The 143506-nt window shown below is 41.0% G+C and overlaps 10 protein-coding genes and 1 long non-coding RNA gene across 17 annotated transcripts; 6 read left to right on the top strand and 5 right to left on the bottom strand.

The window, feature by feature from the left end:
* The first annotated feature begins 5919 nt into the window (after nt 1-5919).
* LOC131682163 (uncharacterized) lies at nt 5920-6439 on the top strand. Its single transcript, XM_058963421.1, has one exon. The coding sequence runs from the start codon at nt 5980-5982 to the stop codon at nt 6334-6336; it is 357 nt and encodes a 118-aa protein (XP_058819404.1). The 5' UTR covers nt 5920-5979; the 3' UTR covers nt 6337-6439.
* Nucleotides 6440-12286: 5847 nt separating this feature from the next.
* LOC131685809 (procollagen-lysine,2-oxoglutarate 5-dioxygenase) lies at nt 12287-23786 on the top strand. Its single transcript, XM_058969765.1, has 5 exons — nt 12287-12703; nt 21215-21303; nt 21368-23086; nt 23146-23297; nt 23354-23786. The coding sequence occupies exons 1-5, from the start codon at nt 12628-12630 to the stop codon at nt 23484-23486; spliced, it is 2169 nt and encodes a 722-aa protein (XP_058825748.1). The 5' UTR covers nt 12287-12627; the 3' UTR covers nt 23487-23786.
* A 10977-nt stretch (nt 23787-34763) lies between these two features.
* Nucleotides 34764-55139, top strand: LOC131685807 (guanine nucleotide-binding protein subunit beta-2). Its single transcript, XM_058969758.1, has 6 exons — nt 34764-35036; nt 47184-47629; nt 47687-47888; nt 47957-48086; nt 54707-54793; nt 54850-55139. The coding sequence occupies exons 1-6, from the start codon at nt 34965-34967 to the stop codon at nt 54954-54956; spliced, it is 1044 nt and encodes a 347-aa protein (XP_058825741.1). The 5' UTR covers nt 34764-34964; the 3' UTR covers nt 54957-55139.
* LOC131685808 (immunoglobulin domain-containing protein oig-4-like) lies at nt 55007-69129 on the bottom strand. 5 transcript variants are annotated; one of them, XM_058969760.1, is made up of 5 exons: nt 68992-69129; nt 57301-57447; nt 55616-55687; nt 55411-55560; nt 55007-55353 (listed from the first exon to the last, which is right to left on the bottom strand). In XM_058969760.1, exons 2-5 carry the CDS (start codon nt 57409-57411, stop codon nt 55195-55197), a joined length of 492 nt encoding a protein of 163 aa, XP_058825743.1. In that variant the 5' UTR covers nt 57412-57447; nt 68992-69129; the 3' UTR covers nt 55007-55194. The 5 variants fall into 5 exon arrangements, with proteins under 5 accessions (XP_058825743.1, XP_058825747.1, XP_058825742.1 ...); XM_058969764.1 differs by having other exon boundaries at nt 57301-57427; nt 68992-69121; XM_058969759.1 differs by having other exon boundaries at nt 57301-57546; nt 68992-69120.
* Nucleotides 69130-69478: 349 nt separating this feature from the next.
* Nucleotides 69479-71731, bottom strand: LOC131685806 (uncharacterized). The gene is made up of 5 exons (XM_058969757.1): nt 71391-71731; nt 70422-71333; nt 70172-70307; nt 69784-70109; nt 69479-69718 (listed from the first exon to the last, which is right to left on the bottom strand). The coding sequence occupies exons 1-5, from the start codon at nt 71563-71565 to the stop codon at nt 69543-69545; spliced, it is 1725 nt and encodes a 574-aa protein (XP_058825740.1). The 5' UTR covers nt 71566-71731; the 3' UTR covers nt 69479-69542.
* Nucleotides 71732-74801: 3070 nt separating this feature from the next.
* On the top strand, nt 74802-76904 carry LOC131685804 (uncharacterized). The gene is made up of 3 exons (XM_058969756.1): nt 74802-75398; nt 75455-75722; nt 75783-76904. Exons 1-3 carry the CDS (start codon nt 74967-74969, stop codon nt 76691-76693), a joined length of 1611 nt encoding a protein of 536 aa, XP_058825739.1. The 5' UTR covers nt 74802-74966; the 3' UTR covers nt 76694-76904.
* Nucleotides 76905-82197: 5293 nt separating this feature from the next.
* On the bottom strand, nt 82198-99552 carry LOC131685803 (uncharacterized). Its single transcript, XR_009304872.1, has 5 exons — nt 99440-99552; nt 99108-99183; nt 83762-83855; nt 83350-83625; nt 82198-83285 (listed from the first exon to the last, which is right to left on the bottom strand). It is a non-coding gene; the product is annotated as an uncharacterized LOC131685803 (long non-coding RNA).
* Nucleotides 99553-100470: 918 nt separating this feature from the next.
* Nucleotides 100471-140326, bottom strand: LOC131685800 (protein purity of essence). Its single transcript, XM_058969752.1, has 9 exons — nt 140198-140326; nt 139891-139988; nt 139386-139822; nt 136767-139313; nt 132434-136703; nt 114364-118762; nt 113812-114300; nt 101015-104595; nt 100471-100951 (listed from the first exon to the last, which is right to left on the bottom strand). The coding sequence occupies exons 1-9, from the start codon at nt 140314-140316 to the stop codon at nt 100791-100793; spliced, it is 16101 nt and encodes a 5366-aa protein (XP_058825735.1). The 5' UTR covers nt 140317-140326; the 3' UTR covers nt 100471-100790.
* Nucleotides 119942-123925, top strand: LOC131685801 (uncharacterized). Its single transcript, XM_058969753.1, has 2 exons — nt 119942-123283; nt 123822-123925. Exons 1-2 carry the CDS (start codon nt 120017-120019, stop codon nt 123822-123824), a joined length of 3270 nt encoding a protein of 1089 aa, XP_058825736.1. The 5' UTR covers nt 119942-120016; the 3' UTR covers nt 123825-123925.
* On the top strand, nt 124990-126567 carry LOC131685802 (uncharacterized). Of its 2 annotated transcripts, XM_058969755.1 has the most exons (3): nt 124990-126182; nt 126238-126307; nt 126373-126567. In XM_058969755.1, exon 1 carries the CDS (start codon nt 125102-125104, stop codon nt 125930-125932), a length of 831 nt encoding a protein of 276 aa, XP_058825738.1. In that variant the 5' UTR covers nt 124990-125101; the 3' UTR covers nt 125933-126182; nt 126238-126307; nt 126373-126567. The 2 variants fall into 2 exon arrangements, with proteins under 2 accessions (XP_058825738.1, XP_058825737.1); XM_058969754.1 differs by having other exon boundaries at nt 124990-126307.
* A 963-nt stretch (nt 140327-141289) lies between the features above and the next one.
* On the bottom strand, nt 141290-143074 carry LOC131685798 (DNA-dependent metalloprotease SPRTN-like). Of its 2 annotated transcripts, XM_058969751.1 has the most exons (3): nt 142955-143059; nt 142252-142847; nt 141290-142198 (listed from the first exon to the last, which is right to left on the bottom strand). In XM_058969751.1, exons 2-3 carry the CDS (start codon nt 142840-142842, stop codon nt 141365-141367), a joined length of 1425 nt encoding a protein of 474 aa, XP_058825734.1. In that variant the 5' UTR covers nt 142843-142847; nt 142955-143059; the 3' UTR covers nt 141290-141364. The 2 variants fall into 2 exon arrangements, with proteins under 2 accessions (XP_058825734.1, XP_058825733.1); XM_058969750.1 differs by having other exon boundaries at nt 142252-143074.
* Between the last annotated feature and the right edge of the window lie 432 nt (nt 143075-143506).

The raw sequence follows: 143506 nt of genomic DNA, 5'->3' as shown, positions 1-143506 counted from the left end.
ATGGTGTCGGATATCCAATTTAGTGCCTGGTTTGAAGATTGGTACTGAAAAGGATAATTTCCATATTTCTGGGTGACATTGAAAAACGCAGTAATGCTAGAATGTATTCTTCTATTAGATTTTCAAAAATACTGGTGCAATTTCGTCAGGTCCTGATCGTTTTCAAGATCAGATTTGTTTTCAATGTCTACAATGAAGTTGGTGTTGCGTATATTCAAATCGCCATATGCAGTTATATGCTCCAGCTTTCATGTTGGACATGATACATTCTACAGTTTGAAAAAATAGTTCAAATGTTTTTTTCGTGAGCGTTTCAGGTGGAAAATACATAGAGAGGAATATGTGCACTTCTCCTTATATTACTAGTTTTGCCCAAAATGCTCAAATTCATTATGTTTTATGGTTTCTATTTGGTCTGAAGGAATGTCTGCATTTATAGCTATGAGTACCCCACCCCCAGACTTTTTCTGACAAAGAGGCAAATTACGATCGTGCTGGAATGTATCAAATTGACTTCCAAAAATTTCTTCACACTTTCATCGAGCTTCTTTCTGTTCAAAGAATAATATTGATTGAAGATAAAATTATTTTTGTTGGATTTCTCTCATTTTGGCTGGCATTTTATTCGATTAAAATTTTGGAAATTTACTAAAATTTCAAGTGATTTGTGTTGGGAATGCGTAGAAGTTTTGGGTATATTAAAGTACTTACATTTCTATTTTCTTCTTCCCTTTTCGTTACTCCCGAAAATTCGACGTTCCATAGTTGTGCGTATCTTCGCAAAGCGCCGAATTTTGGATTACGCTTGAAAATTTTTTTGCATAGGGTCGAGCTGATATACTTCGATAAAAATGTGCAGGAGATGCTCAGGTGCGATCGGCAGTCATTCGGATGCGAGCGTCAATTCGATGCTGGTTGGCGTCATTCCTTTCGCGCAAATAGCTGAATGTTGGTCCTTCATATATGCCAGGTATATTCGCCAAGTGTAACCTTCAAGAAGCGACCGTCGCTATTTATTGATTGTGGAGGGTACAAGAGGTTATATTCTTCTTGCGATATGCCTTTTCAGACTCTTTTTCTTAAGGTTGGACAGAGAAAGGGTAAAATTCGCAAACGAAAAAAGCAGTTTTTTTCCACATCGTATGTCAGATCTTCATAAAAATCAATCAGCAGTACTGTAACAACATTCTACATACGCTGATTGATTTTTATGAAGATCTGACATACGGTGTGGAAAAAAACTGTTTGCGAATTTTGCGCATTCTCTGTCCAACCTTAAACTCGTCTAGTATGTTGCCGAGAGTCATATTGGCTCCAATCCCGTTTCCATATTTTTTTGCTCCAAAAAAAAAACGCCGCACAGTGGGACGGAATCGAAAAAAGCCGGACATTGATATTTGCGACGAACCTATTGGTTATGGCACTTTGATGTCTTCGGAAAGGTTTCTTTATTTTTTAAGTTGTTTAATATAATGTTGCAAAATTTTTATTTAAGGGGGTATATACGCAGATAAAAAAAATAACTTTGCAAGTTGTTGCCAAAATTGATAGTCATGTATGGAAAGTTTGTAGACGAAATGATTTTATGAAACTTTGTTGAAGTAGCGAAATGGCTATCTGTTAAGCGAAAAAAGCTATTGGGTGAAATTGAAGTACATGTCGGAATACCCCCTTAAAAAGTGTTTTTTTCATTGTAACTTTTTTATTTGATTTTTTACAGTTTCTCGATGCTCTAGAAAGTTGTAGGGTGATGAGCCTATTTTCACCATACTAAGCAAGGTGCCTCACTAATCCGGTAATTTCTTGCTTTACAATCAAGGGAATGCGTAAAAATTGACATCAACCGCTTTGCTTCGTTGTAAAGAACCAATATAATAACACAAATGCGTTGAAAACAGTAAAATTCTCGTGTTTGAGCACAATGAAAAGTCGAATCGAGTGCCCCTATTGTTGCGCTACCATTTGACTCAATGCGTTGAACAAAGATGGCAGACACTGCTCTAACCAACGGCTTCAAATGGGTAGGGTGATAATAGAAACATGGCGCAAATAGGCTCATCACCCTAGATGCTTTCAAAACACACCTTTTTGCGGAATAAGCCAACTCGGTATCTCTTCGTTTTTAGGGTCCGTCTGTTTTTTTTTGGTTTTTTGGGCTAACTTTAAGGGGTTATGGTTTGTAGAGTAGCGGGTAGTAGCAACTAAATTTAGTTTTTTGATGTTCAACAAGAAATACCCAATTAATACATATATAAATCATAGCGGGATCTAATAGGATCCTTGGAATAATGTGGCGTAAAATAGACTAGCGTTTCAATAAATTATTTGTATAATGAAGCATGAAAAATAAATTATTATGCGAAATTAATAAACATTTGAAATATTATAGTTCATTCCATATATTCCGGCATTCAAAGTTAATTTTTTTTGTTATTAACATGCTCATAAGTCATCAGTGTCCTGCTAATTATCTTTTTCGTCATTGGATGAACAAGGTAACAATATAATCGAGTATTCTAAGCAACGAAATACCTTGTTCATTCAATGACCAAGAAGATAATTGGCAGGACACTGATGACTTATGAGCACCAATAGGTTCGTCGCAAATATCAATGTCTGGCTTTTTTTTGATTCCGTCCCACTGTGCGCCGGTCAGATACAGGTTCAGGGTCCATTACATTTTTCACCGCTGGTGACAATGGTTGCGGTAGTCCTTCAACGAGACTCGGGTGGAATTCTGAAATTTGTATTTTGTCAATGAAGATCTCGGTGGATACCGTCTTCATGTCGGCTAAGGAATTTTGCGCTGCGATGCTACACGACGATTTATTACTTCGCATTTCGTCTATGTGTGATTCCACGACGTCAATTTTGAATTACTAAAAATGCAAAATTACCCTAAGCTGGTTGAAATGTACACTCTGCAATTTCATCGTGTCAGGAATAATATTTCAAAGGTTTTCTTCCACTTAATTCCACTATGTTTCCACTATTCACTATGGAATTAAATGGAAGAAAACCTTTAAAATATTACGTACATTCCACTAAGACCTCCGTTAGCGTACATATTGTGTCAGGAATGTTATGCTGATTTTGTTTAAGAACACTGCCCCAGAGGAGGCTTTCGTTTCGCAGTACAAGATGCAGCACACTAACGAATGCGGCAACGTATACCAGTATACCTGTATATATATATATATATATATATATATATATATATATATATATATATATATATATATATATATATATATATATATATATATATATATATATATATATATATATATATATATATATATATATATATATATATATATATATATATATATATATATATATATATATATATATATATATATATATATATATATATATATATATATATATATATATATATATATATATATATAGACAACGACATAATAGAGGTACGTTTACACTAACAAGCACCGAGTACCCCTAATGGTGTAACTATAAATACATGTCAAAGCACGGCGAAGTGGACTGCATTTCAGCTAACGTTTAGAAAAATATGTCAAACCAAACCAATCCTTCAATAGCTGATCTTTTCATTAGAAATCACTCGATGATGTTACCTTTATTCAAAGAACACTGGCTACACGACGGAAGAACTCCAGTAGAAGCTGCTAAGGAAAATCTATCTACTATAGGCTTGCTAAAACTTTGTTGTGTTCAAACATTCAAATAAATATAAACAATTGCGTAGAAATGATGCAAAAATCAGAATCCATTCACTTTGTTTACTTTTTAGGTTGACTATGGGCCTAGTACGGCCTAAAACGAATCGCAAAAGGCCCAATATGATCGACAACGGGTGTACCCCGTTTGGCTTAAATACATTGGACATACTGATGTTAGGCAGGCACGTTATGTGTAATAGACATTAGGTACAATTGACGTTAGGTATAATGGACGATTGGCATAATAGACGTAAATTATCATGTTGATGTATCACTTGAAGAAATTCACTTTTCGTCAGTGATAGCTTCGGGTGGTAAGAGAGTAAATGTTTACATTTTTTTCATCATACACGCTGGAAGCTGACAAAACTTGATCAGAATTTTCTTCTGCTGCATAAACTTAAAGAAATCTTTGCTGAAATAATGGAAGCAAGCCGCAAACTCATTTGTATTTAGGTATGGAAAATATACATATGCAGTGATCAGTGCTTACATGCATATTACATTCGTCCAAGAAATATTTATCTTTAAGATCAGCTCATGGTATGAAGAATGAATAATATTATTATTATTCATCCAATAAACACATAAATTTTGCTGGTTCTGCAATAATTACCTATCATATTATTCAATTCAATGATTTTATTTTTTTTGCCATCAATAATAAAACTTCGTAAAATGTCTGATGCGAGGGAAAGATTTTTCCACGTACTGTGACGAGTTGCCGAAACAAACAAAGTGCCGTCGTGAACGTAACATTCGTAGTGAAATGCTTAGCCGGTCCAAAACCAAAATTTTCATTGATTTTAAAAATTACATTAGGTGAACAAACTTAAAGCTAAAAGACTAAGATAAAAACATAAACAATATCTCGTTGTTGTTCGTTATGGATTATTGATAAACATTTGGTTACAATTGTATCGGTAATACATGTATTTAAACCAAAACTGCTCATTTAAAGCAAGTGAGCATCGAACCAGTAAACGCATTTAAGACGTATTAGGTAGTACCCAATAAGTAAAACAGATCGAAATTGTGAGTTAAACGAAAGCAATTATGTGAAATAATTTCCCCAAAGGCAGGATTCGAACCTGAAACCCTTGGGACTCCGGTCCAATGCACAAACCCTTATGCTATCCCTAGGCTATGATGACGTCCCATGAAGAACACATGATTATCGCATTGGCGACAGTGATCGTACCACGGACTCTAAAGCTAGATCACACACAACCGCCTTGTCTAGACCTTGTCTAAGACAAAAATAGAACGTTTCCGGTCTACCCGTTATCTCTATTTGGCTCTCACTTTGATTATACCCTTTGTTTAGTCTCCTTTAGATTAAAAATTAATTTTTATTCCTTCACCATGCCAAATATGTTGAAGTCTTCTAAAGTAATTCGGTCTAAGGAAGTTCAACAATGTGTTCTGATCTTATTCAGCACTAACCGTGCACTGCACTAACAAATGCAGTAGCGTTCAATATTATACATTATAATTATTAACTCTCATAATATCATCAAGTTGAAGTTCAACTTTCCATTGCTCTAAGTTAATATGAATATATCCTTTTCTGCGCTACGCCATAAATCTGCAATGTTTACAACCGAAGAAACCCTGATTCGAATAAAACAACATGGAAATCGTTTTTTTTAGAAAATTTAATCTAAAATTAAACAACATGAATATTATAATTTTTAAAAACCTATGGCCCACCACAAAAATATCAATAAATGTGGCAACCGTGCTTCCGGCTTAATCAATGAAGTTATGCCATCAAAATTGCAGGCAAACAAGTTATTTACGGGATAACCAAACCACACATTGCGAACCGCCTCAGACTTGTTTATGTTTGGTCATTAACTGAACATGTTGCGGGAATCCCCTGGACCAATGCACTCTCGCATGATTCCAGTTACAGACCGGAATGTTGAGAGGAAACTCGTACTATCTACGGTTACAATGAAAAAACAATGTTACAAAATACAGGACGACGGCGATTATCTCTTCGGTTGAGAGCGCAGAGGCTAGACGAAAAATATCGCCGCCAAAGAATTCGTTAAATCGCGCAAGAAATAAACAATGATGACGCGCGAATACCGGTGTAATCGATAAGAAAAAACGCACACATAATAAAAACATTACATTTGATTAACCAGTAGCATCATCGGCTTAAACGAGTAAACCGGTATAAAAGATTGACCATTTCCCAATTGAAGCATCAGAATCAGTTCAGCTCTACTCAACAATTAAAGTAATCAAATTTTCGAAAGTAAAAATGAAATCCTTCACTTGCTTGGCACTGTTGGCTAGTATCATCGCGGCCGTTAGCTGTGCGCCACAATTCGGTTTCGGTGCTTCCGGTTCGGCTGCCAATGCTGGTGCCCAATCGTTCAACCAGGGCGGCGGTTTTGGACCAGGCTTCGGTGGTGGTTTTGGTGGAATGTCCGGATCGGCTGCTAGCGCTGGATCACAATCGTTCACACAGGGTGGCTTCACTCCATACGGTGGCTTCAGTGGTTCTGCTGCAAACGCTGGAGCGCAGAGCTTCACCCAGGGAGGAGGTTTCGGACCCGGATTCGGAGGAATGAGCGGATCGGCGGCCAACGCTGGATCTCAATCGTTTAGCGGTTAAGCTGCTGTAACCGAAAGTCATTATCAAATTAGGAGCGATTTTTAGAGTGCCGGAACAATACGTCGAATTAGTTTCAGTCAATATATTTTTTACGAATCAAAAATACCAAGTTACTTTTTCTCAGTTGATGACATTTCACCTTGATAACGCAAAAAATAAAATAAAAAAAAACTTCTTTAAACAAGGGTTAAATCTGTTATGTGGATGATTGATCTCTGTCTGACCTATGATTACTGATTGTTAAAAAAATTGTGCAGGTTTTGGTTATGTGGCGTCATTTTGCAAAACTGAACCATTATGTAATTTAAAGCGAGAGATAACATTTTGAGACGATTAATTGAGATTTAAATAGGGATACATCAATTGAAAAGAAATTTGTTTTGAAAAAGTGTTATTTTCACTGATAGAACAACTAATGCGATATTAACAGAAAACATTTGAAGACTTTATACTTAAGAACCTGTATAAAAACTTGATCGATCGTAGATTTCGGAACCAGCGCAAAATTTTCCGAAATTATCGCTCAGGTCGATTGAATTTGTTCATGGCTACCACTTACTAACATGCGTGCTATTTAGCTTACATAAAACTTGTTCTGAAATTCCTCGAATGAAAATGAAAAAAATGGCTATCTTCATTATCACTCTACCAATTTGTAGCCGTTGGTTAGAGAAGCGTCTGCCAAACTATCATCTAGAAATCTAATGTACTTCTTCCGATGTGGAAATTTATGAGGTACGGTACGAAATTATCGACGAGTTCTTATATCAATAAACACTTGTAATATGTGATAACGATATTAGCCACGTGGTAAAATGGCTATGGGACTTCAGCTGACTACGCAAACCGCAGAATCGGTGTATCTTACGGAGTACGGACACACCCAAACTGGCTCTATACAACCGGCTAATAATCCATGTTACTCTGTATGACCATGATACGTGGACGTTGAAAGAGGCAAACTATCGAGTGCTCAGAGTTTTCGTGGGAATAATTCAGCGCTTAATACTCCGTGGCACAGTGGAGAATGGATAATGACACAGACTCATAAACTGAACAATGAACATGTAGCACGAATGCCAGAAGAGAAATGAGCAACAGTTATGTTCATCAACGTGCTTGGAAGAGATCGTTGACTTCCAGACAGACTCCGCATTTGCTGGATATGTGCACTTGATACAGATCTGCGTGCGGGTGTCTAACTACACAGACTAGTGGTCGTTTGTTTGAGCAGGTGCGGAGTATGAAAAATCTGCGCCATAATAATGGCCCGTAAGCTCTCTCGGTCTCCTCAATGCATTACTATCGAGGCGTAATGCAATAACCATCTTAAAACAATTGTCTGTCAGAGGTTCTTTAGCACTGATGCACGTAATATGCTTGATGATGTTTGCAATACCGTCAAACCTCTCAACCTTGGGGGAATACAAGGTAGGCCTTTTTTAAAACAAAAAATGAGAATAACTCAAAAGCTGTTCGATATCTCAAATTATTCGGTTCAATAAAATGGCGTATTTCTATGATGGTAACAATTTTGTGGAACTGAAATGTTTGAAAATCTTTTTTTTAGAGTTGTCCTACTGGAGTTGTAGAGCTAGAGCTAGGTTCCCGGAAGGGCTCCCCGTCAGAATCACACGCTACAATTGCAGACGAGACAGGCAACGTTGCCTACTGAAACACTGCTTAAGGTTGATTGCAGCGGGCCGTGATTCTGAATTTGATATTCATTGTACGGTTCTGATATGTGCGGGCGTAGAGATTTTGCGATCGCGTGTATCATAGCGAAAAGTCCGAGCATTTCTACGCTGAAGTGTTTCATCGCGTGTATGTTGCGTGTGCTAGCGTGTATGTAACTTAGCATGTATAAATTCGATTTAATAACCGTGTGCCTTTCGCATACTCGCGTGTGTTCGCACGCGAACCGTGAATCTGATATTTAATTTTCGGTGTACGGTTTAGATGCTTTAGATTACAGTAGTTTAGATGACAGTAGGATTTTCCATATCACTGAAGTTCCCGGTCATGTCGCCATGGAACGTGTTGTGTAGTGGATATGAGAGCTTTCTTTTTTTAATTGGTTCAATTGAAGGCATGGACCTAGCCTGCTGTTACCAAAGATAGAACCTTCCGGAAGTGACCGATTCATGATCGTGCGAGCGCGGAAGTTGTTAGGTTTGCGCTTGAGATCGCGTTTGAAAATTTATAAGCGCGAGACGTTTACTTGATCACCGGGATGTTATCATGTTTGAGAGATCGCGCGTGGTGCCGTGGATAGTCGCGAATGGCTCAAGTATTTGTACATTAAAGGGTTTGTCACGTGATCCTTCCTCAGAAGTAAATAAGAAAATAAAGAAGTAATAATGGAATATTTGTTTAATGACATAAACTCTTTTCATTGGGATTCTTGATTAATGAAAATATACTTAGTTGGTAAATTAGACAATATCTTCTCACAAACTGAGTTTTATTGGATTCTTATTACACTTTGCACATATTTACAAGGGCACGAGTGCCACGAACCTGATGAGCAACATGTTGACGATGACGTCCTTGGAACAAAAAATATAATATTTAAGTGGATAAATCAGCATGAATTAAATGTTGTCTCCGGTTTCACATATTTTGGAATGCAGTGGGAGGTGAAAGGATAAAAACTGTAAAAGAGGATGTGAGAGAGGCCTAGTTGGTGAAAATGAATTCAGTCATCACCGAATACGATGTGACTGTAATTCTGGAATATGCCCGGTACCTTAGTTCGGTTTAAATTCCTATGTAACCGTAGTAACTCCGGAATCAAAAGTCAGATCTGAATGAAGTTCAATAGCAGTCAATGGGTGTATTGTAATTATCATTTGAAATCAAGTTTGTAAAAATCAGTTAAGAATTTGCTGAAAAATAGGTGTGATATTATCATACGAACTTTGATAGTTACCCGAGAGTATCAAGAACCATCATAGGTGGCCAATATTTTTTTTTGTTTTGATTATAAAGGTTTTAACCTTAGGGTCATTCGCCTCTTTGTCGGGTTGGAGAAATCTCATTAGAGAAATCTTTGTGGGGTTGGGAATTGAACCCAGGTGAGCTGGGTACAAGGCAATCGATTAACCAACTACACTATCTCCACCCCCCTAAGTGTTGGCTAATATGGCCAAAACTACTTTGATTGGTCTTAAGGGATCTAGGCCCACTAATCCAAGTAATGTTAAATCCATTTCAACATGTATTGCATCATTTGGACATCTTCATGTTTCAAGTTTATATAGGAATTTGCTATATAGCTGCAGTCTTCAGCCCATAATTTCTGAACTGGAAGTGGGATCAACAAAAAATACTATAGCAGCTTGTGGGAGCATTAGAACCGTTCATTTGAAACTAAGTTTGTGCAAATCGGTTCAGCTATCTCTAAGAGAATTGAGCGGCTTTATTTGATACACATATGCACCCACAGACATTTTGCGGTCTCGACGATTTGAATCGAATAGTATGTGACACTTGGCCTTCTGGGACTCAAATGGCAGGTCGATTTTTGAAGTGATTTCCCAATATGTATATAAGTGAGTTGGTGTGAAGGGAAGTTGAGAGGGGGCTGATGGAGTATGCAACACCCAACAGCATATTATACCCTCCATTTAAGATTTGGTTTATGAAAATCGGTTCAGTCATCACCGAGCAATCGATGTGACTAATTCTGGAATATGTCCAGGAACCCGAAAATTCCGGAACTGACAATAGTGGACATTATATTCAAAGAATCTTTGATTGGCCATCAGTGATCTAGACTTGTAAATAGAAATGATGTGATCTAGACTTGCAAATAGAAATGGATTTTTATCCTTTGAAGTATTACGCTTTTACCGGTTTATATGGGAAATTCCTATGTGGTCGCAATAAACAACCTGTAACTCCGGAACCAAATATCAGATACGAATGAAATTCAATAACAGTCCATGGGAGTATTGTATCTTTCATTTGAAACCAAGTTTATGAAAATCGGTCAAGAATTCCCTGAGAAAAAGGTGTGAGATTAACTTACGAACTTGGAAAGTACCCGGGGCATCAAGGACCGCCATAGGTGACCAATGTGGTCAAAGCTGCTTGGAATGATCATTAGTGATCTAGACCTGCAAATTCGAGTTATGTTGCACCCTTTTTAATATGTATTACACCATTTGGCCAGCATGGTGTTACCATTTTCTATGGGAATTTGCTGGGTGATCGCACTCTCCAACCCGTAACTCCGGAACCGGAAGTCCGATTGACAAAAAATTCAATAGCAGCTTATGGGAGCGTTATACCTTTCATTTGAAATCAAGTTTGAGCGATTGGGTTCAGCCATCTCTAAGAAAAGTGAGTGAGTTTTGAAAACACACGCACACATACACACACATACAGACATTTGTCAATTTCGACGATCTGAGTCGAATGGTATATGAGACTCGGCCCTCCGGGCCTCGGTTAAAAAGTCGGTTTTCAGAGTGATTGCATATCCTTTCTTTATGAGAAAGGCAAAAAAATTTTCGAGATAGCATAAAATCTCGACGTTTCATGCATTTTAAAGATGTTTGGCATCAAAAATACGAATTCGATTTCTGAAATTTCATGGGGTCCCCCCTTTGAAAAAAAATTATGAGTTCCGGTTTATATGGGAATTTCATATGTGACCGGACGATTTAGTCTATATTCCCGGACTCATATAAGCGATCCATTCGAAATTTTATAGACATCTGTGGGGATATTATAGCTATCATTTGGGACTAAGTTTGTGAAAATGGGCCCAACCATTTCCGAAAAACTGATGTGAGTTCGTCAATTTTGAAAGATGGCCGCTTTTCCCTTCCGGAACCGTCTATGGTGGTCAATGTAGTCAACGAAAGTTTGGTTTGCCGTCGGTGACCTAGAACAGCAAATTTAAGTTGTTTGAGAGACATTTTAGCGAAATTTTTACCTTTTTTGCTTTCATCGGAGTATCGGTTTGAATCGCAATTTGCTATGTGATCGCACGCCACAACCTGTAACTCCAGAACCGGAAGTCGGATCGGGATGATATTAAAGAGCCATTTACGGGGACGTAATACCTTTCATTTGAGACCAAGTTTAGTTAAATCGGTGTAGCCATCCCCGAGAAACCGATGTGACTGTTATTCTGTATTTAGATACTTCCGCCGGGGCTTCCGGAACCGATGATAGTGGCCGATGTGGCCAAATACACTTTGAATGGATGTTAGTGACCTAATACTACAAATCGAAGCAGTTGTGGTCATATTTTGGAAAAATTTTCACATTTTTGGTCACATACACACACAGACGCACATACACACCCATACATACATACACACACAGACATTTGCCGAACTCGACGAACTGAATCGAATAGTATATGTCACTCGGCCCTCCGGGCCTCCGTTAAAAAATCGGTTTTCAGAGCAATTGCAATACCTTTCTATTGAGGAAGGCAAAAATTGGTAAAAAAAGTTTGACCCTTTTCAAAAGACAGTCTAGATCATTTTTGGAAAAACAAAGTATGCAAAGTGGTTTTTTTGTGACAAAGTCTTCATGTACAGAAAGTTTCATTAAAATCTGAGAGGATGCTGCCAACTCCATTCATTGTGACTATTTGTAGTGGTGTTTGCTCTCTTGCGTCGCCTGCAGATAGTTTACAAATCACAGTGAAAATTGTCAGTGCATCAAAACCAATAAAAATGGCATATTAAGAGCATTAACAAGCCCAAAAAACGCTCATCTAATAACGCATAAGCTCTCATCAACAGTTCGCCAGTTGCACGCCTCTTACCATGTGCAACTTTTTTGCGCTTCTTGTTGCATACAAGATTGCTTACAATCTCATACCATACGGAACGAAATAGAAAATGAATACGCATGACACAAAACATCATTTCCAAAGCGTTCCAACATAAATGCATATGCATTTATTCATTACGTTTTAAGATCGCTCTCTGCTCTGACTCTGGGTGCGATACATTAGTTGTTTTGCTCTTACTTTCTTCATTGCATATGGTTAATATGTCAGAGCAAAATTATCATTCGGTTGCGTACGCTATATTACTGCTGTACTTGCAGTCCTTCTAATTGCTATTCCAGACGTCGGCATCTGCGGTCACAATCTAGGTTTGCTTTAGCAATTCAGTGTCTGTGTAGTGTTCGGTGGTGAGCTCAGTAGAACGGAAGTGACATAAAACACCTAGGATTATTCTAGTGCTACGCTTTTATGCTGGAACGAATTTGCGCTTCTTTGGGATCTAATGTTGCAGCACTTAGCGCAATTATTTTAAAATGTTTTGCAGAATAGTTTTTGTGCAATTCATATTCGTATTACTAATTGCTTTGTGCCATCGTTGCGACAGTGAAGGTATGTAGGCGGTCACTAATAACATATGATATATTTATAAGGCTGTAATAATTAATTTGTAAATTAAAATTGATTCAAAAAAAAACGTGGAATATGCCACCATTTCCGAAAAATTTCAGATGAGAACACTTGATAAGCGGCTTCGTAGCCAGCTGCCAAGCGCTCCCGTTCATTCTTCGCCACATTCGAGTTAAAATAAGCACAAATTTTCATCAGTTTGGCTCATTTCTCGACGCAGTCAAACTACTGCCCCACAGTCATACTGGAATCGAAACAAATCACGTAGCTACATACGCGCGTTTGACGATTCGTATGTATTTTCGTTGCCATATGTTGAATACTATAAACAATGTTTCAGGAAGCTGCTGTTCGTTTTGCAGTTAGATCTTCTAGAAGAAAGTGAGATCATACTTCAGTGCTGATGCGGTTGGATATATTTACTATGAATGTGATCGGGAGCGTTTGTGTTGAACCACGAACTATGCAGTTCAGCCTGCAGTTATGTTGCTTCGAGAATTTTGCTTTCTGTGGTGTTCTAATTTCGCTTTGGATGAAAAATTAGTATAAATGCATACTTTACATCATTCAATTTCTAATTGGAAACATTTCTACGAGAACGTTTCAAAAGGGCACACAAACCAAATGTAAATAAATTCCAAAAATAGATGATTCAAACAAACACTAGCAAAGCTATCTATACACCGAAAATGAGAATGTTTGTTTTAAGCATGTTCCCAAAAAACTAATTTTCAAAAAGGCACAAAAGCAAAATAACTCACTTAATTTTTTTCGGATGATCACACATTATCATTTAACTATCATACAAAAAATAAGGGAATATATGCCTGGAAGAACATAAATAAACGATTACTATTATATGCCCTGTCTTTTGTTTATTTTCTATTTATTGATTGTATTGTTTGTATCTCATAACAATTTACACGCCTTGTTTTAGTTCCCGTATAAAATTAAAACCAGTAAAAGAAATGATTTTTTATAGATACTCCAGGCTGTACTGTTAGTATTTGTAGGAGTCAAAGCGTTCTCTTTTAATAAAATAAAGAGTTAAAAGAGCTAGGCCTGGAATACACTGTTTCTACTAACAAGAAAGTACCAGCCCGACGATGTAAAAGTTTGAGCAAATATACAAGAATGACTTGCCATTCGATGTATTCCGTCGAAATACGAGAGAAATTGTTTCAGTGAAAAATATCTGGCATCAATTTCTCAGTTCGCACATCGAAAAATAATATGCGTAAAAAGACTGAGTAAACTCTTTGTAAAACGATATTCGTGTAGAACTATATCACAATGTGTTGTTTTTTTTAGGTTCGAATCGGAAGTACACCTACCACTATTTTCTACCCGATGTAGGGGAAAGGATCCGCGTATGCAAGGAAATGTTTCTCTCAATTTTCGACATCGGACACAAAGAGGCAGGAGTTTTGACCGAGACCCTTCTAAATGATTCAGGCATTTGTTCTGACGACAATAGGCTACAATTTTCAAGCCATATATCGACAAGTAGCAAAGCAAAAAGTTATACCGATGAGCACATAAAATCTTTCCCGTCATATCGATCACACTATTGTCGGGATTCAAGTTCTAGAATGTAACATGTATTTATCGTTCGATTTAAACATTCGTAAAATGTATGATTCATGCATCAACAAATGCAAAGCAGGCAGTAAAGAAATCGTTCACTATAATACATATCGAATAATATCTCGCACATTCAATTTAGTCTTTGCAATCCCCAAAAGGATTGATGCAATGATTGCGATTAGTTTAAAATCGCTATGAAGGCAGCACTAGATGACAACACCAGAGATGAGACCCAGCAAGCTCAAAAAAGACCAAGAGGCTTTCGATTTCGTCTATAATATAAAGAAAGAAGACGTTGACAATGCTAAAAAGGACAGATCTATTTGTACGGCCAGTTCTATACTGTGCATGATAAAAATCATGTCAGATGTTTCATGTGGTATAAGACAATCGCTCGTCGTGATGCCCAAGAGATGGGCTCCTGATGTTTATTGCATTTTATACAAGCACTACTTCGAGAGTATCCAGGTGTTCGACTTGTTAACCTCTATTTGGACCGGTACAGCGGACAACACCGTATTTTTCATGCGAGCATTGTTCAGTTACTTCGCTGAATCTGTACATCAGGAAGGACTGGGAGATGGCTGTGCGCCATAAGTTTATGATATCAGGTCACAGCCATATGGAGGTTGATTCCGTTCACTCTGCAATCGAGAAGGCGAATATAAAAACTTCGAAAGACATTGTAATTCCGCGGATCGGTGGTATTCATCGCCCAGATGAGGAAGATAAATCCTTTCCAGGTACATTAGTTTCTTTATTGGTTTTTAACTATTAGGATTATTCGCCTCCATTTCATGTCATCGAACTTTAGCAGTCGCAATTTTACACATTAAAGATACTTACAGTACGTTACAAACGCACTAAGCTTGACAATAATAGGGAAGCTTTGAAATTCAATCCCATCGTATCGTTTGAACTTTTTCATTCCGATGTTCAATATAAAACCTTCACATTGGCAGATGCTTGTGATCAAGCAAAAACATACTACAGTTCCAGAACTAGAAAAAATTAATGAGCACCCATTGAAGTTACAACAAGCTAAGCTTTAAAATCTGAGAGATTTAATGAAATATGTCTCTAACAAAGAGTAATATGAGACTTTGCTCAGAAACAATGTCACTTCCAAACGAGGTAAAAAGCAAAAAGATGTGGAACAAGAATTCATATTCGATGTCGTCATGGATCTAAATTTCGAGGAAGACTGTTGAATTCCAAATAACCAATTCCAAATAACCAGCCTTATTATTCATATGATTATTAGCCTGGCAAATCCGACTTCCGTTTCATTTTTCTGTCGTAAATGAGACTGCAACTCGCATTCGTCCGTCAAACGATCCGTCGTGATGTGGAATAAGGCTATGCAATTAAACTATAATAAAATACTTTTCAATCGAACGACCACTTTATTTTCCTTTATCGTTTATTTTCACTATTCAGATTATCTAAAGTTACTCGCCACTGAAGCAGGAATAAGAATCTACATGAGAAATCATACAATTCAAAGTTCAAATATTCACTTTTTATTAATAGTTTAAAAACATGTTCAAATTTACGGCATCAATATACAGTTTGCGTTATGAAAAAATATAATAACATTCGTAATATATAAAACTGCCCTTACTAGGACTGTTTTATGATTCAATACGTTTATTACGCGTATCTTGATTACATTTATCAAAATATACTTACCGTAAAACGGGGTATCTTTGATCGCCGGGGTAAGTTTGATCACATGAGACTTTTTTCAGAAACGTGCGATAAGATGACAACAAAATCATCGAAACAAAAAACAAACCATATTCTGAACATGTTCAGCATCTATTGGCAACGATTATTTCGTCATTTAATGTACCTTTTATGATAACAAATTCAATTTGAAAATGATACAACTCTCATGCATCGTTTCAATCTGCTCAAACAATTCCTTGTATATTAATGAAATCAATCAATTTCAACTGAACTGATCACTGCCACCACTCTTTTGATGAAAGCACCTTGGGAAATCACGAAGAATCCGTCCGAATTTCTCCGCACACGAATGCCTAAGAAGCTTCGAATGTCACCTAGGCTTGTAATCTTCAGTCGCTCCTGCAACGCTTGTTGGACCTTGTCGATTTCCTCCTCCTGTCTACCGACCAACAGCAAATCATGCACATATATGAGCAGATATATCCACCCATTCTTCCCATTCTATAAACTATACTTTCCGAATCCAAGTAGCTTCAGTATATCCGTTAGCGTCTTGTGCCAAATTCTTGCCGCTTGTTTCATGCCATAAATGCTTCGCTTTAGTCTGCGTACATTCTTCTCACTTCCGGTTGCCACGTACCCCGGAAGCTGGCGCATATATGCCACCTCGTCCAGCTTTCCGCAGATTTGATGTCCAAGTGTTTTACGCAAGGTTTTACGTAATTTTCCCGATGACCCGCAACAGATAACAACACACGGAATGTTGCGCATCGCCACTGGGGCAAATATTTCCTCGAGATCAGATCCAAAACGCAGGCTGCATCCTTGAGCCACGAGTCCGACCTTCGTTCTCTCGACCGTGTCGTCCGCATTCAACTTCCTCTTGTACACCCATTTGGTACCGACAATGTTGCAAGCAGATAGCGGGTCCAAAAGCTACCATGTATTGTTCGACAACAACGACTCGTACTCAGCATCCATTGCAGCAATCCATTCCTCCTTGTCAGGGCAGCTGATTGCTTGCTCGTACGTAGTCGGCTAATCCTGGTTCCACCGTTGCCATATCAACAAAATAATCTCCAAATCGCGCCGGCAACACTCCCTGGGTGGAATGACGAGGATTTCCCCGCTGGTTTTCATTCTCCGGAATAGGAGCATCTTTACCGTGATAACTTCTTCAGCCGATTCATATCCAAGCAAGTCTGTAGGTACGGATGTCAGCTCACGAGTGATTACCGGAACCGGTAGTGGCTCCATCTCAACCGTCGATTCAGTAGCTTCTAGCTTCCGCTCGGCATCACGTTCACTGTCCATACGCCAATCCTCAAGGAACTTTACATCCCGGCTAATGATGATTCGTCCCGAAATCGTATCCAGCAGCCAATTGACCTTATGCTCGTTGGAGTAGCCTACGAATAACACCTTACGCACTTCAGGCTCCATTTTCCTGCGTGTCTCGGCTGGAACGTGCACCCAGCCTTCGCAGTCGAAAATCCGGAAGTGCTCATTTGACGGAAGACTTCCATATCACTTGTCGTAAAGACTCCGATGGATCTGGCAGGCACCCGATTCCGAATGTATGTCAGAGTCGCCTCTCCCCAATACTTTTGATCCAGTTTCGCCTCCAACAGCATACAAAGCGCCATCTCTTTCAGGTTTCGGTTTCGCCTTTCTACCACACCGTTATGCTGCGGTGAGCAGGGCGCGCAGGACTGGCTCACATTACCTTCCGCTCGGAGAAAGTTCTGCAAATCCTTGCTGGTAAAGGAGAGCCTCCACCGTTTGATTGCAGCACCCTGGGAACCTTGCCCATCTGCGTCCTGCAGAAGCTAATGGAGTCCATGATTTTCTCTGCAGCGTCCGACTTCTTTCTCAGCAGGTACACGAACGCCATTCGTGTATGGTCATCGACCAAACAAAAGAAGTATTGGTTTCCACTCGGCGTTCTCATAATCGGACCACTGCGATCAGCGTGTGCAATGCCCAGCTTTTCCTTGGAACCTCTATCCATACTTTTCGAAAACGGTTCCCGTGCCATCTTTCCCTCTAGGAGATATTGGAACACAGCACGCACTCCGTAGCCCACGAGCTTCATCCCATCAGCTTGCTTGTTTACGTGAATCGACCGGACCGCTTTAGGATCCCGGTGGCTGTGTCATGTATGCAAGCAATGCGCCGTGTGTGACGTCTGGACACTAATTATCGCCTGTTCCGGAACACACATGGTAAAAGCTTCGGTGTCGCTCGCACACTCCACACACTTGTCCGCACCGACTTGGAATGTCGCATCGATTCTCAGTGAACACCACATCAAAGCTCTTCTTCGCAAGGATACTCACCGAAACAAGTCCACTGGTATGTTTCGGCACATACAATATCTCGCTCAACTCGATGTCTATCGGTTCTCCGGTGGTGGTCACGCCAACGATGATTCCACGGCCCGTGTCAGCTACTTTGGCTCGCTCGTCATCGGCCAACATCACGCTCGTACCACCGGTTTGCTCCAACACAGTGAAGAACTTCCGATTCCCCGTCATGTGCCGTGAAGCATCACTGTCGCCAAACCAGCTCCACAGTTCAGCTTGTTCCACCATCCACACCAGTGGTCCCGCGGAAACTGCTTGCGCCGGCTTGGCTTTCGGTTCATCTGACTTCTTCTTCATCGGCTTCGTTGCTGATTCGCCAGCTGCACCATTCGGACAATCTTTCTTCAGGTGTCACGGTTGTTTACACTGGAAACAGTATCGCGTCTCCGCTTGTTTACTTCCAGCACCAGAAAACTTGCTACCACCACTTCCACGTCGGCGGCGATGATCCACTGCTCGAAGTAGCACCTCCTCTGCGATCCCGCCGTTTTTCTGCTTCCACCAACAACTTAGACTTCACCAGGTGTATCATCAATTCGTCCCGTGGCCGTCGCTCCAACGCCGTCGCAAGATAGTCAAAGGAGTCTGACAGGGCACATAACATTGCAACTTGCACCTTTTCGGATTCTTGTCACCAACATCGACGATCCGTTGCAGCAGATCGGAAAGTTTGCGAATGTTGTTCCATATCATCGCCCTCCTTGAGCTCCAGATGCGACTTCCGACCCCTTGTCGTGGTAGGTCTTGAACGCATCCCATGCATCCTTTGCATTCGCAAAATTGCGCACCAAACTTACCTGGTCGTCTTCAATGCAGGGCTCGATTGTCGCCCGAGCTTTTGAATCCGCCTTTGTACACGCATCTGTTACTGGGTTTACTTGGGGTTCGGAGATGACGTACCATATATCCTCCCGTATCAGCAACAACTTCCAACTCTGCGAATCCTCCATTTTACCGGCCGGAGTTCGATGCCGTAAACAAACGACCGATAAAACGAACCGTTCTGTAACTTTTCTCGTGCGACCCCGATTCCCACAATCACGAACGAGTCTGGGTCCATAACCTGTGGGCGGACAATCGATCGACGGAACCAGAACTACGAAAACACGGATAATCCGGACGAAATAAAGAATTACATGACCGCGCACTTTAAACAACGTGTTTTTATTTCGATGAGCTCAGTGCAACTAACAAACGTCAAAAAGAAACAACATATTTATGTTTTCTCTACTGGGATGTATTCTCGCATAAACGCCTAGCGCAACATCTGGAAAGGGCGCAACACTTATAACCTAAAGAACGAAATAAGAATCATTTTTGAACAAAATTGTAAACTTTTCCAATTTGTATGCCTAAATCCCACTTTTTTGCTTTCACTTTAAAACAAAATTCGAGTTAACTATGAAGTCTATATAATATCATATAATATCATCCACACGCTTTCAAATCTTACAATAGTGGGATTTGACAACGACCCATCTCTCCGTGGACACGCATAGATTTTTTCGTTCTTCTTGTCATCCTCTAAATGGTCCTCGTGGCACGTGGATGACCCCTTAAGGATTTTTGACATTGAAAATGTCTTACTCCACTATCTGGGACTAGGTGTCATTCTAAAATCTAAACTATGTCCCATGCAACGAAACTATGTAAGGTTTGCACGCTTATAACTCCGCTATTACTAGATGGATTTTTATCATTCATACAACAACCAATTCAGAAACATCTAACTTAAATATCGGTAATAATTTTTTTTTATTTCGATTATAGAGGTTTTAACCTTAAGGTCATTCACCTCTTCGAGTTAGAAAAATCTCTCATGAAAAATTCCTAACCCTATGTGCAGGGTCGGGACTCGAACCCAGGTGCACTGCGTACAAGGCAATCGATTTACAAACTACGCTACGCCCACCCCCGGTAATAATTTAATATATCTGCAATAAAAGTAGTCTTTTGAAAAATCGGTTAAATTAAAAAGTTCACGAAAAAAGGGAAAATTGCCATTTGTGAGGCAAATTTCTCAGGCAGAGCCGTCAATTGGAAGCACCTTAGTGGCACAATCAAACACGAAAAGTCAGAAGCGACGCGTGCCCTTTTAAATCAGTTGTTGCTCCTGTCTCATACGAGCAACATCGTCTCCGGGCGATGCAATAAGCGCTATCGATTTTCGGCAACGTTAGCATTTGCACACACTCGCACTTGTTTTAACTGGTAGTGCGAAGGTTGTATAACAATGTAATTTATCAAATAATTTCATTTATTCGGCCATTAATTGATCAAGAAATACTTAAGATTGTTTACCTAAGTTCATTAGTACATTATTGAAAATTTATATGGAAAATTAAATTTTATATTTCATGGAGGTTCTGTTTGTTTCCGTTCGCGGGCGTGGGCTTCCTCATCACAGTTCTCAATATGGAGTTTTTCTTTTGAATAAATTTTCTGGACAGACCAGCCTATTTTTACTAGATGGATCAACCAAATAATACCAATCAGCTAATGAGGTACTTGATTAATTATAATAATAGATTACCGTTAAATGACCTTCAATAAAATATGTTTTAATGGCGAGGGTGTATAGCAAATTGTTACATATGAGAACAGGAGAGTGAGCAAGAACGTGAGTCGATATGTTTGATAGATAAAATTCATTTGCAGGCTCTTGAAAAAAGCTACATTTTTAATGTCACCGTGGTCGTGTCCTGTACACAACCCTTTAATTTTTGTTTTGGATTGCGCTAGTAATGGGTACTGTTTCAACTCCTCTGTTTCAATTCACCTCGGTTTCCCCTTTTTTCTCTATAGTTCATATGTAAATTGTTATTTCTATCTATGTTTTTTTTAATAGATAATGTACCTTTGGTATTCACGGTAGCAAGTAATGAGACTGAAGGATATACACGCTACATCCGATCAGCGCAACACTATGGAATTAAGGTATGTTGAACGTTATTCGATAAAATACCTGCTTTAAATTACCGGTCTACATTGCCGTTATCAGGTAACGACGCTCGGTCTTGGGAAGAAATGGCGTGGAGGGGACATGAAGCGGTTAGGCGGGGGTTATAAAATTAACCTACTTCGGGATGCTCTGAAACCGTATAAGATGGATGACAATCGGATAGTACTCTTCACCGATAGCTATGATGTGCTATTCCTAGCATCGATGGAAAATATCGTGGAAAAATTCAAGACATTCGAAGCGTCAGTATTGTTCAGCTCGGAAGGATACTGCTGGCCGGATGAAGAGCTGAAAAGTAAATATCCAAAGCTTGAAGGCAGAGGAACCAGATTTCTCAATTCTGGGATGTTCATTGGATACGCCTCCAAAGTGTACCAAATGTTGAAATCACCAGTGAAAGACACTGATGATGATCAGTTGTATTACACCAAAGTTTATCTAAACAAAGAAATGAGGGAAGATCTGAACATAAAATTAGATCATACTGCTACGTTGTTCCAAAATTTGAATGGTGTAGAAGAGCAAGTTATTCTAGCACTGGATGCAGAAACCAAAAAAGCGTACATAAAAAATACGGAATACTCAACAGCGCCTCTAATAATTCATGGTAATGGACCAAGTAAACTCACGCTGAACGGATACTCCAATTATGTTGCGGGAGCTTTCGTCGACGGTGAATGCAAGACCGTTTCCGAAAACCTACTACAGCTAGATGAAGAAAACCTCCCAACGGTGATGTTGGCACTGTTTATAGAAAAAGCAACACCATTTATGGATGAATGGTTCGAAAAAATTTCCAATCTTAACTATCCAATGGCAAAGATACACCTTTTTATACACAACAACGTATTGTATCACAAAAAAATCATCGATCAATTTATAGCCAAGTACAAAGACAAGTACCAATCGTTCCGAATGGTAGATTATAACGAAGACTTCGAAGAACTGGCGGGAAGATCTCTAGCTGTAAATCAATGCCTCAAAAAGAAGTGTGACTACTTGTTCGTAGTCGATGCTGATGGTCACATTGACTTACCGGACACACTTCGAAAGCTCATCACCCTGAACAGAAATATTGTCAGTCCGATGCTCAATCGTCCGGAGAAGGTGTGGAGCAACTTCTGGGGAGCTCTAAGTGCTCAAGGTTTCTATGCTCGCTCTACCGATTACATTGACATCGTGGGACAGAAGATCATTGGAATGTGGAACGTTCCCTACATATCTACCGTGTACCTTTTGAAAGCAGCAATTCTGCCAGAGGTCAGTTACGAGCTTAATAACACGGATCCGGACATGGCGTTCTGTTGGCACATGCGTAACAAAGGAATATTCATGCATATAGTCAACACTGCAAACTTCGGTCATTTGATCGATACAGACTATTACGATTCAACCCGTATCCATCCGGATTTCTATCAACTGTTCAATAACAAATACGACTGGGAACAGAAGTACATCTCAAAAGGATACTACAAACAGTTGCAAAAGGACTATATACCGCGACAACCATGCCCGGATGTGTACTGGTTCGAACTGGGATCTGAAGCTTTCTGCGATCATCTGAAAGAAATCGTTGAAGGTTTTGGTCAGTGGTCTGATGGTACAAATAACGATAAACGGCTACAAGGTGGCTACGAAGCTGTTCCAACTAGAGATATTCACATGAATCAGGTTGGCTTGGAGCAAGTTTGGTTGAAGATCCTACAGTTATACGTTAGGCCTTTACAGGAGAAAGTCTTCATTGGTTATTACCACGACGTAAGTATTTGATGGGACAAATATTCGCACTCATGTATTAATTAAATGTAACATTACAGCCCCCACGTTCGCTGATGAATTTTGTCGTTCGCTACAAACCGGACGAACAGCCATCGCTGAGGCCACACCACGATTCGTCCACCTACACTATAAACATTGCGTTAAACCGAGCAGGAATCGACTACGAAGGTGGTGGTTGTCGATTTTTAAGGTAAACTCTCCTATTAACGAAAAAGTACCACAATTCGGAATTGTTTGTCTCTTCAGGTATAACTGTACAGTAAAGGATACTCGCAAAGGATCGATGTTAATGCATCCTGGTCGGCTTACACACTACCACGAAGGGCTTACGACTACTAACGGAACGCGATATATTATGGTTTCCTTCATAGATCCGTAGTTTGATGGAACAGGATAAGTTTAACGTTCTTTTAATGACAGTAACCTAACAGGGTCCATGTTATAAAAGCAATATCAACTAGGATTTATGCTTCGTTCCCTTCAGAATACATTTTCTAAATCGAGTCATTTGATTTGTAAAACGAATCTCGTATACTTAAGAGATATTTTCATTGGAAAATGCTTAGTTTTACGTTCGTTCTTAACGTGCCATTTACAGTTGGAATTATAATCTGCTTGACTGATTTGAGTGAAAAACGTAACTTTAGAAATATATTTCAATAAACAATTGCATTTCATGACAAACTTACAACTACTGTCTTACTCCACGTTTCTAACGCCCGAAATTCTAAGTCACCAATTAGAAACTAGAGTCGAAGTAAAAGACACACAGTATTTCGTTGCCGAAAAATTTGGGACTGTTTTCAATGAATTTAATGCTGAATATTCCAGCTTGGAACGATACAGTTATGTAGGGTTGACATCAGTACTGGTTGCCATCTGCTGGTGCCATCATGCTGGCAACCAGCACGCTACCAGCATAATGTAAACGCATGCCATCTGCTGGTACCAGCTGTTGACTAGCGTTGACATTATGCTGGTTGCCAGCATAATGGCACCAGCAGATGGCAACCAGCACTAATGTAAACTGGGCATAAACACTAGAGCACTCAAGTTAGAGTGCGGCCAAGACGCGTTCGACGTATCCAAACGAGCAGAAATCTACGTATTTCTATTGTAAATACGTCAAATTTTATGTTCGTTTGGATACGACATGGGCCACACTCTAACTAGAGTGCTCTAATAATCACTGGCGATGAATAGCGATGAAATAAAAGGTCTGTTCCAGTACCAGGAGAAACTGGAAGTACTCCTGAGAAAATCGTTCCTGTACTCTCTTCACTTTTTTCTTCTTCTGGTACCAAACCGGAGTAAAAAGGAGCAAAGATTTTTTGCTCCTGTTTACAAACCTAAAATCAACGGGTCTATATTAGTTATCCTCCAGGAAGAGATGTGCGGAGAGAAATACAAACAAAATTGCAACCTTCAAATCCATTGATAAATTCTAGCTGTACTTCCAAACAAAGGTAGATTGGCTCGCATGCTATATTTCTCATTAGCGGAGAAAAAAATTGGTAAGAACTATTTTTCGCCATTAAAAAAAATCGTTTTTAAACCATCTTTGTGCGTGAAGAGCACAAAACCTATAACTAAATTAGTTATGGAATTTGCGTTTAGACTTCGTCTCATCAGAATCCGACACTAACTTCAACCATTTTCACACGTTCTTGCTACAATGGCAACTGGCTAGATCTGGCCAAAACGTAACTAGACCATCGGGGAACTTCTTCATCGAAGACGAACTACTGCAACCAGTGTTTAGATCTATTGTGGTATCATGGGCCCTAATTAAGGTTGAAATCTGTTTGATATGGCATCCCATTTTAACACTACCAAATTCTTATCCGGCACAAAAACGCTCATTTTTTTGCCACAGGAACAGATCTCTTGCCAAATCATAATCCTTAGTGGAAAAAATTGAATCTGTCAGGAAACTTGCCGGGAGCAGGAGCCATTGATCTTCATCCGAGCCGTCTTAAGACCCCTGCCGCGTTTCCTGCTATTGTCTGAGTCTCTGTGAATTTTTCGATTACATATGATATAAATTAATTTTCGATTCCTGCTCTGCTACCACTGAGAACTGATATACAAATAAAGTTTTCAACTTGCGTAAGAAATAAAACCGAAGCTTTGTTACCGTCGAGGCAATTCAATTAAAATGAAAGAAAGAAAGATTAAATTAAAGAATAAAAAAATGTTAAATGTTGTATGTTTAGGATTAAAACTTATAATTATACACGTAAAAATCATAAAACTTACCTTAGTTTAAAATCAAAAATCACACTCTAGAAACAAAATTTTATAGTTCGTTAGGAGAAATAAAACACAATTTGTTAATACACATTACAAAACACACCCCTGTTGTTGCTACCAACGTAATAAACAGTCTACAACTGTCGGAGTCGCAAAGGGAATAAGAAAAGGGAATAATAAAAGGGAAAAAGGAAGAGCTACTGGGTCTGAGCGTTGGGAAAGGTCTATTCCGGTGCAACCATTGGACGAATTACATCATCAGTTTTTTCTTCAGTTCAGAGTTTTTTCTTCACGAAAGTTTTAAATAATTCAACGAAAGTTTAAATATTGAATATTAACCACCGATACACCAACCAGTGAATCGGTAAAGCTAGCGACGAATCAGGTACGTTGTGTCAATTAAGACCAACCGAAATTCCCAACCACCGAAACCCAGTAGCAAACTAATCTTCCTTTCCGCGTGGCGGACTAACTACCCATAGGACCCGAAAATCTAGCCTTCAAGCAAGTGCTGCGGTTAGCAGAAGCGAGAATCCGCCCAGAGACAAACCCGTGGGAACCGATCGGTCCGGAAAGACGATCACGGGACACCCGAAAAGGAAATTCGTCCGACACGCAGGCACGTAGCCAGAGGGGGGGGAGGGGCTAGAAGGCTAAAGCCCCCCCCGAAAATTTTCAAAAATAAATTTAAGAAACAACATGTTTTTCGGTGACTCTTAAAAAAATTGTATCTTGTTTGGTTTCAACAAATTAATGCGAGAATTGTGAGGAAGATTGCTATTTCGAACCACCGAAGACAGCGGTCAGGATATCTACTCAGTATGCTGAGTGTGATAAAACAGTTCCCTTCATATTGTGTGACTCGTCGGAAGACAAACGAAACTGTTACTTTAATTCTTGCTGTGGGGATCTGTCGAATGATTGAGTCGCAGAAGCAAGAAGTAGTGCTCCAGCCAAATACGAAGGCTATTGACTTCAGGTCTTTTCGCATAAGATCGATCTTATGCGAAAAGACCTGAAGTCAATAGCCTCCGTATTAGGCTGGAGCAACATTAATTATGTGAAATATTTGCTGAAGGTGATTATGGAGGTTATGCTTACGAACATCGCCTTTAACGAGTTTAACCATGTCAGGCGTTCAGTGCTGATGCCATTTAACAAATTAGCCCAGGCGAAACCAGTCATTTTGCATAACAACTTGTAACATGTGGTTGATCCTCATATATATGGACGATGAGAAAATCAATGCTCGGCTACAAGATCTGATACCACTTACTTGCACCGTGGCTATTAAAAGATTCCTGTCACATTTGGAAAAAATGGTATTCATTATAAAGGACACATCTAGGAAGTATATTAAATGGTGTTTTTGTGGTGAAAATCTAGGTGAACAGACATATTTCCTCCAACCTGACCCTGCACGTAAAAACTGAATGCGATAGTATTATTTTACACATTATATCTTTGCATATACATAGTCTCCAAAACCATTTCCTGAAAAACAAACATTTACCAAATTTTGGCTGCTGTTCGGATAATATTGACGGCAAAAACTGCGTCTAGTATCTCAAAATCAACGGTCGGCACCATCATTGAGGAAGTCGACACTCGTGACCCGTCAGAAATTCGCGAACATGGACATGGCAGTAACCACTAGATGATAAGGAAGTGTACGAGATAGAAATGAACACCACCGCGACACTGTTGGTTAGGAAAAAGATTTCTCAGCCTAGTAAATAGTTCTCCACATGCAATCGCTAGTTGTTCGCACGAGATCTGTAGGACAACCATTTACGTTTTATCACTTTCATTGTTCACATCATGGAAATATATTGAAGACACAAGGCTTCATTTAGCTAATGCATTGAACCGAATAAAATAAACGAAATATATAATAAAATTGCAGAAGTTTTAGAGAAAAGTGAGCTCAAAAACTGTCCCAAAATGAGAACTTTATCGCTAGTGGTTGTGTCTAACAAAACTCAGATATTATGTTATATATTAGCCAGAATAAAGTTAGTTAAAGCATAAGCAGATTGAATTTCTGTAATAGGTTAGTGCACTGTACGCTTAGTAGAAACATCAGGCATCTCACTCAAGCGTGCTAGACAAAAACATTTCCGTTAGTTGATGACAATATAGTCGAGAAGACAGTTTTTGTTTTCGCGTCATTTTAATGCAATAGTATTTCTGTTGACACTCAATTTCATTTTATGCGGAGAATGCGGTCCGTATTTAAACATTATTAGTCCGCAAAGTAGTGATATTTTAAACAATCGAACAATAAGCAAGAAAAATGCCAAAAAATAAACAAGCCAAAAAGTGGTAAAACAGCGGTTTTTCTGAGGTGTTCATCAACCCAAGAATTGTATACCGTCGTATATTACTAATGTTGTTCACATACAGAAACGTACATAGTAGCGGTAGGGCTATCTGTTGTGATTTTATCCTTACTTTTCAACGGATGTCAATAGATGCTAAACCACATATTAGTCAATCAATCATAATAAACTTAATGTTGTAAGCAGCAGCATTTCTGTCTCTTTCGATGGTTTCCAATTAATGTCCATGTAAGTCTAAAAACGACGTGACGATACAGTGAACAAACATCAGTAGCCTATCACGGAGAGCGACTAAAATGTTGTAACTAGTTGAGTCTACAGTCAATAAATTGGGATTAATGTTTCGATTTCATGTTTTCGTTTTATTTGTGTTCGTTATGGAATAAAATGAGAGAGATGAGCAGAGATCACGAAGAAAAAGAGAGAAAAAATAATAAATAAATTGAAATCGACCCAAGAGCAGCTGTTCTATATTTTCTGGGCACTCAACTACAGAACAACAGAAATCATCAAAGAAAGTTGGCCTTACACCTACGTTACTCTTCGACAGAGGTGAAGTAAGTGCGATGTATACCCGTCCATATGTCGGAATAAAGAGATGCTGAAATTATTGAGCTTGTTCATATTTATAATATTTCTTTTTTTTCAATCTAAAATTTTATTTGAAACGGCTCAATGCGTTAGCACAACTGATCCGTGGGTCTTTTAATTTTTTTTACAATAAGTAAAAATAAAAAAATTCTAAGAATGTCGGTCTGCCAGATCTTGTTGACGCAGTTTGCTGCTGCGTGTTGAGATCTTTTTCCTTGGCGGTGAGGCCGCTTGGTGGTCATTCAGTCTGCCTTCTCTCGCGTTATCGTTCCCGTCCATGTCGTCATCGGTACTGCTTTCTTCCTGTTCACGATCAGAGGTTCTTATTTGTTTCTTGTTCTTATGGGTCGCTGTTGTATATCCGTCTTCATCGGTATTTGCTTCTTTATTGGCGATGCTAGTTGTTGGTTTGGGAGCGGTTGTCGTGGTCGTTGTACCTGCATTATTGGGTAATTGGATCGTTGTTTTAGGTTTATCTGAAGGTATCGGTGGCTGCTTGTTAGTGTTGGCTGTAGTAGATGAGTTTTGACTAGTTGCTTCGGCGCATGTTTTTCCGTAGTAGGCTGTATAGTTACAGAATTGGCATGTTGGGGTCTGCCCGGGATATGTAATTAGCGTTGTTTGCTTATAGGTCACGCCATCCTTCGGTGATTTGCATTCGATAGTCATGTAAGAAGGTATTGGTTTAGTCACTCGCATTCTCACAATACGAACGCCATTGGGAATGCCGGAGAAAAAATTTCTCCAGGTGTCATTCGTAATAGATTCTACTTCTCCATATTGCGACATGATTTGTTTGATGAAATCCTCCTTCGTGCGCGGGGCCAAATCATGGATACGCACGTCCACCATGTCGTTTTCCATATGCACGGGGATCTTGATTCTGGTGTTATTAAATTCGACCTCGTGTTGCATGTTGTTCTTTGCAATAAAGTTTTCGGCCTGTGCTAAGCTTCTAAACGTGATCAAAACACAGTTTTTACGTGATGTAGCTGAATGTAGGTAACTTCAGCGAGATTAAGCTCCATTTTCACTTTAACTAATTGTTCCACTTCCTTAACTGTTCGTGTTATCCCGTAGCACAGGCACTTTTGCTTCATTTGGCAAACTCATTTTACTCCGCAGCCGGGGGCAACGATACAATTTGTATGTGCACTGATATAGAACAATAGCTAGCTTGATTCACTGGTGCCTGTAGCCTGCTATAGCGTAGCAATTTTTTTTGCTTCTGCTTTTTGCGACATCAGAAGGTAGACCTTCTAGTTCTTTTGGTAATACATTTAAAAAATTTCACGTACCGTCAAGTCCCCAGTTACCGTGCGTTTAGGTGGATTTGACGTGACTTCAAATCCTGTTTTTTTTTTATCAAAATGAAAACCGCCCTCATAGTCACCGTAAAAATACCTATCTAAATACGTCACAATTTAGAAATAATATAAAACTATTACCAACAAAACGAGAATAAGTAGTTGAGGACATTTGTTTGGCACCAGTGCACGTTATATGATCAACTTACGGTGTATTTAAAATTTTGATTCAACTTTAGTTGGAATGTTTCAATAAAACGATGAAACGAAAGGATTTGGGATCTGGATCTCTCCGATGGATTTAGGGAGCTAGTTCTTTAAATTTCGTGATTTTGAAACTGCACGGTGAACGACACATGCACGGCGACTGACGATTTGAAGGAAAATTAGAAGATATTAGTAATCAGTGTTTTCATTCGATTTGTAGACAATTTTCTTTAATCAATTAAATTGTGGGCAGTTTCCTTCAGTTGATTTAATCATTTAAACTTATATTTTGATCCTATTGATTACCAAAAATCCTTCCTAACTGGGGTTCTAATCTACCCGACCAAGGCTAGTCTTGAAAATAGTTTCATTTAAATAGAATATATCAAAAAATTGTGTTAGCATGATGCCTTGGAACTGGTAATACTCGCAGAACACCAGACAAAGAAAATAGAAGTTTAACCGTCTCTGCGCAGCTACAAATCGCTTGCTAAATCAGAAGATTTTGTACGAATTTCGACATTCTCTTCGTTCGAACATTTTATGGATATTTTTCTACTCATTTCGGTTTAGCATCTTCTACGCCTTTTAAAGGTGTAGCTTGGAACACCTAGTGTTTTCCAGCACCGTCAAGCATTGTCATATTCGGTTAGCGCATAAATACTGTGAACTCTAGAATATACTTTGTTGTAACGAGAGTAAGTACTATAACCTTTCTTGTGACAATGAACATATTTTTAGGATTGTCTTTGATTTGGAATTGATTTCATTATGAACTTTTCAAAATTTAATTTAGTTTCTAGTGACTATATCAAATTGTCAGAATTAAAAGCTTTATGCAAATTTTTTTAAGCCCCTCCCGAAACAAAATCCTGGCTACGGGCCTGCCGACACGGGTGAAGCAAACCACGAGCTCCCAGCAGGCACACGACGACTAGCAGCCAGCGATCGTCAAGAACCACGCGGGCGGCGACGATCGCTACAGCGTATTCCAGCTTCTCCCGCCCAGCGATCTACATAACGCCACAGCGTAGATCACTTCCCGCCTTCAACATCACCATCACGAGCAGCATCAGCAGCAGCCGGCCGGCCAACATACACGCCACACACACCCACTGTAAGTGTTAGGAAATAAAAGTGTACAATTGAAAAAGAGTTGTTTTACATTTCTTTCCGGTCCCTTAATCAGCATCTATATTAAAGAGCCGACCCTGAGAGCAAGCGTGCTACTCACGATTGAGCTAGCGGCCCGAAAAAGAAGGCTGTTGCAAAGCCCAGCCTCGCTAGATCCCCGTGGCCTGACCTGGGATCGAGGTCCTTGCACGGTTAACCCTTGTGGACCGTAGAGTAACAGCTTTGAAATGACAACAGCAAGTAGCAACTTACCACTGGCCGGCGCTTCGATCGGCCAGCAATCGCTATACGGGACTTGTGTGCAAACTTGAATACAATGGTGAATCAGACATGCGAACCTGATTTTCAATGTATTTTCATTTAAATGTTTACATAGGTTGTTCGGGAAATTTTGTTCTAGCTTATATGTCTGTTCTCTGTGCGGCTACTCTCAATTCAAATTTCTACCACATTCAACCTTGCTACAGAGTTACAAATAATCGAATGAACCTTTCTTCCAATACATGCTTTAATATAGATTTATATCCAATATCCATCCTCAGTGCGGGACCGGAAAAATCCCGGGACCCCTGTCCCAGGCCTAGTGTAGCCATGCGTAAAGACGCTCAGAGCCGTCTCAAGACGGGGTCCCTGGGAACTATTGAACGAAGGAGCCCCTATAGTCCAACAGCAGTCAACAAACTAAAAGTAACATTCTATGAATTAAAATAAGCTTCACATCACAGAGATGAAATTCAAGAGATCTGTCTATAAATTCACATAACCAGAAAATATATATAGCTAAGCAAACGTAAGGAAATTCGAAATTGTCCCATTGCAAACGAAACGATTTGGGGCAGAGAACGCTACGGTTTCGAGAGGACCTGATATTTACCGTCAGAGATAAATTAAATATCGCTGCAAAATACAAACAATAAATCGAAATTGTCCAAGATTTTTTGGTCTGGCAAGCAATATGCTGCTGCGGCTAAGTTAGATTTATGTCACAATCAGGATTAAGAACCAGGGAAGGGAACTTATCACCAAGTAACAATATACCAATAACATTCAATTTTTAAAAATGAACCTCAACACAAATGTCTTTATACGATTGATTTTTTAAAAAATCCTTATTTTTAAATTAAGGAGCAGTACCACGTTCCTAATGTGATGAAGCTGGACATAATGTGGCTTCGGAAAAAAACCTGATTTTATTTTTCAATAAACATACCGCTTCGCTAACAGAAGGCTTTGAAATCAATTAATATTGCCTTGGTGAGTCCGCTTCAGATGATTTAGAATCAGGACGATTCATTTTAAAAGCTTGGCGTTTCTTGCTGCAAAATAGGGAATAACAATTCTTTCGTTGTTGAAGTGCCAGTCGTCGTAATTTGTCTTTGCCTTTTATATTAATCTGATTTAACCGAAATTGAAATCACCAGCTCAGAAATATTCAACTTGTGATCGATATATTAATTCAAGAATGCTCATCAAAATATTTTTTCGAAGCAAATAAAGATTGGGCTGCTCTTTTCTTTTCAAATTTTCATCGCGCCAGCGCTGCCGACAGTTACTATGATTTTAGGCGCCTATCATCGCGGGTCCCCTGAAATCCCGGGGCCCCTGGCCTAGGCCCAGTGTGTCCATGCGTAAAGACGGTACTGAAGACGCTACTGATCTTCATCAGTATCATATCGTAAAGCATACGTGCTTGGATTTTCTCCGCCATTCGATTGGGTTGTTTATTTTCTCGATAATATTTGTAGCACATTTCGGAATCGCCAACAGTGCTGAAGTTGGTAATCAGTTTATTCATCAAATCATTGTCAGAGATGTTGGGATCAACCTTCATCTCGAACCGTTCGTTCGCCAAGTTCCTTCGCCAAGGAAGTATTCTGCTTGCATACAAAATGAAGCAAAGCAACCTGGCGAACGAAGCTGCAGCAACAAATAAAGAAGCGAATCAATTGCTTCTTGTTCAATCCATTCCCGGTACGGCTCGTGGTTTGCATTGAGCTTTCATCAAACAAATCTATTTTGATATCATTTTCCTACAATTCTATAAATACTTGACTCGTCCATATTTATCATTTGTTGGATATTCGATAATCAAGAAGGGGGTTGGTGTCCACTAGGAGGTCATACTGACATCTTGCTCCGGACAAACCCAGCCTAAACGCCGTGTGGCACCCGCAGGCAGAAGACAAGGATTGATCCGATATGTTACTAATCGCATGTCGTAAGCTACAAAAAAAGTTTTCTCTTCTTAATTTCCTGCACCTTTTAACCCTTAAAGGCGCAAATCATTTTTTTGAATTTTGTGAAAATTTTCTCTCTCGATTTTCAGGACGATGTTTTAAAACAAAATTGCGCATTTAAGGGTCCAACTTTCTAATTTTGTGTGTTAGAACAGTAAATAATTTCTTATCATTCTTCTTATCTATTCGTATCAAACCAGCTTGCTTTCTGGTAGTTAATAATAATAAACAATGCGCTCGTGAAATTGCTAGTATATAAAGCTTTCACTTACAGTTACGCTTATTTTGGGCAGCTCAAAATTATTTCATAGTTTGGACTACTTTGTGATCAACAGGTAGTAACTGTTAGCATAACGAAAATTTGGCAAAATATATATCATCTGCAGGAATTCATTTGGCATACTTTTTATTTCATTTTATTAGAACCTGCACCTCCAAATGCAGTTTGCTACCAGCACGAAAACAATACAACCAGGGCACAGTTCACAACACTATATTCCCAGTATACGCAGTACAGCTCCTGAGTAAAAGCCTTGTCGCACTGAAACAGCTACAAAGAATGATGAAGACATATATCGAAACATGGATCCGTACAAAATAACTGCATAGCATGGAAAATCACCAAAAAACGCATAAGAAACATTGAGTGTGTACATCGAAGCATCGTATCTGGCAGATGTTTTGAAAATCGGTATGCTATTTCAAAACTCTTGGGCCACTCCTGAAACTTTTTTAAGGAATATGGCGACAGGTTCTTGTAAAGTTGTTAATAAAAAAATACAAATACAAATACCAGTAAGAGTTCTATTCTTACACACACTAAGCCAAAGTTTCTTGTACCTTAGGAAACATTTTGACAGAACTGATTGAGTAAATTTTAAATTCATGTTGCATTACATGGATTGAAACAAATTTTTAGCTTTTTTTCGAGCGAATTGAAATATCGATAAAATTTCACGTAAACAGTACTAGTGAACTGTCATAAGAGTAATGTTAACTGTGTCCGCAACGAGCTTTATAAAGATACCAGCCAATATTTTTTTTTAAATTTATGTAGGCCTGTGTAATCAGCATAGACGATAGTTTCACGCCAACTTGTTAATGTGCAGAAAGACACCTACGATCAGAACGTATTGGAGTCACCTGCGTATTATTGATATGTCGCTTCCATGGACTCTTTATGTCCGACTGTTTCCACGATTCCACAGTTGGATTGACGAAGCCCGCCAAATGCATGCCCACCAATAGCTTGTAAAGATAATGTAGTACACGGCACGGAGCATAATCCATTGATTTACTGGAGAGTTCAAGTGGCGCAACATGTGCTTATAACAAATACTGTACTCATCTTCAAAATTTATTACAATATCCATAAATGCTTTAATTGTTATCTATGTGTAAGGCACGCAAGAACCAAATTTAACTGTATGTTGATATGCACAGATTGGCGCTTAGGTCTCTTTTGCCACTTCGAAGTTCAGAACCTTTTCCACGTGGAATTCCTCCCCACATTCCCTTAAGGCGAAAATTCAATTAGTCAATCTAAAGAAGTGCACCTACTCCTTAGGTGACCGGTCGCCCACACTACTGCCAATCGATCAGTCTGTTTCCATCGTACGTCGTGTTCGGTCGTTAAATATCAATTGAAATACGTGTCGTGCAGAACCGAGTAGATAATCCTTGGAATATTTAAAGTAATATTTTCTGAATTATTCTGAGCAAAGTTTTCGAAATACATACACTAGTGAATAAAAAGCAACCGGAACTACGGATAAAGTAGATTACGATGGCTCCGAAAGATGATGCCGAGGTTACCGCACTGAAGAAAGAGCTCAACGACCTGGTGACAAAAATTAAGGTAAATTTGGATATGAAAGTAGTGCTGCTTTTCCTAAACTCATCTTACCCCTGTTCTACCCTTCTGAACAATTTATTTGAAGTGTCATTGGTAATCTTTATTGATCATCCGCAGAAAATTCTCATGGGAGAGGTTTTGATTTTTTTTATGTTTCTTATAAAAGAAAGGTATTGAAACTTTCAAATTTTGAAGTTTTTTTCCGAGCCCTGGAGGGCCGTGGGTAAATGTCCGTTATCGAGAAGAAATCTTCAATAGACAGCGCTGTCTGCTGGGTCGTGGTAGTCTCGAATTGGTTTGTAGTGATTAAGCCTACCGACTAAACCTAAAACTCTAGTATCTCGCAATCCTCATCCATACGTACCACTTCAGTAGGGATTGTGCTCTTGCTCTCGTGTTACTTGCTGATTGTGTTAATCGTTTACCATTGCTGCTTTTTCTTGCTTACTGTCCATCCTTCGTGGTATATCTGACCTGCTCAGGTCTGCTGCAAATATCGTCATCTATTGGAACGCGTTTCTTATCTTTCTTGGCACTACTCGTTCCTATTAATCTGCCAGCTGGCGCTGAGAGTTCCTCGGTAGCGGTATTCCTCCCGATACCCATTTTCGCGAGTCATTTAGTCATCAGCCACTTCGACGGAGTGGTAATCGGCAGCGAAATTTTCCCAGACAACGATATCCCGATTTTCTCCGACAGTTCCTACGGCGCCTCTATTATATGAAGGTAGGAAGCTTGATGTAAATGTTGACATGTGCGCGTGTATCTCTATAGAAAGTAGTCAGCATGCGAGTATAGAGATATTCACAGGGTCAATGAAATTGAAAATGAATGGAAAATGATTGAGTGGCTGGGCTATTTGAATGAATGATGCAATGAACAACTGCCGTTTGAACATAATAGGATATGATTTGAGGTTTGTTCAAGTTCAAACTAACCAGTTGAAAATTAGCAGCTCTGGTTTCAATAAATATAAATTACTAAAATATATTACCTTTGGAAAAACAATAAATGGAAATGCAATGAATTTGCAAATCAACACTTGTACTGTATGACACAGGTATATTTTCACTTTACCATAACAGATATGTATTTTGACTACGATCAGGCACTGCATATTACTCATATGAGTAAAGGAATCCGGATTAATCAACTCGACGTTCAAACATAAAGTTACTCCTGATGCATTTACCTTGTTATCCCTCTTAAGCTCACTGCCTTACTGGCACTTATCATATACATGACAAAACAAGTCTATCCTACTTTCTTTTTGGATTTCGTGCTAATGGAGTGAATATTTTGACGCTTTGGTTTATTTTCACGAAAATAATAAAATATGACGATCTCCGGTGAGAAGAATTCAGTTATATTGGACCCGAGTAATAATTCTCACTCTCTGAATCCGCCAAAGGAAATTGAAGTGCCCTTGATACGGGATAACACAGTTTCGGTTGACTTTTAAAAAATCGTGTTAGACCCACAGTTCAAGAGGTGGTACAACTAGTAAAAGTTAAAATGGAACTTAATCTGGCGAAAGTGACCTACATTCAGCTACATTACGTTGAAAACTATGTTTTGATTAGGTCATGCAGAAAATTTTATTGTGAAGAACACCATGCAACAAGACGTCGAATATAAAAACATCAGAACCAAGATCTCCGTGTATATGGGAGTCTCCCATGGAAACGATATGGTGAGTGTGCGCATACATGACCTGACACCGCGTACAAACCAGATTACATCAAATAAATTATGTTGAAATATGGAGAAGTGGAATCTATTACGAATGACACTGAAATTTTTTCACCGATATTCCCAACGGTGTTCGTATTGCGAGAATGCGAGTGACTAAACCTATTCCTTCTTATATGACTATCGAATGCAAATCATCGAAGGATGGCGCAATCTAAAAGCAAGCAACGCTGATCACACCCCAGTAACCAAACGACCCACTACGGAAAAACATGAGGCGAAGCAACTAGTCAGAACTCATTCACTGTATTCAAATCGTTTATTTGATAAGGCACGTTGCGTTAGCTTAAAGGTGCCAATTTTATTTTGTTTTACATTTTAAATTGCTTAAAACTAGGGGATTACATATTGATTTTTTTTAAAATGAAACTAATGCGATTTTATAGCTATCTTATATATCTACACAAGGGGATAATATTGTTTTCGTAAGATTAGGGGGGTCATTTAGTTTTTGTGGCAATATGGTTTGACATTTTTATCAGTGAGATTATTGGAGCAAATAATGTTTAATTAAGGGGGACAATTTTTTACGACTAACTTAAAACTAGGCATAACTAGAGGGCATGATTGAATTTTGTAAAGATTCGTAATTATAGTTATTTTTGTGGGTAGTAGAGTTGGGCAATTTCAACGAGATTATATAATATAATAGTTAAAACTAGAAGAGACAAGAAGAGCTAAATGCTTCGTGATGATATTGGGGGGGGGGGGGGGGTAGGGGTGTTACTTCTGGGTATAAGAGTCAGGGGAGGGAGGGTAGACAAAGATGGCAGGGAGAGAAAATTATTTCAGTTTCAGGCATCGTGAGATCAACGGATGGATTACAAACTCGGGTGGCCTTCATCAGGGGAATCATGTACTGGGACGCCGGGTGGTCCTCCTCAAGATGGCAGGGGTTTTTTCAGACGATTTCGTAGTACGGCTCAGATGTGGATCGGCTACATTTCGAGTTAAGCGTGTTATGTTCGTGCCGTAGGTCCCGTGTTTGTTGGCTCATTCGATACAGATGGTTTGATACAGGTGGAAGAGCGTTCTGAGAATGATAAGGAGATAACAAGGGGCAGTTAGACTTGTATATTGATGGTTTTCACAAAGGTGTATATAAGGGACATATAGAGAACGTCGCGGCTTGCCAGCACATCTCGAACCGGGACGTTGGTTGGTCTTCCTCGGGCCCGCAGGGTATCCATTAGCCGAGACCTAGCGGAACTGTACTCGGTGCACGCCCAGACAATGTGCTCGATGTCGTGATAGCCGTCGCCACAAGCGCAGATACCACTATCCACGAGCCCAATACGCCGGAGATGTGCATCCAGCGTGTAATGGTTTGCCATGAGTCGGGACATCACACGAATGAAGTCACGACCCACATCCATCCCCTTGAACCAAGGTTTCGTCGATACCTTAGGGATTATCGAATGTAGCCACCTTCCCAGCTCTCCACTGCTCCACGAAGTTTGCCAACTTTCGAGGGTTCTCTGATGAGTAATACTGAAAAATTCGCTGAAGCAAATTGGTCTTTCGTAAACGTCTCCTTCTAAGGCACCCACCTTAGCTAAGGAGTCTGCCTTCTCATTGCCCGGAATGGAGCAATGAGAAGGGACCCATACCAAGGTAATCTGGAAAGAGTTGTCAGATAAAGCACTCAGTAGCTCCCGTATTTTCCCCAAAAAATACGAGGAGTGCTTGCCTTGTTTCATCGAGCGAATAGCGTCAATGGAACTGAGGCTATCCGAAACGATGAAGTAATGGTCTGCGGGTAATGTTTCAATGACTCCAAGGGTATACTGAATGGCAGCTAGTTCTGCGGCGTAAACTGAAGCAGGGTCACTGAGTTTGTAGGAGGCGGTGAACTTTTGATTGAAAATACCGAAGCCAGTGGATCCTTCGAGGTTTGATCCGTCAGTATAAAACATCTTAGAACAGTCGACTTCTCGGAATTTATTATAAAAAATGTTTGGAACCACTTGTGGGCGTATGTGGTCCGGAATTCCACTAATCTCGTCTTTCATGGATGTGTCGAAGAAAACAGTAGATTCAGAAGTATTTATGAAATGCACACGGTTGGGATTGTAAGAAGAAGGGTTAATATTCTGCGCCATGTAGTCAAAGTACAGGGACATGAAACGGGTCTGAGAATTGAGCTCAACAAGCCTTTCGAAATTTTCAATCACGACCGGGTTCAAGATATCGCATCGAATGAGCAATCGATATGAGAGTTCCCAAAATCGATTTTTCAACGGGAGAACGCCCGACAGCACTTCGAGACTCATCGTATGGGTCGACTGCATGCACCCTAAGGCGATACGCAAACAACGATACTGAATTCTTTCGAGTTTGATGAAATGTATGTTCGCGGCGGAGCGAAAGCAGAAGCATCCGTATTCCATTACCGTCAGTATCGTTGTTTGATACAACCTAATTAGGTCTCCTGGGTGGGCACCCCACCATGTTCCGGTTATTGTACGAAGAAAGTTGATCCTTTGTTGGCATTTCTGTTTCAGATACCGAATATGGCATCCCCAAGTACCTTTCGAGTCGAACCAGACCCCTAGATATTTTACTGTGAAGACCTGAGCGATAGTTTGACCCATTAATAGAAGCTGTAGTTGTGCTGGTTCACGCTTCCTTGAAAATACAACTAGCTCAGTTTTCTCCGTGGAGAATTCGATACCCAGCTTAATAGCCCAAGCAGACAAATTGTCCAGGGTATTCTGTAATGGTCCTTGTAGATCGACAGCTTTGGGTCCCGTAACAGACACCACGCCATCGTCTGCAAGTTGCCTTAACGTGCAGGAATTGTCAAGACATTCATCAATGTCGTTGACATAGAAATTGTATAAAAGGGGGCTTAGACATGAGCCCTGGGGAAGGCCCATGTAGCTAGATCGTGATGTCGATAAGTCACCATGCGAAAAATGCATGTGCTTTTCCGACAACAAGTTTAGTAAAAAGTTGTTTAAAGTCGCTGAAAGACCATGCTGGTGCAGCTTCTCTGAAAGAATGTTGATCGAAACTGAATCAAAAGCCCCCTTAATATCTAGGAACACTGATGCCATCTGCTCTTTGCTAGCATAGGCCATTTGAATTTCAGTTGAGAGCAACGCAAGACAATCGTTCGTCCCTTTGCCTTTGCGAAAGCCAAATTGTGTATCTGACAGTAAGCCATTTGCTTCGACCCAATTGTCGAGGCGGGATAGGATCATTTTCTCGAACAACTTCCGGATACAGGATAGCATTGCGATCGGACGGTACGAATTGTGGTCGGAGGCTGGTTTTCCCGGTTTTTGGATGGCGATGACCTTCACTTGTCTCCAATCGAGTGGGACAATGTTAGCCTCGAGAAACTTATTAAATAGGTTCAACAAGCGTCTCTTGGCAGAGTCAGGCAGATTCTTCAACAAGTTGAATTTGATTCTGTCTGGCCCCGGAGTTTTATTGTTACACGACAAGAGAGCAAGTGAGAACTCCACCATCGAAAAAGGTGTTTCGTTCGCGCTATCGTGAGGAGACGCGGCGCGGTAAATCTTCTGTGCCGGGGCGGAATCCGGACAAACCTTCTTGGCGAAATCGAATATCCAACGGTTTGAATATTCCACGCTCTCATTAGTACTGTTTCGATTTCGCATACGTCGGGCTGTTCCCCAAAGAGTGCTCATCGATGTTTCTCTCGTTAATCCGTCGACGAACCGGCGCCAATAATCGCGTTTTTTGGCTTTCATCAAACTCTTCATTCGCTTGTCTAACGTCGCATACTGTCGAAAACTGGCGGGTAACCCGTCGTTCCGAAAGGTCTTAAACGCGGCGGCCTTCTCTGCGTACACGTCTGAGCACTCTTTATCCCACCAGGGATTGGGAGAACGTTTTTGTATGTTCGCGCCGGGTACTGGCCTAGTCTGAGCTTGATTCGCGCTGTCGAGAATCAAGCCAGCCAAAAAGCTGTACTCTTCCTCCGGAGGAAGTTCTTGGGTAGATTCGATGTTGTCGGATATCGCGGCAGCATAGCTCTTCCAATCGATATTTCGTGTGAGGTCATACGAAATATTGATTGATTTCAATGGCCTTGAACCGTTATTGATTGCGACTACAATCGGCAGATGGTCGCTGCCGTGGGGATCAGGAATTACCTTCCACGTGCAATTTAACCGCAGCGATGTTGAGCAAAGGGACAAGTCTAAGGCGCTCGGGCGCGCTGGAGGAGCAGGAATCCGTGTCATTTCACCCGTGTTTAAAATTGTCAAATTGAAGTTATCGCAAAGATCCTGAATTAAGGAAGACCGGTTATCATCATAGAGGCAACCCCATGCTGTACCGTGAGAGTTAAAGTCTCCTAAAACTAGTCGCGGTGCTGGCAGGGATTCTAAGATGTCTTGTAGCCGTTGGTGCCCAACCGCGGTGTTGGGGGGAATATATATGGAAGCTATGCAAAGGCTTTTGCCTTTGGTTGTTACTTGACAAGCGACAACTTCAATACCTGTTATCGAGGGAAGGTTAATTCTGTAGAATGAATAGCACTTTTTGATCCCCAAAAGCACTCCTCCATAGGGGGTGTCTCGATCCAGGCGAATAATATTAAAGTCGTGGAAGTTGAGTTCTATGTCGGAAGTTAACCAAGTTTCACATAATGCAAATGCATCGCAACTCAAATTATTTATTAAAATTTTGAAGGAATCGATTTTCGGGATGATACTTCTGCAATTCCACTGTAGAACAGTGATCAAATCCGTGACCTCGTTCGATGAGTTAGCCATCGAAGGATACAATCGCTGAGAGGAGGGGCCATTTAGCAGTCAACTGCTTCAAAAATGTTCTCACTGTAGGGAGAAAAGCTAACATAAGACTTTTAATAGGATCAGTAATATTGAAAGTTTTTATTATCCAGTCCACTATGTCTGAGAGTTTTATAATTCCAGTGCTGTAATTACTCTCGAACTGAAACAAAGGAACACTTGGGATTTTTGATGTTCCTGGAAGTGCTGGGAACTCCTTCTCTGAGCTTAATCCTCCGAGACCAGGAGCTAATTGCTTCGGTTTGGTTGCAACACTTCCAATAGATGTGACTTTCGGAGCCCCCTCAAGGGACACCTTCTGGCCTTTACAAGGAACTTTCCGAGAGGAAGTGTTCCTCCTCTTCCTATAAATTCTAGGCACCCTAGTAGATGTTCCCTCTTGTGGGTTACCAGCCTCGCCCTCGTCAGGAGGCAAGTGAGTATAGATGTTTGCTGAGGATGGTGGCGTAGCATTCTTTAACATTTCTGCGAAAGAATGTTTGGATCGTCCCGCAAGGGAACATTTCAGTTTATCCCCGCGTAGTTTGTACGCGGGACATGCCGAGATATCATGCAGACTCTCCGCACAGTAAGGACACTTTTCGGCTTGCCTACTGCACGAATCATCTAGATGATTCTCCCCGCATTTTCCACAGCGGGCCTTATTGCTACAATGGGTGGCTGTGTGACCCAGTTGTTTACACTTTGTGCAATTCATGACCCGCGGCACAAACAGACGCACAGGCAGACGAACCTTGTGCAAGAGGACGAAATTTGGCAAAGCGGTACCAGCGAAGGTCACCCGATAAGAGTTTGATTGGGGGTACGTTTTTGAACCATCCCCCGCAACTACTACTGAGTGCAAACGTTTGCACTCAAGTATTTTAACTGGCTGAAGTAAGCGGTCTCTGAATCGGCCAACCCCGTACTTCAGCAGATCCTCGCACGTCAAACTCTCATCGGTTACGACGCCTTCGGATTGTACTCTTACAGCCGGAATATACACGTTATAATCCCGCGTAAAGTGCTCACAGCAAGCAATATCGTTTGCCTGCTTTGAGTTGGCTAGCAACACCCTTATCTTGTCCGAGCGGACCTTTGAAATTTCGGTCACAGCCGAGAACCGTTCCGTCAGGTCTCTAGAAATCTGAAGAAGATTCAGTGATTTAGTCTTGGGCCGAAAGAAGACCACAAATGGACCAGTTGAGAGTTCTGGATAGCATTTGGGCCGGGGGGGAGCCTTAGAAGTTGAACCCGATTCAACTTCCATTTGACCATCCGGAGAGGGAACCATAGAAAACGTCAACGCACGGGGTCAGCGCCCGCGCAGACGGAAGAAAGCAATAAATGTGTTACAAAAGACAAAAACCACTTAGCTTTAAACTGGTGTCCAACGACGAACCGATCCAGCTTATACAGCTGGCTATTGTTTAATCCTCACACGCGAACAAAAGACTGAGGACCGAACCGAACTGGCAAAATAACCTTGAATGCGGATTAACACTATTCTTTATCGCCTCAAACACAGCACTACGGACTAGAAAAAACAACCTCTGTCTCGATGGAGAGCTCGAAAACGAATGGCGTCAGAACTCATCTACTACAGAGAACTTTACCAAGCAGCCACCGGCACTTACTGATAAGCTACAAACAGCCACCGAATCAACCAATAAGGAAGGGACAACGACTATGGGTAGCGCTTCCAAATCAATAATCAGTATCATCAATAGAGAGGAAAAGGACAAGAAATATCTGACCGTGAACAGCAAGAAAGTAGTACACCGATGACGACATAAACTTGAATAATAACGCGAGAGAAGGCAGACCGAATGAGCTTCAAGCTGCGTCGGATAATAAAACTAATGCGTCACTGCCAAAGAAGAGGATCGCAACGCGCAGCAGCAAACTGCGTCAGCAAGATCTGACAGACATTTTTATTATCTTTTATTTTCACTAATTGTAAAAACATTTTCACTGATTGTAAAAACACCAAATTGGCACTAGATGGGTGTTAGGCTTAAATATGTTAGGCATACGGACGTTTGACATACGTACGTTAGGCATAATGGACGATTGGCATAAAGGGCGTTAGGCATAAATTATCATATTGAAGTATCCTTTATGGAAATAACGTTTTGGTAACGTGGTGACAGCCTCGTTGAAATTTTTTGAACTACTCTGGAAGCTAATAAAACTCGATCAGCATTTTATTTCATTGTACATACCTCAAGAAATCTTCACTCAAATAAAAGATTCAGAACGAATGAACATCGAATGAACGAATTGCACATCTCTAAAATAGGCTTAAATACTCTTGTTTAAAATGAGTCTATTTTGTATTAAGGTATGAATAAAGCACATCAACTCCTTCATGCCCATGTCGTTTAGACTTTTGATTTAGGCAGAATTTACTCACAAAAGCAAGTAAGACCAGTAACTGGGACTAGAACTAAAGTTATTGCTATTAGTCTGATATAACTCTGCTGGAGCAGTACTACCAGAGATATTTACAGTTGGCGTTGATAAATAAAATTTTGATATATCTTCATTATTTTCCATTATTATTGAAAACTGATGAATCTTTTTCTAGCATATAGAATATTGAAAATTTTCTAGAATTGTGTTAAGCAACGGAAGGTAAATATTGACCAGTTTCCAGCACTACGAAAAAAGCATCTTTCAAAGCGGCTTTCTCGTGTTTATTGAATCCCGTGAACGCTAGAAAAAAGTTGGGTATGTAAAGATTAACTTAGATTTATTCTTCATGCATGCGAAGTGTAATTGTCCAAGAAGAAAATATGTAACTTTGAAGAACAGCTCATGAAAGAAAGAATGATGCATTTTATTGTTCATTCAACAAATGTACGAATATTGCTAGTTCTATATTGATTATATCCCCTATTCTTAAGCACAATGCTTGTATTCTCGAGGCCATCACAAATAGAACTACATAAACTCTTTGATATGAGAGAGAGTTTATTCCTGTACTGTGATGAGTTACCGAAACGTAGAATCCGTAGCCTAACGTTGATCTTGTACATAACACTGCCAGTTTCCATTGGATCCAAAACTTAATGTCTGTTCATTATTTTGCATTTTTTTTAAATATTTGGATGCAACTGTATTGGTAATGCATCTAAAAGGCTAGAAATTTGCTTGTATCAAAAGTGTTCCCTTAAATGAAGGGATATTTTCTTCATCTCGTCTACAGAAAAAATAGAAAAAAAACTCTATACTTGCAAGGGCTAAATATCTCGCATTGTATTTTTCATTTTGGAGTCTCTCGTTAAAGTTATGCGAAGGTATGGTATAGTGAAGCGTCATTTTTTACCTTTCTGAAAAAACAAGCGAAATCTCTATAATAACGAAAGGCTTGGGAATATTTGCATATTTTTGTGAATTATGCCAATCGTCCATTATGCCTAACGTATATTATGCCAATCGTCCATTATGCCTAAAGTACTTATGCCTAACGTATGTATGCCTAACGTACTTATGCCTAACGTATTTATGCCAAACGTCGCGCACCCGCACTAGATAGACGCTAAATCCAAAAAGTCATTATATACTGTAATAAAAGAATTGAAGACACCCCCGCTCTTTTCGTTTTTAGTTTGTTACCACTACTCTACTACAGCTTTTACTACCGCAACGAACTCGTGTTGGTTTTTTCATTTATTGGCTCTGAAATGTTAAATTAAACCTTTAAAAATATCCCCATCGTATAACACAATAAATTTTCTCTTTCAGTAAAAATACTGGAACAAAAAAGACGTGTTTTCAATTTGTTTACATACCAGAACTTCTATGCTTGCTACCCAATACATCACTCAGAGCCAGTAAGTTGTTATGGCGTTCATGTAAGACGTATGACTTATTGGATCTAGCATCTAAATTGTACCAATTGTGATGCCAGTTTAGATTTATTGTCTAACTGGCCCCAAGTTGGCGCTAGTTACCGACGAGAAGAATCTGAAAGGCTGGTTCATCGAAAAAAAAGCTTTTGTTGAATAGTCGTCAGAAAATTGTGGCGGTAATAGCTGCAGTGCTCGGGTGGAACCCAAAACACGATGTTTCTCTGTCCAACACATTTCTCCAGCAAAGCCATGCACGCTTTCTTGACTCTGAAATCAATGTGAGCAGACCCGTTTAGTTTGGAATCCAACATAGATCCAACGCACTTGACTTAATCTGTAACTCAATTTCAAGGAACGTCACGGGACAAGCCCCGTTTATACGCTTCATCGGGAATTAATCCATTTTGTTTGGATTATCCTATCATTTAACATGTGAACAAAGCTGTTCGACAGCTCTCAATGCTTGTTGCATTATGTCTAAAATTGTTCCGATGCAAAATCTAATAGTTAGTAGTTGGTAATTGTCAACAAACCCATAGGTTGAAGATTCAAGCTGATTGAGCCATCAGATACAAGTTGCTATAAAAAAGCTAACAGAACACCTCCTTGAGGGCAGCCTCTGGAACTCAACTTCCTTATTTCTTCATGATATGAGGTACGCATCAAAAGCCCTTCTTACAAGATTGCATGCACGAAGCATTTCACACAGATTCGTCATGCCTGTGTTGTACAATAAAGACGTACAAACAAGATTTCCATAGCATTGGCTTAAGAACCGTACTTCCTTAAAAGAACTTATACATTGGAACTATACTGAACTTTTCAACCTAGAAACTTCGTTCTGATGTTAAATTATATTAATCTGTCCAATGTCTAACTAGCCAATTTCAAATAACTGAGCTTTCAATATCTTTGGAAGATGAAACTGTTAGCTGATGAAAATTCATCAAAATGTTGATCTTCAGCGAAAAAATTGGAGTGTTACTAAATAGCTGCAAAGGCATCAGTTTTTAAGCATGCTGTGATAATATACGCCAAACAACAATCGCGCAAATCTCGACTAATTTGTGATTAGAGCATAATAGCCAAATGTCAAAATTTACATGATAGCAAACAAAAGAGATATGTTTTCTTTATCTTTGACTGTTTTGAACTGTGTCTGATCAATAACGGTTTGCCCTAAATTTCCCATCAAGGTGAATTTTTAAGTTGGTTTTTACGTCCTAATCCGCATTAGGCGAGAAATGTACATTTTTCCATCAAAGCTTACTATGCGTTCGTAAAAAATGTCAATTTTTAGAGATGCCATAATTCTACCCAAGAACAACGACGGAAAGAAACTCGATACATATATAAAGAACCATAGCTTTATTTCAATTCCAACAATTCTAATTAGGGATATGCTCTCTCGTCACCGGTGCAAACGGTACACATTAAAATAACCCTATTTGATGACGCAATACGTCATTGCAAATCACTTTCCAGTTTCCAAATACAGTTTGATAGACATAGACAAATTTCCTCGGCTTTCATTTTCGAATTTACTAGTCTCAGCTCTGGATTTCCGCACACGTAACATCTAATTCATTTATACTGACGCGAAGCACGTGCTTTCGATCTAACCGCACACGCAAGGATTCTCTGTGCTATTTACTACTCTGCATTCGTAAGACTAGTAGCAGCAGGATCGATGGTTGGGTCATTCGATCCAATTAGGCTAATGTCGATAGTGTTACTCACACATGCTATCCTAAATATTTTGCCATTCGCAGGAGGAACAGAAGAAAGCAGCGGATTGTACGTTGTCGGAGAAATGTGCGGACATGGGCGACGCAGCGAAGGTGCGCATTACCACGAAAAAGTTCCTCAAGGGTCATATCAACAAGGTCAACTCTGTGCACTTTGCTGCGGACTCGCGACACTGCGTTACGGGATCGCTGGACGGTAAACTGATCATCTGGGACACCTGGACTGGCAACAAGGTGCAAGTCATCCCGCTACGATCGGCATGGGTCATGAGTGTGGCATTTGCTGATTCTGGTAATTTTGTCGCTTGCGGAGGTATGGACAATATGTGCACCGTATACGACTTAAATAACCGAGATGCGCAAGGGAACGCGAAAATTGTTCGTGAACTTGCCGGTTATGAGGGTTTTCTTAGTTCGTGTCGGTTTCTGGACGACACACATGTGTTGACCGGATCGGGCGATATGAAAATGTAAGTGTACATTAGAAATAGTACATGACGAGACTTATTGGCCGTAACTTATTTCAGCTGCGTGTGGGATCTACAGGTTGGCAAGAAAACATCCGAATTCGATGCCCACGCTGGGGATGTTGTTTCGATCTCGCTCAGTCCAGATAAGAATACTTACGTGACCGGATCGGTTGATCGTACCTGCAAGCTGTGGGATGTGCGAGACTCAAAACCGAAGCAGACCTTCTTCGGTCACGAGGCGGATGTAAATAGTGTTTGTGTACGTGTAACATTGGCACCTATCGTAATTCAAACAATATTAGAAAAACTTCGAATTTTTTCTTTCAGTATCACCCAAGTGGATTTGGATTTGCCACCGGATCGGAGGACAAAACGGCCAGACTGTTTGATTTCCGATCCGACCAGCAGATTGGACATTTCGAACCACCAAACAAGAGCAGTGGTTTTACTTCGTGCGGTAAGATGCAAACTATTGTGCACATAGTGACAAGTAAAATATAACCCCTAACGGCCCACCTCTGAGTCGATTCCTTGTCCCATCAGAAGAGTCTGTTACGAATTTGAGCTAAATCGGATAAATCTAGCTAGCAGACCAACGTACTTGAAGATTGTATGGAATTTTTCAACAATTTACATGGAGAAAATTCACTAGCTCGCATCAGTTTATCACTACAAGTGAAAATAAGAACGATAATTTTATTGCTTACAACTTTGTCGAAGACTGCAAATAAATCCAGCTTTAGAAGAAGTTATTAAAATTTTAACGAAGTGCGGATTCGAGTCACGACGAACATTGAAAAGAATCTGTCTGGCTTTCTAGCAAACAAAAGGAATATCTCGTTGCGATATCAAATCTATCGACTCCTCTTAGGACTGGAGACTATATAGTCTTTAGTAAGAACATGCTACGTCACGTTCTAGCTTATTCTTATTTATTCAATTAATTCTATTTGCTGTTAGTGCTGTGGTATAGAAGCCCACGCTCGCTAGAGGAAATATTCAGTTCCTCCAATTTTGACAATTTTAGAATTAAACCGTATCCAGTTTGAAACTAATGAAATTAAATTAGTGCATGTTCTGCGACATTATATTTTATATAGTTGCTTCAACGTGGAACTATGACTGATTCAATTTCATCTCCAGTATAGTGTTTTGTTTTATAATTTTGAATAGCTTTGTTTTGAAATTTGAATTGGTTCTATTTGTTGTTTTATTTAAAGCAAGTTTAAAACTGTTTTTGCGTTGACTAGCACGAAACGCTTGAGATCAGCTTTGAAACTTTTGAAAACAGAGGAGCTGACACTGCTCTATCATAATTCAATCTGTTTCTCCACCCAGTTGAGTTTGATCGTACTTTCGAAATACCTACAGAAGCATGCTGTCAGATGCCTTAGTGATAAAAAAGAAACGCATCACGTATATCCCAAATATGAAACGTGAGTACCAATGGACTCAATACCCTGCGTACCTACAAACCACCGAAACATTTTGGCTCGCAAATGCGCACACACACATCAGGCTGAATAGGGCAAGATGAACTTTGCATAAAAGGTAAAGTGCTAATGTTGGACCTATTAGGTAGGTTTGACTACTTCGTCAGTTACTCGATCTGCAATCGAGGGAATGTGCAAAAATTAGAAAAAATGTAGCGTTGTTTTATTGACATCTCAGTTAAAATGTCAACTCTATATGCCTTACATTACTTTGCGGGTCACAGAATTTGTAATGCTCATTGATACAACATTACTAGTGCTTGCCACTAGATGCCATCAAATTAATCATAATGTGAAATGCTAAGGGGTTACATATGTTGAGGTTGAGATCGAATTTTTTTTATTCTTCTATCTTAAAGTTCAGGTTCTTAAGAATGTTATATCAAATCGGATCGGAGCAGTAGACGCAAAGTTATAGCGTTTTTCATCTTGCTCCCTTATGGAGATGTGGCTTATACTTGAAACTTTTAACGCGATTGTCTCGAAGTCATGTTTTCCAAAAGCGTCTTTGCAGTGACTACGATTGCCGAAAAAGTTATCAACCGAGCTCAAAACTTTTTTTGGCTTGTTCGTAATTTAACTGCCTTGAAAGATTCCATTTTTTTCATCAAAATTGTCATATCAATGTTATGAATACTTTAAAAAAATTCAGGTGAAAATAGTGATTTTTTTGGAAAAAATCGTACCCGTTTCAAAAATTAATCGTTCAAGGAAACCACAGGTACATATACTTATGATTTTTTTTAGTTTGTTGGTTTCAGTTGATCTGTTGGACTGGAATCGAAGTCACGGCAAACCTCTTTGAAAAAAAAACGCGTTTTGCAGAAATTACTATAACTTCGACAATTATTAATATTTTTTCATGTTCTCAAGTGGATTTTGCAAATCCGACATTGTTCTATGTTAGACGTATAACAAGTATTTCATAAAACGCCACCGAAAACGTCAAACGAACCATTCATTTAATGCAGGTTTTGATTCGTCCTCGATTATTACACGAATCGAACGTGCAACAACGAACCAAACGCACCACAGTAGGCCCTGGCACAATGTAAGTAATGATAATAATATTATTGGTTTATCCAGCTTTTTACGTGCCATAATGGCGGTCTAAATTGTTCAGTTCGTAATGCGTTTAATGTCCCTTTTTTACAATAATCGTTTACGTCAACCGCCCAGTGAGATTAAGTCATCCTACGTTAGTCCAATGCGTTGGATGTTTATTTAATGAACGCCTGACATCTTCAACTTGGCGGTTCTGTCAAGTTGGCGTAAACGATTATTGTCAAAAAGGGCAATTAAACGTATTACGAACTGAACGGTTTAGAACGCCATTATGGCACGTAAAAAGCTGGATATGCTTTGCCAATATTTGAAAGCATTTACCTAGATATCTTGTGAAATGAATATTATTATGCGATATCCAATTGAATGAATAACACGGATTCTTGAATGAATATTTTTTCTATTCTTCAACTCTGGCTCCGACCCTGACAGTAGACACCTAACTGTATACTTGCGAGTGGTTGCTCTTTAGAAGGCAGTCATTCGTCATTCGAAAAGTATTAGAGATACGGCCTTGAAAATTGCACATGATATTCTTAAAAATATAACTCGTAGAGAAAGATAAAAAAAATGACTTATGGAAAGTTGTTTGGTAAATTGTTTTTGATGAAGAAACACGGGTAACTTATAAAAATGAACAAAATATAACGAATTTATTGTCTTATTGAACGGTTAAATTTTAGAATTTTCCTGTATATCTAATGAGTATAAAATGTAGTCTTATATTTGCCCATAGAGCTATCGTTAAAGACCTGCAAGCTCTACTTTGGTGATAAAATATTTAAAAAGGAGAAAGGTATAGAGGTTTTCTACATTATTAAGGAAAGTAAGAGTAATTCAGTAAAAAGACTCATGTTTTTAAATCTATTATGGCGATACAGAGGGTGTTAGTGTTTTCATTAAATTTCCATAGAATAATGCAATAATTAAACAATTATATCCAAAATGTTAAAAAATTAGCGAGTAGCAGTGAATCTCAGGAGACTGTTTTGCGGTGTATATCATAAGAGACAATCCCTATATCACGTGCACAATTTAAGAGGGGGTAGGAGGTGCGACGAAAGTCTACGCTTTTCCATGGAGGAAAGGATGGGAGTATGGAAAATGCCCACGTAGACTCATGAGCAGATTTTCTTCTTTATATAATTCATAGGTTACTTCGATTTTGTGTAATTATGATGAATGTAAATACGTGTATATTTTACGTATACATTTTAAATGCCCGTCTTTTTGTTAAAAAACGATATATGTATACAAACGTCTAAAAACCTGTTCTGTGGTCAAAGTTTGAATGATTTTCGTTTAGTTTCTCAGTTCACATCCAGCATCACGTGTACGAAGGAGAAGGAGGCGGTACAAAACGAAGGTTTTTAGTCCAAGTGGTATATGAACGGCTCCTAAAGGGTGTTTCGATCAAAAATTGGTCAACTTGAAATTGACCTTTTTTCATCACGCGTTGAAAAAACTCTTGTTTTAAAGATGTGTGTCTATTGTTTGATTCTGCTATTTGCTCTTCAGGAGTGAGAATAGCATCGAATTTTTATTGGAGCAACGGAGCAAAATTTTGCTTGAGCATAACGAAAATTTGAACTGCTCGTACGCCAAGTTGGCGAAATTGTGTAATATGGCCAAATCAACTTTCACCAATGCAATAAAATTGTTCGGAGAACATTTATCGACAGCCTGGAAGACTGGATCGAAAAGAAATCGAAAGCCGGAGATCGCAAAAATAACGAAAAGAATTGCCAGCTGTTTCAAGCGGAACCCCAACATCTCCGTCCAAGATATCGCAAGCTAACTGGGAGTGTCGTCTACAACCGTGCATAGAGATAAAAAAAACTACAAGGGGCAGCCCTATTGGGTTGCACGAGCTGTAGACGTAGGACTAAACTACTTAATGTAAAATATTTATTTTCTTAGTACATTTATAGTAATAATAAATCAAACATATTTCTTACGTATGGTTTAATCACAACCAATCAACATCGAATATTACATATTGAACCAAACCTTCTTGGTTATCAGGTCATTTCATTTGTAGTAGGTGATCGAATCCGATTAAACTTATTTAAGAAGATCTGAAGAAAGAAGACAGAAAACTGTGACCGAACTAATATCAATATCTGGAACTAAATCTTTATAGAATAAGATTAGATTGTAAAACCTTTTCGATTGTGTGTGGTAAAAAACCCGGACCAGTGAAGAAAAATCAAATTTTAGACAATATAATAACATTTCATATATAGACCAAGCATTCTAGTTATATTTTGCCATTATCATAACTTTCGTAAAGTACGCATACAAATATAGCGAATGCAGTGGTCTTAATCATATATCGAAACTATAAATATATAAGAATCGAAAAAAAAAAAAATATATGCACAAGATGCGTTTTTGCAACGGTTCTTCAAGTGGCAGTGTATTCATTCCTAAATAGGCTTTGTAGTATGTACCTATTAGTAGAATCAAAGTAGGCTGAGTGGAAATGAATCACGTGATGGGGAAATGAATCATGATCGAACGTAAATAATAAACTTTCGTTGTGCAATTTAGTAACAAATTAGATATATCTACCTACACATTCGCCTCAAACATTAAACCCAAGCGCACAAAGCAAAATGAATCAACGCTGATGATGATGGGTAGAGCGAAAGAGACAACTAATACCACGACACTATGTTAACCTTGTTTGCAAATGGAGCTCTCATGTACAAACTATTTTGTGTACGAATAATTATACATAAAAGTGTGCTGGAAACGAGCACAACACAAAAGATAGCATACGGACAAGCTCATTCGCATTCACTGGGTAGCGTACCTCCACAGGCAGTGTAACGGACTTCTAACTCAGTTACACTGACTGTAAAAGCACACAGCGCAGTGATCTGCTTCACCTGCCGCTCAACAGGCGACAGAGCTGCTTCGGCGAAATCCGTCCGTTTGAATAGTCGATGATGACGTCATTCATAGAAGCGTAGCGCGCTAGGTACACAAATCTGTCGTGCTGGACTAGGGAAGCTCTATCTTCTGTGTATAAATGCGCGATATTTTGACTAGGTTGTTCATTATTTAAATTTTTAATGCCATGATATCAAAAATCTTTGGGTTTATCTATTGGAATCTATTCTTAGACGTATTTCGGGGCGACATGCGCAAAAAGTTTGAAAATTTATCGTGAGATGGCTGAATTATAACCGTTTAAACTTGGACCACTTTTCGTTACATACCATTTTTGTAGAATTTGCAACGTGCACCCCTATATCGAAAACAAAGACGTAGTCCTACGTCAAAATGAACCGGACTATCGACTTACAAGAAGGTGGTTACTCCAAATCGTGACGGTTAGCAAAACAAGAACAGAGAACGACCGCGGAAGCTGTACATGAAGATGCTGACGAAGTTTGATTACGTGGTACAGGATGATGAAACCTACGCCAAGCCATACTTTAAACAGTTTCTTGGGCAGGAATGTTATACGTCGAATGGAAGACTAAAGGTGGCTGTCGAAGTTCTCAAATACAACCATCTGTTCTTATGACTTGAAGAGCGACGTTTACATCGCTACTAGGCCCATCAACCAGGAAATTTATGTGCAGGAGTACCTGGAAAAAAAAACTGTTGACTTTCCTCGAGAAACACAACTGTTCCGTTCTGTTTTGCTGTTTTGGCCTAAGTTGGCCTCTTGCCATTACGGAAAAGAGGCCATGGAATGGTATACCGCGAACAACGTTCAGGTGATGCCCAAGGATATAAACCTTCTAAACACGCCACAGCTCAAAGAACCTCAAGAAGACGGGAAAGACAGCGAGATGTAGTTCAAGTCAAACTGACGTTCTGCGGCGCGCAAAGTGACCAAGCAGGCTGTGCAAAACTCAGGGGGGTGTCATCCCTGTCATCCGCTATGGAGATATACAAACTTTGAGAGCAAACAACATATAATGAGCCTAGACCCCCTCCCCACCGCTCTTTATGCCATTTTCACTTGACACCACAACAAAAGGGGTGTCAGTTCAGATATTTCTACAGCAGTTTGGGTAAGAACCTGACTCGCTTTGGCATCAAGCAAAAACACATAATGCTATTATAATGCATGTGTAAATTTCATCTCAATGCAAGAAGTTCGAGTTTAGTATGAATTCTCCGAATTTAAAAGGATTTCTCTGCATTACTTAGATCTAAAATTAAGAAATTAGTTAAAGATTGATGAACTTTCTTGAAGTTCTATAGATTGAAGAGCTTCTCTGAAGATTGAAGGGCTTTCCTTAAGTTTGTGAAATTCTTTGAAGTTGGTAAAATATTCCGGTAGCTTGCAATACATTCGTGAAGTTGCTTGGGTTTCCCTTAAATTTTTATTATTTCCTGAAAGCTAAAATTTGTTTCCTGAAATTAGCCGGCCCTTAACTTTGGTTGCTTGGGTTACTTCACCGTGCAGTAAAGAGTTTAATAACCCGTTACTTACAGAGTTCAACTATATGTTCACTCGAAATTCATTAGTATACTAAATCCGTTTCTATTTTAGCTTTATCACTGAGCGGTCGATACATCCTGTGCGGTTCTGATGATAACAATGTTCACATTTGGGACACGATGAAGGGTCAACATAATGGTACTTATTAAAGGTCCATAAGAAAACAAATTAATTATCATTTCTCTCGATTGCAGGAGTGTTGAGTGGCCACGAGAACCGCATCACATCAATCTGTATGGCTCCGAACGGAATGGCGCTGGCATCCTGCAGCTGGGATCAGCACGTGCGTGTCTGGGTCTAACAGTGTCCATTTTGTTTCAGAGAATGAGGATAAAACTAAAAATGTAATAATTACGGTTTTGTTTTTTATATATTTTTGTAGCAACCATTGAGTATTTGTTCACAACATAATGCTATAGTAGTTTAAGATTGAGCTTAAATCTTTTCGTAAGGTGAAGCAATAAAAAACTATCGTTTAAATCGATCAAGCAGTTCACCAACCCTTAAACTAAAACACAGTCCACAGCTTTGGCATAAAACTAATCGAAAGCAATCGAGAAATCCGTCTTGAAACTTCTTCGATCGATCGAGTACATGTTGTCTGCGGTACACTCGTACACACCGGCGTCCATTTGCGTAGCAGGATCGATCTCTATTTTGGATTTGACTTTGTCCTTTCCAATGTACCATTCGTGGACCTGAAACGAACGTTTTGTTAGGGAAATGACTATTTTCAATCCTCTCAACTTTCTGACATGTAAATAAAGATGGCTAAAGATTTCCACTCCATCCTTGAACCATGTGATTGTTGGTCGAGGAGTTCCTCTTGCTACGCACAAAAATGCTATTTTGTGTCCAAGAACGTATTCATAATCGAAATGCGATGCCAGTGTTATTTTGGCACCCTACAAAGAAAATCTCGGTTAGCTTGAAGGGACCTGGCTATATCATGATACTTACATTATTGTTATTGTAGTATTGGTCAGATTCCGGATCACGGTATTTTCCTGTAATTGGCAAACCGATTTGCATCTGAAAATAGTCAAAAGATATACTTTAAGAATCGGTACAGGCAGTCTACTGAAACTACTCCAGTCACATGCTCAATAGAGCCAAATGCGATTCTCTAGGGCTAGTGACAATTTTCCAATTAGAGATCACCACCCGACTATCGTATCGTTACCACTATGATTTATATAACGCCCAGTGCTCTGAATGTATGCGCATGTTGGACAATGGACCTACCGTAAGGGGCCCGTAATTCTGCTTCATTTCATGGTGCGAACTTTTCAAATCTGTACATTTTGATTTTCAAAGTTGATTTCGTTATTTTAATCATAATTGGTCGGTGTTAAGTCAGACCGGATTAAGTCGCAAAACATCAAAAAGCGAGATAATGATAGTACTGGATAAAGAATTTCTTCGGCTACATTGCACTGTTGCCAGAATTGTAATATGTTACAATAAGCATGAGCTATGGCAAAAAAATATTTTCGAATTATCATGTAAAGGATGCTACGATTAAAACTTTAAACTCGTTTTTTTCGAAATCAATACAATGTCACTTAGTCCAGTCTGACTTAATACCGACCAATTATAGTAACATGTTTTCGAAAATTGTTTATTTATATTTCGTAACATTTTTGAGTGCAACTCTACATACATCAAAATAGTATTTTTTCAAACAGAAAATACTACATTGCACTACCTTTGAAAAAAAATGAAAAAAGAAATATTAGCTGGATAGATTTACATATAAGACTGCATTGAAATTTGATTCACATTGTACATATTTGGGATATTCTTGAATTACAGACTCTCTACACACAGGCTATCGAAGACTAATTGAATGCAAACAAACGCACTGTAGAAAATGGCAGTCAATCAAACATTATGGTTCAGATAAAAGAAGCGTAGTGAGATTATGCGATGCTAGCTATTATTTTTATAAACTTTTTCATGGATGCTAGTTGTATTCTTTTTTCTTCGCAAGTCTATGTAATAAAATATCTATAATTTGAACGTTTCCTAATAGCGGAAATAAGTGGTTGCGCTTTATAAATTTATAAATATTTTAGTTTATTATTGCAATATGGCATATTTTGTCAGCGACGAACTGACGTACCGCATCGAACAAAAAATGGATCAGATAGTGTCTTGATAGTTTAAATTAAAATCTTTGTTACACTAGCGGCATCTCTATAATGGTTCATCGATGATACAGAAGCACGTAAGATCCAAAGTGTATCGACGTTGTATGCTGGTTTGCTATAATGAACAAATTTTATGTTTTTCATATTAATGATCGTTTTTTTAGAATTCAATAGTTTTTTTGTGTACTGTTTCACGACACTGTAACAGAACACATGCATTTTCAATTAGTTCTGAATACTATTTTGATGCATATTAACAATACATACGCAGCTGAGAACTGCACACCAAAATCAAGAAACCTGCCCTGATTCAAACATGGCGGATCAATCTGTCGTAGTTTGACAGAAGCGATCGCTTCATTTCAAAACAATCGTTATTGAGTGTGGGCCACTTTTGGAATACCTCTGTCACGTCGGTGATATTATTTGGTGGATATGGAGATGCACGAAACATGTTTTTAAATAATTTACAAACGCAACACGTCTTCTTACCCTTGATTTGGTACGACCTCGAGCACGACCACGTCTCGCCATAGCGTCTCCAACTAGTATCACCAGAATAAGCAAGCACACAAGGATCGATGCTCTGCAGTGTAATTTCATTTCTCGACTATTGGCACTATTTATAAAACTATTTCACTGTTTTCGTTTAACACAATCACCATAGCGCGATTATTAATGTTTGGAGCAATAGTTTCATTCGACGATGCTAACTCTTGCTTACGATACACTGATATTCTAGAATGACGAATGGAAGCCCAGTTCAATCAATTGACGGAACTTATTACCGTCATTATGAGCTATGATTATGAAGTCGTTTATTGATCAATACCGGCGCCGGTCAGGCCCGAATATAGGTGGCGACAGAAAAGGGAAGTAATGTTAGTCCTACACTTTGCTTTTGCTAGCAAATAACGAGAAAATGTCTATTCAAATATTATTTTCACAGAAGACAAGCTAGCGAAAGGAAAAGTAACAATTTTTTTTTAAAAAATAGTAATAAACAAACTGGGGCTACAACAATAGTAAAAAACAAACTGGAGCTATCGATTATTTTCGCAACGAGGATATTTTTTGAGTGGCCAAAATAATAAACGACTGTACAGAAAACCATATTTTGTATGACAGACATACTAGCAATTTCAGGCGCACGTGCTTTACTATCGTTCTAACTCCTAGAAAGAGAAGGAAACCGATTTATTACCAACTGATATGAAGAATGATCAGAATTAATGTACTAATTTAGTACAAAAAATTAGAATGTACAACAGATGCAGGAAATGAAGTATAGAGAGTGTTTTTTTGCCGCTTTCTATGACACGGAAGCAGAAACCCAGTGGATGAATTCTTGGCTTCTGCCGCCGGATGCCACACGTTCTCTCGGCTTGGTTTATCTGGAGCAAAATAAAAGTGATATCAACGGTAATAGCAGTTTATAAATTTGGCGCATGTACTACTCAAAAGTACACACTTAGTTGAGCTCGGCCATTTCCCGCACAGCTGAGTAATTAGTAAATGTTTATACTGATATCTCGGCTAAGTCCTATTTGTTTGCTGATTTTCAGCGAAATCTTTCCCGAGCCTCAGCAAATAATTGTAGTACTGAGATCTAAGCGAAAAATGAATTTGCCGAGTTCAAATTTCGGCAAAAGTTGCAAAAATTGCTGAGATTCGGCAGAAAAAATTAAGGGTGTATGTGAAAATACTCAATACAATCAGAAAACATGATTTAATGAACTAGAAGCAACCTAATGAATATGACAATCAAATATATATTCTTCGTGCCGATATGACTGCCGCAAATTAGTCACTGGGTTTTGATCTTTCTCGCGAATTGTTACTTCTCAGCCCTTATACATCATTCAACAGTCATCATTCCACTCAGATAAGACTATGCGTATTTTCCACGCATATTTAATGCTTTGCGGATTAGTTCCCTAGTTGATCAAATAAACACTAACCAAACACAAAAAATTGGTTTGCTCAGTCCAAAGAAATGTCAACTCGATTAGCATCACCTGGCGAGAACGTGTTTACAATGCCATCAAATCAACGAACATTTACAATTACATGCCCCAAAATATGTTTGATTTTTAATTTGAAAATAATACAATGAAGACATTCGCAAGAAAATAAGCTCGAAAAAAATAGTTGCATAACCAAGGCGGCAAAATTTTCAATGATAGCTCTGTTGCTGAATCACCTGTTAAAAATAGGTGCTAAGGGACGCAGACGATAATAGCTAACCACCAGCAGCAATTTCTAACATCATTATAGAATAACTTTAACTCATCATTTAATCTTATCAAAAAATCTGATCATAGCTACAAGCAATGTATAAGTGAACGCAGAAAATTTTCATTGAATAAAATGTCTATTTAAAATCTCTAAAGAGTGGACCTGATTGCGTTTGTCGAATTTCGGAATTAATCCACCCCGTTGTAAGACTGTATTTGTTTTCGACAATTGTTGAGACTTGTTGAATTTGGCTAAAAAAATCCCAGAACTTTTATGACCCTAAATGAATAGTTTTTGGGGGCACTCTTGCTTGTAAATTTTTGAGGGCATTGGTTTGGTTTGCCGTCTACAGCTGCAAATTTCTTTGCAGATTATTGACAGACCGTACAAATTTATCTACGAAAATAAACTTAAGCCTCGTACCGCGGCAAGATATTTTTTTCAGGAAGCTGCTCAAAGCTCATTTTTGTGTATGTTTCGTTCTCCCTAAGCGGGCACCATGGGTACTTCATCAGAACCAGGTCGTACAACGCAAATTCCAAAACTAACTTAGTTATAGGTTTCATGTTCTTCACGCGCAAAGATGGTTTTAAACAATTTTCTCCTTAATGGAGAAAAAATAGTGTTTACCAAAATTGTTCTCCACTAACGAGAAAATAGCATAGTGCATCTTTCATTGGCTTGCTAAACCAAACCAAATGTTTCGATTTTATTAGTTCTCGTCACTTTCAAAGTGCTCCTTTTCATGCGGGACATCACGCTTGACTTGTGTCTCCGTTTTTTTGGAGCTAGCGTCAATCAGGCTCTAGCTTAGTACTGTCACTAAGTTAGTGTCGGATTCCGATAAGGTGAAGTCGAAATGCAAATTCCACAAATAACTTCCGAACGCTTGTTTTGACCACTAAAGACAGCTTCCCTTTGAATCCTTTGAATACTTCATTTATTAGCAGCGCCTCTAGTGGATGAATATGAAATTTTTAAAGTGATTCAATTGAAACATATACGTATTTCAGTACAGTCAATATGAAGATTTGTGGTAGATAAAAGACGAAAAGCGAACGATGACCACGGACCACGATGAGCGAACGATCTACCACGGACCAGGTGTTCGCTCTTCGTCAAGTACTGCAGAAATGCCGCGAGTACAATGTGCCCACAGATCATTTGTTCATCGACTTCAAAGCCGCATACGACACTATCGATCGAGATCAGCTATGGCAGATTATGCACGAGTACGGATTCCCGGACAAACTGACGCGATTAGTGAAGGCGACGATGGATCGGGTGATGTGCGTAGTACGTGTCTCAGGGACGCTCTCGAGTCCCTTCGAATCACGCAGAGGGTTACGGCAAGGTGATGGTCTCTCGTGTCTGTTATTCAACATCGCGCTGGAAGGTGTAATAAGAAGAGCAGGGATCGAAACGAGTGGTACGATTTTCACAAAGTCCGTTCAGCTACTTGGCTTCGCCGATGACGTTGATATTATTGCACGAAACTTTGAGAAGATGGAGGAAGCCTACATCAGACTGAAAAGAGAAGCCAAGCGCGTCGGACTTGCCATCAACACGTCGAAGACAAAGTACATGATAGGAAGAGGTTCACGAGAAGAGAATGAGAACCGCCCGCTTCGAGTTTGCATCGGTGGCGACGAAATCGAGGTGGTTGAAGAGTTCGTGTACTTGGGCTCACTGGTGACCGCCGACAATGATACCAGAAGAGAGATTCGTAGACGCATCGTGGCAGGAAATCGTGCTTACTTTGGCCTCCGCAAGACACTTCGGTCGAATAGAGTTCGCCGCCGTACGAAGTTGACCATCTACAAGACGCTGATTAGACCGGTAGTTCTCTACGGGCACGAGACCTGGACCATGCTCGTGGAGGAACAACGCGCACTCTTCGAACGGAAAGTGCTGCGTACCATCTACGGTGGAGTGCAGATGGAAGACGGCACATGGAGACGGCGAATGAACCATGAGTTGTATCAGCTGTTGGGGGAGCCGCCCATCTGTCCTACCGCGAAAATCGGACGACTACGGTGGGCCGGGCACGTAGCCAGAATGTCGGACAATAGCCCGGTGAAAACGGTTCTCAATTGCAATCCGACCGGTACAAGAAGACGTGGCGCGCAGCGAGCACGATGGATCGACCAGGTGGAAGACGATTTGCGGACCCTTCGCAGACTGCGTGGCTGGCGACGCGCGGCCATGGACCGAGTGGAATGGAGGAATCTTTTGTATACGGCACAGGCAACTTCGGCCTTAATCTGTTAATAAAATAATAAAAGACGAAAAGAGAAAATGGATCCAACACACCCAAGTCGAAAACCAGAGGATGCCTTCACATGGGCGACGAATCCTATACCTAGATGGATATCCCGGGTTCGCGAACAAAAGTTTCATCTGGCCCTACCATGGGGTGATGTCCGTCCCCGGAAAATTCAAGTTTGTTTTTGCCGATAAACTCGTCCGGAAACTTATGATCTCACAAGGAATTTGTAGCTGCGCTCTCAAAACCAACAAAACGATGGAAGGTAGTCTACCTTCTTTAAGGCTTATGCTCATTTCGTGTTTAGATCCGAGTCGCTCATAGTTCATTCGAAACTGTCGCATTTTTTATGTTTTTCTGGTGATTAGAGCAAACCTCTAGCAACTTGAATCCAAAAAAAAACAATCGATTGCCTTGTAAGCAGCGCACATGGGTTCCAGTCCCGACACTGCACATAGGGTTAGAAATTTTTCATAAGAGAATTTTCTAACCCGAAGAGGCGAATGACCTTAAGGTTAAAACCTCTATAATCGAAATAAAAAAAAATCCAAATACGAAATTAGCATTTGTCGTTCACATTCCACCCTGGTTCTGTCCCTCAATTTTGTGGTTAGCGTCTCTCTCCATGGTTACCTTCGATGTGCGCTGGCAGCTGTGTGTGATGAAATCTGTTGCATGTCGTGGATGCCTGCGTGCTACGTGGGATCAGATCTCATATTTATTTTCTTGACACGTTGATATTAAGGTGAAGATATGTGGAAGCCACGTTGCTAGGCACCGACTCGCTGGTTTACATTAGGAAAAACTGAAATCTGAAGTGAAAATTCAAACGCACAAATGAGAGTTTCCGAGCATTTTCCTTTGGTCATCTGTACATTGGCAGAAAATTTGAAGTTTTGTTAGTAAACGATTAAATTTTCGCGAGTGTTTTTGCAGTGGTGTGTGAAAAAAGTGCATTTGAAAAAGTGCAATGAAAACGAGAAAGAGAGTGTTTCGAAAGGAACCCCAAGTGAAGAAGGGTTATATTTTCGCACAAAACAGGAGCTACAGATGGCATTCCGTCAAAAACTCGGATTGATTGTATAGGAAAATATTCTACCTTCCTTAAGTAGTAGTTTCGTGGCACACCAGCAAGGTTAGTGTGTTGAAAAACGTATTTTTATATTTGCTCATGTCAGTTACATGGCTAGGCAGGGGAGAGGGGTGTGTGTGCCGTAGGAGCTATGTTATGGCTCGCATGTATAATGTACTTAACACTTATTTGCACAAATTACGAAAGCCGAAATCTTAAGTCTTGGACGAAACTAATCCACTGACTGCAATTATAAAAATATTTTTCAAACGTCAACAAGAATGCACAAAAGAATTTCTATTCACTAGTTATATAGAAGTTCAAAAACTTCAAAGGTTCTTCATGAATCAAAAAATAGGGTAACTGTTCTTTATAACATCTCTTTCTTAATGCTCAGGAATCAGAATACATTGGCTTAAATGGCACGTTCCCCGTATTAGTGCTGCTCATTAGTTAGACCAGCGTCTACTTTGGCTGTTCAACGCATTGGTTAACAATGAACAGAAGGGCACTCGATTCAGTTTTTCACTTAACTCAAATTCAAGTTTTCAATATTTTCCAAGTGAGTTTTACTAATCTATCAAGTCATTGATTCTAAACCGAGCAGGCAAAGACAAAACCAAATAAAATGTATATCATCTTATGTCCGGAATGCGTCCTTGGGCCAAAACCATAAGACCGACTTTTTCGACAGTCGCGCAACGTGAAATATTAACCACTTGATACAAATGGAAAAAAAAAATTACACTGCCTCTCCAAGATGACAAAAACAGTGTCCCGCACGGTGATTCTCATCTCATCATATATTGTTATCATTTACACCCCTTGTGTGGTTCGGATTTGGGTCATGGATTGACTAATTTAGTAAATATCATCAACACCCAGAATATACTCTCGCCAATCTAAAAGGGGAGCATCAGCTATTGCAAGCCACCATTCATCGTGAGTAGCATCTGTTTTCTGCTACTGAAACATGCACAAAACAGGTTTAGAGAATGGTTTTTTTGAAATTTTAATTACAGGGAATTAATTTTATTGCTGGATTACGTACAAATAAATCTGGAAAACTATGTTCGAATTTGTCGACTTTTTTAGGCAGGAATCTAAATTTGTTAGCACATATTCTTGAGAATTTACAAGAATAACAATATTCATAACATACAAGCAAACAGAAATGTTTCTCGATGCCGAATTGAAAAAACCCATTTGATAAAATCCGAAGGACTTTACCACATTGGGTGAATAAATATTGTTTTAAAATTAAAGTTTTTTTTTTTTTTTTTTTTTTATTTTCAATTATAGAGGTTTTAACCTTAAGGTCATTCGCCTCTTCGGGTTAGAAAAATCTCTCATGAAAAATTTCTAACCCTATGTGCGGGGTCGGGACTCGAACCCAGGTGCGCTGCGTACAAGGCAATCGATTTACCAATACGCTACGCCCACCCCCGTAAAATTAAAGTTTCCTGATAGGAGGTTAGTCAATACCGAAAGACAAATTGGCTTCTTTCTACAACAAATCGATAACTCCGTACTGGTTTTGAGACAAACGATTTCTGCTGTAGTACCTGCTGCAGCCAATTTATCTACAAAAAATCTCGCGAAATATTTCTAAATGGGAATGAGGCACTGGGTAATTGACACTTGTTTGGCGAAAAAATGGAAAACTTTCCCTAATCATTCTGAGTATAGACATATTTTTTAAATTTGTATCATGTTGGGTATGACGAACACAATAAGGTAAGGAAAGATGGACAACAAATTGCATACCCTTGGGCTACTTTTTATTATCGCTACGTTGTGATGTACCGACAGAAAACAAACCTTATTGGGCGAGAAGAGGCTCACTCTGCCCTTATCCTATACGTCCATCTTTACCAATGCTGCTTGTTCATCTTACCCACAACAGGTGTCCATTTTTCCCAAACCAAAAATGACGATTTTGTACCTCTTTTCATAAACATTTTACACATATTTCTGTTTGTAATTTTATTATTTTAATTCTTATATTGATACAACATCTCAAATCACGGTTTACGTGCAATTTGCGAGCAATGCATCAATGGATGAGTCGAATTTGCTATTCTACCTCAAGGTGTCCGTCTTAGGCACAGATCCCATATGTGAAAAAATCATCTCAGAGGCAAAATTCAAACGTGTAATCTTTGGGTATCCGGCCCAACGCACGAAGCCTTATGCCTCTTAGGGGACATGCATAAATGACGTAGCATTTTGGGGGTATACCAAATTTGTGGCGAAGTGTGTAGGGTCAAAAGTTGTGCGACGTAGCATTAAGTTTAAACTTTTTTGGCGGGCATCAAAACCCATTGATTAGAGAAAAAATTAATGTTTCTTCATTCCTAAGAGAAATAAATTTAAATTTACACTTTTCATGCGGTTTTTCAAGTGGTAAATTTTGTAATTCGCTGAATTACAAGCTCGCAAAAAAAACGAAAAGATTTTGTATGCTTATTTCACTTGCTACATTGGTTAGCTAATGTTGCTAACTAGTAGACTTAGTTTGGTAGCTGAATTAAGTTTTCTTTTCGGATTCAACCAAACAAAATTTAATAATTTAGATGAACGTATGCTTCTTAAAATTATTGACAGCTGCAGTATTGTATTATTTCCCTTGACATATAAAATTCAAAATAAAACAATCAACACTATATTTGTCACGAAATTGGTTTATTTTGTACGCAATTTGCTGTTATAATGCAAATGTTGATAAAAATCTTCAAACATTTTGTAAGGACATGGAATTAAAAGAAATGAAAAACCCATGTAATTTTTTTTCATCTACTGCCTCGTCGTGCAGGACTGGGGGGGAGTAGTTGAATGATACGTTATTTACAAGGGGGAGGTTAGAATTTTGTGACCAAATGCTACGAGGGGGAAGGGAGGGGTCAAAAATCGCCGAAAAAAGCTACGTCATTTGTGTACGGCCCCTTAGATCAAATATGACGCCTCCCTCTTGAACAGGTTCCGAGGCTATCTATCATAGCCCCACCTCTCGGACAGGTACCGACCCCATCTATTATAGCCATCCTCCTTGGTGAAAAACACATACACAAAAAAAACGAAAAATATATATCCTATCCAATTACTTAGTAGTTAGTTCTTTTAGTAGGTTTACAGCACCCATCCTTGGCACACTACCAGTTTTCGACCATCCACACAACGTGGTAATTTCTGTATGGTATTAGGAAAGCTAGCTGTGTGTCGAGGATTAGTGCTCTTCCCCTACGAAGACAATCTGGGCGGTAAACTTCAGACCAACCAGCCAGGTGCCAAGGTCAATTCGGCGATTTCGGTGGAGTTGGGTGTCCGGTTTGCTGGAGTCCCGGTGCGACTGGTGGTGTATTGCCGCGGTGTACTCAGTCTAGTTCCCGGCAGTGAATCTGACTGTACGCTGACGGAAAGTTCCCCGGCGAATCAAGTTCTCCCGATACCGATTCTTCTTTGGTTTCACTTTCATTACTGAAACTTTTTTGAGACCTTTGGCTCCGTGTCCATTTCCATTTAGCACCGCAACTCCTTTAAACCCTTTAGTTCCCTTTTTATGCCATTTAACACTGCTTCCTTGATGAGCCATGCAGCTCCCCGACTTCTTCGCGAACTTCTCGGTCCAGTCCCCGACGATGGATCTGACCTACTCCGACAAAGAATTAAAAATCTGTCAGAATGAGAGGTTTGTCTTTTTGTCTGGAAGCTGCAATAAACTGTGGCTGTGCCAGATAAATCTGGCATAATGGCATCCCTGCTCTGGACTCCCTAGAAATGGGTGGCATGTTTTTTTCGTTCGGGTGCTGTCAGTTTAATCGAAGATGGCGTCGAAACAGCAAGCACTCCGCTAGCATGTTGTACGGTTTTACGAAACGCATGGTCATCGTGGAAAAAAGTTTACGGTAGACCACTTTCGGTACGAAAACGTGCCCATGAGTACAGTTTACCGGATCCTGTCATCCCTGAGCTTGGAGCGGAAGGATGGTAGCGGCCGTCCGGCGAAGATAATGACAAAGAAGAAGAAGAAGGAAGCGTTGAAAAAGCTGTTCGACAACAAGGACGGAACGAGTTTGTTTGACGCCGGCCGAAAATATCACTGCTCCCATACTTTGATTCACCGAACCCTCAAGATGGTAGAAATCATCTGTCGGAAAAAGACTCAGTCCCCCGAGTACACGGACACGCAGATAGCGATCGTGAAATCGCAGTGCCTGTGGATGTAGAGGTGTGCACCACGCCGCCGTCGCCGCGCTGTCGATTGCATGTAAAAATAGTAAGCACATCGGCGTGACGCCGGCGCGCCGCTGATTTTTACCTGAAATCGGCGGCGCGGCGCACATCTCTATGTGGATGACTACCGCGGGACGTCGTTCATGCTGGACGACGAAAGTTACTTTCCGCTTTCGAAAACCTACATTCCAGGAAACGACAGCTACTATTCCAGCGACAAGTCGGTCACACCTCCCCGAAGTAAAATGTAAGTTCAAGCATAAATTTGAAAAAAAAAGTTATGCTGTACATCGCCATATCGGACAGAGGGATTTCAACGTCGTGGTTCAAGCCGAGCGGTCTGGTCGTCAATCAAGATGTGTACCAAGAGGAGTGTCTTGGGAAAATTTTTCTGACGTTCTTAAAGGAGCATCATGCGTCGTACGGCTGACCAGGACCCCTTCTCCAATATTCATTGACGTTTTTTTGAAGAATAAACATATTTTCAATAAAAAATATAGATTTCGCGGAAAAAAATTCTTTTTTAACTGCATGACTGAAAAAATTATCATTTTTTATTAAACACCCGTTACATCGCTTGTCATTCTGTAGGCTACATTATCCGGGTTGATGCCCAGTCCTCCCGTTTTAAGTAGCTCCCTGCACGTCGCTTCAAACCTCGGACATTCGAAGACCAGATGCTCCGGTGTCTCCTCGACGTTCTATCACTCCGGGCACAATGGTGATGTTGCATACCCGATGAAGAAACTTCCTGGAGCAGCCGTGGCCCGACAGGAGCTATTTCAGGTGGAAGGTCATCTCTCCTTGCTTTCCATTGACCCACATCGACAGGTTTGGGATGAACCGGTAGGTCCATTTTCCTTTCTCCGTATTGTCCCATTCCTGCTGCCACGCCACCATCGAATCGATTCTCATCATCTTCCTCACGTTTCTTGCGTTTCATTGATTGTAGCACTTGATATCCTCCGCCAGGGTGATCCAGATGGGGATCATCTTGGCGATAACGCATACTGCTTCCGAAGATATTAATCTGTACGCAATCGTACAACCACCAGCCGGAACGTCCTGTTCAGCTTTTCGAGCTTCCGCTTGGTTTTCAGCCCCAGGTTAGATAGAACCCCATATCGCAGTATCGATGACGAAACACTAGACAACAGACCGACTTTTTACAGGTGTAATCAACGTGGCTGTTAAAGCTCAACCGATCGTCGATTATCACTCCCAATTGCTTCAGTGCACGCTTCGATGCAATCACGTGCCCTTCGACGGTGATCTGTATCCGCTGAACTGCTTTGCAGTTGCTGATCAGCAACACATCCGTTTTGTGTCCGTTACAACTGATACTTGGAGAAACTTATTCCCGGGCACGTCGTTTTTGCAGTGAGAATGCGGGTCGAAAGAGCTGTTCCCTCCTGCTACCGTTGCGTTGCGTAAGCACGGTATACCCATAAAAGGTAGACACTATTTGAAATGTTGAGTTCTGCAATCTGAGTTCATCATGCGATTATCAATTACGACCTCGAATCTGCCGAACTAAGTGCTTTTAGGGCAGCCTGACTGTAACCACAAAAATACATTCGTTGCCCGCCCAAATTCCCTGTTGCACTGCTAATTGTACACCACATATAATCGCAAAGGTTTCCACTTGGAATACAGTGCAGTATCTATCAAACGAGTGGGATAAGTCTAACCCTATTTAACGATAGTAGACACCAGCACCGACTCGGCCCTCCATCAAAGAACCATCGGTGTAACAAACTACGCATTCAAGTTGTCTTTTCGAACAACCCGACGGCCATTCCTTGTGAATAGGAATTCAGACATTAAAGGCTTTGTTGTGACTTCTCCGTTCCGTCATCACACAAGGCACCCTTATTCTACTATTGTTCTAACAAGTGTTGTGTAGATCCACTGAACTGTGTTTCCGTAAGTCCATCGTACAGGCCGAAAGTCTTGAACTTGATCTTGAACGGATAGCGCCAACCATTAAGAGGCATGAAATCCGTTACACTAGGGTTCTCGGCCTTTCGTGAATGGAAAATCTTTCGAATCACATTTTCATTGCTGGCAGTCTGCTAGGTCATCTGGATTGCCAAACTATATCGTCACCTCTCGAGTACTTTTATACTTCGTTTAGTATTTTGCCGCGCCGAACCTAACAACGGTTGACCACTTTGTTGTTCGATTTACAAAAACTTTTAATTATGTGTACATACGAGAATATGTGTTTGAACTGGCTATTAAATTGACAAAGAGAAACGCAAAAAATAAATAAAATGAACTACAAAATATAAAGAATGTAAAATTATCTTAGAGTTAAATTTAACACGATTTTTCTTCGAATGAAACATATTGCCAAACTCAATTATAATACATGTTGTAGTTTTGTTAATCCAACTGCTATTGCTCGTTTTTGTTCTTCAAAAACAATTCACTTCACTTGCTCGTTCCGAATATTCTGACCGCCACGACCGAATGCTTCAACTAAACTGACTCTGTCGTTAGTGCAATATAAGCAATGATTAGTTCTCGCGCGCTTCAAACGAACACACGTGCACCCCATCCCGCTACTCAGCACTTGCAAAATGTATGAAAAAAGTATACACAAACAAACAATACTTATAGCCTGTTGGAATCGCTTCTACTCCGCTCAAATCAGATACCGATCCGACACCGAGAGCGAATTTATCATCAAATTGAATCATAAAGATTGCTGCTTTCCATTATTCAATTGGAGGTAATCCGATGCGGGAATGGAAAGTGACCGACAGAAGGAGTCTTGTCTTGCTCTGACACCACGAAAGAACGACAAATTTAAACCTTGTTGATTCAACATTCGAGGAGATTCTTTTTGCGTTCTAGACAGAAGTTCTTTCGTTTGGGGTCCCTTATTATATTACATTGTTGACTAGGTACAATCGACAGTTAATCACTTAGGTTATCGTCAAAATACGTGTCATTGATCGTAGGGAGACCACGGCACACCATGGCGTAGCGGATTCGCTTCGGAAGCCACTTCCGCCGACGGAACAGTGCCATCAGTGATAGTAGATTGTCTTCGCAATGCTCCTCCAGTACGAGATTCGGTTTATTCTGCAGGACTGTGCAAATATTAAAAATTCATATATTGGCCTAGTTTTCAATCTAGCTTGAAGCCGATACTCACCCAGTGTTCCATTTTTGAAAGCTGATGGATCCAAATCGGTAACAGAATATTCACGCATCTTCGGATTACCCGTTGGAATCCAGCCACCAACCAACATTATGGAATAGTAATCGGTGTAGAAATCAGTCAGCACCCACAAAGCACCAACAATTGCGGCGCATTTTGCGATATTGTAGTACAAATGACTTCCAGTCATTTCACTGAATAGTCCTTTGGGAAAGAGTCGTACTGAATCGCAGCCAAACAGAAAGATCAAACTTTTTATGTTGTGTTGAAGAATCGTATCACCATCCATGAACTGGAGACCGCTACCGTGACCGTTGTATCTATAACACTCAAATTGATAATAGAATGTAGGTAGGTGGCACAAACAAACTCAAATTATTACATCATTACATCAGCCTCTTGCAGGATCGTAGAGAGCTCGCCATCCGCTGGAGGCTGATCGACGATCAGTTTGAATTCCGGGTACCACTCTTTATAGAAAGCTTGCAGCCGAGCACTCATTTTTACCAAGCTTTTATCTGAAGAAAAACATTACTACCTCTATTAATATACAACTTTAAAATAAGAAATTTTAGAAATAATCTAGCGATTAAATAGACTTTAAGAATCTAAGAAATTCTTCTAGTACCTACCTGGGTTGATGATATTGTAGCAATTTTTCACTGGAACCCGCAGGTATCCTCGCAAAATATTAGCCTTATGCGCCTCGTACAGTTGCCACAAGATTCGAAATGAACCAAGACGACTGAATTCCTGATTTGTGTTCACTGCTTCCCAGGGGTAACAGTCGACCAGCTCGCCCACAATCATTAGGCACGGATAGCAGTCTAATCTTTGATTCTGGTCGAATTTACGCTCCTTCAAGTCAACGAGAAAATTAAACAACTTCGTCAGCAAACTTTCGTCGCTGCTTGTCATTTTAAAGCAGAAACGATATATCGTCTCCTGATCAATCATATCCAACCGTCTGGCAACTAATGAAATTAGCACCTGATCCCGTTTGCTGCGCTTATTAACAATACAGAAATCCTCTACTCGATTGAAGATCTCTGCCTCCACCTGTTGATCCTTTGACGAGATAAATTTGCCACTAAACAAAACGATCCAAGGACCAAGAAAGGCAGTTAGTCGATCGATTACGTTGGAAATATAAGTTTCCATTTCTTCGTGGCGCAACAGACCTGACTCGCACTCTTCCTGCAAATCTTTTTTTACCTTCACTGGAATCGAGGATACTAGCGAATAAAACTCAAGATCATTTGGAGGATCGATACGAATCATTATAGGTTTGCCGCCCATTATCTCAGAGTTTGGATAAGTAAACAGTACCAGATCGATTGATGTTCTCTCTTGCAACCGTTGCTGGTGTGTCAGAAGATTCCAGCGAGGAGTGTAGGATTTATTAATTTGAAAAATGGTCCATTGCTCCGGGAATAGCAAACATCGTTGATGTATTAAAGGGAAGCCAACGGCTGGATCATAAGGTTTAGATACTGGAGGTGCATCACAGTTGAGCTCTCCAAGTATTGACACGAGCGAACTTTCTGCGAATATACGTTGTTTATTACCGCGCTGAAATAATAATAATAGACCATACTTACCACTTTGCGGTAGCCGGCGACCAGCATTATCAAACTTGTTATGTAGTCCCGTACACAGAGCCTCCGTCGAATAGTAAATTGCATCCGTTTCTCTGCCTGCGCGGTAGGAACGATCCGCTTCGCTAAGTAATCTCGTACTGGATAAAGCAACGTTATGCTTCGTGTGGAGAGGCATTGAACTAGCATGTAAAACTATTAACCTAAGAAATATTAACTAACGTATAAACTGATTTGTACTATTATTCAATGGTTAAGGCACATTCGATGTTCAATTTATTATCGATCGCCAACTGCCCGATCACAAACGACTTTTTATGGTGCGGTAAAATCAAGATGTTGAAATAGAAGGGTAAGAACATTTTGTCGTCGAGCATAATTTTTGAAAACAGCGAAACTTGCTTTTTTCCCAAACAGAGAAAAAGACGCTGACATTCTCGAATTTTTTGTTTTAAATGTTATTTAAAAACCACACCGATTTTTACACCAATTGAACTTTCTATTTCCGTTTAAAAAGAAAAGGCGATGAATTATTTCGTGAGGAAAACAAAACATTTTACACTGCAAAAATTGGTTCAGGTTAGGTCGAGGCCCGAATAGAAATGTACAAAGAGAATAGGGAAAGAGACGAATAGTGTGAAGCCAAAAATACCTTATTGAGCAGACCAATCGTGCAATGTAAATAAACATTACTCATGCCTGAGTTGGAGGAGATAAGTATTGTACTTCTATCAAAAAAGAAATTTGAATTTTCATCATAATTTAGTTCAATCGTGATTGTAAGGTGCATTCTAGAGTATATGTATGAGTAAAAATAAGCTTTAGAATTATTTCATCTCTTTGTTTCGAAATGCACATCGTTTGATAAACAAATCCATCGATCGACATACGGTTTGTTTTCAAAATATCATAGGAGTCATTTAAAGTGCTGCCTATAGAAGCGGTTGCCAAAATTCTAGTGTTGAAATCATCATAAAGGGCGTGTTGCCGTTTTGACTGATTTTCACTCTTCGTCTCTTTCCCTATTCTCTTTGGAAATGTACAGTAACAAAACCATGATTTTCACTGCAAATCAGTAATTTTACAATAATTTACAATAAATTCTACACTGAAAAAAATTAACACGTTAACATCATGTGGAAATCTATTGAATTATTTCAATCCACAAACACATGAAATGCACACGGTTGCCACTTGAATATCCATTCGAGTGTGGGAAATATAATTTTCAAATGAAATTCATGTGAACATGGTGTGAAAAGCACAAATACCATTGACTAAAATTTTCAAATGAATTACACGTGAATACTAGGGGCAGATCACTTATGATGCATTTTTAAAAATCGGCGAAATTAAATGCATTTCTTTCCATAAAAATAGAAATTTGTAATGCATTTTGCGTTGCGTGTAAGACGTCAAAACCCTACAAAAACAGCCCTACGTTCAACAAAACATCGAACAAAGTGGATCAGCGTAGGACGATTGTTAAGTAATCTTTTCTGCGAGGGAGTGCATTGTTTTACTTATAGATTTCATTGGCAGAAGAATCGGTGAAATCAATTGTTTTACATGTAGAAAAGCACTAAATGTTTTTCATGCGAAAGTCATGTGTAAAGTTTATACTTTACGACTCAATAGCATGGCAAATGTTCATAAATATGTCGTATTCGCGTGGAATTTGTTTGAATTTAATTTGAAACACCACATGAAATGCTTTTTATTATATTTTCATGTGAAATTCAAAGGGAAATCATTTCTTTTACTTTTTAACATAGCATATGGTTTTACCGTATCGATTATTTTCAGTGTAGTGTCATCCTACAATACAAAAACAATAAACTTAAACGTTGGTACAGTAAATTTCAATGCAAAATCGACTTTTACAGTAGAAAAGAGGGTGGTTGTGTATCTTAACATTCAAGAAATCGTTTTATTTTCATACATTTATTTTCTCGAAAAAAAGTAAAATTCAATGTGAATTTACTGTATATTTCTTTTTTTGCTGAACAGTAAAATTGATTGTTACATGAAATTTTATTGAGAATCTATTGCGAGAACTCTGCGTCGAACAATGTTGAATCAGTAATAATTATAATACTTATTGTTTCATGATTATTTGTAGGGTCAATGCTATTGTAAAATTCTATTCGGGGGGAACGAGGGCAGCACTACCAGGTTTAAGTGCGTCGTATTGAAAATAACTGCATATTTTAAATGAGATAAAAGTAATTAATGAAAGTACTTAAAACTACTTATGTTGTACTTAATATGATTCCTAATGTAATTAATGTCTTTGTACAAGTACTTAAAGTATTCAAAGTACATAAAGCGGCACTCAAAATATTTTGCGTATTTAAAGTACAAAAGATATGCACTTAAAAACTTTCCGCTACTTCAATTACGGTCAATTTGTCATGTACTTTTTAAATATTGGCGGTACTTAATGTACTTTATGGTACTTAATGCTACTTAAAATAACTAATTACGTACGACTTTTAGCACTGTGTCGCATTGAAGATTTAGTGTTTGCCCCTCGGGTTAGGTATATCGTGAGGAAAACAAACTAATCTCCTTTGGTTTGCATCTGTGGTTATAAATTAGCTGTCAGAAATTTTAATAATTCAGCCAAAATACTCACTAAAGGTGACTTTTCATTAAATGGAACGAGCCTTCGCGATTGGCATATTTACGCAGGAGACATATATAGGGGCGCCACATGCTTGAGGTGGATGTTTTCTCATATGGCCTGAAAATTGGTAGAAAATTTTCGAAGTTTACGTAATTTTTGCATTTTTAAAGAAAACTGATCATATCCGTATAAAAAACTGGAAGTAATGTGGAAGAAAATTAATTTCCTTCAAGATGGAAACAGACTTTTTCCCCAAATAAGGGATACTGTATCGTATTTTTGAATTTTTCTTTCAGAACCGGTATAAAACAACCTCGCAGAAAGTTTTGTATGCTCGAAATGAGAGCTAATTGCTTCCAAAAGTCAACTTATATTCGTTACGCTTTGGTGGGTTGATTAAATTCTTTTAAATAGAACGGTTATGAACCCTAACCTAGCCGTACAGTATTCATATTTTTGAAGATTTCTTATGTTTCACTTGAGTGTATCTACCACAAACTGTTATCATTAACTTCCAAAGCTTTTTCCTTCCCCTCTGAACCCGTTATTCACCATGATTGATGTGTATTTGAGGAAAAATACTCATTGCAAAATCACAGCAGAATAAAAGAAACGGGAATAGAAAGTAAGCTAACTATGCATGTTTTTCTTTTTCAGTGTACACGCAGAAGAATCAGGCCTTTTTGAATCAACAAAACGTTTTAGTTGAATGTAAAATCTGGAACCCGTGGTAAAGTCGGTAAAATGAAATAAATCCTAATTTCTTTTACTTCAGTGTATGAGCGCCATTTTTTTGTCATTGGGCCGAAACTTACAAAGGTTTTCCGCTCGTTTTGTATATCCTCGGTCGAATTAATATTATTACAGAATATGTCTATTGTTTCGTCGCACACTGGTGATTAGAATTGCAGCGAAAGATTTACCGAATTCCTAGTAGTTCAAGGAAAAGGATGGCCAATCAAAAGGACCAGGATGTTGATCTCATCCGCATAACGCATTACATTAATCCGCACAACTTTTGGTTCAAGCATGAATCTGCCTATCTGTTTAATGAGGAGGACCAAAGCTTTCAGATGGAAATTAACGATTTCTGCGAGACGACTTACGGCCGAGGGAACATAAGCACTGGAGTCTACACTCCCAGGCAGAAAGGAGAGCTGGTGGCGGTGTTTTATTTCCAACTATCTCGATGGGTAAGGGCTGAGGTAGATGAAATAATAAAAGAACTGAACGGCCAGGTGCACTGCAACCTGTGGGCTATTGATGAAGGAGTTCCCGTTAAAACGAGCTGCCAATACATAAAACCACTTCCTGACAGATTTGCGTCTACCAAAACCAGTGTGAAACATGGGGGATTAGAGCGAATCTTGCCGGCGGAGTCGGTATGTACACGTCGGTTAATGATAATTTCAATAACAATTCAATGTTTTTTCGTTAGGGCTACAATTATTTGGAAGGTAAAACGGTCACTAAAATGATTCAAGACTGGAGTCCGGGAGTGGTTCGTGTTTTCGAAACATGTATTGAAGAAGCTGTGTCAATCAGATTTTGCGACATTCGACAACATCAGGTTACCGAAATTGATATGTATTTTGGTACAATGAAAATCACGTCCCACCAAAACGTGACCAACAATGCGACAGATCTTCTGAAGAAGGCTGGTGGAGAGATGGTGATGCTGGTGGATCAAGCAGAATTCTACGACAGTGAGCTAACGAATCCGTCGCAATTAAATGTAATAGTTTTAATGAAATTTTGTCTTGCAGAAATGCCTCTTCTACGAACTTTAGATATACGACGATTTGAAGACAATGATCGTAATGAAAGTATGAAGTATTATACAAATACGTTTAGGCCGGAGTATCCCAGCCACTGCGTACCTCGCCAAACAGAGAAATCGCGTTTTCGAAACAATTATATAATTGAACAAGCGCGTGAAAAGTTTCTCGAGTGGGACAAGCGAAATACGGCATCATCGGTTGTAACGACAAACGCCGTGTCCGATTATCTACCGACAAATACGCCAGTATTACCTAATGTGAGCGCAGTTTTGATCTCGAAGAGTAAAGACCGAAAGTCAACAGAGCTTGAGTATTCTAAGCTTGTCAACGAATCGTTTTCAGACGAAGAAGAACCGCCAAAAGTTGAGTTTGAGGTTCCTGTTCAGATTCGACAAGCAAAACCTGCTGAAGCACCCAAAACTATTCCCGATATTCCACACGTTGTTCCAGCCTATCAGCGCCCTCAAAATAGAACATATGATAAAAACGTTTCCGATTTGCTGCCAGCGCTGAACAAAATTAAACTTCGCCGTGCACCCGTTGGAAAACAATCAGCTATGGCAGAAAATACCTTCAATAGTACCAGAGCAACTGTCGGTGCACCTTCGGTACTCAACATAGTCCCGGCGGGTTTCAATCTAGGCAATGTAGACTTTTCAACCGGATCAGTCATACTTGGTGCGGATAGGACAAGCAACATGGATGACGGAAGGAGTATGGCGAATCACTTACACCGCGAATCAAAACAGGCAGTGAACTTTCGGGCAAAACTACGGAAGCATCGAAAGCCACAGCACAGTGCAAATGATCAGGATTCCTCATTTGAGGAAATGATGGTCCGAAAAATGACATTTACTGCAACCAAAGCAGATAACGAAATCGACGAGCAATGGTAAAATGAACCTCGGATGGAACTTATGTTGATTTGTTTTGTTAATCCTCGCGTTGAATTTATATTATTTAATTTTATAATCATTAACAATGGATCAAAAAAATGAACTCCGATACCAAATTAAATTTACTGGTTTGTAAAAAAAAATGCAAAAGCTACCTAATTTGCTTTCGCTTTCAATGGAAATCTAAAATATCAGGAAGTATATAATACAAATAAACGTAAAAGAGAATTTTTCGTCAGTTTTATTAATCTTTTTGCTGTATTTGCCCTAAGGCCTGATTTGTGACGGCATTTATTTACTTTATTTTTTATAATGTTTAGAGAAAGGGAAACAAACGTGTTATTACTCTACCGTAACCAGTCGTCATGTGGGGTAGAGGACAATAAGAAACCCCAAATCTGACCTCACTGAGAATTGGTACAAGAAAATGTTAAGTTACTAATAAACTTAAGCGACGAAATAAAGTCTACGATTTGTTGTACGGAACAGGAACCTACAAGTTACTTGGATTCTAGGGTTCTGAATTCTGTGCGACCAACTATAAAATTGCATATTAAATGCCATAGCCCTGCAGCAACGTAATGCTTACATTAAAAAAAAGGTCTAAGGTTCACCGATTTCTCGCGATTATATTGCCACCTGGTGGTGGGACCACCGGTGATCGTCAATAAATAGAAATGCTATCGTGACCGAATGTATGTTAGACTTCCAGGTTACTCCATCTTGGGCCGACCTCCGGTATTCGCACTACATGTCCAGCCCACTGTAGTGTGCCGTATTTTATAAGCCTTCCAATGTCAGCATGATTGTATATTTGGTATAGTTCGTGGTTCATATGTCTACGCCATTCTCGATTTCCTACTGTGCCGCCGAGTATTGAACGCAAAATTCTTCTCTCAACCAAAACTAGCACTTGATAGTCTGCTTTCTTTAACGCCCATGCCTACAGAGGCCGTACAAAGTAATAGGGAGTATTAGCGATTTGTATAGAGCCAGTTTTATGCGCGTCTGTAGGCTGCGAGGCTAGCTGCCTACGTCAACCATAGAAAGTTCTGTTCGTAGCCGCAACATGCTTTTTACCTCGCGGCTAACATCGACATCACATTTTACTAAGGTTCCAAGATTTATGATTTCGTCGACAACCCTGTCGGTTTCCACGACGGAATCAACGGTATTCTTAAATCGTACTGCCTCGTTCTCTAACAGCTACCATGTACTCTGTCTTGTCAGAGTATACAGTCAGTCCGATTCTCGCAGCCTCTATTTTAAAATGGCGAAAATGCCTCTTCCACTGCTCTACGATCAACTCAACTAGGTTACATTAAAAATTTGACAACTCTTTCAGTTCGTTCGCGGCAGCCACGGCGAATGTACTGAAGTTTTCCGGTTCCTCCCTAGAGCGAAGAAGTCCGTCATCATGACGCACTTTGTGCCGTACGGATACAGCCGAGCGCCTGTATACGATATCCTGGCGCTCCTGAAGGAAGGTGAGAGATCGGAGCGCAAGACGAGTTATGGCCATTCGACAGTTTTTCCAGACCGGCAGGTCCAACAAACGCTGAAGCGGTCCGTGCCTTGGATCGGTAGGTCGGTGCGACCGGCCAGAGGGTAAAAAAATATTTTGCCGACATGTACATCGTCATAAGGAAACGAAAATCGAAGCTGACCGTGTCGGAAGCACAAGCAGCCACTCAAAGACAGCGGCTGAAGGTTGTGATCATGGATGACGAGACGTACCAGTCGCTCGACGGAAATGTCTAATAGGGGTGCGGCTTTTTCACGTCCCCCAGGAAGGAGGTGAGCAGCGCAAAGGAGGTCTTCTTGTTTCAAAGCCTGTGTTCTTTTATCTTTTGCTGTCAACGGGAAGCAGCACAAAACTGGTGAACATGGTGCGTTTGAAGATCACAGTCGTTCCCTCGAACGCCAATACTGTGACGCAACGCAGTTGGTACTATGGAAGCCCTCGTTCCAGCCGCCACAGTCGAGCCCTTGCCACCCACGTTCAGCAGTAGTCCCAGTTCTGTGTGTATGTGTGGATAAGGGGTCTTCCAAGCCGTCATTCACGGCAAGTATACAAAGTGCAACAATACAGCGAATGAACCGTTTCACACTCCTAGGCTCCCCCAGAAGTAATACCGAGAGGTAGTTCCTGGGAGGAATGATGGCGGAGCCCAATGGAGTTTAGTCGGTATTAATGGCAGCCTCACCATTCGAGCCCGACACGCCCCCAGTGCACCCCGTGTGGTAGATTGGACCCTACCAATAGCACGTGTACTGGGCTAGGATGTAAAGGTCTTCTCCATTGTAAAAAAAACACTCTTAGGCTAACTTAACTCCGCTAGCGAATGACGGATCTCAGTAGTAGCATGTCTGTAATAACCTACGTACTTGGAACTATTGAGAACTAGAGCTACAGGTCCAGGAGGATGGTTGTGATGATCTGGGCCGCGGTCACCACGTAAAGCAAAAAAAGGTCATAACCCCAAGTCCAAGGCGTGAAGCGACCCGTTCCGAGGGAAAAGTGATCGAGGGGGTGAAAAAGATGCTCGATCGTTAACGAAGCCTGTGGGGTACGTGGGCAACCCCCACAATAAGTGTCCCTTACCACGTTACTGCGGAGCTCTGGCGTGGCGGACCATTCTTTCTCGCGCGACTCGTGGGATCAATGAGCGACGTGAAAAACAATAAAACCAAACAAGCGGAGGTGCCGAACCCCTTTGCTAAAGGTGGTTTGATGAGGTCTCCCCCCAGTGGGGAGAGTAGTGGAGCGACGGGGGCTGCATCCGACAGCACTAGTGACCCCCCAGCAGTGGTAGAAAATAGCCCTACCAACGCGCTGGACGGGCCACTAACCGCGATGCGTAAAGTGGTGGAGCAGCTCGATACTATAATCGAGTTCACTAACGCGAAGCAAAATATCAGCAAGGAGCTGAAACAGAGCCTGCTGGTGCTCCGGAAGGCTATTCGTGTCGCAAGACGGGAACAGCAGGCTAACGCCAAGAAGGTGGAATGTCGGGAGAAGTTCGACAGAGAAACCCAGACAGTGGCCTCCAAGAGGGAGGGAAGAGAGACATAGGTACCCAGACAGGGGCCTTCCCCTTCTTTGGAGCAGCCAAGTCGTTCGAAGCGGCGGCTGAGTTCCCTTCGAAGGGCAATCGCAAGACGACGTCGAACGCGAAGCGCCCTAGGAAGTCACCAGGCGAGGGTGCAAAAACCAACACCATACGGCGTGTAACCGTCACGGCCAAACGCCGTTTGGTTGAGGTAAACCAGGGCGAAAATGACCCCGCCGGGCAGAGAGAAGGTACCAGCAACTCGGCACAACCGGGGCAGGGGGGCGTAAACCCCTGGACGCTGGTCACCAAGAAGAAGCCGACACCGACACCGGATGCACCGCGGCCCGCCAAGAAGGCCAAGAACAGAGGCGAGGCCTTGTGGTTAAAGACCGACAAGGACAAATATGTCGACGTCCTAAAGTCGATGAGGGCGGCCGAAAGCCTCTCGGCCCTCGGGCAAGACGTGCGCAGCGTGAGACACACCAATACAGCCGAAATGCTTTTGGTGCTGAAGCGAGGCGCACAATCCAGCGCAGTCTATAAGGCCTTGGCCCAAGAGGTCCTGGGTGAAGGCGCCCAGGTGAGGTCGTTAGGGGTGGAAATGACTCTCCAGTGTAAACAACTGGACGAGGTCACGACCGCAGACGATGTCGTCGCAGCCGTTAAGGAACAATGCGAAGTAACAATAGAGCGGGCTTCTGTGCGCTTGTTAGGGTAAAGACAGGAGCAAACTATGTCGTCGCTGCGGCGAGGAGGGGCATAAGGAGCGTGGCTGCAATAAGGCGCATAAATGCCTTATCTGCACCGCTAAGAAGCAAGCCTGTAATCATGCTATGGGTGGACCTTCGTGTCCCTTCGGTGAGGCAAATAAGAAGGAGCCGTGAACGTTACACAGCTAAATCTTAACCATTGTGCAGCAGCCCAACAGCTGTTGTGGCAGTCGGTCTCAGAGTCGAGGACAGATGTCGCCCTCCTAACAGACCCGTACAACATCCCTGCCGGCAACGGCAATTGGGTGTCGGACGGGTCTGGGATGGTAGCAATCTGTACACCGCGACGGTTCCCAGTTCAAGAGGTAATACACTCCTCCGACGAGGGTGTTGCAATAACAATAATAATAATAACGGCAATAATAATAATAATAATAACGGCTAATAATGGCTCCGCTAGCACATTCCATAGAAACGGGGTGGAGGCATGGATTGACGTAGCATTTGCCAGCCCGAGTCTGGTTCCAGGCATGGAATGGAGGGTAGACGAAGGCTACACCCATAGCGATCATTTAGCAATCCGCTTTAGGACCAACTATGGTGTGCAGCATCCGAGGGCGGGAGATCCCTGTCAGGTACGCGGGTGGAAGTCCAATCACTTCGACAGCGAAGCTTTCATCGCGGCCCTGGGACTAGAGGCCAACACCGACAGTTTAAGCGGGGATGCGCTAGTAGCCGTCCTACCACGCGCGTGCGACGCCACTATGCCGAGGAAAACCCTGCCAAGAAACGGCAGATGCCCGGTATACTGGTGAAGTGCTGAGATTGCAGCTCTACGATCAGCCTGCCTCAGAGCTAGACGTAGGATGCAAAGAGCCCGCGCCACAATGATTTTTTTTCAATTCATTTATTTGACACGGCTCGTTGCGTGAGCTTAAATTAGCCGTGGGTCTTTTATATATTTACAGGAAAATGAATAATAAAAAAATAACATTTTAATGTGATTGCATTGAATCCTTCGCACGCAATTTACCTTTGTGAGCGGAGATTCGTTTCCTAGACGATGGAGCATGTCCGGCGTCGCCTGACAACACCTGGAGGGTCATTCACTGTGCTACCTTGATCGTTGCTGCTGTCTGTTATGCTTCTTCGTTTTGCTGGCTGCGGTCGTGGAGATTTCATCCTTGTTGACTACATTATGATTGGCGGTGACGTTTGTTGCTACTGGAGTACTAGATGTTGTCGTTGTGGATTTAATATTTGTTTGCTGTTTAACCGTCACTACTGGTTGGACAATTGATTGTGTTTTAGCTGTGGGCGTTGAAGTCTGGATGGTTTTGTTGGTTATAGGTGATGTTTTCTTCTTATGGGTTTCCACGCACGGTTTTCCATAATGTGCATATTGTTGACAAAACTGACGCGTGGCAGTTTGATGGTCATATGTGCACAGGGTGGACTGTGCATAGGGAGTGCCATCTTCCAGGGTCACAAAGGAGGGTACAGAAGGTTTTAGTCGCATTCTTACCACCCGAACACCGTTGGGAATGCCGGGAAGAAATTCCTCCAAACGTCACTCTGAATGGAAACCTCTTCGCCATATTGCGACATGAATCTGCGAATTGCTCTATCAGGTGTGCCAGGAGACAAACCATCCCAGTGAAAAATGTCGAGCCGAGTCGGCCTGACAATCGGGCTGACGATCAGGCCGATGAGGTCCGACGTAAGAGCTACACCGCGCTTTATATAAGAACTATATCGTGCTGTTTTGCACCATCGAAATCGGACTGTCTGGCTTCGAAGTTGTCAAAATCGTCAGGCGATATAAGAGCTACGTAGCTCCGATGTCAAGCTATAGAGAATCGGACACCGTCGTGCTCACTATTTTGGCACTCTTCTTCTTCTTTTTGATCCGTCAGATTTCTTTTTTATTCATTTTTCATTAAAAAGAATTAAACCAATTGATTCAATCTGTTTTATTTACAATTTAAATTCAACAATTGCGCTTTCCGAGCATAAAAATAATATAAAAAAGCATCATTATCGTCGCACTGGAAGCAATGCTACGGTTGCTGGTCTGGTGCCAATATGGAAAGCGAACTCCGTTGAGTGCGTAATACCAGCACCGTTTACCATCCTGCGTTTCCCAATGTAATCCGTTTTTCCCGCCGGCTGCGTATGTAGATGCTAACGTGACGTAATACGTTGTTCGGGCAAGATTTCGACCCGAAAAACTGCTTGTCGCCGATTGGCACACGGCCTACATCGGATTGTTGCAGATGTTCTGTGTCGTCACTCACCAGGGGTCGTACCAGATTGTTATCCAATCAGGTCCAACAGACGCGTTACTCCCGTCCAGTAACAACTGCACTGCAATGTCAGTTAGAGAAATATTTTCTTCGGCTCAATTTGACCATTGCGGGAAATTTCACAGGTTGTACAGTGCCTTGAACACCATGTGCGAGACAAATTTGCACTATTCGTGGTAGATAAGCAAAACGTGATAGGACCTTCATCTTCGAGTCGGATTTACTCCAGCCAAATGAATAATTCGTTTAGAGCTGACTCCTACGCATTTCTGTTTACTACCTTATTGCAGGCCTTTCAGCATGTCGAAGAAGGCGACAGCGTCAGTGCAACCAAATTCAGGTTCATCAGCGACATAATATATATTTGCCGTGCGGGAACAGATTCAAATAATTGTCGAATTTGTACGGCTGATGCTGCGACGCATCAATAATGACTCGATCCAATCTACGTTTGATTTGCGATGAATGTTGATTTCCGTTAAATTTTCTGTTAGATTTGTTTTTTGTTTTCTCCATTCTACTGCAAATAATAAATATAGAAAGCTATTAGTCGGATTAAATAATACATGGAAATGTTGGCCTACCGGAACGTAATTTTGTTGCAGAATGCACTGGATCAAATTCAACATGACCTGCCGGGCCTACAATGGATCTCGTCCGAGTCAAAGCGGTTACCGTCGCACTGGAAGTAATGCGATGGTTGCTGGTGCACATATGGAAATCGAACTCCGTCGAGGACAAAATGCCAGCCCCGTTCACCATCGTGCTTTTCGAAATGATATCCGCCTTTTCCCATCCGCTGCGTGTGTAGAGCTTCGTCACGACGATAAACGTGACGTAATGACCGGATCGTCGAATTCCTATAACAGAATTTATTTATAGTGATCGGATGTATTATACTGCCGCTAGAAGCATAATTGTCCCATGTTCTATGGGAATCCCTATACACATGGGACAATTATGATTCTAGCGGCAGTATAGAGTTCAGGCATTTACCTTCAAACTATTTGCTGGTACGGGAAGTTTATGCAATACCGACTGATACACGGCCTACATCGGGGTCAAGTAATCGGACTGTATCGTCAATTACCTAGCAAAAAAAGAATTTTATTATTGGAATGGTCATGTTAGCGTGCGCTATAATACGCTTGCACTGCCGCTAGAAGCATAACTGTCCCATGTGCTATGGGAATCCCTATACACATGGGACAATTATGCTTTTAGCGGCAGTACATGTGTTGCGCGTGTTAGTGCCCCATTTTGAATAATCAGAGATAACGTGAGCAATTGTTTCGCAATAGCTTGCTCGAGCAAATGGGGTGAACGGGTAAGGGAAAGCCAAAATAAATTTAACGACGAAATAATTTTACAAATCAAGTAAGAGTATGTATGTAATCCATATCTTAGAAACTAAACATCAGAATCAAAAACAGATTAATAGCGTTTGGATAAGATCGGCTCATCCGTTGCTATCCATTACATACACACACACAAACCAATGTTCCAAATCATCGAGCTGAGTCGATAGATATATGACTCGGCCCTTCGGGGGCCTCGGAAAAAATCTTTAAAGTTTGAGCGAATTCTACACATTTCTTCTATAAAAATGGTAAAAAGTGTAAAATTCACTGACATATTGGTATTAAATGACGCAACGATATGGTTCAAGCATTCATTCAAAAGTTATGGATGTTTCTCCTTAGAAGATGAGAAAAATTGTAAGATTGTTTACCCTGTAAAGTTCAGCGGGAAATGAGCCGTAATGCTAGCTATTTTTTGTTTGTATTTCGATTCCAGTGACACAACCGACTCTAGTTAGAATCGGTTGTGTCACTGAAGCCAGAATACCAACTAGAACCAGCCAGAATTCCGGCTCATTTCCGACTGTATTTTATTGGGTAATATCGTAACTATAATTTGGGCGAATGCACTTAAAGCTGTACGCACACGAGGCGACAGGACACATTTTTTTCGAGAGTTATCCTACAGGAGCTGTAGAGCTAGGCACTCAGAAGGGTTCCCCGTCAGAATCTGAATGTGATATTTATTGTACGGTTCAGGTATGTGCGAGCGTAGGGATTTCGCGATCGCGTGTATCATCGCGAAAGACACGAGCATTTGTACGTGAACGTGTTCGATCGCGTGTGCGTTTGTATGACGCGTGTGCGTTTGTAACGTTTGCTAACGTATATGTAACGTCGCGTGTATAAATTCTGTATCTAAACCGTTTGCCTTTCGCATATTCGCGTGTGTTTTAGAATGATCGCTTGCGGACCGTGAATCTGATACTTAATATTTCGTGTACGGTTCAGATTCTAAAAGAAAGTGTGTTCTTCCACATCACTAGAGTTGCCAGTCATGTTGTCTAGTGGATATGAGCTTTATTTTTTGATTGGTATAACTGAATGTATGGACCTACACGCAGAAAAATAATTTTTAATGTCAAATAATATGAGGGTTGAAATAATAAATTTGCCAAGTTGTTCTGTGTTCAATAAAAAATACATGTTTATACAAATAAAACAATTGTTGAAATAATTCTGAAGAATTTATTGGATCAAACATGGAAAATAGTTGGACCAACAAAATTTTTTATTGATTTTATCATAACAACAATCGAAACAACAAACAACTTTGTTGAATCAATGAGCTCATTTTGTTGAATAAAACTAATAAAATATTTGGATCAATGCATGTCAAATGTTCAATACAAAAAACATTTTTGTTAAATCAAATAATATCTTTTATTGTGTTTAAACATAACAAATATTTGAATCAGTGCATAGCAAATATTGAAGCACAACCAATTTTATTGTATATAAAATTTGCCTATTCTTTAATAGGAACCAAAGGCCAACTGTCATGGTGACAAATTTAGAACAAACCATTACTCGCTGACAACAGATAACATCAGTACAAATGAACCTCACAAAGTAAATACTTGCCATTGACTTATTGGCCTTTCTCTAAAAACAGGCTACAAACGCATTAATTTTACGCGGTCAAGTCATTCTGGAATCGCTTCGGAATCCTGAATGGATGCAGTATGGCCCAGTCAAACATATTCCGGGATTGGTTAGGAATTCTGAATGGATTCATTATGAGTTCCAGCTCAAAGGCAACAACCGATTCCGACTCAATCGTTTGTTGCATTTGAGCGAGAATCCATAAGGGATTCTAAACCTGTTCCGGAGTAGGTTTGCTTGGAATGAAATGAAATTTTATTACATGCAGCGCATACGATTCCAATCACCGTCCCTTTATGTAGTACCTTTGGCCGTGCGCGTGGTTTATTCCAGATATGCGCCATAATGTAGTGCTTCAGAGTCTCGGCTTTTCCAAAAAGATTGCAGAAGGCGCACGAATACGCTGTGGCTTCCTGTTGGACCAGAGATGGTGAAGTACAGGAAACTGCCCTCTCGATCGGGTATTATTTATCTCTGGTGCGGCGACGTGTTTTCAGTTCTGCGATTGTCGTTTTTAAGCCACAAAGGGTGTTTTGGTTGAGTCCTGGAATAGAGGAAGGCACCATAAAACGCACCGTGTGCATTCGACTTAATTTATCCACTAACCTTTGTGCGACATCATGATTATTTTCAAGCTGCACTTGCGCCCTTCGAGTCCGGAAAATCTGAGCACTATACGAATTCACCGAAATCTGAATTCCCTGATTTAAAAATAGCGAATTTTTCCAGCATTGACGCACGTGGAAAATTTTCTTCTTCGAAGCAACTTTTATTTTTTATTTGTTTCAAGTCAACAAGGACTGTTGATGTAATGCATTCAGTCCTTTTGAATCAATTAGCTGCATGCTTTATTTAGAATCACTGATATGTTTGGAACAAACAATAATTTTGTCGATTTTCGAAAAGCAAAGATAACAAAACTTGTAAGATTGATTCAAAAGATATTTTGGTTGATCCAACCAAAAAAAAATAGTTTGGTTTAATAAATTCCTTGGTTCACAATAAAGAATTTTTATCGATTAAAAATAAAGAAATAATTTATAGAATCAAACATGCACAATTCTTTTGCGTGTAGTTGCTTGAATGGAGGGTAAATATTTCCGGATGTGACCGATTCATGACCGCGCGCGTTTGTGGGTGTGCGTTTGAGGCCGCGTTCGTAACTTCGTAAGTGCTAAAACGTTTTCATTGTTACCGGAGTGTTATAAAGTTTGCGCGATCGCGAACTTATTTGTACGTAGATGATCGCGAGGAACATAAGCCTTCGTATGTTGACGTGCTTGTCGCGTGTATGTTACTTCGCGTGAATAAATTCGATTTCGTAACCCTGTGGCCATTCACATTGTGTTCTTGGATGGCCACGCGAACCGTCATTCTGATATTTAGTCTTCAGTGTACGGATCACTTTCTGACAGGGAGTGAGTTACTCCATATCACTAGAGTTCCCGGTCATGTCGCCATGGAACGTGTTGGCCAGTGGATATGAGAGCTTTCTTTTATTTTATTCAATTGAAGACATGGACCTAGACTTCTGGATTCTAGGATAGAGACTTCCGGGCGTGACCGACGTGATTCATGATCGCGCGAGTGCGGGGGACTGTACGTTCACGCTTGAGACCACGTTTGAATGTTTATAAGTGCTGAGACGATTATATTATCACCGGGATGTTATCATGTCTGCGAGAGCGCGGGTGTAGGTTGCGTGTATGATCGCGAAGGGCTCAAGCATTATGTTTGTCGCGTGTATGTATGTATGTACGTATGACTTCTTGTGTATAAACCGTTCATTTAGTCACCGGGGTGTTATCCTGTTTGCGAGATCGTGAGAGTGGTTGTGCGTAGATGATCGCGAAGGACTCGAGCGTCTGTATGTTGAAGTTTTTGTCACTTGAGCTAGTGTGTATGTAACTTCGCGTGGATACATTATTTTTATAAGCGCGTGGCCATTCGCATGTTCGCGTATTCTTCAATGATCGCGCGTGGACGTCTTGTCTAGTTTTTATTTCTATTGGTCCAACTGACGGCATGAGTGTGGGGTGCTAGGATCAAGGGTAAAGACTTCCGGACGTGACCGATCCATGATTGCGCGAGTGGTGGGTTGATGCTTGAAACCGCGTCAGTAAATTTTTAGCTGCAAATGTTCACTTAATTACCGGTATTCTTGAATGTTGGCGAGATCGCGGGCGTTCGCATTTGTGACCAGGTTTGTGTTATCGCGAAGGTCACGTTTGTACCTTTGGAATGAGAGATTGTGATAGGGTAATTTGTGGAGAGATGCCGCACATTTCTTAAAATCGATCCTGCAAAGTAAACTATTAAATATTTGATAAAATCATTTTTATCAATTGCGACTAGGGTTGCCACCTCTGGAGAGGCTTTGACCCGGAGATTTTCACTGATTTGTGGGGTGGTGGATTTTGAGTGGAATTAGACAGAAATTTGATTCAAAGCGATTGCGTTTTAGACAGGGTTGTTAATACGATACATTTTTCACGATAATTTATCGTAATGTTTAATAGTACTTGTATCAGGATGTTTTTAATAAAAAATGAAACGGGTACTAATTTCGTTAAGGATAATGTATCGTCATCGGAAACTCCGTTAACGATAATGTATCGTCGCCTTCATCGTCATCGTCGATAATTGTATCGTCATCCCGAGCAAATACTCATTGGTTCAAACACCACATAGCCCCTTGAAAAGACCTTAAACATGGTCCAGGCCAAAATTCGCAACCATCAAAACACCATAAAATGGTCTCAATAACCCATAAATACACCAACATATGGTGTTTTATATGGGATCTACCGGACCATGGTGATGGTGCTTTCATGGATTGAACCCATTTTAAACACCCATGACAAACCCCATGAGCATGGGGGTATTATGGGCTTTTCGTTTGCTCGGGATATTCATCGTCATCGTCGGTTCATCGGTTACCGCGATACGTTTTGCGTTACTTTCCCGTTGATTGCCGTTGAAGTTGATGCGGTTAACTTTCAATTGTTTAGAACTAAATAGTTATTGAAGGACATGTTGTTGGCAGTTGAATATCAATAGTTTTGGACATTTTCTATGCACAGTGGGATTCGACGATGCGTCAAAATGAAATTTTTTCATCTTTCCGGGAAAGTTGTTGGTGGTTGAAAATCAATAATTTTGGACATTTTCAATACGCAGAAGGGTCCGTCGATGTGTCAAAATTATTTTTTTTCAACTTATCGAGTAAGTTGGTGCACAGAAGAGTCCCAGGTGCACAGTTTTTCCAAGCGGCAAAAAGGTGATCAAAATTGTTTTGACCATGAAGAAAACAAATTTTGAGCTATTGTGTAATTAGTAATTTTTAGCACGCAAAAACATATATTAAAAAAACTACTAAACCCCTATTATTAGGCCATTCAAAAATTACACTACACATTCAAGTGGTGTGGTGATTAACAGATGTTATTATAATTTTAATTTAAACTAGAAGATTTTGGATTTTAAAATGGACAATACACATATTTCCAATGTTTGATTTCCTTTTCTAGTTGGGAAACTTTTAGCCCCCTGCTCCGTTTCTTCTCTCCACTATGTAGATGCTTCATGCTTCCTTCTTTTACTCTTAAATATGTAGTGTAATTTTTAGACGGCATCATAATAGATTTTTAGGCGTTTTTTGAAAACAGTGAAGACCCGTTTTTATTAGCCCCTTGGTGAATTTTAGGCTGATAAAACGATAACATTGACAAAATCGGCACATATTTGGCACTGGTTCTGAAGAGACGAAGTCGAAACGCAAACATATTTTTTTCTTTCTTTTTAATAAACCGCAGTGTTTAAAATATTCTTCTTAGTCCCTCGACAAAGCCTCATAACCCGTTCTGATCATTTAGTAAAAATTTCCCTTAAGGAGGTCTTACAGTACAGTATTTTTATTATTGTAAAATTTGCATCTCTAAGATAAGAAAAATATGCTAAAGAAGGAGTTTACTCGAATTTGACTTGAACGTAGGCTAGAGCCCACCAAACGGTTTTGATAGTGTTTGTTTTACAGTTTCGTATTGGTATAGCTTCGTCTGCGGAAATTTGCAGCTTCCATACCAAAATAAAACTTACATTACCAAAATTCTGTATTTTCTTATGCAGAACGAAATCTTGGAACATTTTTAAATTCTACAAAATTATTTTGAAAAAAAGCAATTTTCAAGGGCATATCAAAAAAAAAATGTATATTAAAATCGACAGATAGACACTTCAGCGAAGTTAATACTTAAGTTATTCTCAACAACTTTGCCAAATAAAGTTTTTTTTTATTTTCATAAATGACCAAACAAAAACTTGTTTTTCAGCTCTAGAGGGATTAATCACCCAACTAATTCAACTAACTTTTTAAATGCAAAAAATATAACTAAACTTTGCTGAAGACACTATAGCTAAAAAATGTTTTTCGTGGTTCAAAGAATTTCTTTCAACTTTTTGCCACTTTGGAAACACTGTGCACTGGTGGATCCTCCTGTGAATTGAAAATGTCCAAAACTATTGATTTTCACTTACTAATAGCTTCTTCAATATAATAAACTTTCCCCAAAAGTTGAACAAAATCCATTTTGACACATCGTTGAACCCCCTATGTATTGAAAATGTCCAAAACTATTGATTTTCAACTGCCAACATGTCCTTCAATAGTTATTTATTTCTAAACAATTGAAAGTTAACCGCATCAACTCCAATAAACGGGAAAGTAACGCAAAATGTATCGCGATAACCACCGATGAATTATCGACGATGTCGATGAATCCGACGATACATTATCATTAACGGAGTTTCCGACGTTGACGTTGACGGGTGGTTAACGTTATCGACGATGACGATAATTAATTAACAACCCTGGTTTTGGAGCACTTTAATCGCTTTTTATTACTACGTTAAAGTAAAGCTGTACATTTTTCACGTTTGAGAATGGTTTTATCGGTTTAATCTGGTGTGGTATTTCACTTCCCTAAGTGCCAAGAATTCAAAAGCAACAGCTACTCTTGCTGTGGAGAATAAGTCGAACGAGCATTGCTCTCCTCCACAACTAACACACACCTAATTTTTTCTGCCGAATCTCAGCTTTTTTGCATCATTTGCCGAAATCTCAACAGCTGAGATTCAGCAAACATTATTTTTTCTGAGTCTCAGTAAAAGTGACATTTGAGTGCTGAGACTCGGAAAATATTTCACCGAAAATCAGCAAACTAATCTTACTTTACTGAGATATCAGTTTCTAAATTTGTTGACTACACAGCTATTGGGAAATTACCGAGACGAACTGAGTGTGCAGGAAAAGGAGAGCAAAGGAGGCAGGGATTCGGCATCACATAGGAAGCACTGTGGTGTCGGTTATCCATCACCAGAGGTCGCAACAAAGGGGCAAAACTTACCTCCCTAGCGAACAGTTAAGGGTCGCTGCAGGAGTAGCAACAACACCGAAAGAATTCGTCTGATGGATGGATTAGAACAAATCTGCCATACCTTGCTGCAGCTGGTGATAAGCACCACTAACAGTGAAGTAATTTGATAAAATTGCAGCAAAATAACTTTTTTACACAATTTTGAGCGACTTGGTGGGAAGCAACATTTCAATTGTAACATATAGCCAAATATTATTTTTCTAAATTTGTAGTAAATTTGCTTTGTTTTTCATTTTCACTGCTTTGTGAAAGAAATCAGCAATATTTGGTGAACTCATCTTCGCCACCTTGAAAGGGTTAGTCGGGCAAAATAAATCTGAAACAGAGTAATAGTTAACTTAAACTTTTTAAATATTTTGTAAATAATCAGAATTCCAAAAAAATAAAATTATGCTTCTTCCCACTAAACCCGGAGAAATTGATGTAAAACCTGGAGGCCCGGAGATTGCTCCCGAAAACCGGAGTCTACGGGTCAAACCCGGAGGGGTGGCAACCCTAATTGCGACAAGTTTCGAAAATACTGTAAATGGTTTTTGTCATGAAATCATCAAATTTCCATGAACATTTAAAAAAAAAGATGGGTGGGTAATGTCTAGGACATAACCGGAGTGTCGTGACTACTCGTTTGACTTGTAATTCAAATCGAATGATAATCAATGAAATATGTGGGAATGTTTCAAGTTATTCTTTATAATAATTATGGTGGTTTGAAAAGAACCTTTGTTGTTGGCGTCTGCGTTGATAGGGGATGCGCTGGATTCTATGCTCGTTGAGACATTCATTCATGAAGTGAACAAATTTCATATTTTCATACTTTGAAATATCAATGTTAAAATCTCTCGAAACAACCATCGGAATCTTCTTTCTAGCGTACAGAAATGAATCACGCTTACCGAAAAACTAGGGGCGGGTAATGTCCGGGACATAACCGCGATGATCATATTCTTAAAATTCTGCAAAAGAGATTTCGAATGGCTATATTTTACGCATTAAGTTCGATTCACCGGGCTCAGCGAAATTTTCCTGGGGATCCCGTTCGTTAATCTATTCAGTAAGACAATTTTATTACCGAGTTCTCCGCATTGAATACAGGTCAATAAGCATCTGTCAATACACAATAAGAGTTAGTAGTTTGCGGTAAATTTATTTTTAAGGAATGCACGTTTTAGTCAAGATATTTTAAAGTTGTACAGAAAACTTTCACACAAAATAATTGTCCTACGTCAATACCCCGGTCATGTTCCGGGCATTACATACCCCAAATTTTTCTCATTTCTTTCAAAATTTCAATTTTAAACGCAAATATCATTTCATATAATGATTTCAACAAGCAGATAATATACTTGTATGACAGGTGGTAGTGTTTTGAAGCGATTTTAGTGGTGGTACAATGATACGATCTTTCCCCTTTCGCAGCTCACACCGAATGAGCACGTTTCGCCTCAAGGCGTCCCTATTTATTGACTTCACAATGCAGATGGGAGGCCATCCTTTTGTTCGATCAATGAAAATATTTTCATCATTCGTTTTGGTGTAGCTTTCGCTTAGTGGCAGAGCTGCCACATTCAATGATTTTCTTGGAAGGATTTGCAAAAACCTGCGGGTTTGCATTTTCTTATGATTCACTGGTAAAAGTACAGAATTAACAAGCGCAAACTTAATACTAGTTAATAAAAGAAACTTTCTAATTAAATTCTTTTGTCGTTACTAACGACTTTCCTTTCAATATAGGGCCCCCTTTTTAAAATTTCGGAAGAAAAATGATGTAAGATTTTGAACGCTTATATATTTTGTTGTACTGAATGGATTTAATCAATTTCTTCGGCATTTTGTCGAAAATATTTGTAACAATGTTGTATTAAATTTTGGAATATGTAGGACATTCATGATCAACGGAAAAATAGTGTTTGGAATAATCTTTCTAAAACGACTCGGAAAAGTGAAAATTTTCAGCCCATCCTGCACACAACCGTTAATATGGTGCAGCAACCGAACAATAAAATAATGAAAAGTTTTTATATAGGTTCACTACATGTTTGTTCCTATGATTATTCGTATTAAGTTGCTTGACGAGAGCAGTTGGTGGGGAAAGCCGGCATATTAGTTTTGGTTATGCCATTAGAAGCCGGACGGAAAGAAAAGGCTCATGCACGCCACGAGAATGAGCGAGAAAGCGATAGTAGTGCATATTAGCGAAAGCGTTACGTACATTTTGAACCTTAATAACTTTTCTTCTACTAAACGGATTGCCAATCTTGTTTCAAAAATCGGAAGGAAAACGTTCAATGCTTGCTACCGATACGTTGCTTGCTATATAAAATTTGTTTAAATAGTTCAAAAACTACTTTAAATGAGAATCAACATTAATGATAAAACCTATAAATAGGGATGTTGCAGCTATTCTCAAAGCCAGATGTGTGTAAGACGCAGTGCATAACAGACGTGCGTGGTCGTGAGAAGCTGCATCGGACGACCAATCAAATCGGCTACCACCGTAGAGAAGAAAAACGTTGGTGGAGGTGGTGGCGGTGAGAAGGCCAAAAAGCCAAAGGCTAAGAAACGCAGTCACTGAAAAGGCGGTAGTAACTGCCACTAAAAATGCCACCAAAACATCGAACATCATCAGATGTCCTCACTCTTAGTTTTCCTAACTTTGTTAAATACCTCTCCCGTCCGCTATACCATCTGCTTATTCGATTCAATTAGGCAGATTAATATGTTACAGCTAAATCACTGAGAAGACACCCAGGTGTCGAACAAACAAGTTTAAAATACTTATTTTGCTATTTGAACTAATCTCCGCTAGACCACTACGGTCATCATATTGGCATAATCCAGTATAATTGAGACAGTCGCTTGGGCATCAATTGTGTGGTCCACTGTCTGTTCAATAAAACTCACGCACTAAAGGGAACAACGGTAGAACCATCACAATTTTCTTTGGACGCACCGTAAATTTAAAATTTTTTCTCAACTTTTACGTTTACGCTGGACGTCTGTTCTCGGTGCCTAAATATATGATGCTTCTCAGTTTAGCATGAACCGGAGGGAACTTGGCCTTGATCCCACTGCTCTGACATCGATGTTACGTGATATTCATTATGGAATATTGTTTGTTTGGGGGCCATTCATAAACAATGTCTCGCAGAAAAAAGGAAATAATCTAAAATACCTTTCCTTTTGAAGCGCATTGCAACTTGTCAGTTTTATTACTCCTGCTCAACTAGTACGTCTCAAATTCAATTTCAGTTTTTATTTCGCTAAATCATTTTGCATTACGCTCCACCCTAACTGGTAATAAACGACATCGTTTATTAACGGCCTCTTGGTGATATCTTTAGGGCCAGACAATCCAATGCAAAATAGGAGTGGCACACTGAGCCAAAAAATCACATACAGTTCAAGTGAAAAAGCACATGAATATTAAAAATGACTAATCACATTAGATTCATGTGCAGCAATTAACATTCATGCCCACATTGATGAATTTCAAATAAGATACCAATGACTTTCAAGTATGTAATACATACATTCTATGTGATAGTCACATACTTCAAGTGTTACATGCAAAGCACGTGAGTATTATGTGAATGTAAGATATGAAAAATGAAAACAGATTCAACATGGCGTTTTAATATCACAAACCGTCTGAATTTCGGGTGAATACTCTTGAATAGTTTACTGAAGGTATTTAAATATAAATTCAAACTATTATATACATTTAGAACTATGTCATTAAAACGAAGTTTCTTTTCAGAATCCAGAAATGAAAAACAAAACTTAAAGCGTTATTGGAATCAATGGTGACTGCAGAAAAGATCGGTGATTTCATCTACACAATTGTAAATAATGGTGGAAACAATAAGCAAGCGTTCTATTTCGAAATAGTCTGGCTATTGGAATTAGTTCAAATAAATATATCATGTATTTCAATTCAATGTCTGCATACTTATTTACCGTCCTCCATTCTTCTTAAACACAAAGAAGACATTTGAATACTACATAAAATGCAGCTAAAAATTACATGAAATTCACATGAAAACAATATGGATTTAGTCTAAAAAGTATGTGACGTTCCGATGAAAAGTACCTGAATTCCACTTAACATGCACATGCCATGGACAGTGGTTTTAATTAGATGGACAATCAAATTTCCTATTTGTGAATCATATAACATTTATGTGAAAAGTGTTATGGAAAATATTTATATGTTTTTGCATATGATAAGTAAGTGATAATTTTTTTGAGTGCAGGATTTTATTGTGCTTTTAACACCTTGTGTCACATCGTTAGAGCATGTTCAGGAGTGTTTCAGTTTAAGATTCATAATTTTGACAGTTCTATTATATAAAACTGAAAATTTTAAAACTAGAACTTGCTGTCCCCAGCAGCAGTTTTAGCAGATGTTCTATTCAGTTCAAAATGCATGTCACACCGTGCTTTCAGCGTCACTGCATTCAAATTTATTTCTCGCCAGTCTATCGGGTCTAAGTGTCTGTGCTGAAAACTTTGCATGTATTTAAAACACAGTTCAAAACGTGTTTTAAAATCAGCAGCAAATAGAACGGCGCCGTATAACAGTTTTAAATTTTAAAACCAAACTGTTCGAAATTATAAAACAAAACGCTCTGCTGGGGATGTGAATGTTTCAGTTTCAGTTCTACTTTGAAACTCCTATATAAAATAAAACGCTCCTGAACATGCCCTTGTATTTGTTATACATACTAAGAATACCAAATCATATGATGTGATGGCCGGAAGATTAAAGAATATAATTCAAGAATATATAAATTCTTGAATTGGCTCGCGTAACGAATTATGAAATCCAAAAAAAATAATGGAAATTGCGAAATTACAGAAGATTGGGTCAAATGATTCTGAGAGCAAAATTGTGTGAGGTCAGTCACAGAACTGTATGTGCAAGTCAAGTGTTGCTTGGGAAAAAATTTGAAAGGAAAATAGCAATCGGTTATGCCGGTGATAATGTAAATTTCATCTACATCCTAAAAAAGGAAAAAAACAAAAGTCCATGTGGACAATTTTTATATCACACCCCCCTCTCCATGGGCATGCGTGGACTTTTTCGTACCCCTTACCGTCCTCTAAACTGTCCACGTGGTATATGGATGGCCCCGTAGCATTTTCCAAGAGCCCCCTCCCACGCAACGCAACCGGCACATAAAAATTCAAATATGTTTTGTATAATTCTTTTGAATAAATGTACTTACAAAATTTTTGACAGCTTTCATCAACATTTTCATAAAAAAAAAGCAAATTACATACAAAATAAGTCAATTTCATGACAAATGAGGGCTCAGTGCAAGAACGGCCCAACTGCAAAAAGCTTGATCTGAGATATAGCGGAACATGAAACAAACTGAATTTGTTTCTACGATTTATTTACGACCATTAATTTTTCTCTGCATTTTAATTTCATAAGGCTAAATGGTATAATGCCAGGATAGTTTTGAACATAAATTCAACGTTTTTAGTTTCGTTTATAAAAAAAATAAAAATCACTTGGGCCGGTCTAACGTAGACAAAAAAAACGTAATTCCCAAAACATGAACTTAGGCCACTAATTATTATCGCAGAACTTATCAACATCGTTATCTTCCGCTGTAGTAGAGGTCCTTAAATTTTTGAAGAAGCTGTGCATAACGTATACGGTACGTATGGTAGCTGCTGCTGCAGGTCATTGAATTTCCATCTTGAATATTACAGCATTCAGAAACTTCCAAAGGCAAATTAAAATCAGAACTTTCCGAAGAATCAATCTTATCAGATGGCACATACTCTGATTCCGATTGGGGCTATCCATATACCACGTGGACACGCTTGTCCACGGGGACGGGGTAAAGAGGATGTGAAATGTCCACCTGGACTTTGCATTACATCTTTGACTTATATAAGGAAGTGAAACAAATTTGCATTTGAATTTTTCAAAATTTTGAAATAGCCACAGTGGTTATAATAGCAGAGTGTGTGAATGTGAATATTTATTTACACTGAAAACATTTGAACATTGTAATATTTTTAATTTGAAAGCTTGTTGAAATTACGAGGCAACTCAATAATCTGTCAATCTATCTATATCAACTTTATGTTATAATGATGACTCTTTAAACCGTAAATCCAATAGTTTACAACGTCGTTCAGAAATGAGACATTTGCAGGGATATTTCTCACAGAGATTCTATATTCTGTGGATAAAGTTAATAGATTGTGAAATTTTCTCCCAGAATTGAAAATCCATTTCTATTTATGAAGCCACCCAAATAAAATTTTGGGAAGTCCACGTGGACATCGTGAGAAGCAGGTAGTGGTACAGAAATTGTCTTCGCCGTGGGGTGGGGAAGAAGGGAGTCAAAAATGAAGATTTTATTGGTCACGTGGTATATGAACGGCCCCATACTGAAAATACTTCGAACGGAGCGAATCCGATATTAATTCAATATAAAAATGCATGTATCGAATAGTGAACGTTATAACTGTAAAGTTTGACATGATGTACCATCAAATCGTTTTAAATATTCTATATGTAATAGCCTTTATGTAATAAAAATGTGTACTGTACAAAAGTCGTGCAAATTACTTAATTTATCAGTGTGCAATCGGGCTATGTGCATTAACTGTACACCTACCGTCTCACCGTTGCATTTGACAGTGCGTTCAATGCTTTATGGTCACACTTACGACCGCGCACCCGGCTTCCCATGAGCGTTGCTCAGGGATACATTGCTCCTATACACATCCATGCATACATTACATTCATACAAACTATTTGGCACACGTTTAGAGCGTGTAACGTCGTGTCATCTAGTCTGTCATCCTATGGAAAATTATCCTACCATCGCCTAAGGGTCAACGTCATATTGACAAATTTCACGTTGAATCCGCTTCTGTCTCTTCTTAATCTCCTTTTTGTCTCCTTGGTCCGAAGCGGATCAATCGACTATTAATTGAAACGGTAAACATACTAGCAGTATTAGTCCTTACTCGCGAATACTTTTCCTACAACTCTGTTGTATTCATTACATTATGAACCAGGCAAACCTTAATTATTTCTATTATTATTATCCTGAACAGCTATACCAGTGAATGTATTTTAGGATTTTGCAAAAAGAATCTATGCGCATAAAGGCATAAGAAATATTTATCCACTATTCCCCATATAGTTTGCTCGAACCGAATGTCCGCCTGGTTCGACTCGAATAGACCACACCGATCCGAAAAGGTTGCTTATCATTTCTGAGAGCCGGTGTGCTTGGTCGAGTTTAATGAGAACCGTCATAGGTGGCCAATGTAGTAAAAACTGCTTAGAATGATCGTTAGTGATCTAGACCCGCAAAATTATGCGACCCTTTTTAATATCCATTACACCATTTGGACATTATAGTGTTACGTTCAAATGGAAGTTTGCTGTGTGACCGCACTCTTCACCCGTAACCGGAAGTCCGATAAAAAAAATAACTAGCAGTTTATGGGAGCGACATATCTTTAGTTTGAAATCAAGTTTCAGAGATTCGGTTCAGCCATCTCTGAGAAGTGAGTTTGGAAAAACATTCACACATACATAAACACGCACACATACGCATAGACATTTGCCGTTCTCGACGAAGTGAGTAAAATGGTATGAGATTGAGCCTCCGGGCCTCGTTTAAAATGCCGACTTTCAGAGTGATTGCATATCCTCTCTATTGAGAAAGGCAAAAATAAGTTATTCCTACATACTGAAGTGGTATTGCGCACGTAAAAATGACGTTTGGAGCGGTGGTAGTGTGATACGGCCTGGTCGCACAGCCGCAAAACCGGTAGGGATTCGCCGGTGTAGCACTACGTAAAAACACTACACCGGTGTAGCACCACGTAAAAACGAAAACGCTATTATGAGTGTAACATCGACATCACCGGTGTAGTGCTTCGTCAAGAACGAAATACCTGCACGAGCCCTCTCTGCTGTTCACTCGGAAAAAAACTGCTGTCTGTCAAAAAACGTCCCTGTCGCATGCGTCGGCTGCAAAGAAAGAAAATAATACATACATATATAACATAATTGCAAAATGATAATGTAGTTAAAAACTGGAAAATCCTACCAGCGACAATCGTATATTCGCTTGCTCTAAGCAAGGGAATCACATCGGAAGTAGTGCACATTAATCATACAATGGTGCGCTACAATGGGCACTACTTCCGACGTGATAGATTAGCACTAAACAATACAATTGTCGCTGGTTGAATTTTCCAGCTTTCAATGCAAACAAAATACCTACCTCAAGATAAGATAGTTCCACCAGTTCCACAGACGCCAACTACTTTTTCACAAATGAAATGGCGACGCAAAATCCTCGCTGCTGACAGGTCGCTGGTCGCTGACCACTTTGCCGACTAAAAAAGGGAGAATTTTCGAATGTCGACAGTCCGATGCTTGATATCGACTTTTAGAGGGTATGTAGTTAAACGTCGACTGCATTATCATACATATGGACGTTATCATGTTCTATGAAGTGACACATGTTGTTGCTATAGACAAATTGACCTAGTGAGACACGAGCACTGAACTGCACCAGCACCACATGGCGAACATGATGGAATTGAACGAGTCTAACATCATATCTGCCAATACACATTTTCTCCTGTAACAGACGTTCCACTTCCCGCACGGGCGGGCTAAAACCACATGTCTTGAAGTCAATGACTGCTGTGAAACAACGCTTCAATGTGAACTCATCGTACTCAAGCTGAGACATCTCGACCGACAAAATGAATACAATACTCACTATAACAATAGCGGTGCTTTATTTGACCGTGACCAGTGTCGTTGGTGACTGGAAACGGACTGTGCCAGCCACAATGGTGCTGATGATGAAAATTGGTGCATTTTTCACAATAATGCATTTGGAAAATTGACAACTCCAAATATGATATATCGACGTTGGCTCTTCATCTATCAAGATGGCGCCCAAGCAAGAAGAGCAACGCATCAAAATCTGGCACGTGAAAACCCGAACTGCTCGCACGCTGAGTGGGCGAAATCATTAAAAATTGGTAAGCCAACCGGAAGGGAAGAAGTTGCGGATAATGTCAATCATATGAAACTAAGTTCGCTAAGAAACATCTTGTTTGGCAAGCTATATGTACCCGTGACTTGAACAGCCATATTTACATTGCAACCGGGAGCGGTAATCAGAAAATTCACATGAACGCGTGTCTGGAAAAACGTTCGTTGGCACTATGCGGCCAACAAAGTGATACAGACACAGATACAGACAGATCAGATTGTCATCAGATGCACTAAAACACCTTTGAGTTGCTAGATATTTATTTGAGTAGTCTTGAATGAATAGTATAGACAAACATGAGAAGATTTTTATTATAAATTTAGTTGCATTTTTGGATAATCAGTACTAATGTTGCAGTTATTTGAAAGAGCCAAGCTCTCCATATAATATTATAATCACTCTAGTTTGTTCAATAAGCCCTTTAGGGGTTTTCATTTAGAAATATGATTATTACATTAAGTAATGCATTTATTTAGCGCACAAATTAATTATTTCAACATCACCAATCATCATCATCGTTGTTGTCCACCATTTCAGCTTCGAACGACAGTTCCTGTCAAACTCAAGCGTTCGATGTTGCACCACCGCCTGTTCCAGGAGCATTGTTGCCAGATGACGCTGTACTAGTAGACCCTGAAGGAGCTGATGCAGATCCTGGCGAAGGAAGTGACTGCAGCAGTTCATCCATCCAGCTGTCTGGATCCTCAATTTCGCCAAGTAGGCCTAAAAAGGAATAACAAAAATATAGTAAAAAGATATGAATTGAATCAGTTCCAAGAAACTCACCAGCAACATCACAAAATTCTCCGAAAGACGTACACGGCAGATATTCATCGGTGAAGGTCTCCAGGGTGCTATCGGCATTTTTAAGCATCGCCTCGTCATTACGGCGTAGATAGTCAAACAGCGATATCGGCCAATCTTCATCCTTCGGGGTGGTTACCGTACGGAAGAAATTCTTGTAAATCAAATCCACCAAGCCCCAAAGCATAAGGTACGGTTTGTAAATGTTGTAATCCTTTTGGGTTTTGTCGTTCGGTGCGATAAACTTGCAGATAGTGTTCGGACTAACGTGACGCGCGTGGCCAACAGTGATGAGACGTTTCAGGTGAGCTAACTTGTTACGATTCCAAATTCCAGGTGTGTGTAAGGCCAACGACATGGCGATCAGATACAACGGACCTTCAGCTTCATAGGCGCACTCTAGCCAGCGATCCGATGGTTTATGTGTTATGTAAGCACTGAGAATCATTTCTTCGCGAGAGTATGAACGCGATGAAAGAAGCGTGTAAAGACTATAAAACAGCAAGTACGGGACTAGATGCATGTTGGATTGAGGACCACCGCCACCGGCGTCTTCGTGGAAACTTCTCTCTTGCGCGAAACGAACAATTAGTAATTTCAGATCATGAATTGAGCTGCTGAAAGTAATTTCACATCGTTGAGTCGATTCCTGCATGTAGTTATTGTGTCGAGCCATGCAAGATGAGAATGCCGATTCGCTTACATCCGGACCCCACAGCGGCAGCAAACCGTTACAGCGGGTATTTGCGTTCTGCAACGAAGCGCTCTCCCATTCGTCACGACTTCTGGCTAACCTGATCGCCGACATGTGGCAATCGACATGAACTATGTTGAAATGAGTCACCGTAGTGTATCCGACTGTTTTCTTCTTCATTTCGAATTCTTCAACATTCGCTCGCTTAGTGAAGGTGTAAATTCCAAGAACTTTGTTCGGTTGACACGCGTAACCTTCGCGACAGATGAAACACGCCAAGCCAGTCTCTTCTCGCAACTTTTCAATTTGTGACAAAATTGAACCTTTCGCTGTAACCTGACCTTTATCGTTGGTTCTCATACCCAGTGCATCCAGTTGCTTTTCTCGGGTTGCCATTGCCAATCGTTTCTTCTCAGCCCGGGTGAAATCGCGGACTTCCTGAACTCGTTTTGCTGTAGCCAGCTCAGTGCACAAAGCTTCCAACAGATTTTCAGCCAACGATCCAACATGCTCGTCGCTTGAAACTTGCTCCAAACGATGAATGATGGGGATGATATCCTTTGCAACGGCCAGCTGTGTGGCCTCGTGCTTCGTTGCCAAGCCGGTCAGGAATCGCAAAATGTACTTCAATGAAGCACGTGAAATAAATTCCTTCAGTTCGTCCGAGTCGGTTCTCAGCAAGGTTGGCTTTACACACGGAGCATGGCTTCTAATATATTCCAATGCCTTCTCGACAATGCCCAAACTCATGATGTAATCTTTCAAGGTACCGCCTATTGAATTGTGCTCGATGCCGGTGGTTAGAACGCAGAATAGTTCAAGCTTAAATTCGTCTTCCGGGGTTCGATCTGCATCGAACTTGTTGAAATCGAAAACCTCTTTGAAATGTTCGCACAGCAGTGCCATTTTAATATCGTTGCCATAAACGAGGGCCGCCAAGACACGAATCAAATGTCTCAAAACCGATGGACTGTTACGAACATTTGCGCAGTTAGTACACGAAAGCAAGGCTTGCACATACTCTGGACCTCCGAATGTAAGAGAGAATTGAAGAAACGAGTCAAGTGTGTCTGAAGCTGCTTTGGATAGAATAGTTTCCATGATTTCGAGCAGTTTTTCGGTGACTGCTGATTGCTGCGCGTCGTTTTCGCTCTGCAAGCAGAGTTGTAGCACTTTCAACAGGGTGTTTATAGCACCTAACTCAGGTTGACACAAAACTTCCTGGCAGCGGCGAACCTTCACGCTCAACAAGAATAATTTAAGTAGTACTTGCAACAGTGTTCTGGATTTAGATACATTCTGCAGGCTACCAATTCGTTCGAGCATCACCTTCAAACCGTCACAGTCTGCCAAAACATTAGCCATTCGATAGAGCTGTTCGTTGTCAACCTCTTCTTGACTCTTGGCGTTCAGGGTTTCGATAAACTCTTCCGTCGCATCACCAAGAAGACCACGCATACGATAGACTATTCTCATTGCATCTCGTTCGCCTCCCTCTTGAAGCCACACTTTTTTGTAAACTTCTTTAACCGGAAGGTCTAAGCTGATGATTTTGTTATGCACTAACAGTTCCATTCCGTTATCATCATCCAGCAGGGCTACCAACTCACAATCAATACATATTTTGTTCTTAACATCCCTCATCAAAGGACCCAATCCAGCTTCGTTAGATGGGTATGGATTGCCCAACATACGTCCTTGTAAAAAGTCTTCCTGCTGAGGATCTTTCTCCAGTGTCAAGAAGAACTCGCCCACATCGTTTTCCTCCGGGTGAATGATCGAACAGAGACGTTCGAACATAAAAACTGGGGTCTTCACATCCGAAGTCGAAGTTTTTCTAACCGTGTCAATACAAACTGCCATAAAGGCGGCTGTCTCCTCCTCTGTACCGGTTGTCATTTCTTCCAACATTTCCAGCAGTTTTTCCTGTGCGTCATCGATCATTCGAGTTCTCTGAACAACCAGCTTTCTCAAATTCAAGTAGCCCTGTAGAACTGATCCCAACAGCTTTCCCTTGTAAGCCTTACGAATCGGTGGATTATCCAGGAACATAGCCATTAGCTCTACTAACTGCCTCAGTGCGTACCCCTGTGCCAAATCCGAAGAAAGAGTCGTCTCTTCCAAATGATGTATTTTTTCAATTTCGACTGTTAGCAGATTTGCTGTTAACGATAGAACACCCTTCAAGGCTAAATATTGCCTCCACGGTGTTTCATCCGCCAGAATGCGATATAGCGCAATAAACTCAGAACTGGCTTCACCACTTTCACCAATATGCTTCAAAAATGTAGTCAAAAGGTCCAGGATCTCCCGCTTTCGTTCAGTAGTTCTGCTAAGCGAAGTGACTAAAGCGCAGGCCAACTGCCGTCCTAAACGGGAATTTGTGTTGAACAGTACCGGTTGCAACCAAGCGGCAGTTAACTCCAGCGGAACAGCATTAACTCCCTTACTGAGTACCTTCTGGCGCCAACGTTTTCCATACTTCTCGAAAAGATAAGCATTTCTAAACTGACTACGTTTCTGTTCCAGTGCCGAGCGGAAACTACTGATCGGAGTGGTCTGGTGACTTCCACCTGTTGTACCTCCCGCGGCCGATTGTGCTAATTGAATCGTGCTATCCTCTGCTCTGGGTGTTGCCGTACCCGTAATCGGTGGCATTCTGGCTTTCCAGGCGGCAAACGAGTGCTGCAGATCTCCTGCGATCCATTTCTCGTAGCTGACGGTAAGTCCTTCCATGGGTTGGACGGTGCAGAGCTCCTGTGTTGTCAGATCTTTGTTCGTTTTGCTGGTCGGAAGTGGTGGGCACATAAGCGATTGAACAATGCGAAGACATGGTTGAATGACGGCAACTGCAGGTCCGCGGACATCTCTGGAAGATATGCAAACAAATGGGTAACATTAAAATGCGTAGAAAAAAGTAGTGAGAATTCAAGTGGTGGTAACGGAATTGAATAAAAGAAAAGCAACGACTTGGTTGAACGAACGATATATAATGATGTGTTATCACTTGTAAGTATAAAATATAAGGCTTCCGATATGGAATGACAGTTTACCGGGGGTAGTAAATTGACATTACCAACTTCTCCGTTTAATTAGCGAAATCCATCATCCCTAGATTTGCACGATTTTTCGGGAAAATTCGAGCCAGCAGACCCTTGGTCATTACATCCGCCGATTGCTCGGCCGTTTGAACGTCCTGCAACACAACACGTCCTTGCTAAATATCCCTTCGAACGAACATTTGTTTCACGGCAACATGCTTCAATTGACCCACTGCGCGCTCATCATCAGCTACACGAATCGTTGATTGGTTGCGCTCGAAGTATGTAACTGGTTTGTTCATTTTGATTTTTAGATCTCTCAACGATCGCCCAAGCCATGTACCATAACACACTGCTGTACTCAACGAAATAAGCTGTGCTTCGGTGGGAGATAGAGAAGTCGTTGACTAATTCCGTGTTATCCAGTAAAAGTTACTGCCATTAGTGCGGAAAACGTATCGGGATAGATTTGCTGTTCATCAAGTCGTTTGCTCAGTCCTTGTCTGCATAGGCTTCCAGCACCGATGCGCCATCATTCCCCTGATAAACCAGTTCGAAATTACGTGTTTCTCGAACATATCACAAAACTCGTTTTAGCTGTACCCAGTGCTATTCGGTCGGGCAACTTTGGCTGAAATAATTGACGGCTGCGCAAAAATCAGGTCGCGATGTGAAGGCTACATACATTAAACATCCGACCAACTCATCAAGGGACTTTCCTCGCTTCAGGCGCAGGCGACATTCCATTGGCGTCGAGACGCTGATTCTTAAGATACGCTTCCTGATGTCTCGCTGTACCGTCATACTTCAGATTCTTCGACGAAACAACGTTTCACTTCCTCCACCAGCGCTATGTCCTGAGATGCGATAAAAGTATCGTCGAACTACCATATGAATCCTATCAGTGAATTACCTGATCCCATCACATACAAGCGAGGATCATTGGTACCTACTTCTCCTGAATTCCAGCCCCTGCATAAAATGATTGAATCGTAGATTCCAAGCTCTTGATGACTGTTTCAAACCATACAGGGCACGGTTCAGGTGACATTCTAAGCCACCTCCTTGTTTATATCTCTCGGGTGGCGTCATATAGATTTCTTCAGTTATCTTTCCGTTGAGCAACGCAGTCCGTACATTTTTCCTGGTCTGTTATCGCCAAAAATGCTCGAATCGCATCTAACTCGGCAACTAAAGAATACGTTTCAGAATAATCGTACCTGCGTTTTTTTTAGAAAAACCAGGCGCCACTAGACGAGCCTTGTAACGATCACTCTCACATCGTCAGATCTCTTAACTTTAAACACCCACATACATGCTCTCGGCTTTCTTCCCTTTGGTAGCTTCATTAACGTCCATGTGTCATGTTCATTAGCGAATTGATTTCTTCACGAACAGCTTTTTTCTACTACTGCCAATCTTCTTGCGCTTCCATTTCGTTGATTAAATTTGGTAAATTTTGCACAAACTTCGTGACATTAAAAGCGAATCATGTATAGTTTAATACGCAGCCGCTATGCCGCCTCAGAGCTATCCGTTTCCTTTGTGATCTTTGCGCATCATCAGCAATTTCTTCTTCTGCAGTTTCCGAGTCTCTTTGCTCGGCTGCCCTATCGAATCTATCTTCATCCGTTTTCTCGACATCAACATCCACCTCTGTTTAATAATTTTGTACACTTTCGCCGCCTGCCTTCGATTGCTCTCCGGTGTGTCATTGTGAAATCAAAAATTGTTCACTTCCAAAACCGTAATTCTTTTGTTGAATGTTTCGTTCTTCCTTGCTTCCTCTCAGGATTCCAAATGCGATAGCCATTTGCACTATATCCGACGAACGTTCCGCGCCACGATTTCACCTTGAGTTTCTTTCGATACTCTTTCCGAATAAGCGCATACACGATTGTACGTCGATTCCCGGTTTACCATTTCCCGGAAAACCATTTTCCGGAATGTCATTTCCCAGAAAACCATTTCCCGGAATGTACCATTTCCCGGAAAACCATTTCCCGGAATGTACCATCTCCCAGAATATCATTTCCCGGAATGTACCATTTTCCGGAATACTATTTCCCGGAATGTACCATTTCCCGGAATACCATTACCCGGAATGTACTTTTTCTCGGTAATTATTTATACTATTGAAATATAAAGTAAACATGTAATTTGAACTTTAAGAACAAATCCAGAGCTATGTTGACTTGCATATATGGTATTCTATAGCATTCAAAATCTTATCATTTTATAGAAGGCAATATCATGAGTTTATAGAAACAGCCCAACGAATCATGTGTTTTTTACCTTCCAAGATGTTTGTGGACCTGCATACACGTGGCCTGGTTACATAGAGATAATTCTGGTTTCTAAAAACTTTAATTATCACGAGCGTTTACAATTAACCACTTTTTTTCGTGAATGGTCTTCGAGATCCAGAGGAATGGGTTAAATTTATCGTCGAAATCAAAAGATTTCATTTTCGCCGTTACAGAAGAGTAATCTTGGATTTGTTAAATTATTTTAACAAGGAATCCATGAAAAAGAAATATTTTTCCTTTTGTATAAGTCATTCCATTTACGTATATTTAGATGGAACACCGAGAGAGCTACCAACTTTTAAACTAAACTAACCTATTCTCCTCTATTCTTTATTTCACATTATTCGGCGACAAATAAAATTTACAATCAAGATATGATAAGCTTTATAGATATTGATTGAAAGTGCTGGAATAAAACATGATGATATTCTTCTGCATTCCAAGTTTTTGTTTGGTTCGCTTGACACCTTATCTTTGCTCTCTGATCATATTAATAAAAAACAAGCTCTCATAAACCAATAAAGTACCAGAAAACAGATTATGCTTAAAAAAGGCAAAGTCTCAAAGAAGATTGTTATGAATTATTAATTTCCAAAAAAAAGATTCAAATTTTAAAGAAGACAAAGTAAAAAATATTTTTCATGATTTGCTCATCTCCAAAAGAAGGCGAATAAGCTCATAGAATAACAATTATAATTCAAAAAGTTATAACCCCACAGAAAATCCTCCCGATTTTCCCACCGACTAAATCGGTTTGCGTCGGCACAATCGGCCGACTATGCCACCAATTAATCGGTCGATTGTTGCTCCGACTCTTATGGGGGTTTAACATGGACGTCAGCCGACGCGACAACCGATTAAATATGACAGACGAAATCTGTTGAAATCGGTCTATTTCAACCAATTAAATCGATCGATTAGTTGATAGTTTAAAACTGGAACCAGATTCACACAGATTAAATCTGGCGATTAATACGGTGACGAAAATTGTCCACCGACGAAACCCAACTTGGTCGTTTAATTAATCTGTCGACCTCGAAGCACCCGTTTTCGTCGGTCGACTGTGAAATTTATGAACTGTCAAATTTTCTATGGGGAAGGTATGTTAGGACCACTAGTACTTAAATCCAATAAAACACCAAGAATATTTTGAAAGAGTACTTAAAAGAATGTGAAACTACATAGAAATAGAAAGTACATATAAATCAAAAACATGCCAAAAATAACGACAAGGAAGCATGCATGCATAAGAAAGAAAAACCGGATTTTTAAGATGCTCCATAAAAATCCCAAAATAAATATATCTGAAGCATTGTTGATATGTTATTCTAACTTACATTTAAAATCAATAAAATTCCAAACTACTCTTTATGTTCTAAAATAGAGAGAATTTCGTAGTTTGTTTGACATTTGCTGCGTAGCAAGTGTAATCAAAATGAGTGGTGGCAAGGTACGTGGTTTAATTTATTTTCCGGGAAATGGTTTTCCGGGAAATGGAACATTCTGGGAAATGGTTTTTCCGGGAAATGGTACATTCCGAGAAATGGTTTTCTGGGAAATGGTACATTCCGGGAAATGGTTTTCCGGGAAATAGTACATTCTGGGATATGGTTTTCCGGAATATGGTATACCGGGAAATGGTATTCCGCGAAATGACGTACAACCGCATACACATTTGCACCGAACATGCGAAGCCTTCACATTCGTCTTTTGTTCATTTAAAATCTCAAACGGAGTCTTTTTGGAGTCAATTACACTAGCTGGGTTACGATCAGTTAGGAACGCTGCGGTTTAGATTGCCGGATACCATAACTTTGTATTAACTCTGTAGCGTGGACTTTATTATCGGTCAAGGTAAATTGATGTACAGGTGTGGTGTATTGAGATGTTGGTTTACGTCACATCACCCTTTTTTGAAAATTAAGCATTGAATTGTAAGGTTATACATTGTACTGGTGTTTGGTTTAAAATACATAAATTACAAGTTCTTACGTTGGACTGGTTTTACCATTTTTCCCGTACTGGTGATACGAGGTTGTTTAATCTCTACGTTGGTTTCCTTCTGCGTTGCGCGCGCTACATCCATGATTATTGCCAATTCCGATTGGACGTTGGTCGTTCGAGCCATGTCAGATCGATTGAGGAACTGATATACCAGGATCCTTAGCGACCGAATCAGGTCGTAATGGAATGAGAGCTGTTGACTTCCTGCTTTGTGCTTCTGCGATAGACGTGATCGATTTTGACGAGTACTGATCTCGGTGTTTCGCCATCCGCAATAACACGTCCGTATTCCCAAGTGTTTGTCCGAGGGTCCTGCAGCTGTACCCGATCGTGTACTTAGACCGGTTGACGGATCATAGTAGTCCTTTTGTTTTAGCCGTTCGGCTTCTAAATTTTGGTTGACGTTTTCAATTATCACTGGTTTCAATTTTTCACAAACGGCTGGCGGCGTTGAGTTTGTGATACGACTCAACAGACGTTAATTTGGGGATTTGAGATTCGCATTTCGTGGAATGTTTCGATAATTAAGCAACGCCAACTGCAGCGAAGTTTTGTCCTCGTAGCATTTCATCGCCATCTGTACTGCTCTCTCACTGAGTCCATTACTTTGTGGATAATATGGACTTGACGTGAAGTGTTCAAACTTCGACTCGGCAGAGCATTGCCGGAAAAGTTGCGACGAATAAGGCTTGGCGTTATCATTGATGAAATTTCCAGGCATTTCCCAAACAGCGAACCACGATTGCAGATGATCGATTATCTCCGAAGACTCCATTGTTCACAGTTTCTTGAATTCGATCCATCCCGAGTAGCTATCGATCATGACGATATAGTTGGCGCTGTTGAAGTGAACTATATCTGAGGAAACGATTTAAAATGGATATTCTGGGACTCGCATGACTATCAGTGGCTCTTTAGCGTTGCAGCGACTGTACTTCTGGCAAACTCCACATTGCTCTATGAATCTCTATGTCCTCACCCATTGCTTGGCCCGTTCGATGCAGGATTCCAAAATGGCCCTCGTGCATTATATTCAAAGTCTTACTGCGCAGTGTTTCCGGAATCAACTAGCGGTCACCTTTGAAAACTACTCATTCGGTAGGTTGAGAGCCTATCACGGCAGTTCCAGTAGGGCTTCAGCAACAAATCTAACTCGTCGAGTTCTTTCGGCTAGCCGTCGGTTATGATTTCGCTTAGCTTCTTCAGGGTGGCATCTTCGGCTGTTTTAGCCACAATCTCTTTCATCCAAGCTTTGAAAACATTAAGAATGACGTGCATTTCCAGTTCTTTATTGTTTATTGGACCCTACTGAGGGTGTCTTCTATGGGAACGTTTCCGCCATGGACGTACACTTTCTTTGAGAGCATATGGCTGCACATTTAGAATTATTCGCTTCAACCTGGGAAGTCCTTTTCGAGAGGTTTTTTGAAGAATGATTCCAGAGATTTGTGATCGGTATGAACCACCACTAGTTTCTCAAAGATGTAGGAATGCAATTTCTGACAACCAAACCGTCTTGCGAACACTTCCTTCTCGATTTGTGCATAGCTACTTTGTGACACATAGGCGACGGGATAGCCGTCTTGTAGCAACACTGCTTCCATAGCGTGTGAGCTGCAATCGACTGAAAACACACTTCCCTTATTGACATCATAGTATTTCAAGACTGGCAGTGTTGTTAGTAGGTTAGCTATGCTGTTGAATGCTGCTTGTTGTGCATATTCCCATTGCCAATGAACATCTTTCTGTAACAGTAGCTTCAGAAGAGCTGTAATTTGGGAAAGCTTAGTGATGAACTTTGCGAGGTATACGTTACCATTCTGCTTTCTGTTATCCCGCACTTTCAATCTTCGAATTGCATTAATTTTATCGCTATCCAATTGATCCAAATTCTTCCGATGCGATATGCCCGAGGTACCGAACTCATTTCTTGGCAAACTGACATTTTTAGTTTAAGGCTCATTCGCCAATTGATAACACATGCGGTAATGTTATCCAATTCGTCTTTGTTTTTTCAATAGATCAGAATATCATCCAACGATACGTCCATACCACTGATCCCTTCCAGCAAGCTTGAAAACTGTTCTGGAACGCTTCCGGAGCTGAAGCTTCAGCAGGCAGGCGTAAACACCAATAACGAATCCATGGGATAGCGAACGTTAAATACTTCTGGTGCTTTTTCGGCTACCTTGACTTACCAAAAGCCCGATTGTTTTGTTTTTGCGCACTAGGTTGCTCTCGATTGGTGTAGGGTCCTCTTGTTTTTTATGATGCCCATTTTAACCATTTTGTCTAATTCTTATTTAACTTCATTGCCAATTTTGTTCGGAATCATTCTTGTTGGCCGGATCTCGAATACTGTTTCTGGTTTCAGATCCAACTCGTACTCGCAATTTTTGAAGCAACCTAGCCCTTGAAAAATATCGTCACTGCTGCTGATTGAGTTTCCACGTTGGATCACGTACATCTCTACACAGGTTTTCTTTTGCCTAGTATCGGAATAACATCCAAATCTACAACCTTAAATGTAAGATTAGCTTGGCGCTCGTTAACTATGGTGCCAATTTTCTTGTCAGTGCAGGTTACAAAACGACTTTCGCTTCCGACGAAATCTTCTTCGCTATTTTTATTATCATTATTACGTCAGCTTTCTTGGTCTTTAAATTTTCCTATTTCTCGGATGCTGCGTCCTTAATCTTGAAACAAACTTTTGCAAAATGACCTGTTTGCAAAAGCACTCTTTTTTATACGCCGGACAGTTATTCCGACTATGTTTCGATCCGCAGCGTCTACTGCTCATAAACGCATAAGAGTCCCATGTGGATTTTTGTCGAAAATGAGTTATCCGTTGGATTGTATTCTGTATCACCACTAAATCACACTGCACAAATAAGATTAACGGGTTTGTTCAGAAAATATAAAAAAATACCAAAACATGGTTGTCCCATCCATTTGGCTCAATGGATGAGACAATCTTGAACAGCGTTTTTCTCGGCTTGCTGTTTTTCAACATGGGACTCTTATGCTGTTATGGGCAGTCTACATGTGAACTGTTTTTCGTTATCGTGTGATCTGAGGGCATTGCAACTACAACTTTTGGTTCCCTTAAGAGCTTCCGTCGTCTTTTCACTCGCTTTGTAGATTGCCTTTTCCAACGTTAGCTTTGGGTCACTTAATAACTTTTCACGGACCTTCTGGCTGAAAATCCCCAGTACAATCTTATCTTTCAGTAAGCGATCATTGATATTCATCTCTTCGTGAGTTGTTGCGAAATCACATTCCCGGTTTTGATCAGTTCTTAGACTAACATACGTACTGTATGTTGGATTTGCTGTAGGGCTATACGCATCACCTAAAGCCTTTTTGAGCGGCTCAGGATCATTCTTTCCGTCTTCCGTTAGTTGAAACCCTTTGAATGTCCCGATAACATCTGTACCTAGACTATTCATTAGAATTTGGCGCACCATTGGAAGTTCCTTTATTCCGAACCATGCATATTGCTGAATCCAGTCTTTCCAAATTCGCGCTTTATCTGAATGGTTTGGATATTTATGCGTTCAAGAGGGTGAGCGGGAAGGTTTTGCACTGGAATCTGTACGAGGTTAGGTGCTGCCGCATCCCCTACTTGGGGTACTTTCGACAAATTTTCGTTTCAAAACCGTTATTTCTACTACAAACTTTGGAATCGTTACCTCCGTAAGTATTTCCGTCCGCTTATCATACTTTCCGTGATTATGAATATGTTTAAAATTGCCTTTTTCGCAGCGACAAACGGCTCACTTCTGACACAATGTAGCCTGGTCTGTCAAGGTAATTTGATGTGCAGGTGTGGTGTATTAAGAAGTTCGATTACGTCACAAACTCTACTGTCTTCCAGCATAGAACGCGTTTTCTCAACAAGAGTTCGATTCATAAGTTCGCTTGTGCCGTTCTGTTCAGGCGTGTATGGCATTGTCCACTAAATTACGATACCGTTTTGCTTGCAAAATCAGTGAACGTACGGCGTTTATACTCTTCACCAAGGGACACATTTTCTTCAGGCTTAGTTTCTAGTGCTGTAGTATATTGCGTATTCTGATCCGAGCGTCCGTAGCAAATGACAAACGATGTCAATATTTTCTAGCACCGCACCCGTTGTCTTGTAGTCCGGCACTACACAATCAAACTTAAAAAAAGGATCCTGCAGGAGTGTCGTGTCTGAACGAAAGCAATTTCAGATGTAGACGGTGAGGAAATTGCAAATCTACTTTTCCTTCGTTTTTCCGTAGTTTTCTCCTTCAATTCCTATACGGCAATCGTGTCTTCTTCTTTCACGACGTACTTCCTCCAGTTCTTGCTCTATGCACTCGGAAAGTTCGTGCTCTTCTAGCACAACCTGCATGCGAAACTTCCACGAGGGTTAGTTAGTACTATCGAATCGCGAAGCACGCGCGACTTCGGTTTCTCTTTTCATTTCTAAATTATGGAAATAACGATCCTAGCACACGCGAATCCACAGGACCCATAACCTAATGGAAATTCGGGCAGTTGCAACGGACTTGACTAAAAAAAACCAACGACTTGGTTGAACAAACGATACATAATTATGTGTTAGTTTTCGTAAGTATACGTAACGAATGCCTAAATATTAGGCTTCCGGTATGGAATGACAGTTCACCGGTCGGTTAATAGGATTTGTAGTGTAAGGGGCAGGAAATTGACATTCCCAACAAAAAAGATTCCAATACATACCTAGACGCCTGCAGAAATAGTTCAATCACAGCCTTCAGTTTCAGCTCCCAGCAAGAATCATCCTGTGCGGTCATCGCTTCCAAAAGCGCCATCTCATGCCGAACAGCAGAATCTAAATTAGCCAGCGGAACAGAACCACTCAGAGCCATTTTGACTCGATCCTGTAGCAACTGACAAAGACCAGCGGTTGCGTCCGGCAGATCTCTAGTTAACAGGCAAAGCAATTGGCGAACTTCATCTTGAATTTGATTCGTTCCACGTCGTAGGTTATTGTGCGCTAGTTCATGAACCAACCCTTGATTGCACAACCCAATTCGACACGGCATATTAGACGCCATTGCTCGCAACAATGTTAAACATTGTTCGGTTGATGCTAGGGCGCATCCGTAACATTTATTCATTGCGACGGCCCTATCTAGAACTGACGCATGAGCTAACGTTCCGCCGCTAGGCGAATCCATCTGACTTCGATCGTAAGCCACCAACTCCCTGTGAAAATAAACGAAGAAAATAAATAAAACTCACCAATAACAACCACTTACAAAACCTTACCTCCTACATGCTTGTACTTTCTGGATGATCTTACTCAACTCTTCAAATGTAGATTTCGACTCGACGCAATATTTTTGAGCCAACAGCTGAATAACTTTATTGACCTGGGACGATCCAACAACCGACCCGATCAACGTTTCATCAAACGTGCGATCCAGTTTGTGCTCAGCCACCTTTTGAACTAACAGTTCCAAAATTTGCTTGTTGTTCTGTAACGTCTTGTAAGAACGATCCGCCTTTTCCAGTGAAGCATGAATCGTTTGAACCGTCTTGGTTCGATCTTCCGCCGATTCGATTGGATCAACAGCACAGCAAGCTCGTCCAAAAATACTGTAATCGAATTTAGCATACTTGCAAAAACCGCACGAATGACACAGGAAGGGATCCTTTTCGTCATAGTTGATCGCTCGACACTTGTGACACTGGAACACATTTTCACCACAGTTGCCACAAACTCCAGGATTTGCAGCGACAACAGCACTACACCGTGGACACTGCAAACTTTCGCTGGAACCACTGACGGTTTCGTAAAAATCGGCGTATTCAATCATCAAATTACATGCCGTGATCGGCAGCGAGAAATCCACCTTTACGTCCGTTTGACCCGACTGCAATGTAACTTTACGCGCCTTATGCCACATTGAAGGGCGATTTTTGAGTTCCACTACCGCTTGAACGGTACGGTTGTTATAGTAGATATTAATCGTTCGAACCATCTTGGCACGCTTCAGATCAGCAATACGAAGAATGATTTTGGATATAGTGTGGCTCTGAACCAGTTTCACAATGGTGGTAGTGGTGGTAAACTTGGAATCGACCTTTATTGTAGATAACTTAATGTTGGAGTAGGGAACTTCTGGATTGTTGCATACCAAGCACGGCTCTGATTCAAGATAAAATCCTTCTAGCTCTAGTACATGACCGAGGGCAGTATAGATCGGAGCATTCGGGTGTCTGGTAAGCAATTCGTTCTGCTGGCGTAGAACCGAGACAGCTTGTGCTGTATAGTCAGGTAGTTTGTTACTCAAAGATTTGGTGTTCAAAGTTAAAAATCCGAGGAGGTCTACAAATTGTGCAGTTCGTTTTCCATATGCAGGTAACAGAGGCCAAAGCCCCCACAGACATTGCAATAGTTGCTCCTTGTTGGATTCTGTGCTGTTCTCGTAGAAAGCATAGACTAGACTGTGTGCCTGCCAACGAATAGCTGTCGAATTAGTTTCAAGCAAAAAACTACGGATAAAGATGGTCAAAGTTTGCATCAAAACTTGACTAAATATCTGAGATACTAAAGCTACGCATTGGGCAGGGTCAAATCTAGACTCTGTCGCTGTGTCCGATTCTTCCGATTTGTCACGGTCTTTGCGATCTTTCATCACGGAGATCTTTATACTGGATGGTCCAGCAGCATTTGCGGAATCCTGTTTGTTACTTTGAGTGTTGCACATGGCAGACTGCAGTAGCTGCAATATAATTGAAGAAACGCCTTCCTCCAACTGGCAGCAGCTGATGTTCAACAATGACGAAAGAACATCTGAATTTCTGAGACAGAACTTTTGCCAGTTCCCAGTACGAATGGAGGCAATTTCCTGACAGGATCTGAAATGCTCTGTCAGCTCCACTAGCGAATCGTAGCTTAGAATCGCGCTGGTAGTAGACCCAATCGAAGAAACTTGCGGTGCACGTCCATCGCAGCACTTTTTAACAGCTTTCATGTGAGTATCAAGTGAATGTAGATCTCGTAACTGACGATATTTTTCCTTGTTTCCACATATGTACAGAAGAAGTTTACGGACCTGTCGGCGCAGCACAGGTGATTGCATGTACATCATGTACTCGCACAATGTATTTGTCATGTATTCACACAGCGAATGGTACCAATCATGTGACGATGGGTGACCAGACGACAGCTTAAGTATCTGGTACGGTAGACGAACAGCCATCTCTGTAAGAACTTGTGGATAGAGCTCAAATACGTCAGTACAACCCTTCACATACTGACGTGCAAAGAAAGGTTGCATATCTGGCGATAGACCGTACAGCGTGGGTTTTAGTAAACTGTTTGTTGGTGTTCCACCTGGGGTTGTTATAACAGGGCCAGTCGCTGTATTGGCTGTGTTCGTTCCAGTACCCAGTTCCTCACTGTTTGCGACATGCTTCCAGTGTGGTAGGAACGACTCCATGATCATCAGACAATACGGAATGGCATTGTTTTTCATCAATGCATTGGCCGTAGCCTGGGCTACAAAGGTCGCATTGTCGAGAACTGCTTGATTCACGGCGGAAGAAGATGCGACAACAACCGACGATGAAGTCGACGATTTCGACTTAACCTTTCCCATCAAAACGCCAACTAGGCGAAGAATAATTAATTGAACTTCCGTTTTCGTGGTCCGATTTGACATCTGGTAGATTTTTGTTGCTGGGATTTCCAGACGATCGATAAGAGCTTGAAGTAATCGGCTCATAACCTGCTGATCTGCCTCCTGGCTTCCATCAAGATCCGACGTCAACATTAAAATGGTTTGCATGAATGGAATGCACTGCGACCCATTAACGGTATCTAGGGCAGCAAAATTATCGACCAATTTATTGAGAATTGAATATCTTAGCACGTGTAATTTACACGCGTTCTCACTACCAGTATCTTCCATTTCAGGCGGGGCTATCGGCTGTGGCGGTATCTGATCGACTCCAGATGTTCTTGGAGGTGACGGATTAGGCTGTTCTTCGTAGGTAGAGCTACGTCCAGATGTTCCGCCAATGCTTTCAACTCCGCTGCAACCGCTCTCCGATCCGCCACTGCCACTACCAGCGTGTTCACCTGCTGGCGAAGTACGAAGAGTGGATCCTTCTGTTGCTACATTGGAAATTTCATCATCGTCCGATCCACCACCAGACGTATTTGATTCTACATTGAATGATGAACCTCCGGCAATGGCAGCCGGTAGTCCTTGAGCTTGGTTTCGATTCCTACCTTGGTATTGTGCGATACTTTGCTGTAGTGCAACCAAATCAGTTTCGTTATCTTGTAAACTTAGTGCAATAGCAATCTCCATAATGGTTTCGTCGTCAGTATCAGGAGTTTCCAGCAGATGTGGAAAGCCAACGCCCAGCAAGGCTTCCAAAGACGCCAATGCTTGATTTCCTCCGGAAGGTTCAAGCCCAAGTGATTCTATTGCATCCACTTCTTGCATGGCACTTGCAAAATCATCAGCTGCACCACCAGAAGCAACGGTGCCAACAGATCCCACAGCTCCAGCCGACGAGGTAGAAGGCATAGACGAAGTTGATGGTCCTGGTAGAATTGATGCAGCAGCGGATGGGGTCGGGGTTGAACAAACGGGAGGACTTTCAATGAGAACCTTGCGCCTACGAATTTTGGGTCTTAGTAAACGAATCATTGCTTGTTTAGCGCTGTGACTGATGATTGGAGCAGGATCAAGCAGAAGATCGACGAAGAATTTGGTCATCGATTCAATCATGTCGCTCTCGGATAGTGCAAAGGCGTAAATAATCTCCACCAGGGAGTAAACTACGGCTTCGACGTGCGACAGTCCTTGTTTAATTATAGCAAGCGGTTCCTCATAGGCTGGCGTAATTTTGTGCAAGTCTTTCATTAGCACCATTAGTTGTTGCAATATCGGGTAGTTGTTTTCCGAGCAGATCTTAGTAAGTGATTGGGGCCGTTGAATGGCGATTCCGCGAGTCATAAGAACTACCCGGTAAAAAGCTTCTGGATCGATGTTTCTATAGTCCCTTGCGTCGGTCATTTTCTTCAGCTGTTCATTAATATCGGCCAGCATCTCTTTATCTTTGTAATTATGATAAGCTGCCTTGTTAGGTTGACAAGCGATTAGGAGGTTACGAGCATCCTGCTGAACTTGATTGGTAGTTGGATAAAGGATCAATGAAGTAGCAACATCGACAGCAGTTTGTCTACAACTTTCCTCGCTGTTCGGTCCTCCAAGATGTGACACACTACTATCCAGAACTTGCAACATGGTGGAGACCATTTTATCCAGGGGAGTCACCGTCATACCGGAGCTTCCACTGCTATCGACAGTTTCGGTTCCATTTGTTGTATTAGTTACCTGACCTGGTGCTTGTACAACGGAGTTCATCTGAGTAGATCCTACATCCTCAGACTCTTCGGGCCATCCAAACACATCCTTTGTTTTACCGTAGATTTTGATGCTGTCTAAAATTGTAATGTTTTCGGCATCTTGTGAGGGGCCAAAAAGAATACTTAGCTTTTTGTCACTTTGTAGACTTTCTTCGCGCGTCAAAGGTATATCGAACCAACGGGCACGCGTTGCTACTGTTGGTATAACTCTTCCTATGATGGTTACGTTTTGGGGTGACTTGCTCACATCCTGTGAACCAATCGATATGCGAATACCTGAAAAAAAAGGAAAACACTATATAGTCGAAGCTTCGGCATATAAGAACATGATTAATTGTAATTGAGACAAATTTATTAGAATTGAACGAATTGGTAACTGTCTGCCAAGAAAACGCCGCTTTTCGGGAGGTTGCCAACATTTTGAGCATTAAACACTTTAACCGTTGTCTTCCGTTTTAATTCCACTATGATGAACAAAATGCAAAATTGCACTTTTCTGTTACAGATACGTATTTCGGCTACGACTTGCAGTCTTCTTCAGTGTATTGTATCAGTATGAAGAAAAAACGGAAGACAACGGTTAAAGTGTTTAATATAACATTCCACTAAGTCGCTCAAAACAGTGCTTTTGTTAAAATTTTGAACATGTTTTAGTGTGGTGTAAACCATGATATTGCAATAACTAAGCTAGACAAACTCGGTATTCATGGAATTATGTTGTTTGTAACGGACCGGAGGTTTCCCGTTCCGAGGTGGGTTCATTGAGTCAACACTGAGATCGGTTGCGGTTGCAGAAGTCTAGGACGACGTATCACGTCCGGTGTGTTCTGGCATCACTGGCAGTTGCACCATTGCACCTGTGTCGAATTGACAGATGCAACAAATTTGTTGTCATGCTGACAGACGACGAAGTGCATCACGAATGTAGTGCGAGGGAACTGTCAGACAACATAAGTAAACAAACAACATAAGAAGGAAAGTAGGATAGAAAAACACCATTTTGAAAGTGATAGTAGTAGAATAGTAAAATACGTTGGAATAAGAAATTAGAAGTTGTGAGCAAGGAAATTATTCGGATAGTGGATAGATTAAAGATTAAGCTGTACTAAGATCCAGAATACGTAAGTTTGTGAAACAATATAAAGCAGTGAATTAAAGCAACAAATTTATGACTAGATACGCGGAGGCAAACACTGGACAAATACGAACGGTACAGTTGAGATTATCAATTCCGAGATAAAACGAAGTAAGTGAACGTACAAATTAATTACTAAAACCGATAAAATGAAAATTGTGAATATTAAATTGTAGATAAATTGCGATAGACAGCGATAGAGGAAGGAAAAGAGGAAGCTGTAAAGTAAGGAGAACAAACAATTGTGAGTAAGACAAATAATCGATTATTTACGGTAAATTAAAATAAAGTTATTTAGTTTGATCTGCACAGTAAAAAAAGGCGGATTTTCAAAAATCTTGTTTTCGCCTGCCGTCCGAACAAAATCAAAAATTGTTTCTCGGATAGTGTGCAGGATGGCTTCTTCTCCTTCGAAGCAAGAAAAGTGTCTGTACTGCAAACTAGCGGAATCCGATGACATCGATTGGGTTCAATGCGAAGAATGTCAGTATTGGGCTCATTTCTCGTGCGCAGGTGTTAACCAAGAAGTGGCGAACGTTAGTTGGCGTTGTCCGCGATGCTCTCCGCAAAGCGCCCGGCGTCTTAAAGTTCCAGAGACTACGGCTAAGAATCGCGGGAAGAAGTCCGCCCCGAATAGCGATGCAGGGTCCGATCGTGGAGCTGGTTCCGTCTTAGACCTGACTGAGCAGCAGTTGGAAGAGGAACAGCTAGCAATGGAGATGGCCTTTGCAAAGCAGATCGAGTTGCGGAAACAGCGTCTTGCTAAGCAGCAGGCTTGGAACGAGAGGCGGATGAAGCTAGAGTGGGAGATGCGCGAGCAGGAGCTACGAGCGCAGCGTGAAATGGAGCAGCGGCAGCTAGAGCATGAGCAGAAAATGCTTGACTGCCAATTGGCCGCAGAACGTGAATTCTCGAAGAAGCGGGATGCTATTCGGAAACAGTTCGACGACAGCATTAATAAGGTCAACGCATTGAAGGGCCAATATGGAGCTGTCAGCGGTGCTTCTGCCTCCAAACCGGAACAGAAGGTGGATGACTGGATGCTGGATTATCGCGGAGCATATCCAAAGCCAGGATATCTGCAGACGGAAGATAAACTCGCGTGTCCGAAGAAGGTGCCGTTAGATAAGTCGTTCACCATCGAAGCCGGCCAATTCGAGCGAAGTAACGAAGATGTGAGTGATGGTGAAGTTTCGGAGGTCCCGCCGAGTAGATGCAGTCGAAGCAGCTTTCAAAGGTGCGGAGATGGAAACGGGTCGGGGTGTATCGTGGGTCGTATTACAAGAGATCAGCTAGCTGCTCGCAAAGCGGTCTCTCAGAACCTTCCCAAATTTAAAGGGGAAGCAGAAGTTTGGCCGTTGTTTATCAGCAGTTTCGAGTACACAACTGCAGCTTGCGGATTCTCAAACCTCGAGAATTTGAAGCGTTTGCAGGACTGTCTACAGGGTGACGCACTTGAGGCGGTCAGGAGTCGGCTAGTGCTACCGGACTCTGTTCCGGATGTGATCAGGGATCTTCGAAATCTGTTCGGAAAACCGGAGAAGCTGCTCAGAACGTTGCTGTCGAAGGTGAGGAACGCGCCGTCACCGAGAGCTGATCGATTGGAGACGTTCATCAGCTTCGGGATAACGGTGAAGCAGTTATGCGACCACCTTGAAGCGTCAGGACTTTGTGACCACCTAAACAATCCGATGCTGGTGCAGGAGTTAGTTGACAAGTTGCCACCGAGCTACAAACTGGATTGGGTCCGGTATAAGCGAGGGAAGGTGGACAGTCCGTTGCGAATGTTCACGAACTTCACAAATGACATCGTTTCGGATGTGTCGGAGGTGACGGAGTTCTCGACATTGTCGCTAAGCGAGCGCGAGCCTTCGCGAATGGGGAAAGGAAATTCCCGAAAGAAGGAGTTTGTACATCTCCATGACGCGGACCAGGTTTCTGATGAAATTCAAAGAGAGACAGTAACTAAGCCGTGCTGGATCTGTAAACGAACGGATCATCTCATCAGGTGCTGTGAGGAGTTTAAGCGGATGAACATTGCCGCCAGGTTGAGAGAAGTTGAGCGACAAAACCTGTGTGGTCTTTGTTTGAACAAGCACGGAAACAGCAGATGCACCTCGAAGATTCGATGCTTCATGCAAAATTGTCGTGGAGGCCATCATCCACTTTTGCATCGAGTGGAGGAATCGGTGCGGCTGCAGAAGGTAGAATGCAATGCTACCGAAAAGGCAGATAGTGCGGTTATTTTCCGTATGATGCCGGTGACGCTTTACGTGGGCAAACGACAGTTCGATACTACTGCGTTCTTCGACGAAGGGTCGTCGGCTACGTTGGTAGATGATCTGGTGGCCAGGCGGCTGAAAGCAGAAGGTACTCTAGAGCCGTTGATAGTGACGTGGACGGGCAATATCAACCGCTTTGAGAACGATTCGAGGAAGGTCGAACTGATGATGTCGGCGAAGGGTTCGAAGGAGAAGTTTCCGCTGTTCAACACTCGAACGGTATCAGAGTTGGTGCTGCCGAAGCAGAACGTGCGATTCGCAGATGTGGTAAAAAAATATTCCCATCTTTCAGGCGTTCCGGTGAGAGATTACCCATCGGGAAAGCCGAGAATCCTACTCGGGCTAGACAACGTCCACTTATTTGCGCCGTTGGAGTCGCGGGTCGGTAAGCCAAACGAGCCGATTGCCGTGCGGTCGAAGATTGGCTGGACAGTGTATGGTTCGGAGAACCGAAGACCGAGTGCGTACACCTACCTGAATCTGCACTCGATCGTTCCAGCAAGCAATCAAGGTCTCCATGACATGATGCGAGAGCAATACATGCTAGATGAGACAGCGATTGCGACGTTCGCTGTACCGGAGCCCGTGGAGGAGAAAAGAGCTCGAGAGATGCTTGAGACAACGACGAAGCGAGTGGGTGATCGCTTCGAAACGGGGTTGCTGTGGCGTGAGGACGCACGACGATTCCCTGACAGCTATCCGATGGCTGTACGCCGGATGAAGGCTCTGGACCGTAAGCTGAACAGGAATTCAGACTTGAAGAAAAACGTGTGCCAGCAGATCGAGGACTATCAAGTCAAACACTACGCGCACAAGGCGAGTGAAGCCGAACTGAAGGGTACGCCACAAACCGCTGTGTGGTATCTACCGCTGAACGTCGTAGTGAATCCGAAGAAGCCGAGTAAGGTGCGCTTGGTTTGGGATGCTGCAGCATCAGTGAACGGAGTCTCTCTTAACTCAGAGTTACTCAAAGGTCCGGATATGCTAGTTCCGCTTCCCAGAGTAATCTGCAATTTTCGGGAACGGCCAGTAGCATTCGGTGGTGACATTCAAGAAATGTACCATCAGATCCGGATCAGACCTGAGGATAGGCAAGCGCAACGGTTTTTGTTCCGAGCGAACAGTGAGGAAGCTCCGCAGGTGTACGTTATGGACGTTGCCACCTTTGGTTCCACGTGTTCGCCCTGCTCAGCTCAATTTGTGAAGAACTTGAATGCAGCAGATTTCTCGGAGAAGTACCCTGAAGCAGTAGAAGCCATCGTGAAGCGTCACTACGTAGATGACTACTACGACAGCGTGGATACTATCGAAGAAGCGATCCAGCGAGCCAGCGAGGTGAGGTACATCCATTCGTGTGGAGGATTTCGGATCAGAAACTGGGTGTCGAACTCTGCTAGATTTCTCGAACAAATAGGAGAAAGGAGTGTCGATTCCGCAGTGCATTTCAACTGGGACAAGAACACCGAATACGAGCGTGTGCTAGGCGTCGTTTGGGACCCGGTTGGAGACGAGTTCCGTTTTGCGACCGAATGGAAAGCAGAGTACAACAAGGTTTTCCTAGAGGAAAAACGCCCGACGAAAAGAATTGTTCTGAGCATTGTGATGGCGCAATTCGATCCAGCAGGATTTCTTGCTCCAGTTACAATTCTCGGGAAAATGCTGGTTCAGGATCTGTGGCGGACAGGCTGCGACTGGGATGACGCAATCGATGAGCTGTCGTTCAGGAAGTGGTTGCGGTGGACCAACATTCTCGCAGACGTGCCAGTGTTTAAGCTACCTCGAAGCTATTTCGGAACTGCGAGATCAGATGAGGTCGAAGAAGTCCAGCTTCACATCTTTGCTGATGCCAGCGAGACGGCGTACGGATGTGTGGCATACTTCCGTGCAATCGTACGGGGTAAGGTGGTGTGTTCGCTAGTGATGAGTCGAGCGAAGGTAGCACCGTTGAAGCAGCTGTCGATTCCGCGGCTAGAACTCCTGGCAGCGGTTCTTGCGGCAAGGCTGGCACGAACGATCGAGCAGAATCACAGCTTCACGATCAGTAGAGTGGTGTTCTGGATTGACGCAGAAGTGGTGCTGTCCTGGATTCGGTCGGATCAGCGCCGCTACAAGCAATTCGTTGGTTTTCGCATTGGCGAAATTCTTAGTTTGACTAAACTGACAGATTGGCGATGGGTTCCGACGAGATTGAACGTGGCGGATCTGGTAACCAAATGGGGTAAAGGTCTGGAGATACACCCCAACAGCCCGTGGGTACGTGGGCAACAATTTTTGTACGACAGTGTGGAAAAGTGGCCGAAGAGAGAATTACCTCCAGCTAACACTACGGAGGAGCTTCGGGTTCACTTGATGCTGCACGACGTGCAAGTTGCACAGGCTATCGTGGACGCCAATCGCTTTTCTAAGTGGACAGTGCTGGTGAGGACGATGGCGTGCGTGATCCGGTTCGTGTCGAACTGTAGACGAAAGAGCAAAAAACTGCCGATTGAGACGCTAAAAGCAACGAGCAGACAGAGCAGAGTACTACAACCGACGGCAGCTGCGTCAGTACGTGTGGCGCTACAGCAAAGTGAGTACGAGAAGGCGGAACTATGGCTGATGAAGATGGCACAGGCGGAGTGTTTCATCGATGAGTTGAAGGTACTGGTCAGGAATAAGGATCGGCCGGTGAGCCAATGGCTGTCGATCGAGAAGTCCAGTGCACTCTACAAACTTACTCCGCTGATTGACGAAAACGGGCTGATTCGAATGGAGGGGAGAGCAGAGAAAGCAGAGTTGCTGTCATTCGATCTACGTTTTCCAACGATCCTGCCACATCAGCATAAAATCACGCAGCTGATTGTTCAGCATTACCACGAGAAGAGCGGTCACGGATATCGACAGGCGGTGAAGAACGAGCTGAAGCAGTTGTTCTACATTCCGCAGCTTGACGCAGTAGTCCGGAAGGTGTCGTCGTCTTGCGTATGGTGTAAGGTCCATCGAAGTCGGCCTCGAGTTCCACGAATGGCTCCGCTACCAGTGCAGCGTTTAACACCGAATCTTCGTCCCTTTAGTTACACAGGTGTGGATTATTTGGGTCCATTTGCTGTTACTGTAGGACGCCGAACGGAGAAGAGATGGGTCGCATTGTTCACCTGCTTGGCAACCCGCGCGGTGCACCTGGAGGTGGCTCACGGACTGACTACGCAGTCGTGCTTGATGGCGATTCACCGGTTCATTGGTCGGCGAGGTTGGCCGATGGAGTTTCTGTCCGACAATGGGACGAACTTCCTTGGAGCCAGTAAGGAACTGGAAGGAGTTGATCGAGAAATAGGAGAAGATTGTGCGGATCAGCTGACTAGCGCGAGAACGAAGTGGACGTTCAACCCCCCTTTGGCTCCTCACATGGGAGGAGTATGGGAGCGTCTCGTTCGGTCGGTTAAGGAGGCATTCGTGGCGCTTGATGATGGGAGACGGTTGACGGACGAAATTTTGCAGACAGTAGTGGTGGAAGCGGAAGACATGATCAATTCTCGCCCGCTAACGTACGTGTCTCAAGAGTGTGACGAAGCGGAGGCACTCACTCCAAACCACTTTTTGCGGGGACTCTCCCCAAATCAGCCTAGCGTGAATCTTCCCCCACCTCATCCAGCAGCAGCACTTCGAGACGCGTTCCAGCGATCGCAGCAGTTGGCCAGCATTTTGTGGGAACGTTGGGTCAAGGAGTACATTCCTTCGCTGAACCAGAGGACAAAGTGGTTTGGTGAGTCGAGACCATTAAGAATAGGAGATTTAGTTTATGTGGTAGAAGGTAGCAACCGGAAGTGCTGGATCCGCGGGGTGATAGAGGAGGTCATCGTGTCCGGTGATGGACGAATTCGGCAGGCCTGGGTACGCACCAACAGTGGACGATATAGGCGAGCAACAGCAAAACTAGCCGTGATGGAGTTTGGTAACTCTGAACCGGATGCGAGCTCCGGTACAGGGTTACGGGCCGGGGAATGTTCTGGCATCACTGGCAGTTGCACCATTGCACCTGTGTCGAATTGACAGATGCAACAAATTTGTTGTCATGCTGACAGACGACGAAGTGCATCACGAATGTAGTGCGAGGGAACTGTCAGACAACATAAGTAAACAAACAACATAAGAAGGAAAGTAGGATAGAAAAACACCATTTTGAAAGTGATAGTAGTAGAATAGTAAAATACGTTGGAATAAGAAATTAGAAGTTGTGAGCAAGGAAATTATTCGGATAGTGGATAGATTAAAGATTAAGCTGTACTAAGATCCAGAATACGTAAGTTTGTGAAACAATATAAAGCAGTGAATTAAAGCAACAAATTTATGACTAGATACGCGGAGGCAAACACTGGACAAATACGAACGGTACAGTTGAGATTATCAATTCCGAGATAAAACGAAGTAAGTGAACGTACAAATTAATTACTAAAACCGATAAAATGAAAATTGTGAATATTAAATTGTAGATAAATTGCGATAGACAGCGATAGAGGAAGGAAAAGAGGAAGCTGTAAAGTAAGGAGAACAAACAATTGTGAGTAAGACAAATAATCGATTATTTACGGTAAATTAAAATAAAGTTATTTAGTTTGATCTGCACAGTAAAAAAAGGCGGATTTTCAAAAATCTTGTTTTCGCCTGCCGTCCGAACACGGTGGAAACAACTTTTCAATAAGTTCCTGCTGAATTTCGTTGTACTTTATATCTTCTGGATATAGTTGTGGAGCTTGTAGCAGATGTAATGGTACGATGGTTTGATTTTCCGTATTCCGAACATCTGTGCTTCCTGAACGTTGACGTATGTGATTGTCATGGTGTCATGTATACATAACGGTTCTGATCTGTTCCAGAAATTTGCCTGCTACCCAATTCAAATTATTGCCTGGATGAACCTTGGCCTAAACGTTGTCCTTGATGTCGAAAATTTTCCAACCGGAGCATTGCGAGACGGTGTATAGCGGTAGCTTTGCAGTAATGTGTCGATGTCTTCTAGTTTCTCTGCTCCTGCCTGGATTTTTTTCAGTGTGCATTTGAAACTATCTACAAACCTTTTCCGAAATACCGAAACTCCAAAATGATGTTGAGTTTTTACAGTGGCGATGCGCTGTGTAGGTACTACCTCATTCCACTTAGAAAGACCAAAATCATGAAGCTGACTTTCGTTCACTGGCTCAGTGAAGTCAACGTTTACCCACTACCATGGCCTTTCTGTAATTGGCCATGATAAGAGCGATTTTTTTGTTTTGACAACCGATGCAAACTCGTTGCACGACTTGAGCATGCTGGCGATAAGGTCGTCAATGTTAGGCCAATGCATATATTTCTGAGCTAATGACCTAATTTGATCAATGGCCAGATGACCCTTATGAAGCTGGTCCAGAACTAGCTGCTCCAGTTTTCTGTTAATAATGTTTTTTTCTTTGCACATGAGAAACCTGTGTACGATGCTGAGTGACTCCCGTCGAGCAAAAAATAGTTCAATTTCAGGATTTCGAAGTTTTTTTGTTTATTGGCCAACCGTTGATGACGCAATGTTTCGCCTTCTGCAATCTTTCGTCTTCTTCGGTCTCTGCCGCAATCAACTCGTACGGCAGACAATACTACAGATTCGAGCCTAATTGAAGCAAATACAAAAAAAATCTTCATCCGGTTTAATATGGGAATTGATCAGATATCGTGCCCGAAATTATCGATGGTAATATACTCTATCTGGAAATTATAGAGAAGCATTGCCAACACACGCGATGAGCGGCATATGTCGGAATGCTCTCCTTCGAACCAAATATCGATAAAAGTGGTTAATGGTCAGTTTGCAGATTAAAGGCGATAAAATGTAGTTACACCATAAACCAAAGCGAGGGCCTCTGTTTCGATCTGGCTGTACCCCGTTTCTGCCGGAGTCAAACTTCTGGATACGTGATACTGCCTTTTCCGAACCATTCAGTGTGTATTTCGCATAGTAATTTATGCCCCCTAGATAAGAACAAGGAGTGGACACATCCGGATGCGTCCATCAGTTGTCCCAAATATTTCACTTGATTCATGAAGAACTGATACTTGCTAATCTTCACGATGAACCCATACTCATGCAGGCGTTTAAGAACATTTCCATTGATGGTTTTTGGTAAGTGTTCATAACATTGCTATTGAGCTATGGAGTATTGGAATTATTCTCACTTCCTCAAGATGGTTATGTTGTTCTCTCGTTGGGACATTGATGCCTGTAGATCGTTGTTTACCGTTGCAGTTCGCATATTTCGTTTCTTGGTCGCATTATCTCACATTATGATGATCACCGCATTTTTTGCGCTTTGCTCTTTCCTTGCAGTTACTAGTATCGCAATCGTTTCTGGCACATAACCGTTTTTGTGATGTGCAGTTTAACAACCACATTAACACTGAACAACTCTACCTAAAAGGGCAATTTACTTCTGCTGAACGCGACTCTAATATTGCACGACGCTATTCTCTTATCGTCACTCAGCTTAGTCATTCGGAAGACTTCCGATATAATAGTTCCGCACTTAGTTTTCCAGTCACTTCTGTATGATTTGTAACCCCTTAGACTCAGATTTTTACACGTAGTCTGTAAGTTACCGGACAGTCCCAGCCGCGAGCGCTACGGAGACTCCCTGAAATAATAACCTCAGGGTCGGTACGCTGATCCTTATTTTTCTTGGGTTAGTAGGGAAATGCCTGAATCTGCCGATACTAAAACCCTAGTCTTTCAATTTTACAGACTTAAGTTGCTTTACTGCCCCTTTCTCCTTTCTTACCTCTAACCTTTTTTTCGACGGGACCGTCGTGTCTCTTCCGTATTCCGTTCGTCGTGTCGGCTACGCTCCCTCTGCAACTAGAGGGACCATGCAAGCGATTTCCGGCAATAATGCGCGCTTTCAAGAATGGCAGATGGCAAACCCAACAAAATCAATGGTTAGAGTCTATGCACATGATCGCAGCAGCCTTCAAGGTACGATGGAACTTTTCGACACGTCCGTTTACCTGGGGATGATGGGCAGCAATTCGAATGCGTAGTGTCTTGTGAGTTCCATGAACAATTGAGATTCGAACCACCTGCCTTGATCCGTGCTGATGGTTTCAGGAACACCAAATATACCCACGTATTACAATGGGCCTTCGCAATTGTTTCAGCAGGCATGTAGGGAAGCGAAACTGTCTCGCGCCATGGGTCTTCAACAGTGGACAGTTTGTACAACCTTTCACGAAACGTGTCACGTCTCGATTAATTGCTGGTCATACGTACCTTTCTGCAAGTAGTTCTCTCGTTGCTTTTATGCCAGGAGAGAGCTCGTGGATACATTGCAGAATCTGTAAGCGAAGTTGTTGCGGCACGAAAAGTCGAATGCGATGATTGTCTGAAGCATCACAATGTATTAATTTTCTTCCGAAAGCAGGTCTAAACTCTAGCTTCAATGAATGATTTTTTTCTTTCAGGAGGCGATGTAATTCGGCATCGTTTTTTGATTTTTGGCCATCTGGTCGAAATCAACGGGCAAAGGGGCTCTGACTGTTTACTCTGGATAACGCATCGGCTGCCAAATTACCCTTTCCGCTGATATGCCTGATATCTTTGGTACAGCTACTAATGAATTCCAAATAGCGCTCTTCGTGCGGCGGCAGATGGTTCGAATTTGAATCCAAAGCGTACGTTGATGGACGGTGATCGGTATAAAGAGCCGTAGCGTGCGGTTGGTTGTTTTTGTGAGGATAAATCATGAAATAAGTCAAGATAATGTGCCATTTCCAAGCGAACACTGAAAAAGAAGAGAATGTGAACACCAAAGGGATACAAGACTAATGTAGTTTTTACTAGAGGAGAAACTGAGTCAGGTTCTAACTCCAAATGATGTTTCAACTGACTCATCCCCACATGAGGATCATCAGAGTGATACTCTTCCAAAAGAGCATGATTTGTCGTGGTGAGTTGCGTAGCTCTTTTTAGTTTTTCTGCAAGAGTGCTTAGATTCCTAGGACCCTAGATCATATGAACTCTTTCATAATAGGCATACCTATTTTCCAGCATTCTCAATGCAAATCATTCTGACGATTCTCGGTAGAATAGCCGAACAGGCAGACGATTCTTGTCGAAGACGTAAACGTCGTAATTCCCCCGATACGAGTTTTAAGAGACACACAATTTTGTCCTATCCAGTGCGATTTTCATTCAAAAACTTTCGCTCAATGAAGCAAAGGGACCTTGAAACAGCCAACCCTGTGCTTCAGTGGATCCACGGACAATTTCGAATCGGTGACCCCACCGTCTATCTCAACATTGTAAGCGGACATTAAGATGCGGTAGGCCTTCATACAAGCCTTGCCGCCACTAACGTTAATTGCTTGCTTACTTTAGACAGAATATCGCAATTCTGATCGAATCTGGACGACCTTTTGGTATATCTATCACTGTTGAATATGTCGGACTGTTGGTCTTTTCACAAGTTTATCTATGCCCGGGCCTAAAACCCGGGGCAATGTGAAAACTTAAAGAATACGAAGGCAGATAGAAATTACGGGAGATATAATAAATTGAAAGATAAGCCAAAGGATAGTAATGCAAACATGTGGTAAGTCTGTGATGACATTCCCAACGGATTCATGTTCACCGCGGCATATTCGCTGACAATACTGCAAATACCTTTGTGGGAACTGCCTTAGGAGAACGGAGCCATTTCCATGTGCAGCATCATTATTCGAAAGTCGAACTAAAAAGAATGACAAAGAAGCGCAAAACTGAGACTTCGCCAAGTAAGCCAGCAGGTCACGCAACGACTCTGTCAGTATATATCAAAAATGACCTGCCTTCGACGAGGTGTATGAAATATTTCGCAACGAGCTTAATGGCCGTCAGCTCGCGACCGAACACCGAATATTTCCGTTGCGCTGAAGAGTTTTTGCGAATAAAACCCCAACGGCCTTCAAGCTTTGTTTACATGCTGTTGCGAACCCGCCCTCGCTTCGGAATCTGATGCATCAACCACCAATGCCATAGGTTTCGATGAGTCTGAATACTGCAACAATGTTGCCTTTGCCAAGTTTTCAAGGTTCCACTGGTGCTATCTGGCGTCATTTTTTGCGATTACTTGGAATTAAGTCTTGAAGAGGTTTCTGCAACGTTGCCGCTTGGGGTTAAAAGCGTTTGTATCCATTTAAAAATGCCAGAAATCTACTTTACGAAGCTCTTTCACCGCTGTCGGTTGTTTGTTTTCGACGACTGCTTGAACATGTTCCGCTTGAGGTTTAATGCCGCGTTCACCGATGTTATGTCATAGAAAATCGACGTTTTTTGGGCAAACTTACACTTATCCAGACTGAGCACTAGACCGTGTTCCTCGAGGCGTTGAAAAACTTTTCGTATATGTTCTTGATGGTCGTCTTTTTCTGTCGCTGAAGCTATACAAATGCCATCGACGAAGACAACGACAAATTCCAAATCGCTGTAGAGACGGTGCATGAAACGCTGGAATGTCTGACTGGTATTCCACAGCCCAAATAGCATACTAGTAAACTCGAACACGCCGAACGGAGTGATAGCAGAGAATTGTGAAATTCCGTTGGCCTAGAAAATTATTTAACAGATCGTGTATATGAGGTACGAGGTAGCGATCTGGTAAGATCACACGATTTAGGCTTCTGAAGTCGCCGACGAACCACCAATCGCCATTTTTCTTGGGGACACAATGGAGGGCTTTCCCAGCTACTCTAGGACGGACGACAAATCCCAAGTTCCATCATTAATTCGAATTCCAACTGCTGCTCGTAATTTTTCGAGCCATTCTACGGGCCGGTTGTCTGTATGTGATGCGTTACATCATGATGAATTTTGATGCGCTTGGTAGAGGAAGTCGCGGTTTCGCGAAACTCTGAGAATAAATTACGGTAAAGATAATCGGACGGTACTGTTGTAACACCAAAGATAGTAGGTATCATCCAGCTCCCAGTAGCATGTAATTTCGTACCTCCGTCGATAAGGCGCTTGTTGCTTAAATCCACTATAAGCCCGAAGTGCGCGAGAAAATCTGCACCTATTATCGCCAAAGTAACGTCGGCCAGCAAAAAGTTCCATGAGAATCTACGACGTAATCCGAGGTCGGTTGCTAGCAACTGAATTCCGTATGTTCGAAGAGGTGTTGGAGTGCCGAATACAAAAAAAAATGTATCCCCACTATGCCTTGATTTGTCATTACACAAGAAGAATTTTGATGCAGAAGCTGCCAAATTGATTTCATTTGTATTGACCGTACAAATATACCTTAACCCATCACTAGATTTTGATTCAAAACTGGGTAAAGTAACTGGCAACTGTTTGCCAGATGGACAACCACTCTTGGGAGGATGACAACATTCTACATAAGCTAGACTGCCCATAATCGCAAGCCAGTCCCATGTTCTATCTACATAGGACTGACTTGCGATTATAGGCAGTAGAGTTAATCCAATTTTCTTCTTAGATAGAAATATAGCATATTGTTTAACATATTATTAGGTAAGAATCGCGAAAAAACTTACCCGTAATAACCATATTGGGATCATTGTTCATCACATCCAGCGTAAAACCGTTGACCCGCGTCGAGGTAACGTACAAACCGGTCGAATTAAGCCGATGTTTCAAATGTTGGGTGTTGTAAATTTGCAGCAGATCATTTCCACCGTACTCAACTTCGTTCATCAGCGTACAGTGTTCGAAGAAGTCAATCGGGAATGTTGGGGCCGAGCTGCTACCACTCTTACCGTTTGATTGACCAGCATTCGTCTGCTTGCTTGATTTCTTGGATTTTCTAGACTTCGAGTAAGCCCCCGTTTGAAACTGATTTCCGATGGGTTGAATTTCAGGCGACAACCAATAGCTGGTGTTTTCGGGATGTGCTGCATAAATTCTCAAGCTGCCATCTTCACACAGCAGAATCAGAGTTGTTTTCTCCACACCGGAAACCGAATGACGAATTGCTACCATATCCATGATTTTCGCCTTTGCGTTCTGCGCCTTAATTTCCTGTGCAACGTAACCATCTGGTTTGATCATGAAGATGACCGGATTGTTCAGATTTTGCATCATGGCGCAAATTAATCCTGGGTGACCAGGAATTTCTGTCCACTGGCATAATGGTTGAGTTGGTGATTTGGAAAATACTTTCGATGCTGGGTTGCAAATCAGATCCATAATACACTTTACGCCCTGGTTAACATTGGTCAGGGGAGCCATGAAGTTACGACCAGCGACGTAGCTGAAGAACAACATCTGGAGCACATGGGAGTAGTAAATTGAGACCCCTCCGGAAAGAATCTGACCGTTGTCATCGGCAATCGATGGATGATCCAGTTCAAGAGTGCTGGTGACGTAGAATGGACCATGCTTAGCTAAACTTTCATCGCTCAACGGTTGAGTGTAAATGTAACCATGTGACGACATAATCAACATATAGTAGGTATCTTCTTGGAAAACAAATGTGCAATCCCGTATTTTGCCACTCGGCACAAGGAAATAATATTGCGGACTATAGCTATCCTCTGCAAGGTCATATATTTTGACAAAATCTGCCGTTACCAGAGCCAATTTGGTTTGGGAGCATGGCAGCCAAATTGCGCGTTTAATGAAGTTACCGGTTTCCAGCTGTGGCGTTAGAATTATGTGCTCATTCGTCGCTCCCGTGCTGGTAAATGTAAGAATGTGACATTCCTTAAGTCCGCACACTGCCAGGAAGTCTTCGTTGGCTGGATTTGAAGCGAGTGAAAGAACCGTACAAGGTATGGGAGCCGATGCCAGTCTTGTTAGAGTAAGTTTTTTCTTTGCTGCATCAGCTTGTTTCAGCAAAGCAGACAGTTGGAGAATCGTTACTTTTCCTTTCTCGTGAGATACGGCCAACTGTTGACGCTTGCCGTGTGGTGACGCTAAGCAGCACAAGGCCACACGACGAACTAGGTTCGAGGAGAGCAATTGTTTGATGGTTTGTCCTTGTTCTCCGGAAAAGTTCATGCGCACGTTTTCAAATGCTCCTTCCTGCGATCCAAGTGTAGCAACCATGATTTGATCGCTAAATGAGTACGATTTCTCAGGTTGATGCAAACGTTCCAATGCATTGCGCGCACGAAGATGACACCCAACAGTGGAATATTTCGCACAGTGATCTTTAATGGCTGGCATAAGCGAATTAAAGAAAGCCAAAATGCAACGAACGACAACCTTCCATTGGTCCGGGTTGCCAAGAGCATCTTTGGAACTTTCGATAATCTTTGACAGCAACAGTTCCTTTTCCGACATTTGACCATTTCCGGGTTGATTTGTTTGATTTGTTGGACTGGAAGCACGACGTCGAAGGGAACTGGTCAACATAACTGAGTCAGCTTCAGAGGATCTAGGTAAGGCGGATCCCAGAATAGAATCATCTACATGGCCCGAGTTACTGCGTCGAGACAGTGCTTGACAGGAACCATCTTCCTTCGCACCGCAATCGCAAAAGAAGTTTCCATATTTCGCGTAACTGATATCGTGATTTTTATGACAAACGCGTGCGCAGACGGAGCAGACGCCTACACCATCTACCATTTTACATGTATGGCAGTAATACCAGTGTTGATTCATGAAGTCTTTCTGGGTGATCGAAAAAGTACATAGCTTGTTACTCAGACTATCTTCGTCGGAATCTTCAACGGCACTATCCTCATCGTCACCACCTAAATCGTCCAAAATGTCTTCTGCATCCAACGGTGTATCTTCTTCCCATGGAGGATTTATTGAACGACTGCCTGATGCTCCCAAGCCAAGCAATAGGTCACTCATGTACTTCAGAATCGCTGTGACATTTTCAAGTTGAACTGCTGCCTTCGACCCATTCTTGTTTACTTTGCCTTCAAGTACTTGATTCTTAGATATCTCCAGCCAATCGATGGCAGCCGTGAATAAAACAGCGTGACCACGCCCTTTGCCAGCATCCGCTAATGTGATCATTACTTGTAACAGATCAGCAAATTCGATAGCTTCCTGTGCGGGGCATAATAAGTTGTGTCCTATTTGTATCAATGCTTGAAACAGAGCCTCTGAAACAGACGCCGCAATCCTATTCTCTGCTACGATATACTTTACCAAAACCTGCAACAACTTGCCGTTCTTCTCCAACGCTTCATCGACAGTGTCATTTCCGGTGCGACTGGTATCTCTATGCCATGGCATACACTCATAATCGATATCCATTGCATCCGGGTCACCTCCGACCGATGCATTATTGCCAGTGTTGTTCTCGGATATACCAGACACCGCCAACTGGTCGGTAATACTGGGTATTGCTGAAACGGTTGCCATATTTGTAGGTGTTGGAACGTTGCTCGATGCATTGGACCCGACGGAATTCGAACTGACTCCTCGAGGCCCAAGCAGAATATGACTAAGCCAACTCTTCAATTTTGATGCATCTGCATTGGCAAGTTCACCAATGCAACAGCCGACTTCCTCTTCATCAAACTGTGCGTCGAGTTTTTCAGAAGCGGCAAAAAGTTTCTCGAAGAACAGCAATACCTTGGTAGCATATTTCTGCGACAGGCTGGTTCCGGTGAACGACAGCAGAACTTGCACAAGATTGCCCCTTTTAGTACCGTAGAAAAATTCGCGCATGGCCTTCAAACCAATGGTTTTATCAAGCATCGACTCCCAAAATTTTATTATACTGTGGAGGACACTTTCTTCGATGTTAATCGGTTGTCCTTGAGCTGATAACTCGGCGTATTCAATCAAAAATTTGTAACTGTGTTGTAGTATATTCGAATAGGCTAGTAGTTGATAGGTTTCTGAGCTGGAATCGCCACTCAAAAGCGATTCCAAACATTTGTTTACCACATCATACAGATATTCGGATCGAAGATCAAATACCATCGGAATCAAAATTCCTTTCAGTTCATCATCCAGCTGTTTATCGTCGTAGTTCGGTAACATGTAGTAGATGAGATTGATACACGATTTTAGAGCGTGCTTCAACGAGAGCAGAATTGAGTAGGTTAAATGCTTTGACGTCTCTGTAAGATGACCGTCGATTACAGTCAAGGTGTGGACTTCCACCGGGAATGATCCGCTGGTGAAATTGTCTTCACTGGAAATGGACAAGTTCTTACGCCATTCAACAGAAATAACGTCCTTGTCCTGTCCGGTAATAAGTGCAACCAGTTGAGTTGACAAATCTTGACAGAATGTGTTCTTAGAGCCACATATTGCAATCAGAGGTTCAATTAAGGTGGCCGGAATCTGTCCGCTCAAATTTTGAAACATCGTTTTGTATGTCGCTTCTTTCACAATCTCTAGCACATCCATTAATTTTACCATCACACTTCTGGTCAAATCATTGCGTGACGCCATTTTCACTGTTTCCAATCCAGGCCCCGTAGTTGTTGATACGTCAACAGTAGCAGGAGCTCCCGGAGAAATACTAAGCTGCTGTTGGCTGCATACACCACCGGCTGGTCCAACGCTAGAATCGCTTCCGCTAGAACAAGTCGAAGTAGAGCTACTGGTGCTGCTGGTCGAACTAGTGCTACTGCTGCTTGACGAGCTACTGCTGTTATTATTCGATTTTGTCTTGATGTTAACGCCCTCCTTCTCGGCCCAACATATGGCATATAAATGCGATACCAAACTGTCCAGTAGAATGATTTTCGATAGTCGTGGCTGTTCTGGTATGAACGATTCCGAGAACGATTCAAGACCCATCATAGTCAATTTGAGACTGTATTTTACATCGGATACGTGGTCGGTAAGGCGGTTCCAAAGTGCTTCCGCCGATTGAGTGTACATGCCCTAAAGATAAAGAAACAAAAAATCATGCTGCAAAATGTTACATTTTACTTTATTGCAACTCACCTGTTTTACCAAACTATTCACAATCAGATAATGGGAATGAGTAATCGGGTGTAGACAACGAATCGACCATAACAGTGAGTGCAGATTGGGAATCTTTTCCTGCATCAGTGCCTCCACATGTTGTGTGGAAGGCGGCAATCCTAGCAGTAGCTTCCAGCATAAACTAAAACAATAATGTACTGCGCACAGCGTCTGGAACGGTATTTTTGCCACGCACATATCCGTAATGCTCAGAATGTCGATCAACGCATCGATTAACCAGGGATATTTTAGCTTATCCGGTGTGCAGAGAATGAAATTCCAAGCAAGACCATCCAGTTTAAATTCCTGCTGGATTTTAGCATCTACGGTGGTCAACGAGTAGAACTTTGGCTTCACACCTCCAACACTGAACTCGTTGGCAAGTTTCCGATGTTTATCCTCGATATCCTTGCGGCAGAATGACATCATTTTTGTTTTGTAATTAATGAGATCGGAGATCTTTTGATCAGAGTCCAGAGTGAACACACTGAATAAATTCCATCGAACTTGTTCTAGCAGAACGTTCGGGGGATTGTACAAATGCTTCATTAGGTATTCCAGGAAGATAAGCAATCTCGACAGCAGCATTATCTGATTGTCACGCAGAGGTTTCTCAGGGGTAACGGAGCGACAAACCTCAGAGCAACGGATGACCCCTCCAGCTGTTAATAGCAGTATAGATTTTTTCTGCATCAAATTAAGAGAGTGAAACAGGAAGAGTAACAGTTGCGCATGTTCAACATTTAAATCCTCGATATCCGACTCGTTTGGAATGGTTTGAGATGAGCAAACACCTTCAACCAATGTATTAACCAGTCGGTGCCAAACCGACAGGCATGCAGCTTCCTTTTCTTGTGAAGGTTTTAGTAACAGTATCTGTACTAAAACGGCTAGTGTGCGCGAGTACACTTGCAGAGGCCAAATGTTTGAATCTTGGGTCCATGGAGAAACTCCAAGGTGGAGTAGAAGAGCCGATTGTAGCGACTCGTTCAGAAGAGAATTTGAGATCAAATTGTGCAAATAACGTCCAACAGAACCGGAAAACTTGACCATTGCATTCTGCCATTGTAAACAGCCCGAATTTTCCGGTTCACCTCGAGCGGAATCTCGGTCCAGATCTCGAAGAATGTTTGCCAGTAAGACCATCTGTTGCTCGCTTAAACCAGTTCTTACATAGCGATTCAAGTAGATGTGTTGTCCTCCGAGTGATATATCGAAGAAGTTAAAAATTAGTGAGCTTAAATTGAGATATTCATGAGGTTCATCCTTGGTCGAAACTAGGTTGCTACCATGGCGTTTTTCATCCTTCTTCTCTTGTTCTTGTGTCTCAACCAGCTCTTCGTTTGCTTCCGGTGATAATGTTTCCTTGAACCACAGTCCTAGATAACTGTCACTATCTTCTTCCTCAGGCTCACTCTCTTCGGAACAGGAGAATGTATCGTTATAGTAAGTCGTAGAATCACTGTAGCTCATCGGCTCGCCCTCGTTGGTATTCTTTGTATTGATCCTACGAAGAGTACATGCCTTTCTGTAGGAAACCGTTGCCAAGAACGTCATCAATTGTTGTAGCGTTGCACTATTCAGAACGCGTACCACTCGTTGTATGGATGAATACTGCCCTAAAATGTCAAATCCAGCAGATTCAATGCTACTGTACTCATCGTCGTCCGAGCGAGAATCGATTTTCAAATCGTCAATCAACTCCGTCAATAGAGAAATACTATGTCGAGCAATTGCTGCATTAAGGACACCAAAGCCTTGTTGAACTTTGAACAGATTCACTCGCAACGCTGGAGACGGAGTTGCGGAGGCCATTTGAGGTACATCCAACGTCTTTAATGGGCTTCGGCCCTTCAGACTCTCTTCTGATGCTTTGACCGTAGCTGCTTGTTGAACATTTCCCCCCGCAGGGTTACCAGAAGCACCCATCGTTCCTTGAATGCCATAGATCAACAGCCAAGCTCCCATGCAAACGTGATTCTGGTAAATATGGGTCCGGGTGGAACTTTTTAGAATACTACCAATTTTGGTAAATATTTCGAGTCCGCGATCCACCACAATTCTTGCGTAATCTTCTTCCTCGTCAGTTTCCTTCTGAGACTGTGCGCCAGAAGACTGCTGTTCCTTCTGCTGAAGTTGAGTTGATGATGCACTTTTCTGCGAGCCGCTAGCAGCCATCGACAGCACACTGGTGGCCGTTGAAGTTAGGACAGCGCAGTACAAAGCAGACATTGCGCATTGAGAAAGTAAGATAATCTTGTTGGGTGTGAGTGGTTCCAATATTGGCAGCGAAACCGCCAGCAAGAGATTGGAAATGTCCGATTCAATTTGGGCAAGGTTGGCCTTAACGGATGTTGCCTCTGTTGTCGTAATAGGGAGATACAAGGGTTTACCTTGCACTGTGCATTCTTCGTATTTGATGCGATATTTTGCTAATGTTGTCAGAGAATGGGTACACCACTTGAACAAAGTATCACCTCCGTTTGTTGCTTGCAGATACTGTATGTTGGACTTGACAAAGAGATCCTGCGATAAAAAAATAGAGAACATATGAATAATCCAACTTTTTCCTTATAGCCAAATATAAAAAAATCTCACCGTGCAATCGATTTGCTCTTCGCTCAAAGTAGCAAACGTAAACACACCGGCTCCCAATGGTGTCGTGAGCTGCTGCAGAATAACCGTAGATAGGTCCGAACGAGAGCGCTTCATTTCACTTTTAGGACTATCCTTTTCCGAACCACTGCCACCGGCACCAACACCAACTCCGGATGAACTACCGCCACCGCCAACCGACGACGATTTGCTGTGAGCTTCCGGATATTTGATGTATTTCATACCGGAGGCAGATATAATCGACGATACCGAGGAACTACCGGCAGGATGTTCTGATTCCCTGCGTCCTTCGCAGAGAACTTTAAGCGCCATAAGCAAAATGCTTGGTTTGTTAGGTGCTTGAACGTCCAAGTGCTGCATAATGTAGCGAATAAGGACGGTAGCAGCTTCAGCAAACTGCGGTAGCTGTGTCTGGGAAACTAGAAAACATAGCAGAGGTTGACGATAAAATTCATGAAATTTGTTGAATGTGTAGCAAGTGACTTACGTGTGGTGATTTGATTGGTAATATTTTCTGCAGCCAACACGACCAAACTGTCGAAAAACTGCTTGTGACTGACATCATGATCAAGTATTTCATTTTCACTAAAAGCAAAAAAAAAACATTGGGCAATAATTTCTTTATCGTACGCCCCAAGGCGGAGTCCATAAGTTTCATAACATTGCATTGCACAAATTTTAGTCCTCCGCCACGGGGACCACATCGTCGCCATTGTTGAACTTTTGAAAAACTTGAAAACGAAGCAATTTCTACGTTGAATACATCGTACCGTAAAAACTAACTAGCAACATACCTGTGGATGATGGTTTTCACCAAATTGAGAGTATCAGATTTTCCTGAACTTTCACTTGTACTCGTTAAAAAAGGTTTTAAAACGACAGCCCAATCTACTCCTCCCGAATGTGCAGCCATCTTGCTTTTCTTTGTGAAAAAAGTGCACTGAGTAAAAAACAACTGGTCTTTTGTTTAGTTAAAATAGTTGAAAAGTCGATTCTGAAATATCTGAATTCGTCTGTTTTACAAAACAAAAGGTATTTTGATAATTTATGCGCATGAAACAGCTAACGGCATTATTGGCCATGATTTAAAACATAGAAAAAAATAATTTTAAGCGTGTGGAAAATATTTGTATTGACGATGTGCATTTCAAATGGCTCAGCAAATTTAGAAACTGACATTTCAGTAATTTGAGTAATGAGTTTAGTTTGCTGATTTTCGGTGCAAAATTTTCAGAGTCTGAGACCTCAGCAAAAAAAAAAATAGTTTGCTGAAACTTAGCTGTTGAGATTAATGGCAAAAGACGCAAAAAAGCTGAGATTCGGCAGAAAAAATTAACGGCCAATTTCTTCACTTGGATGAAAACCTGTTTTCGTTGAAAACCGGTTTTCGGCTAATTGGTCACCAGCAACCTGAAAACTGGTTTTCAGCGAAAACCGGTTTTCATCTAGTGAAGAAATTGCCCGTAAGTGTTACATAAATTTTAGTGAAAAGAAATATTTGTAAAGACTTTAGTTTAGTTAATTTCCAAACTGAACTTTGTCTCAGTGCAGCTGAATTTCTGAAGGGTTTGTTTTGATATGACCGGCTTTGTACTGTCAAAATGCAATAAAAAATCGACGAATGCATCGATAAAGCACAGTGGGGTTCATCGACAAAAACATATGTTGTTTACTTTTCTGCGTCTTTATCATAAACAGCTGTTATGGTTGAGCACGTGCGAATAATCGATTCACGTGGTAATTTGGATGTGTGTGTATTGGGATCTATGGATGGCTATGCGTCTTATCATAAGCAGCTGTCATGCTTGAGCACGCGCGAATGATCGATTCATATGGTAGTTTGGATGTGTGTTTGGAGCATCAAACAATTTTATGGATTCCTCCTTATTAGATCGAAAATGTTTATTTCTACAAATGAAATTACACAGAAAAACACGAGTACGAATAACATAACTGAAGCTTTACATAAATCGCTGTCTTTTAATACGTTGATAATCACTAATGGTGGCCGAACTACCAACGCGCCTATTTCTAAAACTTAAGCTGGATTCCGGTTGATGTAAATTAACACGATGCTCTTGCAAACCGTTTTGAACCACTAATCCAGCAGGTTTTCTCCAATTGACTCTCTGGATTATACCCTTGCATCCATCAATGTGATTGGCAAACAACTTTCTCTTAATACGATCTTGGCAAATTGGACATTGCATGTCGTAGCTGTCGTTGCTGAGAGCGACCGACCTATTAAAATTTTGAATGAATTTATCAGCTGCTTTAGTATCCTCGGTGCTGGGTCCTTCATCATCTAATAAAATAGTTTCCGCCATTGTGGACATAACACGTGGTTTATCGCTGGTCAGATCAATGGATTCCTTCGGAGGTAGCATTGTTTTGTACCGGCCTCGTATATTTTCCCGCTTTGGTTTCATGTACTTCACGTTCACAGCAAATCGAGTGGATACTTCGCCCTCTATAATCTTACTCATCTCATAAACTTTGTAGAACGTACCACCGCAATCCTCGGCATGTGTTTTCCACCATTCGTTTTGAAGACCAGGATCTCCTTCGGTAGAACGTACTATTCCATGAAATGGTTTGTAATTGGTGCAGATTCCAGTGCAACGGTACCATTGCGTGCGACACAGAGTATTAGCATTTATCAACCGATGACTGAAAGAAATATTTGTTTGAAGCATCCGATTGAGAAAAATCATCATTTTGCGAAAATTGGCTCCATGCCCATTGTTGGATTCTTTAACCGCCTCCAGTTTTAGAAAAGCATGAATCATTTCGTGCTGTAAATATCGTAGTCACCTTTCTGAAAATGTGTGAAAGTATAACTACTTACCAACAAAATACTAATTATTTCAATTCTGGGTCTCAGTGTTAGAAGTGTTTCGTTTAAAGCAATTGTGTATCTTCCGTCAGTATCGTTGAAGTTTCTATTCGTACATTGTTCCCCGATTCCTTGACTCCAAATCACAGCGAAACGTTTGGTCTTGAATCGTGACGAGAATAAAACTTCGTCCAATCTTTGAAAGATTGATGTAATGTCTGGTACCGGCTGTACAAACTTCCACTCAAAATTATTGTTCGGGTCAACGTAGGTTTGCAGTTCCTCTATAAAATACTCGTCCGCGTTCAGGTCGCTTCGTTCAGCTCGAAACCATTTCACTTCGCAGGCGCTTTCATCAACCTCCTCTTTCACTACGGCTGATTTTGCTGTGGCAGATAGCGCATCAATATCCACAACGAGAAAAACATCGTCGTCGTTGTCGGATAGTTCAACCAGTTCCTGTGGAGGTTTAGAAGCCAGAACCAGCTGGCATCCCGATTCATCTTCTTCGCAGGAGCTCACTTCCACCAGCTCGCGGTCAAACTGGTCTTGAAGTTGACGAGCCAACAGGAAATCCGGATCTTCTAAGTCGGTCGTTGTCATTGTTGCTTAAACGATTTCATGAATAAACAGGTAACGGCAATTATTAATGTAACCTCGTAAATTAAAAAGCAACTGGCAAATCACTAAATACTATACACTATAAAAAGGTTACCGTAAATGTACTATTAATATAAATTTCAATATTATTTTTTTATTAAATATAAAATGATACTCCAACGCGCGCTCGAGTGCCTTGATGACAAAATTTTTGTTTCTGATGGAGTCTGTTCAATGACTGATATTTAACAGATGAGGAAAGACGTTTCCAAAGGGCGTAAAATAAATGCTACACCGAGAAAAAATAACTATTGAAATCCATAAGAATCGCTTATGATTTTGCGCCACAAGTATTCCATATAGAAATCATAAGTTTGACTTACGACTCGGAAGAGAAAATGACCATTGATTTACTTAGGGTTTTTATAAGTTATGCTTGTGGAATTTCAATGTCGTTCTTATACCTTTCATTCGATTGTGATTATGTAAAACATCATGCTTGAATATACATTTAATATATGAGATGTTATGGAATCCATATGTTTATTATATGGGATAAATTCGTAAAAAAATTAACCAGGCGCCACATTTTTCATTTAACTTCATATATTTAGTATTTAAATGTATTAATTTACATGAATAAAAAGTACTAACACTTAATTTGATG

The sequence above is a fragment of the Topomyia yanbarensis genome, chromosome 2 (assembly GCF_030247195.1).
Source record: "Topomyia yanbarensis strain Yona2022 chromosome 2, ASM3024719v1, whole genome shotgun sequence".
NCBI lineage: Eukaryota > Metazoa > Arthropoda > Insecta > Diptera > Culicidae > Topomyia > Topomyia yanbarensis.
Note: the sequence above shows the minus strand (reverse complement) of the source record. Positions and strands in the feature narration are given on the sequence as shown.

What these genes read in the sequence shown, in the direction of transcription:
- LOC131682163 (XM_058963421.1), top strand. Translation starts at nt 5,980, where the DNA reads ATGAAATCCTTCACTTGCTTGGCACTGTTGGCTAGTATCATCGCGGCC.
- LOC131685809 (XM_058969765.1), top strand. Translation starts at nt 12,628, where the DNA reads ATGTTTTGCAGAATAGTTTTTGTGCAATTCATATTCGTATTACTAATT. An exon ending in CGCAACACTATGGAATTAAG is followed by an intron (nt 21,304 to 21,367) that starts GTATGTTGAACG and finishes TGCCGTTATCAG; the next exon opens with GTAACGACGCTCGGTCTTGG. An exon ending in TCATTGGTTATTACCACGAC is followed by an intron (nt 23,087 to 23,145) that starts GTAAGTATTTGA and finishes GTAACATTACAG; the next exon opens with CCCCCACGTTCGCTGATGAA.
- LOC131685807 (XM_058969758.1), top strand. Translation starts at nt 34,965, where the DNA reads ATGGCTCCGAAAGATGATGCCGAGGTTACCGCACTGAAGAAAGAGCTC. An exon ending in CGGATGTAAATAGTGTTTGT is followed by an intron (nt 47,889 to 47,956) that starts GTACGTGTAACA and finishes TTTTTCTTTCAG; the next exon opens with TATCACCCAAGTGGATTTGG. An exon ending in CAGTGGTTTTACTTCGTGCG is followed by an intron (nt 48,087 to 54,706) that starts GTAAGATGCAAA and finishes TTTCTATTTTAG; the next exon opens with CTTTATCACTGAGCGGTCGA.
- LOC131685808 (XM_058969760.1), bottom strand. Translation starts at nt 57,411, where the DNA reads ATGAAATTACACTGCAGAGCATCGATCCTTGTGTGCTTGCTTATTCTG. An exon ending in GAGGTCGTACCAAATCAAGG is followed by an intron (nt 55,688 to 57,300) that starts GTAAGAAGACGT and finishes GACTATTTTCAG; the next exon opens with ATGCAAATCGGTTTGCCAAT. An exon ending in AATACTACAATAACAATAAT is followed by an intron (nt 55,561 to 55,615) that starts GTAAGTATCATG and finishes TTTTCTTTGTAG; the next exon opens with GGTGCCAAAATAACACTGGC.
- LOC131685806 (XM_058969757.1), bottom strand. Translation starts at nt 71,565, where the DNA reads ATGCCTCTCCACACGAAGCATAACGTTGCTTTATCCAGTACGAGATTA. An exon ending in TCGCCGGCTACCGCAAAGTG is followed by an intron (nt 71,334 to 71,390) that starts GTAAGTATGGTC and finishes GTATATTCGCAG; the next exon opens with AAAGTTCGCTCGTGTCAATA. An exon ending in TTTCAAAAATGGAACACTGG is followed by an intron (nt 69,719 to 69,783) that starts GTGAGTATCGGC and finishes ATATTTGCACAG; the next exon opens with TCCTGCAGAATAAACCGAAT.
- LOC131685804 (XM_058969756.1), top strand. Translation starts at nt 74,967, where the DNA reads ATGGCCAATCAAAAGGACCAGGATGTTGATCTCATCCGCATAACGCAT. An exon ending in GAATCTTGCCGGCGGAGTCG is followed by an intron (nt 75,399 to 75,454) that starts GTATGTACACGT and finishes TTTTTTCGTTAG; the next exon opens with GGCTACAATTATTTGGAAGG. An exon ending in TCAAGCAGAATTCTACGACA is followed by an intron (nt 75,723 to 75,782) that starts GTGAGCTAACGA and finishes TTTGTCTTGCAG; the next exon opens with AAATGCCTCTTCTACGAACT.
- LOC131685801 (XM_058969753.1), top strand. Translation starts at nt 120,017, where the DNA reads ATGGCTTCTTCTCCTTCGAAGCAAGAAAAGTGTCTGTACTGCAAACTA.
- LOC131685802 (XM_058969755.1), top strand. Translation starts at nt 125,102, where the DNA reads ATGGCGATTCACCGGTTCATTGGTCGGCGAGGTTGGCCGATGGAGTTT.
- LOC131685800 (XM_058969752.1), bottom strand. Translation starts at nt 140,316, where the DNA reads ATGGCTGCACATTCGGGAGGAGTAGATTGGGCTGTCGTTTTAAAACCT. An exon ending in AAGAGCAAATCGATTGCACG is followed by an intron (nt 139,314 to 139,385) that starts GTGAGATTTTTT and finishes TTTTTATCGCAG; the next exon opens with GATCTCTTTGTCAAGTCCAA. An exon ending in AGAATTTTGTGATGTTGCTG is followed by an intron (nt 100,952 to 101,014) that starts GTGAGTTTCTTG and finishes ATTCCTTTTTAG; the next exon opens with GCCTACTTGGCGAAATTGAG.
- LOC131685798 (XM_058969750.1), bottom strand. Translation starts at nt 142,842, where the DNA reads ATGACAACGACCGACTTAGAAGATCCGGATTTCCTGTTGGCTCGTCAA. An exon ending in AAATAATTAGTATTTTGTTG is followed by an intron (nt 142,199 to 142,251) that starts GTAAGTAGTTAT and finishes CGATATTTACAG; the next exon opens with CACGAAATGATTCATGCTTT.